Below are 144,179 nucleotides of genomic sequence, written 5' to 3'. Positions count from 1 at the left end.
AGGCAAAGTAAGTGCTTTGTGTACTTTGGAAGATGAGGATAGAGGATGGACTGTTGGCAGTTAAATTTATAAAACCTTGAGAAAAACCTATATGAAATTGTAATGAATTTAAAAAATATTTATCAATCACCTACTACATGCCAACTCTGTATAAGGTGCTAGATAGAGATTGAGGCATGACTGAGACACGGTTTCTGCCTCCAACGTGGGAAGGGAAGTAATTATAAATAATTAAAATGCAATGTACAGGTGCTACGATGGAGGTTCGTCCAAAGTTCTGGGGGACAGAGCAGATGAGCAGCTGGCCTGTCAAGAAAAGGACCCTGGAGGTGGGTCACAGAAGGTTTCCACAGGGCAGAGGAGAAACAGTTTTCCAAGCAGAGGAAACATGCTCAGGGACCTGAAAGCAAGACCGTGCAGTGGATTCACTTTAATTAGGGACAGAAAATGTGGGGCGATGCTTCAGCAAGATTGGGAAGATGGGGGACCTCAGACTGAAGGGCCCTGAGGGTTTAGTATTTTTCTTCTAGGCAATGTAGAGCCACCAAAATTTTGAATATACCATAGTCTAAAACGTAGGATATTTTAAAACAGCATTTCATCAAATACTTTGAAAATCTGAGAGCTGAGCCATTGAAAAAATATAGAAAAACGGAGAGTTCTGCAACGTCTCAGAAGATAGACTCCAGCCCCACCCGGTCACTCCTGGGAGGAGCTGGGAGAAGCTGCAGTGTCAGCAGTTGCACTCCAGTGAATTTAAAGAAGAACCTAATTTAGCATCAGGCATTAATTAAGGCATTGGAAGGCATCCGGCTCACTGTCCCTGACCAAGGTCATTAAACAATGCTATTTTTGCACATATTATATACAAAGCTAAGATTAAACCGGATTTTCTTATATTCCATTGTTTCATCCCACAATCACACACGCAGAGACGAGAAAAACTGAGCAAACTCCAAGGCAATTAACCAGAAATAGGAAAGATCCTCCTGATTTGTCTCTTTAAATCTCTATGGAGGGTTTTCTAGGTGGCGCAGTGGTTAGGAATCTGCCTGCCAATGCAGGGGACACGGGTTAGATCCCTGCTCCAGGAAGATCCCACATGTCGCGGAGCAACTAAGCCCGTGTGCCACAACTACTGAGCCTGTGCTCTAGAGCCCGTGAGCCACAACTATTGAGCCCACGTGCTGCAACTACTGAGGCCCACGTGCTGCAACTACTGAGGACCACGCGCCTAGAGCCCGTGCTCCACAACAAGAGAAGCCACGGCAATGAGGAGCCCACACACCACAACGAAGAGTAGCCCCCGTTCGCTGCAACTGGAGAAAGCCCATGTACAGCAACGAAGACCCAACACAGCCAATAAATAAATACATTTATTTTAAAAAAAAGAAAGAAAAAAAAATTTCTCCTTTAAAAAAAAAAAACTCTATGGAAACTATATTGACAAAGTATGTGATGGTCTTCATATACGAACACTTCCCCATAGAAATGAAAGTCCCTATTAAAAATTTTAAAGTACTGACTACTCTGAATACAAATGGGATTTCAAATACTATGGGCTTTGAAAGGTTTCTATCCTACATGATAAGAAATGGAAGTTATGTTTCAAAGGCAAGCATGTTACACTTCCCACGTCCATCACTACATTTTACTATGGGAGGCAGTGTCCTTGGATAACACAACTCCATTTCCTACGTGTGGTAAAGAGCTGCCTCGAGATGCAGACAGGGAGCTGTTTCAGTGGATCTTTATCCCTGCAGGTTTTCATTGCAAATGCCCTGAGTTCATTCCAGATACCACTACATTCAAATTCAGTGACTCAGACAGTCGTGGCGCCAAATGGCCTGTTCCCCTAGAAGGTTTGTATGTGTTTTGATGGACATTTAGTGTCATGTTGAAAAATAAACTGTCCCTATTTTTCCTCTCCAGCGTCAACAATTTTGGGTAATTATACCCCTTCTGAACTTGCTGTTGTTCCGGAATTGTTTCCAAGGTCCACTTAACTACCCAAATCTGCTCACGTTTTTATCCCTGGTATGGCAGTTTGGAAAAACGTTAAAACGTTACCCAGCAAAATGAAGGCTGCCTTTAAAGAAACAGGGCAATTTTTATCTTCATTTAAAGGAAAGTTGGGGAGCTTTTAACCAGCTCAGAAGCCCAGAGAGGTTAAATAACTCATCCAAGGTCATATAACTTACAAACGGCGGGTCTGCCTGACTCCACATTTCCGTCTCTGCTGACATTCAGGGCTCTGTTCACACCGGTATTAAGCTCGGATGTTTCCACATGGGTTTCCTGAACACCTAGACTCAGGCAGAGGAGGAACTGAAATGCTGTACTTGTCTATGTTTATTCATTCAGAATATCTTTTCCAGGAACCAAGTGCCAGGTCTCATGTTTGCAACAGAAAACTAAACGCTGCTCTTGGCCGGAAGAATGCTTAGGCTAATCAGGGAGGACATCTCATGAATTAAAAACATAAAGGGGGAAACACTACTGGGTGCTAAGTGCTGGTAGAAAGGAGGTGGGCTCACAGAGGAAGAACCCACTACCACTATGGTGGGTGTGGCGGCAGGTGAGCGGGGGGCCTGGCAGCAGACGTTCATGCCTGCCGCGGTCAGACACGGAGTGCAACCCAAACTCCCTTCCAAAACACAAGTCCCAGAGGCTGCTCAGACCCCTGGTCGCTCACACCCAGCCAGCCACCTCGTCCTGACCGCGTTTCTCACCTCACATCCGCTTTTCCAGCTCCCATGCTCACCACCCTTCCAAGCCAGTACCACCCTAATGAAACGCTGCCAGGATGGAGAACTACCTGGTCTCCTTGACTGCAAGTCTTAAACCCTCTCATCCACCCTGCTCCTAGCTGCTGGAGCTGTCTTTTTGGACTGTGTACATGGACTATGTACTCACTCCCAAAAACTTTTTAATAGCTCCCTGTGATCAAAATAATTGGTTTTCAAGCTAAGTTTGCAATCCACCCTACTTTTTCACATAAAATCTTAAGCCCAGAACCCCAATAACTAAATCAGATTGAAATGTATTTATTTGCATTAGAATTACTCCCAACCCTGCTGACCTCGGGGATCTGGGAAACAAGCTTGAAAAACATTCAAAAGATCAAGAGAGGCACCTTCTCTATCACTGCCACTCGCAGCCTAGAGCCTTGCTCCCAGCAGCCTTGCTACAAACCGGCCAGAAGCACAGGCCTCACTCAGGAGCAGGGGAGAAATGCTGACTCTCAGACCCACCCTGGCCCTGAATCAGAAGCAGCACTTTAACGATCCCCAGCTGACCTGCGTGCTCATTAAAGCTGGAGAAGCAGACAGAGCACGCAAGCATTCTACAAGTTTCCCCAAACGGATCCCTTGAAGGGTTTCCCCATCACGGCCCCTCCCCTTCCCAGAGGCGGGCACCCCCAGCGGCACATGAGATGCTTCCTGCCTCCCCCACTCTCCGGGTGCACAGGACACCTTCCGCCTCTGTTACTGCACTGTCTGGGTTTACCTGCTGGGCCTCATTCTCACCCTCACTCGATGCTCAGAAAACAGCCCAGACTTCAGAACAAGCACAAAGGCTCCCCACCGGTCGGGACCTTTCCTACCCCTCAAACAGATGTAGCCTACCCTCTTCAGACCCCAAAGCGCTTAGAACCATCCTTATGCAAAGAGTCTCCTATTTTCTTGCATTTTAGCGAAGCAGATTTTTGTTGTGTCTCCTATCGGGTTGAACGGTTTCGCAGATCAGGAGCTCTGGAGTGCCTAACAGGTGGCATGTCCACAAGGGTCCACAAAGTGTTTCTGGAGTGGAAATGACTGTCGTGGGAAAGGGAGCTGAAGTCAGCGGGACGGCATTCTCACCCAGCCGGGCCGCAACCACGGCACCGGAGTCCAGCCCCCGGGCTCTGTGCTTCCAGATTCACTTCTGTAACTGGACCCCAGGACTGTATTCCCGGGCGGTGTGTGTAAAACATCTGCTGAGGCTATACATTCCGTGCTACACTCATAGGAACTGCAAAACTGAAACTCACTCTGCAAGCGTGCTACTTCTAAACACTATAGAAAATAAAAATAAAGAGGAGACTTCCAAACAGATTCCATGGAGTCATTAGCGTTCAGGTGACATAAAAGTCATTTTCAAAGGAAGAAAATCTAATCATGATATCAGGGTTTAAATTAGCTTATTTTATGTATTATAAAAATCTCATTTCAGAAAGGCTTGTAAGGAGCATATAATAAAAGGCTTTAAATATCACAAAATGGCATGAACTAAAGTAAAGGAAATTAAGAGTGGAATGTGAAAGGACACAGAATGAGGCCAATAGAAGAGGTAAAATTGTATTAAGACGTTTGCTTTGCATCTTGTCTAAGGCACACGTAGACAGTAGGGATCCTGTATTTTGTGTTAAGCTCTTAGCAGCAGACATAGAAAAGGAAACATCCCAACTGAATGATTCATACCTAGCGCATAAGATGGGCCGGGTCATCTTTGCAGTCAAGATTTTTGATGAATATTGGAGACAGAGCTAGAAAACATTCTTTGAGTAAGTATTTGAAAGATGCCCATTTAGTGGGGTTTTCAAATTTTGGCTTTATTGAGGTATAACTGACCTGTAAAATTATAATATATTTAAAGTATACATCAAAGTGGTTTGATATATATATATATATATATATACACATTGTGAAAGGACTCCCCATCTAGTTAACTAACACTGCCATCGCCTCCCATATTTATCTTGTCTTTTTTAGGTGAGAATATTTGAATTCTACTCTCTTAGCAAATTTCAATTATGTGATACCATAATGTTGACAGTTGAATAAATAATTATTTGTCTCAAGAGACAATGGAACTGGGGTTGGGTTGGCCACCTTTGGTGAAAACCAAGATTCTATTAAGATAAAAACAAAGCTGAAGTTGTATTAAGACAATTACTTTGCATTTCTTCCAATACACAGATAGACAATGGAAACAAAGTTATCATGCATTTCATGATTCTAATAATTTTAACCTTGAAAATTAAAGCCGTATAAGAGCCACAGAACCCAAAGGAAAAAAGCAATGTCTCAATACACATGGGGAATAAAAGGATTTTATTGTACCTGGACTTAACTTTAATAGATGCTTTTTAACGTTCCCCAAAATGACATTGGGCATTTGACTGAGGGAGTGCGGAGGGAAAATTTTAATAGAGATCAATTTAAAGGCATAGGGAAAAAAGATGGTGCAAAAGTATATTAAAATGATGATGAGATTACAACTGACATAAATTTTTCCTTATATTTCATTTTTCAAAATTTCTACAATGTGAATTAGTAGCATGATCATAAATAAGATATATATTAAATAACAATGAAAATACAAAGAAAAAGAGATGCTATCCCACAGCAAGGTGAATGAAGACTACTTTCAAAAGAGTTACTGGGGCTTCCCTGGTGGTGCAGTGGTTAAGACTCCGCCGCCAAGGCAGGGGACACGGGTTGGAGCCCTGGTCCAGGAAGATCCCACATGCCACGGAGCAGCTAAGCCCATGTGCCACAACTACTGAAGCCCGAGTGTCCGTGCTCCACAACAAAAGAAGCCACTGCAATGAGGAGCCTGAGTAGCGCAACAAAGAGTAGCCCCCGCTCACCACAACTAGAGAAAGCCTGTGTGCAGCAACGAAGACCCAACACAGCCAATAAATAAATTAATTAATTTTAAAAAATAGTTACCAGATGTATAATTCTGCTGTCAGCAGGGAGTCTGAATTTCTTGGCCAAAATATTCTGGCCATTTTCAAGGAAAAAAAAAATCACAAATTAATAAAGATAAATTGCCTAGAGACAGGTTTTAATGAAAGTGAACACACAACAGCAGCCTACTTATTACCTTGAATTGGTAATGTAACAGAGGCACATCTGGTACTGAAATACATTTGTTTAAACTATCTGAGCACATCTGGTCTTACCTTAAATAAAAAATGCAAATCCAGGTAAAATTCGGCACCTCCTCACATCCACGGGAATTACAATACAAAAACTTTCCGAATAGAACATGCAAGGGGACATAGTAACACCTTCAGAAAAACACACACTCATTGATCGGCAAGTTAAATTGGGAATGTGTTGGACCGTGGATAAATCTGGAAATTGTTGAGTGCAATGAAAGACATGCTTGCTTCAGAAAAATGACAGAGCTGTGAAAGGAAAGAGAGAAAAATAAACTTTGAAGTACATTCTAAAGAGCAGACAGCTTGTGAATTCCAGGCTGTACAGGATCTCAGCCTTATCCATGCACGCATCTACCTGTGAACCAAAAATGTGTACACGCTCTCGTGTACCCGCCTCTGACGAGACACTGGTGACCAGGTGACTGAACACAGCCACACAACCACCACAGAGCTTCAGGTCCACCGGGAGCAGACAGCACGCTGCAGCCCGGTGTGTGCTCTGCAGGGGGCGGGTCCTAATATTTCAGAGAAGCCCCAGAGTGGAGAGAGATCTGGCCCCCACACCCGAGCTGCCAACAACCCACAAGGCAGCCCCAGGACTGGACCAGTCAGCCGTGAGTGCTCCACTCCACTGGCCCCAAGCAGAGGGCTGCGGCTGTGTGTGGGTTTGGGGACGGCGTCGGCCGGTCGAGGCCTGAGCCCTCTGCCTCCTTCTCACCACCCTCACCAGCCCACGAGGCATCCGGTAGATAACGCGTGAATGAATGAACAGTTAAGTAAGGGATCTGAGGCCTTGACGTTACTTCTCATTGCCTCTCTTTAAGAGAGTCAACAAAATTCTCACAGGTCTGGGAAAACGTGTGTGAAGACAGGCAAGCTATTTTTAAGATGTCTAAAACTTGCCTTGGAAATGACCTTAAGATGGTAAGGCAGTTTGCGAGTCATGAAAAAATGTAATAAAGTAATTTAAATTATTGAAATTACAACTTCTGTAACCAGGACAGGTGACGCTGACCTAGATGCTGTACTACCAGACAGCACCCTATTCCCTTCCACCGTGCTGTGAGTCTGGACTCTGTATTCTGGATAGAAGGCTCCAGTAATTACTAGGCATGTCTTGTTGACACCTGTTCAGAAGAACCTCCCCCCCCTTAGTGTGATTTTATTTCATAAAGCAAGAACCAAACATTCCAATAAAACACATCTCTAATTTAATATTAATGGGAAAATGATATCTCTTTAAAAGATTATTTTTAAAGTGTTGAAACAATTTATTCCTTGAAGCAAAGAATTATCTGTACAATTTATTTTAGAGATGTTTTTCTGTCTCACACAGAATAATTACCTAGCCACAGCTTTCACCATTTGTGAACTCCATGTTTTTAAGAATATAAAACAAAGTCACGATTACTGCAACCAGTACATTTACAGCCTAGCAAGGTAAATACATCAAAAGAAACAGTATACTAAAAGTGGTGAAATAAATCATGAACTAAATAAGATGGCATATACCAACCAAGTCACATGACACAGTAATTAAAAAATGGCTCAAAGAACAGACCCTCAGAAAGGGGTAGAGGGACCGCACAGAGGGGCTGGACCTGGGAAGAGCTGGAAGAAGAGGAAGGACTGTGACTGCAAGCACAGGAACGGAGGGGCCTGCCAGCCAGGGGAATCTTAAAGTCAACACAGGTGGATGGAAATTTCCTACAAAACTCTACTCCCCCTTCTAGCTCCATCCAATCAGAGAACAGTTAGAAGTATTCCAGGCCAACCGCAATTCCAGAGAGAACATATAAATACATATCACAGGAGTCTACCTGGTACACACCAGAAGGATCTATGTGTGTGTGATATCAGACGGGTATATACCACATCTCAGGGATAGATATCGTGCAGTATATACGTACAGGTATCATTTCATATCATATCAGAGGGACCCAAATCCTATCTGTGAACACTGATGCTCTAAGGCCTAAATTCCTGACCCTCAAAGCTTGCTTTTCCCAAAAAAAACCCTCTAAGAAAGTGGCATCCAACCTTCAGAGCCATACATTCCACCCCCAACAACTAACATCACCCCACAACCGGCCAAGGCGGCACCGGGATGAGACTTCTCCTGTGGCGGGTTAATCTGAGCCCACACTCTGGGGATTTCTCGTCGTGCTTGTTGGTCACGAGGCTCTAGTTCTCCAGCTGGCACCACCACGTCACCAGCCTCCCAGCCCCACTCACCACAGTGATGCCCGTTATCCACGAGAAGCCACACTTACGTGGCTCTAAACACCGGTCGCCCTGTGTGCACCCCTCATCTCCCTCCCATTTCACTGGTGACTCCTCCTCACTACACGTCTCCGCTTCCTCCTCATCTCCCCAGACTCTAAATGCTGGAGGGACCCAGAACTGAGTCTTCCAGACTCTTCCCTCCAACTACACTCCATCCCTTAAGTATCTCACCCAGGGTTGTGGCTTAAATCCTAACTTCCATCTTTATATCTCCAGCCTGGAGCCTCCCTCCTGGGCTCCTGACACATACCTCTGCTTACGAGACATGTCAGCTTTGTTGTCTTAAAGGGGACACAGATTGAGCAAGTCCAAAACCAAACTCCTCATCACCCCCTTAAACCTGCTTTTCCAGCCATCTCCTCCAAATCAGCCCACAGGACCATCAGTCATCATTTGTTTGGGGCAAAAATGTGAAGTTCTCTCAAAATTGGCTCTTTTCCTCTGAGCTGACATCTAACCCATCACCAAATGCACGGACTCTGGACAATCCCTCCTACACACTGACCCGCACCCTCACCCGGGCTGCGATCACCTCCCACCTGGACTGCCGCAGTAAACATCTGTCACGTTGCCCAGTCACTGCAATCTACTCAATGAGTGGCTTACACAACAGACATTTACGTCTCACAGTCTGGAGGCTGGACGTCCGAGACCAAGGTGTCCGCAGCTTCGGTTTCTCCTGTAGCCTCTCTCCTTGCCTTGAAGATGGACTGCCTCCTTGCTGTATCCTTACATGGTCTTTACCCCTTTTCCTCCCACCCCTCGTGTCTTTCTTCTCCTTATAAGGACGCCAATTAGACTGCATCAGGGCCCCACCCTAATGACCTCATTTAACATTAATTACCTCTTTAAAGGTCTTATCTTTAAATATAGCTACACTGGGGGTTAGGGCTTCAGTAATTGAATCTGGGGAGGACACAAGTCAGTCCGTAATGGTACCAATATCAATCAGTGGTTTCCCATCTCACTCAGAAAACAAGCCAGTGCCTTTCCAGTGGCCGGGGAAATAGCACCTGGCGTGGCCACCCTGTCATCACTCTCACCCCAGCTCACGCACTCAAGCATGTTGGCCTCTTTGCCGGTCCTGGAATGAACAGGGACTCTCTTGTACTTGTGATTCTCTCCTCAGAAGCGTCTCTGCCCTGCCCCATCCCCCAGCACACACACACACTGTTCTCAGGTCTTTGCCGAAACACCACTTCTCCAGGAAACCTTCCTGCCTAATTTACAGCCTCACCTTGGACACCACGACCCCCTCCCCTGCTTTGTTTTCCATCAGGACACCTGTCACCGTCTCTCCCAGTGTTGAAATGACATATATTTTACATATTTATGGGTATCTGTCTGGTACCAAGCTTCATGGTGGCTGAGGTCTTTGTTTTATTCAATGCTGTTCTCCATCATCTTGAACGGGAACAAATATTCTCGCATCAAGGTGACAGAAATGCATGACTGTTTTCAAGGGTACACGGCAGATAGGAATTATCAACTATTTCTAGAACTTTCTTGGTCTTGGCCACTAAGTGCCCTGCACTTTCCCCTACTTGATAATGAACTTGTACTGGTTTTTGGATCTCTTTCTGGCTGCTGACTTTGCACGGCTACTCCAAATCCATTATTATTTCTTGTTTCTTTGCTTGTATACTTAGAACATGCTGAAATCAGCACATACAAATTCATAAATTCAGACCTCAAAGGCTTTTCTATGAAACCCCTTGGCTTCCTGAGGTGTTAACATAAACAATAGTACTACAAGGAGTTAGAAATGTCAGATGAAAGAAGAGAACATTTATTGAGCACCTGTCATGCACCAGGCACTTCAGAAGTGTAGGACTTCATTGAACCCTTACAACAAGCCTCTCAGTTACTACTGTTGTTAAGACTATTGATCCTGTGTTAAGCCTGTTGATCTGATTGTCTCCTCCCACACACGAGAGCCTGTACTGTTCCTTGAATACAACAAAATCTACCTTTTTTTTTTCCTCTGAGTATGCAGAGTTAATTTACAACTCTTAAGGATTTTATATAACGGGAAGCTTATCTTGTCCAGTGAGCTAACAATCTCCTGCCTGTTCTCACACGTGGAACCCTGGACACAGCCTTGATCTCAGAGGCTCGGTATAAGCAGGATCAGGAGGGGAGAACAGAACAGGCATCATCTCCAACAATTCCCCAAATGCAGCAAAATGTAGTCATTAAGAGTCTGGCTTCCTGCGTGCAGAGCCCAGCTCTCCCATTTACTAGCCATACGTCTCAGGAAAGACACTTCACTTTTCTGTAAAATGGGAAGGATGACAATGAGGGCACTCCCAGAGGTGTTACGCCCACAACCTGTAACAACTTCAATAGCGTAAGCTATTGACCTGCAACTTGCTTGTTTCATTCGTACGAACATGTCACATGTTTCCGCAGATGACATGCATTTAATGACTTTCCACTCTTTTACTTTAATAAACAATGCCAAGCCGAACATCCTCATACGTACGCGAGAATTAGCCCAGGATACATACAGAGAGCAGAATTTGGGAAGTGCTCATCTCTAACTTGTCTAGATATGGCAAAATTGTTCTATAACGTGTCTGTACCAAATTTTACTGCCCCCAGCCGTGTGACACCCTCCCCATCATTTGATCATCAGACTTGATGAGTGTGACCACCTGGTGTGTGTGATGTGACCTCATCAAGTATTCCGTTTTCATTTCCCTGAGGGTTAGTGAGGCTGGATATCTTGTCATCGTGTTGGCTTTGCAGACTTCCTTTTCTACCGACCGCTTATTCACCATCATTTCTGCTACATTGTATTGGTCAGGGTAATTCATAAAACCAACCTTGATTTGAGAGGAGGGAAAACAGAGCTCACCTCTAAACAGATAGAGCATCAGGCACACAGATTGCGGAGGAGGGAACTGACCATGGCCATCTTCCACGGCCGTCCACCACGGCCCATTCATCGGTTGTGTTGCTTGCCTGTCTGTAATTGTTTTAGTTAATTTTATAGGAATTACATATCGCTCCCAAATAATAATTCTTTACCTATTTAGGTCACTACAGAATATTGAGCAGAGTTCCCTGTGCTATACAGTAGGTCTTAAATGAAAAAAGAATTTGAAAATAACAGATAACACACACACACACACACACACACATATATATAACTGAATCACTTTGCTGTACACCTAAACTAACACAACATTGTTACTCAATGGTACTCCAATATAAGATAAAAATAATAATAATTAATTCTTTGTGATTTACGCATCACAGATGTCCCTTCCCGGTGTGTGGCTGGTCTTTCCACACTTTACAATGTCTTTTGACTCACAGAAGTTTTTGGTGTTAATATAGTCAAATTTATTGCCTTTGTCTCATGAACTGTGATTTCTGTGTCTCTTTTAAGAAAATCTGTGCTCTCCAAAAGTCATACTCTGCTGTTCCTCCAAATGCTTTAAATTTTAGTATCTACATTTGGGTCATAAACCATTTGGTACTTATTTTAATATACATTTTTGGGTAAAAATAGAATCTATTTTAACTTTTTTTTTTATGTCACAAGCCAATTCCCCCAGCACAGTTTATTAAAGAGTCTAGATTTCTTTACTTATTTGTAATGTCCTCCTGTCATATAATAAGTTTCCTTATATTTATGGGTCTATTTATGGCCTCTCTGGCTATAATACAATACTATTTTAACAACTTAATAAATAAGTTACACCTGAATACTTGGTTTGATATACCTTCATTTTTCTTCAACTTTTCTTGACTATCAACGATTCTTTGCTTCCTCAATCAAAGTACACTTCGTCAAGTTCCACTTACTAGTATCTTGATTGTTATTACATCAAATTTTAAAACTTAATTACATTACATGAAATACCAATAAAAATCTCACCCAGGCATTGTTCACTTTCTTTTTCTTAGAAATTGACAAGAAGATTCTAAAATTAATATGAAACCATCTAGTGTGTAGAAATCTGGTATATCCAAATATAAGTCTTTGAAAAGAATGAAGTTGAAAGACTCATACTGTTTGATTTCAAGACTTACTATGAAGCTGTAGTAATCAGGATTCGGTGATATTGGCATGGAGACAAATAGATCAATGGAACAGAAAAGAGCCCAGAAATAAACCCACATCTGTAGTGACATTTGATGACCAGCAAAGTCAGCAAAGCAACAATGGAGGGGAGAACGCTTGTCGATAGGAATCTCAGGAACAACTGAACATCCGTCAGGGAGAGGGGACCATAACACCCACCTCGAACCAAACGCAACATGACTCACTGTGGATTCCAGACCTACCCTTGAATGCCAGAGCTGCAAAGCTCCTGGAAGGAAACATAACAGAAAACCTTCATGACAGGGAGGCAGGGAAAGGTTTATTTAATAGGACACAGAAATTTAAAGCCGTAAAAGAAAAAATTACTCTATCAAGATGAAAAACTCTACTCACAAATTCTTAAATAGATACTGTTGAAAATGAGTAAGAAAGCTATATCCTGAAAGGAAATGGCTGTTTCTCTGGCAAAGACTGGCTATCCCGAAGAACGTCTTCAACTCAATAGCAAAAGCCAGTCTAGTAAAACATGTGCAAAAGATTTGAATGGATACTTTCCAAAGTACCACGTGAGAACGGCCGATAAGCACACGAAAAATTTCTGAGCTCGATTGGTCCTCAGAGAAATGCTTATAAAACTACAGTGAGATACAGCTACACACCCAATAGAATTAAAAAGACTGACAACACTAAGCGTTGGTGAGGATGAGGGGGATCTGAACTCTCACGTGTGAGGCATAGGAACATAAAACGATAAACCTCTCTGGGAAAATGTAAGATGGTGTCTTACAAAACTCAACACACACCTGCCCCATGGTGAGCAATTCTACTTCTGGGTATTCACCCAAGTGGAATGAAAGCATGTGTCCACAGAAGGGTTTGTACAGAAATGTTCATAACTTTTACTCATAACAGACAAAATTTGGAAACAAGCCAGTGTCCATCAATAGGGGAATGGAAAGACAAACTGTTTCAATAAAAAAATGCTATTCAAAAATAAGAAGGAACAAACTACTAAAACATGTAACAACACGAAGGAATCTCACATACGTTATGCTGAGTGAAAGAAGCCTTACTCAACGCGATAGACACTGTGTGATTCCATTTATACGAAGTTCTAAAATAGGCAAATCTAACCTAGAATAGAAAAACTCAGAACTGCGGTTGCCTTTGAGGATCAAGGACATGAGAGCACTTTCTGAGGGGGTGGTAATGTCCCACCTCTGAACAGAGGTGTGAATTCCCCGAGTGTACGCACTGTCAACTCACAGGATGCTCTGTAACGGCCTACGTGGGAACGGAACTTGAAAAAGAACAGATACATGTATGTGTATGACTGAATCACTTTGCTGCACACCTGAAACCATCACAACGTTGTTATTCAACTATGCTCCGACGCAAAATAAAAATTTTTTTAAAGGAAATTTTAAAAAATGCATAGAATGATGGTACACGTGGTACCCAGCTGCCTCCCACTACCCAAAGCAATCAATATCTATAGAGAATGTCAGCGTCTATGTCCCCTGCAAAAATCACCTTCGTGAGACAGGCGTTTCCCTTGTTGAGGAAATTTCCCCCTAACAAGAAATGGGGGCACAGGGATCTGTGTACAGCTACGAGGAGTCAACCCAGAATGGGTGGAGCACAGCTTTGAAACGAACCTGGACCCTGCCATGGCCTAATGGGGTGATGTAAGCATTGCAAGTCACTGATCTTACTGAAACTGCCTCATTCAGAACTCAGGATAATACTATATTATTATAAACGAAGTATGAGCATTTCCTGTGAGAATTAGAACAAACTTATGTCGTGTATTTTAGCCCCATTTTAATAAGCGGAGTCTGGTTTTATGCAGAAGCTCAAGCCGAGCTCAAAACTCTATGTAGAACCTATATACTTTAGGTGCATAGTTCAGTGTAGAACCTTGCACTTTAACATTTCTAAGTTTGGTTTCTTCCTCCTCAAAATGGTACTGGGGTGCTAATAATACTTAGTATCTATCACTAAGGCTGATGAGAAGATGAAGTGAGACTAAGCCTGCAAAGTACTGATGTGGAAGTTCTCTCCTCTAGAGCCTGGGCCAGTGTCCGACCAATCTCAAAGAAGAACGAAGTCAGAGGGTTTATGTGGGTCCCTGCCAAGAAAATGAGCAAGGAAAAGAAATAAAAGTTTATACACTTTGGAGAGAAAGAAGGAAAGCCATCCTCATCTGTAGATCATAAGACTGTACATATAGATAATCCAATAAATTAAAGACAGCATAGTAGAGGCTGTAAGCAAATTTAGCAAGGCTGCTGGATATAAGATCAATATGGAAAAACAATTGTGTGTCTACATACCAGTAACAAGTCATTATTTGATTTTTTAAACACTGTAACTTATAACGACTATCTAGGAATAAATCTAACAAAAAATAAGCAAGACCCACACACAGAAGAGTATGAAACACACTGAGAGAAAGAAAAGGTTGGAGAGATCATGGAGAGATAGTCTGTGTTCATGACATGGAAGACAATATTTAAGAAGTTTATTTTTCCTAAAATAAAGTATAAATATAATTCAATCCCAATCAAAATCGCATCAGGCATGCGTGTCCATGTGCATGTGTAGAGACAGAAATGCAGGCGTCAAGCGTGGACAATACTGAAAAAGAGCGAAGTTAGAGGACTCAGAGTTCCAGATGCAAAGACCTACGAGCAAGCAATGGTCACTAAGACAGACCAGTGTCATCAACCAGGAAGGCTGGGTGCAGGCTCCACCTTTACGGTCCCTTGATGATGACAGAGGTGACAGTGCCCCATGATGGAGAAAGGGCATTCTTTGCAGTAGAGAAAGTGGATTAATAGATATCATACAGAAAAAAAATGTGACCCACTATGTGCTTCACACCAAACATAAAAATCACAGATGGAACACAGATTGAAAGATATTAAACAATAAACCTCTAACAGATATCATGGGGGAGTTCTTCATGGTACTAGACAGGCAAAGATTTTTTCAACAGAACACAAACTCATTAACCGTAAAGAAAATCTAGTTCCTTAAAATTAAAAACTTTTGCTCATCAAAATCACTACTAAGAGAGTGAAAAGGCAAAAAAAAAAAAAAAAGAGAGAGAAAGAGAAAAAGAAATCATTTGCGAAACTGTTCATCTGTTGAAGGGAATCATATTCAGAGTATAGTATATACGGAATTCCTAAAAACTGATGGGAAAGAAAAGATACGACCAAATTTAAAAATGGGGAAGAGCCTTAAGTAGTCACTCTCCATGAAGCAGTTTTCAAAATATTTAGTCATTAAGCACAAACAAATTAAAAGCAAAATGAGATACCCATGCATGGGAGTGGCTAAATACACAATAACCACAACTAAGTGTTGCTAAGGCTGTGGAATAGCTGAGACCTCTCTCACACGGCTGGGGCGGGTGCAAACTGGCAAAACCATTTTGGAAAACATGCCCATACCCTGTGACCTGGCAAATCCACTTCCAGATATATAGTTAACTAAAATGCATGCATGTGTGTACAGAGACATACAGAAGAATGTTCACAGCACAGGCAACAAAACCGAAAATAAACAGATGGGACAACTACAAAATTTAGAACTTCTGGGACTTCCCTAGTTGCACAGTGGTTAAGAATCTGCCTGCCAATGCAGGGCACATGGGTTTGAGCACTGGTCTGGGAAGATCCCACATGCCTTGGAGCAACTAAGCCCATGTGCCACAACTACTAAGCCTGTGCTCTAGAGCCCGTGAGCCACAATTACCGAGCCCTCATACCATAACTAGTGAAGCCCATGTGCCTAGAGCCCATGCTTCTCAACAAGAGAAGCCACCGCAATGAGGAGCCTGTGCACCACAACCAAGAATAGCCCCGCTCGCCACAACTAGGGAAAGCCCAGAGCGCAGCAATGAAGACTCAACACAGCCAATAAAAATTCATTCATTCATTCATTTTTTAAAATTTAGAACTTCTGCGCAGCAAAGGAAAGAATCGGAGTGAAAAGCTACCCACAGAATAGAAGAAAATATTTGTAACCTATGTATCTGATGAAGGATTAACATCTAGAAAATATAAAGAACGCAACAACAACAAAAACAACCTGGTTAAAAAATGGGCTAAAATTTTTAATAGACATTTCTTCAAAGAAGATATGCAAATAGCCAACAAGCATATGACAAGATGCTCAGGATCACTAACCATTAGAGAAATACACATTAAAACTACAATGAAATATCACCTCTTATCCATTAGGATGGCCACTCTCAAAAACAAAACAAAACAAAACAATAACAGTGTTGGCGAGGACATGGAGAAATTGGAACCCACATACATCTACCCCAACCTCATGATACAATGAAACTAAGAATTCCATACCAGGCACTTTAAAATGTAAAGCAAACCCAATTTTTTAAGTGTAAAGAGCAAAACTGGAAAAGGAGGGACCTGACCCCTTACGCCCCCAAGGACCAGGTAGACTGGCCTGAGTCTGACGGACCTGCGTCAGGATGCAGGCTGCCAACACTGGACATGACCGTGACCATTTCCTCAGAGATTATGCGTCCACTGCTGCTAAACCGCATCTTTAATTATTAAGGAGGAAGGTATGGCGTCCAAGTTAGGTCTCAGAACATCTGTACGGTCCTCTAACATATTTAACAAGACAGGGCTGAGCAACCACCAATTGTGTCACAGCCACGTTCCCATCAACGGCACAAATCTTCTCTAGGACACTATGCACTCCAGAACCCACGTACTCGACAACTAAACCAAATCACACTCAATACACTTCTTCCTTTACTTTTTCTCAGTGTGTACAATCCTAGCAAGAGTCTTTCAAAACCTCCTCACGAGAAATCTGACACCACCTCACTTCCTTACTCTCCAAAGTGAGCTGTTTAACTCAATGTTAAGAAATTTCCCATGTCTTTCTCCTTGTTTTTCCTCTCCTGGCTGGCACAATTTTTTATTTGTGGTAGGTACTACTTAACTATTTGTTTAATTTTATTTAATTGAAGATATAAAATCAAGGTTTAAATGTTCATAAAAGTTTATGGAGGAAAAATTTTTTTAAATCACTAAAGCTGAAGCCAGTAACAGTAAAACTATAAAATACCTATTTTCTTCCATCCAAAAAGTCCTTATTATTCTATTACAGATTATTCCAAAGCATTCTAAATGATTTTTTTTCAAAACCAACAAAGAGTAAAAGGGAAAATTTTAAAACACACTTCAGGAGTTTGAGCAAATTCAGAGTTTTCTCATCATTAAAGTTAATGCACCATTGAGACTACAGTTTTAATATGAAATGATTATGTTATTCTTGAAATCTGTTCATGATTATTCATGGTGAAGCAGTTTTCAGTTCACTGAATTTACATGTTGCATATTACACAGCACGACAGCTTGAAACCCCATAGCCAAGAAACCTTGTGACTTCCAATTCAAGTTAATTTATGTCTTAAGTTTATAGATATGTAAACCTATAATAGATATTTTCATCTACAAAGACTGCAGTTGCAGTAAAGAGCTGTTTCTTTTCTACCACGTTTAATGGCAGTCTCTGAGTGAGCACATCTAATTGTGTTTTTCCACATCCCTAAAATATTTGAGGGCCTCTCATGTTCATTCCAGTGTGCTAAGCCATACGACTTTCTAAATTTCTACCACTGTGCAGAGGCTGCAAAACTTTAATACATTTTTGAAACTGATTATTAGAACACAAAGGTACCTGAAGGAGGATGTGACACAGTAACTATGAAGTTATTTTATCCAGGAATGTGTTTGAGACCCTTATAAAGTTTACAGACACCGTCAAAACAAATGCACACTTACACCAAATTTTGCTTACAATTATAGGAATTTCAAAGAATATTGAAGTCTGATTCTTAGATCCCAGATTAAGAACCCCTACCTAGTCCCATCCCCTTACTGGTAACCAGAGTCCAGAATGGGCCAGGACTCAACACTCCAGTGGCCAAGCCAGAATGAAACCCAAGCCTTTGCTGTCTGAGTTCAATGCTTTTTTCCTGCACTGCACTCAAACTCAAAAGAGGTGACCAGAAACAAAACACAGAATTATCGTTCAACGTTCTTATTAGACACGGAATAAAGTCTAAACAAGACAGAAATGGTAACATAATACATTTAGTGGTAGAAAATAACCGAAAGAAGCCATCCAAAGCGATAGCTTAGGCATAAGTGGCCAAAGTAAATCTATAAAGTCAGCATCATGGTCAGTATAAAGTGATTGCTGGAAGGGAGGCGGGGCAGGGGCAGAGGAGGGAAGGGAGGGAAGGGAGGGGAGGGAGAGAAATGTGTCTATTGGCACAGAAATGAATAGAACTCCAAAAAGTCACACTTCTGCTAAGGTTAACATGACCATCTATCCAATTAGGTGAAAACGTGAACCTGATATAAACACCTGCCACAGGACTTCCCTGGCGGTCCCTGGTGCTTAAGACTCCGTGCTTCCAATGCAGGGGGGGCATGGGTTCGATCCCTGGTCGGGGAACTAAGATCCCACATGCTGTAAGGCACGGCCAAAAACATTTAAAAATAAAAATAAAAATAAAAGTCTGCCATAAAGTAATTACAAAAGGAACAAATATTATCTCAGTTTTTTTTTAACTTGGAGGGAGATGTATCGTGCTAAGATGATGCTGTGTTCAGAAAAGGAGAGGTAAGTGTCACGATAGAAGAGCCAAGGTTTCAGAAGAAAGCGGAAGCCTCTCTGCACAAGAGAGGGAGACGTACCTGGAACCCTGCGCAGAGGGAGATTCAGGATAGGGCAGGACAAGGGTGGGAAAAGAGGAGGAGTGTGGGGTGTGGGGAGGTGGCAGGAGGACTCCGCTCTGGAAGGTATTATAACAGGGAAGAACAAATCTGACTCAGTATTCCATCTGTCCCTTTTGCTTTAACCCTTGTGCTCTGTTGTCTGTGCTGAGTCAGGCTGGCTCTGCACCATTTGTAAAAGAATGTTACGTATAGCCTAAAATATATAGGATAGCCCGTTTTCAAGGCTCTGAACTTTGAGTCTATTAATATAGAGATAAAAATTGCAGAAGAGGGAATAACATCCATCTTGTTGGAGGTTTACAGGAACATCATGACCTGACCTAGTGGATAGCTGCAAGAACAAAGGATCCAAAAAAAAAAAAAAAAAGAACAAAGGATCGTACACCAACTGCAACAACTAACCACCTCCCTCCCTCACCTTGCCTTTAAAAGTGCTTTGCTGAAACCCTTCAAAGAGTTAGAGGTTTGGGGGGCACAAACCAGCTGTCTCCTTGCATGCCCTGCAGTAAACCTTTCTCTGCTCCAAACTCCGACATGTTGGTTTGTTTGGCCTCACTGTAGGTTGGGCACAAGAACTTGCGTTTGGTTACAATATTAAGAACCCCGAAATCTTGAGATTGGTCTAAAACTCACAGAATGTTTCATGTGAGTGGTCACTTTATGGAAGACCCTGAATGACCTAAACACTTTCTCTAAGGTGATGTAGGAGCCAAAACAAAGCTGCTAATTCTTAGAAAACTCTTTCTGACAATAGAATATATTTCCAAAGAAGACTAGAATCTTCTCTGGAAATGTTAAGGCTAAATTAGTTATACAAGAGATTAAAATGATGTAAGTATAAAACCAATTGAAATTATCAAAATCTGCTACATATCTTCTTTAGTATCTTTTAACGTGTTTCTTATGATTCTATGACTTGCTTCCTTCAATAGCCCACGTTTTAAAATATTAGACACCACTAGAAACAAGAATTTCAGGTATTGAATTTAAACACATCTGTGAAATTCACTCATGCACGTGGATTTCATTAGGTTCAGTGAAGCAAATAAAATCTGTTGTTATGAAAAGAACCTTTGACAGCTCATAATTACATAAAGATAAATGCACCAGTTGAAGAACAGAACAAAATTAAGATGTCAGCATTGATGAATCTCGTAACTCAAGTTTTTAAGCAGCACTTTAAGACTCAGTAACTTTTCCCTGTTTTGTGTGGTCATATTAAAACGGTAACAATTAATTTTGCAGCAACTTGACAGTAATTATTTAATTCTTACATCACGGAAGGTAATTTTTAGAAATGATAGACTAAAATATAGTATATTAAAATCTGCTTAGTTAATTAAACCATGTAGATGAAGATGGCAATCGCGATGAGAATTCTATTTAATTCAAAACCTGGACTAAATTTATAGATTAGAAGTAAATGATGGGGTCTAACACTTAATAAACAAGGATTACAATACGAAAACAAGCTCCAGGTCAAGAAGCTAGTAAAAGGCATTCTTGGCAGTGGTAGCTGCAAGATTCATTTTGGTAAATATTGGTAGCCAACAACCATTAGGACAGATGCATGTTGCAGGCTTCACTTAAAAGCTAGTCTCAGATCAAAATCCATCACACACATTACGTATTGCATTGAATCTGCAGCCTGCCTTGGGTAGTATGGTCATTTGAACAGCGTTAATTTTTCCAATCCATGGACCCAGTATATCTTTCCATCTGTCTGTGTCACCTTCAATTACTTTCATCAGCGTCTCATAGTTTTCTGAGTACAGGTCTTTTACCTCCTTAGTTAGATTTATTCCTTGTTATGGTATCAGTTTTTATACGATTGTAAATGGGATTGCTTTCTTAATTTCTCTTTCTGGTAGTTCCTCGTTAGTATATAGAAATGCAATCATTGCATGTAATATTAGCTTTGGGCTTATCATATATGCTTTTATTATGTTGAGGGACATTCCCTCTATAGCCACTTTGTTGAGAATTTTTATCATAAATGGAGGCTGAATTTTGTCAAAAGCTTTTTCTGCATCTGTTGACATGATCATATAATTTCTATTCTTCAATGTGTTAATGCGGTGTATCACACTGATTGATGTGTGGATATTGAACCATCCTTGCCTCCCTGGGATAAATTCCACTTGATGGTGGTGTATGATCCTTTTAAAGTACTGTTGAATTTAGTTTGCTAATATTATGTTGAGGATTTTTGCGTCTATGTTCATTAGTGATACTGGCCTGTAATTTTCTCTTTTTATGGTATCTTTGTCTGGTATCAAGGTGATCCTGGCCTTGTAGAAGGTGTTCAGAAATTTTCTGTCCTCTGCAACTTTTTGGGATAATTTGAGAAGGATAGGTCTTAACTCTTCTCTACATGTTTGCTAGAATTCACCTGTGAAGCCATCTGGTCTTAGATGTGTATTTGTTGGGATTTTAAAATTATTGATTCAATTTCATTAATGGTCACCAGAGCTATATGTTATAGGGGCTCCTCCTATGTGGGCTGCATGGACCCTTCTCTCCTAGTGGGCTAACCACTGCAGGCGTGCTAGTAGGCTTGTCTGACCCTTGTTCCAGTTGGTTGCCAGGCCCTGCCTTGTATGGAGGCTGCCAGCCACTGGTTGGTGGGGCTAAGCCCTGGCATGGCTGGATATAGGGCCAGGGGAGTCTTGGTCCTGGTGCCAACCTGCTGGGGGGTAGGGCCAGGTTATGGGGGGGTGGCCTTATGATGGGCAGGGTCATTTCTGTTATGACTGGCTGCAGGGTCCATAGTGTCCTAGAGCTGGTGGTGGGGCCATGGCCTGGGGTCTCTGGCTGCAGGGCCCTGGGGGTCCTGGAGTTGGTGTTAGCTCGCAGGTGGGTGAGACAAGGGCCCGGGGGTTCCGGGGCTGCTGCTCACCCCCTGGTGGGTAGGGCTGGGTTCTGGGCCCTCTGGGGGGCAGGCCCAGTCCGAGGGCAGCTGGGATACAAGGGAAGCATGGCAGCCGGCCTGCTGTCGTGTGGGGCTGTGCCCCTGCCCACCCGAGGGGTCCCCGGACTCATGCTGACTGGCTGGTTGGCAGGGCTGGGGTCTGGCACTAGAAGGAGGATTACCAGCTCCTTGGGGTGGGATGGGCTCCGCACGACGGCTACTGCAGTGTCCGCATCCCCGGGTGGGCGCCTGCTACCTCCAGCCTCTCTGGGAGGCTCTCCAAGACCAGCAAGTGATCTGACCCAGGCTCCTTCCAAATCACTGCTTCTGCCCTGGGTCCTGGAGCCTGTGAGATGTTGGGTGTGCTCTTTAAGGATAGAGTCTCTGTTTCCCACAGCCCTCTGTGGGAGGCTGGCTTTCCCACAGCCTTCTCTCTCTTTAACCTTGGTTTTCTCTGTTAAACTTCTAGCTAGTCTACCATTGAGCTGTTTGCTATCAAGGAGCTACCAGCCTCCTCTCAACGGCCTATGACCAAGCTCTCCATCGTTGCTGAGTGCCCTTAATCAGGAACTTCCCCAACGCTCTCCTCCAAATAAAATCTGTCTCTTTAGGGAGGGCCGTGGAACTCCCTGCTTCGCCTGCCTCTCCCCCAGGGCAGAACCTCAGCTCCCTGCTCCAGGGCTGCAGGCAGGCACAGCAACCTCCTCTCTCACAGTGACCTCCTGCTCTACCACCCGGGCACTAATTGGGGACTGGGGCCCCTGGTCTTCTCAGCTTTCCTCTCTGAGTGCGAGGTGCCCCTTCGAGGGAGCTAAGTAGTGGCCCCATATCCTTGGCCTGCCACACCTAGGGTAGGGGTTCCACCCTACAGTGGTGTCTGGGTACATGGGAAGTCCCAGACCTGTCAGCCACACTTGCCTGGAATAAAGCTCGTGCCTGCAGCTCTGGGGGTGGGGTTGAGGATGGTAGAGACCCCGCCCCTTCCAGAGAAAAACCAACATAGTAGACGCGCAACTGGAGGAGAGGTCGTCTTGGCGGCTGCGCCCACACAGTGTATCACACTGAGCCAGGTGGCAGGGATTTAGTCTCGGCCCAAGTGCCCAGATTCTTGCTTTTCTTACCAAGATTTAGTAGATTTTCATCAATGAATGTTTCTCCACTTGCTGTATGCCCACAGGACAATTTTCCAAGACTTTAAATAATTGTTTTTAAAATAATTTTCACCACTTTTGATAGTTTCACTGGGGAGAGGGTCTACAAAGTCTCACATCACCATTCCAATAGTTCTTCTAGTTATATGTACTTTTAGCAATCATTTAAAATTTTCTCTTTGTGTGTTACCATCTAAGTAATATATTAATTTTCTGCATGTAGTATATTAATAAATATGTATAAGATGCAAATAACTACATGTCCTGTGCTGCTCAAAACATCTCAGATAAGGCGCTCAATCGAAACCGTTTGGAGAGGTCAGACCTTGTACACACCCGTGGTTTTTCTGACATATTTAGCTTTTCTATCAGAGAAACCATGGCATGATCTCTGGGTCCTCGGTGCCGTCACCATCCCTGCAGGAAACTGTTGCCAGCTCTTTCTTGCTAAGCCAGCAAGGGAGAGATGCTGGCTCTGGGATCATGTCAGTTTGGGCAAATAAAATACATTAATAACTTTTACACTATTCAACACAAATATAAAAACAGCAACCTTTACTGGGTAGTATGGACATTTTTAGAGCAACAATTCCCAGTTCTTTTCATTACGCTGCCTGTGAACTATGTAGAAAATTATTACTACATCTTTAATAATATACCTGAATCTACATCAATCTTATCCTTGCGAGGGCAGATTTTTTTTAAAAATGGTTGCTACTATCAGCTATGAGGTAGGGAATAACTAATGAAAATTTTCATCGGACTTTTTTCTGGGAAAATAGCTTTTGATTTCCACCCGTGAGAAAGTCTGCTTCAAAATACACATAATCTGAGTCGTAAACATTTCTGCCTTGCAGTTAGTTATCCACTTTGTTGTAGGAAAGACATTTTTAAATACCCCAGCATCTCCGTGTTTCTATTTGCTTCCAGATACAATCACACCTCTCTATTTAAAACTTCATAAAATACAGCAGTGGGGCCCTTTCAGGAATGTTTGGTAATTCACCGTCCTTAGCACCGTCATCAGACGCCTCCAGACACCCAGGCCATTCCCCAGACACAAAGCTGCCGCCTCCGCTGTGGAGGAAGGGGTGCGAGGGTGGGTGTCCACGAGCAAGTCAAGGACTCAGACTCAGACACGCTCCCAGGAGAACCCTAAGCCTTATCAGCACCCGAGCGAACCTCTGCAGGCTTTACAGAGGGAAAACATCCGAGGAGCACCGCTTCTCCGAAGGAGCGGCTGGCGCTGCCCTGCGCGCAGCGCCTCGGGTGCCGCAGCCGGGGGTTCGCGGGGCACAGGCCGGGGGACACTCCGCAGCCCCGGGGGGCCGGGGCCCCAGCAGGGGCGCCCCGACACGCGCGGGACGGGCGGCGCGGGCCCCGGGGCCTCGTGGGCCGGGGCCGGGGCGGGGGTCCGGCCGCTGCCCCAGACGCGCGGGGCGCCCCGGCGGGCGGCAGAGGACACGCGCGGGGCCCGGCGACCCGCGGGCACGGGACGTGGGCGTGGGGGCGGGGCGAGGGGGCGGGCCTGCCGCGGGGGGAGCGCCCCCCACCCCCCCACCCCGCCCCCCGGGAGCCGCGTCGCCGCCGCGGCCGCCGAGGAGGCAGCACGGAGAGGACGCGGGGCCCCCGCCGCCTGGGACCAGGGAGAGCGCGCGGCGGGGGCCCCCCTGCGTCTTCCGTCGCCCGGGTCCCACCCCCGGCACTGGCCTGCGCGCGCTCGGGCCCCCCCGGGCCCCCCTGGGCCCGCCCCCCGCCCCCCCCCCGCCGCCCTCCGCGGGGGGGCCCCTCCCCTCCCCCTTCCCCGCCTGCCCCTCCCCCCTCCCCCTCCCCCCTGCTCCTTCCGCGGGGGCGGCGGGGGGCCGCGCAGCGTGGGTGCGACCGTCCGCGCGTCCTCGCCCGAGACTTGAGAGGCTGAGCCGCGCTCGGGCCGGCCTGGACTTCGGGAGAGGGAGGCGCGCTCAGGGACCTGATGTGGCGCGGCGCGTGGCCCCGGGTGACGGACGAGTCCGCCCTCCGAGGTGGTAGGGGCACCCTTGGGGGCTGACCGGGGGGCGGGGGGCCGGGGGCGGGGAGCCCTGAAGTCACCTGTCTCACCCCCTCTTCCCTGGGATGCTCACTCCCTCCTCACCCACGACCCCCGAAGTACCCAGGGTTGGTAGGTGCATATTTGCGTGTTATCACCTGGTTAAATCGGGATTAATTAGAGAGTTGATAATAGCCTTTGCTGGGTAAAATACTGGGAGAGAGTAACGTACAGCTTTTCTGGGAAACAGCTGCTCCTCGAGGGATACCTGCTGCCGTGGGAGCAGGTGTTACAGAGATGGCACTCACCCCGTGTAGGTGCCTGGTATCTTCGTACTGGTGCTGCTCGGTGTTCCTTAAAGCAGACAGATCTGTGTAAAGCAATGGAATTGTGCTTTCTGAAAGCCTTTTTATATGACTCTTCTCGTGCTTTTCTTCCTTTAGTATGAGCAGGTTATTTTGAAACTATGAAAAATAGATTTTACAGTATTTTTCAAGTATTTACTTAAGCTGGTCTCTTGGTTCTTGGTGATAGACTGTTTTACTGGAAGGTTCAGCGTGTCTGGTATCAAAACATCCTCTCGAGAAAATGTGCTTCTAAAAAAAAGGGATGGCAAAGTGGCGTCCACTCCCCGTGTGTAAAACATCCTACAGTGAACTTCTCAGATTGTAGAACAATCATGTTTTCAAGTATTTTACTTTCCCTGAATCCTAAGTTCTTTCCACTTTCAGTGTCTGCTAGAGCTGAATCAGACATTAAACAAGCATTTAGCGGATATTGCGCGTAAAACCATTAACACGGGTAATACACCTACACTTGCAGGCTTAGAAGCATAGGAAGGTGTCTTGCAGAACAACTGTGATCTATGAGATAGTGTTTCTTTAATTTCAGAAAAAGATGTAGCCGTGAATAGTCCATTGAACAGATTAAATTTGTTAGTTATGTAGCAGATTATAAAAGAGATAAGCAAACTCACATTTAAGCAGTTAATGATTTGCTTTTGTAAACTATGCAAACACCTCTGAGAGATCATGAGGGTAATACTCGTTTCATTTTTAAAGAGGCGTTTTATTCCTGTGGCTAGTCATATTTAAACTATATTAATATATATATATATGTACTATTACATTTTAATCAGTGTCATTTCATTATCTTGGTTCTGGTTTTTTTTTTAATTTATCAGCCTCTCGTTTAGTGTTTACTACTTAAGATTGTGCCTGCAAGAGCTCCTGTCTTACTGTGGGTGATATGTGCAAGTATCTACAGACGCAGGTGCAGTTAAGCAAAGAAGGCAATTCTTTTTCTAGAATTGTCTTGTTAGAAACTGATGTGTGTGGGAATGATCACTGTAGTATACTAACCCAAACATTTAATTTCCTAGACTTAGGAGGTGGTGCTTTGTGATTTTTTTTTAAAAAAGAACACTAAGAACTTTAATCACAAAATAGTGAGAATGACAAATTATTACAATTTATTACAGTATATGGTTAAATACACGCACTCTAAACCACTGACTGTTATGCAAGTTTAAGGTAACTGCCTAAACCAAAATCGAAACTCAGCCCCTCTCCTTGTCTTTTACTAATTCCTGTGAGAGCTGGCATATGAAGTGTTTTATTTAGTGGGGTCTTTGGTTTCAAGGACTAGGTCCTACTCAGCCACCTCCTTGATATCTCCTTCCTCATCTGGCCGTGTCAATGTCAAAGACTAAGATAAAAGCGTGCGTCCGATTTCTAACTTGGAAGCTTCATAGAGAATTTTAGGGTGGCTGATAGAGACAGAGGTTGGTGTTGGCTGGGTGCAAAAATAACTTAATGCTGCCCAAGCTAATGCCTTGCTCCAAAGGCAAATGAAACACTGGCTCCTGGCAACTTTTCAAGCTACCAGTAGTAGATATTTGTGACATTTATTAATAGTTGCAACAACAAAGCTTTTGTCCCAGAGTGTGCTGGCAGCTGCTCTGTTAGTGGGAGGATTACCACTCAAATACCAGCTTTCTGTCAGGATACCCCCAGCCTGAGGATTTGTCTCCAGAACAACAGGGGTGCTACTTTCAGAGTACATCCAAAACAATGTGCGACGTGCAGCGTCAGGGAGTGGCAGGCTTGTTACTTAAGGTAAATCTGATGGAGAAAGTACTGTGGATGTCACCCAAGGGTCCACTGTGGTCGATTTTCCATCAGGGACTGGAGGAGAAAACATTTTATTCATGTCAGCCCCAAAACACTCTCTAAAGGGTTATAGATGTATTTAATATCACTCTTAAGAGAAGGGAGATGTGCAATTTGCTTTATCTGTTTCAAAATAGTATTATTCTTACTGTGCAACTCAGGTAGCTCTACCATTAGGTGGAACATAGATTTTTTTAGTAAATTTATTTATTTGTTTGTTTATTTATTTTTGGCTGCATTGGGTCTTTGTTGCTCTGCGGGCTTCCTCTAGTTGCTGCTAGTGGGGGCTACTCTTTGCTGTGGTGTGCGGGCTTCTCATTGCAGTGGCTTCTCTTGTTGTGGTGCAGGGGCTCTAGGCACATGGGCTTCAGTGGTTGTGGCTCATGGCTTTGTGATTTTTTAAAAATGCCCATTAAAAAAATAAAATAAAAAATGCCTATTTCACTGTCTTCTTAGTTAAATTTATACGAAGCAAACACTGCTGGTTATGTGCTCTCAGTGATACAAATACAGTGTTTTCTGTATAGACAGCCCTCCCTTGAAGTATATTCGCATATAAATTTCTGAACATGACACTTTCTAAATTAGGAACCAAAATAACTACCTATCACAACTTGTCTTTTTAGCATGTCATTTTGTTATGTATGAGGGAGATATTTGTACTGGAATAGGAGGCCGCAGGAAAAGAAGGAGATAGTATAGAGATGCTTCCTAACTGTTTTAAGGCCATGGACCCCTTTGAAAGTCTGGTGATAGTTACAGATGTGCTATCCAGAAAAATGCCCAGACATGGATACCTGCTTTGGACTCAATTTCAAGAAGTTAACAGCTCTCAAGTCCAGTCTTGGACCCCAGCCAAGATCACTTAAATTAGATTTTTAGCTTATCAGTAGGCTTGGTCGCTGCACATACAGAACCCTAAGTCATTCCATTATAACAAAACATAACTGCATTAATATTTACCTTAATAATAAAACAATGAAAACTTAATTGGAAAGGTAATACGGACCAGGTTGTCTAATGTTTGTTGCTAAACCCTTTTTTTTTTCAAAAATAAGGCCTCTGAATGAGAAAAGGAAGAATTTTTAAATATGAAAAACACCTAAAATCATATTGCATTGAAGAGAAGGACCTAAGGAGCAGAGATATAAAAAAAGCTGGGGCTGTCTACAAGTTATGTTCCCATAAAGAATGTCTGCATGACTCTATGACATACATCAAAGCAAGATCCTTTTTGAACCACCTAGAATAATGGAAATAAAATCAGGAATAAACAAATGGGACCTAATGAAACTTAAAAGCTTTTGCACAAAGAAACCATAAACAAAACAAGAAGGCAACCCTCAGAATGGGAGAAAATACTTGCCAACGAAGCAACGGACAAAGGATTAATCTCCAAAACATACAAGCAGTTCATGCAGCTTAATACCAAAAAAGCAAATAACCCAATCCACAAATGGGCAGAAGACCTAAATAGACATTTCTCCAAAGAAGATGTGCAGATGGCCACCAAACACATGAAAAGATGCTCAACATCACTAATCATCAGAGAAATGCAAGTCAAAGCCACAATGAGGTATCACCTCACACCAGTCAGAATGGCCATCATCACAAAATCTAGAAACAACAAATGTTGGAGAGGGTGTGGAGAAAAGGGAGCTCTCCTGCACTGTTGGTGGGAATGTAAGTTGGTACAGCCACTATGGAAAACAGTTTGGAGGTTCCTTAAAAAACTACAAATAGAACTACCGTATGATCCAGTAATCCCACTACTGGGCATATACCCAGAGAAAACCATGATCCAAAAAGAAACATGTACCATAATGTTCATTGCAGCACTATTTACAATAGCCAGGACATGAAAGCAGCCTAAATGCCCATCAACGAATGGATAAAGAAGATGTGGCATATATATACAATGGGATATTACTCAGTTATAAAAAGAAATGAAATGGAGCTGTATGTAATGAGGTGGATAGAGCTAGAATCTGTGATACAGAGTGACGTAAGCCAGAAAGAGAAAAACAAATATTGTATGCTAACTCATATATACAGAATCTAAAAAAAAAAAAAAAATGGTACTGATGAACCCAGTGACAGGACAAGAATAAGGATGCAGATGCAGAGAATGGACCGGAGGACATGGGGTTGCGGGGGCAGGGGGCGAACGGGAAGCTGGGACAAAGTGAGAGAGTAGCATAGACATATATATACTACCAACTGTAAAATAGCTAGTGGGAAGTTGCTGTATAACAAAGGGAGATCAGCTCGATGATGGGTGATGCCTTAGAGGGCCAGGACAGGGAGAGTGGGGGGGAGTCACGGGAGGTAGGGGATATGGGGATATGTGTATAAATACAGCTGGTTCACTTTGGTGTACCTCATAAGCTGGTACAAGAGTGTAAAGCAATTATATTCCAATAAAGAGCTTAAAAAAAAGAATGTCTGTGTGAATCATGGAGTTACTTAGGTGCAATTTTGGGGGTTGTGTTATGACTCAGGTTCCTGACCAGTGGCCCCTCTTGGTAGCCATGGTTTCCTCGTCTGTATCCGTCTCCTTTAAGATTCTTGACTCAATGTGTTTGTGTATAATCCCTTAATTCAAAACGACTTGAGGGAAATATCCAACAAATTATTCTCCAAATAATCTCCTCCTCAGGTGTGCCCGTGGTAGCTTGCTGCTTTACCTCTGTCTTCTGGCACGTGCCCTAAAGAGAACAGGGCTGTGTTCATTGCATCAGCTGAGCTCCTGCTTTAACCCAGGCACTTTAGAAATCCCATTTCATCCCAACGTCACAAGCGCCCTGTGATGAGGGCCTCCTTTACACAGAAGGAAGCTGGGCCACAGAGGCTGTCGTTGGCCCAGGTGGCTGCTGGGCAGAGCAGAGTAACGAGAGAGCTGCCTCCAACCCCGGGCTTCCCACCGAAGCACAGCACCCAGGAGAGGGTTCCCATCAGCCCTGCATTTCACTCTTCTTAAGGATGCAAACCAGCTCGAATAAGCAGTCCCTATGACTGGGCTAGGAATTCCCTGAATCAAGGAAAAAGAAGACCAACATATAAGGTTAAAATGAAGTCATGTAAAAAATAAGCGCCACTATCCTTCGTGCCCTTGAGACCTCACAGAACTTGTCTTTGGAAACTCTGCAGGTGCCTCCTTCTAGGTCTTCCTCCTCTAATTAAATGTATTTCTTTGACTTTTTAGTGAGTCAGGTGAATATAGGCGATTGGTGGACTAGTATCTTATTAGCTCAGCATCTGTTAGCACAGCGGGATGTGTTTTAGCCCATTGCACTTCCTTTTTATGAAAGAATTTAATCTTACTAACCCATCCTAATCTATCTGGGCAATTCTATCATCCTTTACATAGGACCATGTTTTGCTACCTCATTTTTGCCTTTCTTCCTTTTTTCCTTTCCTGTCCTTTCTCAATGAGTCCTAGACCCGTTTCCTGCACATTTCATGGTGGGGATTTAGGGCCCATATTTGTTGTAAATTTAGGCAACCTCACGGACCCACACACGGTGCAGGCTTGTGGTTGGTGCAGGCTCGGACTGCCTGGGGCAGGGAGGGGCCTCTCCTTGTAGGTCCTGCCCCGGCGGGAGCTCTGGCCTCACTCTGCCCAGAGGCCGGCTGTCCCTGTTGGGCACGGAGATTCAGGCTGGGCCTCTGGGCCCGAGGGTGGGTCTCATCACCTGCGGCCTCCGTCCCTGGGAAGCTGCACCTCCCGCTCTCCCTGGCCGTGACTTCCATCCGTTGACTATACTGTGTATACTTTGTAATTAATTAAGTCATTTTTTTAAAAATTGAAGTATAGTTAATTTACAATGTTGTGTTATTCTCAGGTGTACAGCAGAGTGATTCAGTTATACATTTTATGTATATGTGTGTATATATATTCTTTTTCAGATTCTTTTCCGTTGTAGGTTATTAGAAGATGTTGAGTATAGGTCCTTGTTGGTTACCTATTTTATATGTAGTCGTGTATATCTTTTAATCCCAAGCGCCTAATTTATCCCTCCCCTCCTTTCCCCTTTGGTAACCATAAGTTTGTTTTCTATGTCTGTGAGTCATTTCTGTTTTGTAAATGAGTTCGTTTATATCATTTCTTTAGATTCCACATATAAGAGACGTCATGTGGTGTTTGTCTTTCTCTGTCTGACTTAATTCACTTCGTGTGATCATCTCTAGGTCCATGCATGTTGCTGCAAATGGCATGATTTCATTCTTTTTTGTGGCTGAGTAGTAGTCAGTGGTGTATCTGTACCACGTCTTCTTTTCTGAGGTGTTACATTTTGTGCAGGATTTGTGTGTGTGGTGACAATGGTGCTCTCGTACATCTTCCCAGACCATTATATTGGAAGTGCCGTCTTTCTGTGTGACGTATTTCATCATTTGGGGGGAAGAGTTCCCATGTAACTATTTTAAAGACAATAGTTAAAGACAATAGACAATTTTCTTTATTAGGAAATAAATTTTAAAATTAAATTATACTTTGTATTCTGGCTAGATTTACAAAGGAATTTCATGACATTCATTATCTAAATTTTAAATAAACTAAATTTTAACCATGCATCTGGAATTGTAAACTGAGCAATCATATTAAATAACGTATTAAATAATATTAAATGACTGTATAATAAAGATAATTCCTGGTTATTTATGTTGATTATGTAAGCTGTGGATTATTTAAGCTGGTTATTTAACTTACTGATTATTTATTCTTGGGTTGTCTGTACCTTTACAAGTAAATTTTGTTTGTATTTATTAAGAGTCCTTACAAATATGAGTTCCAAAGTGAGAACAGACATCAGCACAGTTTTGTTAATGATTAGGGTTTGAGAAGTTGGTTACTTGAAACTAATAAATTAAATGAGGTTTGGTTATTTTATTTTTATTGTGATGTAAGACTCATGGTATGAATTTGTGATCAGAATAGGTACTCAGGAAGTAGCAGTTGACTTTTCGTTTTTTGTGGGGTGTTTTGGTTTTTTTAATTTTTTTTATTAAAGTATACTTAATTTACAATGTGTGTTAGTTTCAGGTGTACAGCAAAATATATACATATGTATTCTTTTTCAGATTCTTTTCCCATATAGGTTATTACAAAATATTGAGTACAGTTCCCTGTCTACACAGTAGGTCCTTGTTGTTTGTCTATTATATATAGTCGTGTGTGTATGTTAATCCCAAGCTCCTAATTTATCCCTTCTTCCCACCTTTCCCCTCTGGTAATACTGTTTGTTTTCTATGTCTGTAGGTCTATTTCTGTTTTGTAAATAAGCTTATTTGTATCAGTTTCTTTAGATTCCACATGTAAGTGATATCGTGATATTTGTCTTTCTCTGTCTGACTGACTTCACTTAGTATGATCATCTCTAGGTCCATCCGCGTGGCTGCAAATGGCATTATTTCATTCTTTTTTATGAGTGAGTACAGTTGATTTTAGTTTTTTGAAGGTGGAGGGGATGGAATATAATTATCAGATTCACTCCTTGGATTCACAATGCTAATTAGACACAATAAAATTATTTTTAAAATAGTAAAACCTACCTAAAACGTGACCCACAATCCAGCTTATTTCCAGTGGGTTATATCAGCAGGTGGAAAACACTTTCTGTGAGGAGCAGTGTAATTCTTGCTTCAGGTTTTGCGGGCACAGGGTCCCTGTGACGACGGCTCAGGTCTGCAGTGTCGGCTGCCAGGGGCCCCTAAAGGAATGAGCATGGCCGTGGCCCGGTCTCGCCCCACCTACGAGGACGGGGGGTGGGGGGGTGTGGGAGGGGGCAGGCCTTACGTGGCACACAGGCCATCGTTTGCCAAACCCCAGCCTGTACTCATGAAAGCAGTCAGTTACTGAGATACGTTTCGTTGTGAAATATGTCTCAACATAGACTGGAATATATATAAACATTCTTTTTTGAGAAATCACTTCATACAAAATACGGATGCAATCATCCTTGGAAGATGACTTGCAAAGATGGTGATGGCAAAGAAGGAATTAGTCCCTTCTGTCTTTATGGCCTTCTCGTCTCACCTCTTGCTTCAGAGAATGAGGTAATACACAACCCACTCCCCCACCTCACCCCACCCCACCCCCACATCCCCCTGCAAAAAAAAAAAAAAATGTTGCTTTCCTCTCTGGAACTGAAAATTCAAACTGAGTAAGTTCATGTGGGTAAACTATACCCAGCTTGTAAAAACTTCATACAAATAAGCATATTTCTTTTTTTGAAAAATAATATTTTAATAGATGCATCACTGAGAATATACACGTTGCATGACATTAAGAATCATCCTTCAATTTTACCACTGTGCGAAACTATGACATACTTTTGTTGAGAATATTTTCCTGGAAATAAACTCAATGAACTACCTTTATTAGACTTGGAAAGTAAATGCAAGGCTTGCAGGTGTGCTTCACTTGAAGCAGGACAGGAGAACACAGCAGAACCCAGAGAATCCCACCTGTAGCCTATTTGTTCCAAGGGCAGGTGACTCAGTCTTGGGATGGCAACAAGTCTCTGAAGTTTCACACATGAGGATCATTCCTGTGTGTACGTCAGAGAAGTAAGAGTGTGCGGGACAGCTGAGCAGAGTGCTGGCAGGGATGTGGAGCGGCAGGAACCTGCATCGGCCACCGGTGGGGATGTACAACGGGGCAGCCGCTTTGGAAGGCAGTTTGGCAGTTTCTTACAGAATGAAACATGCTCTTAGCATATGATCCAGTAAGCGTGTCCCTTGATATTTACCCAAAGGAGCTGAAAACCTGTGTCCACACAAAGATCTGCACACAGGTGTTTATAGCAGCTTTATTCATAACTGCCAAAACTTGTTAACAACCAAGATGTCTTTCAGTAGATGAACAGACAAACTGGTACATCCAGACCAATGGGATGTTATTCAGTGATAAAAAGAAGTGAGCTGTCAAGCCACAAACAGACATGGAAGAACTTAAGTGCATGTTACCAAGAGAAAAAAGAAACCTGAAAGGGCTGCATCCTGTACAGTTAAAAGAATATGAAGCTCTGGAAGAGCCAAAACTATGGCGACAATAAAAAAGAGCTGAGGTTGCCAGGTGCAGGAGCGGGGGAGTGAAAGAGATGAACAGAAGAGCACGGAGGATTTTAAGGCAGTGAAAATACTCCCTATGGACCAATACAGGAGGAAAGCCGGAAAATTCACAAATATGTAGACATTAAATAACACAGTCTTGAACAACCAGTGGGTCAAAGAAGAAATCAAAGGGGAAATGAAAAAATACCTTGAAAATGACAACACAACATAAAAGTCTTTGAGGTGCTGCAAAAGTAGTTCTAAGAGGAAAGTTGAGAGCAAAAGTGCCTACATTCCTACATTAAGAAAAAAGAAAAATCTCAAGTAAATAACTTCATTTTACACCTCAAGGAACTAGAAAAGGAGAACAAAGTTAGCAGAAGGAAGCAAATAAATGTCAGAGCAGAAATAAATGAAATAGAAACTTTAAAAGACCATAGGAAAGATCAAGAGCTGGTTTTTTGAAAAGTAATTAAAATGTACAAACCTTTAGACTAAGAAAACCAGAGAGGACTCAAACAAAATCAGAAGTTAAAAAGGAGACATTACAAATGATAGCACAGAAATACAAAGGATCATAAGAGACTACTATGAACAATTACATTCCAACAAATGGGATAACCCAGAAGCCATGGGTGCATTCCTAGAAAAATGCAGCCTACCAAGACCGAATTATGAAGAACTAGAAAATCTGAACAGCCCAGTAACAAGTAGGGAGATTGAATCAAAATCAGAAATCTCCCAACAAAGAAAAGTCAGAGACCAGATCTGGCTTCACAGGTAAATTCTACCAAACATTTAAAGAATTAATGCTTTCTTCTCAAACTCTTCCAGAAGAGTGGAAAATGTGAACACTGGTTTTGGGGGTTTTTTTGTTTGTTTGTTTGCATTTTTATATTTAAGTCCACCTGGTCAAATCATAGGAGATATAGGAGATGATCATTTCAAAATGGAAAGTGAGTGTGATCCCTTTGATCATGTAAGAGTAGATGGGGGAAATGCTGACACCCTCGTCTGGAGAGCAGAAAGATGGATTACACTTCGGGACGAAGACTCTGAGTTTTCAGCTGTGTGTGGAATCACTTGATCTCTTCATTTTGCTTACTTGGAACGTCTGTGGCCGTCTATTTTGAAGAAGTATAGCTTCAGCTGAAGGGGCAAATAATTCACGTGGTAGTTTGTAGAGGTTTAAAGTTTATCACTTACAACAGCATTTAATTTCACATTTCATTTTGCCCTGAAAGCCGGACTCTCCTTGCTGTTACACTGACCTCTTCTGGATAATTCTCGTCATGTCATTCCGATCGAATATGTTAGCTCCATCTTTTTTTTTTTCTTAATGTTACTGTATGGAATTGTAAAAATATCGTAAGAAAACAGCCTGGCGTAACTATTCAGAGCTCAGCTGAGGGGTCAGGATAGGTGGGTGCTGAGCAGGGAGTTCATTGTCCAGTAGAGAGAACAGGTGTGTAAGCCAGCAACGGCTATGTGAATACAAACAGTTCCACCGCGTTAAAAATCCAGGCAGAAGGCGGGCTTTTAAAAGGTAACTAGTAGTTCTCCAGAAGACGAGAATGAGAGGTAACCCTAATCCAAGGTACAGTGGGCACCCGACAGCACTGGGCCTCCTATGCTTTCTTGCAGAACCCAAAGGAGGGGACAGGTGAGGTGGGCAGGGCCTGACCGTAAAGGTGCGTGAGCCTGTCCAGAACCTGGTACCGTATCCCGCCCGCCTGCTGAAGGGCTTGAAGCAGGGCAGTGATGATAGAATTACCTGTCCTTAGCGATTCTCTGGCAGTTCCAGGGTATACGATGGGCACAGCGGTGCCTAGAAGCAGGGAAGCAGGGAACCAGGTACCGACTACACACGGGCCAGGCCCCGCAGTCAGAGGGGGACCCAGGGGTGGAGAGGGAGGCCGAGCAGGAGGTACTGGGGAGCTCGGTGACTGCAGGCTGGTTAGCGAGGGGGGTTCCTAGATCTGCCTGCCCTGACTTTGTGGAGGAGGACAAAAGAGCAGGTTTGGGGAGATGACGAAAGTGTGGCCCAGTTTGGGGAGATTGTGCCACAGGCGCTCACAGCTGCAGTTAGGGTGTAAAGTCACAGGAACTGTTAAAAATGGGCCTACTGTGTACTCATCAGTTTCAGCTGGGCCCTGAACATGGTCTAACATGTTTCACTAGTGACGTTACTCCCTAGCTACTCCAAACTTCTCTGTCCTTTCCAAACCTTGAGTTATCTCATCTGAAAGTCACTTCTCTCCACACCCTTAGCAGCTCTGATCTTGAACAAACTGTTTTACGTTTAGTGGAGGGTGAGACTAGTTTTCTTTAAGGCCTCTTATAGCTTTAAAATGTTATGAGTCTGTTGAAAACAGATAAGGTGTGTGTATGTGAGTTACAAACCCGAACCAGATCTACAGTGGAAACTTGGAAGATCTTGTTTCAGTAATCTCAACTGTGCTATAAAATCAAAAGATTTTTTTGTTGTTGAAGTCATCCTCCAGCAGGACTAAAAGTAGAAGTCGATAGCGTTAAATGAATCTGTGACTGTGAATGGAGATGAGACACAACTTGACCAGTGTCCTTACAAGGCAGCCCCCAAGCTGAGAAGTCCATTGCTGTAAACCAGTTAACTGACTGATGAAAGAGCCCTCAGTAAGGAACCTTTCAGTGTGGCATTTCAACCAGAATGTTGAGTTAGGAGTTTCAGATTTTGACTTTTCAGGCACACAATAATACAAAAGTACATCTCAAATCATCACCGTTAAATATAGTAGACATTTTTGTTGAGAATCAGTGGTTGTGCCATGGTTTTGTGTCTAAATGAATTGCCATGATGGGGAAAACAGTGATGTGCAAAGAATTCATGAAAGATTTTTAAATGTCTTATAAATAAATGCACGATTAGTTGAAGCTGTGTCAGCTTTTCATTTAAGGCTGCAGCTGTTGGTGTAAGAAGCATCAGATTTCAAAAGAAGTTAGAGCGTAAATCAATAGAGTAGGAGAAAAGGTCTCCTGAGAAGAAAATAAAAATTAAGTATAAGGGTTATCATTACATTGCTTCTCATAAGCAAGGTTTAGCGCTAACATATGAATTTCAAGTATGTAATGTAGTCAGTTTTAATTCAGACTCTGTAAAAATAATGCAAAATAAAAGATTAAGATGACTCAAAATGTTGGCATTTATTCTGTTTTCTTTACACCCCATAAAAATTGAATGATCTAATTATCCTTCTTTTTAAATGAAGGTAAGACAACGTAAGATCACCTTGTTACATTCACATAATTTGTTAAACAAAACATGTTTAATTTGCTTAGAAAATAACTGTCATAATTTTAACATGTAGAGTTTACCTTGTAATTATAATGGTCATTATTTAAGGTTTTCTCAAAAGTTAGTTTTTTCACTTAAAAAGAGGCCTAAGGAAAGTGATTTTTAAAGCGTGACTATTACATGAGAAAATGCAGTTTCCTTGGGGGATAACAGTATACATTCAATACCAATAAAGTTACAAGTTCTAACTGTTGCGTGTGAATTTGAAGTGATTTTTTTATGAGAGTTTTCTCCACATTAGATTCTACTGGAAACTCATCCCAGAAGTTGTTGCTGTGCATTTAAGGTAAAGTTCATTTTAGAAAGTTGCAGTTACGTAAGACTGTCATGATTCAGGGTTTAACTGTTGGTTTTGTAGGAATTTTCTTCCTCTTGGCCCACTTAGTGCTGTGGCCTGAAATTGGTGCCCAAACAATTTTAAGTGGGGGTATGAGCTGTTTGTGTCACCGAGTAAAATTAGATGCGCCTGTTGCTAATAGCAGGGGTGAAACATGAGACAAGGCCCGGCCTTGGAGCCTTTTCCTCCAGGCTGGTTGGTGAACTTGAACCGTCTCCTCTCACTGTCTCACTCTGGGAGTCATGGGACAGCCTGAAATGCTCTTTCTCGGAAGGATCTGAAGAGGCGCAGTTAATTCACGCCGGGCTTTTTACAGCATCAAAGGTAAGTAATAGCTTTTAACTTGGACTTTACATAATTGTAATGTTCAACTTCAAAACCAAATAGGTGTGAGGCTTCTTGATTATTTTTTACCTTCCTAGGTGACATAATAGAAAATAAATTTAAAATGTTGAATAAATTTAGCTCACAATGATTATATATTAAGTATCAACAAAACATCGTTAATGTCTCATTTCAGCTTTCTTTCGGGTTATTCCGACTGCTAAAATCCTAGGTATTTTAGCGTGATTATGTTCTAATTTGTAGAATATCACGATAGCATTTCTGTATTATCAGCCTTTCAGTTGTTATGTTGTAGTTAATCTAGACAAAAGATAATCTCTAAGATCACCTACTGCTAATTCTACCCTTAAACTTCTGTGGTAGGATTACATTCGATTTACATTTTGTCCACAGTGTTGTTACAGTTGTTTAAAAACAGTAAAATCCATGACAACAGAAGTTTAAGTAGTTTGATACATTGAGAATAAGCAAAACAAGAACAAAATACCAAGTTTGGCTGCTCAACTCTTCTTGAATGAAACAGGGAAGAATGTTTCTCTCCCCAAACCTGGAAAAACGAATGTGTTGCTCAAAATATGCATCAGAAAGTAAAATAAGTGCAGTAGAAAACAAGGTAAACATATGCTATGCTTCAGCCTATTGAAGTGTCTGTTCTCTCTGGTGGATCCTGAGTTAATGTAGGGCCCTTGGAAGACAAGTTTGTAAAGAAAGTCATCAAGAAAGATAATAGGGGAAAAAATAGCTCAACTGGCTGGAAGATTTGCCAGCAAGATGGAATAACTCACTAGTACAAAATGAACTACAAAACTATGTTTATTTTTTGCTTATTTTCTTGGAAACATTTTGGATACAAAGAGGCACACTCACTGCCTCATGGTTCAAGTTGGTGCTAGTCTTAGAGGTTCTAGAATTTATCTGAGGTTTCTTTCAAAGCCAAAGGAAGAGTAGTATTTCAGTATATTTAAATATCAAATTCCAAAGACTAACAAATTCAAGTTTCCCGAAGATGCTGGTAAAGCTTGCAGCTAAAATGCTGCAAATAGGATTGTCCCCTATTGTCCTTGAAAAAATATACACTCTAGTCATTGAGCTAGGTTGCTATTATATGGAAGATGAAAATCAAATAAAATTTTAAATCCTGAGCAGGTGCCCATTTTGTTTAATTTTGCGCATTTTGTTGGACCTAGGGAGGGTCTTCTTTGCAGCTTCTTCTCAAGGGAGCCCAGCCCTGCTCACCCGCCGTGGCTGTGGTTTCCTGGTGAGCAACCTTCCGGACCTGCCTCCCACTTCTTTCTGTCCTTCCCACCTCTTTTTCCTCTCAGCCTCAAAAGCATATGGTGTTATCCTTCCCTGGACCCACGTCAGGGCCAGATCTTTCTCTGGTGTCCTCATGAGCTTTGTAGAATTCCTCCCCCACTGTCCTTGCCCTTCCAGACTCCAAGCTCCTATCTTAGTTCATATGTTATTGCGCCTCAGGGAATTTTATGGGAAAATGCAGGAGTGGTTAGTGATCTGCGGATTTGCAAGAGTCTCAAGACATCTCTCAAAGTCCCTCACAGTGTCCGAGTCCGCTTGACTTTGGTCCAACTGGTGTGCCGTGCGTGTTGGTGAAGGAGGAGGTGGGGCTGCCAAGGGCTGTGTGTGCCCAAGGCATCTGTGCTTCGTCCTGAAGCCATTGGGATAAAATTCGTCTTGGGGAAGGTCACTCTGGTTGCCATGGAGACTGGATAAGGAGCGTGGATGGAGGAGAGAGGAGCTGTAAAACATTGCAAGGTGCCCTCAGGTGAGGTCTGGAAAACAGACCCCAAGGGAGAACCAGCAGGAAGAAGTCACTGCCATGGAGACAGTGTCTTAAACCCAACCTCACCTTTGTGACTATTTTAACTCTATTTTAAACATTCTCGGTGAGTTTTACATGAAACATCTGTGAAAAAGCACTCTATCAAGAAGCCTGATAGGCCACTTGAGTCGAGCAGTCGACCAACTGATTGTTGATCAGCGGACAGAACTGACCATCACATCACAGAGCTAAGAAGGTGTGAGTTTAGAACTCAGCCTGGTTTATATGACAGCAAAAGGGAAATGCCTAAGACACTATGGTTGAAAAGCAAAGGTAGAAACAGTGCTTTTCTGATGCTACTCTTCCTCCCAAATCCTGCTCATTTATCAAGGTAGAACTTTACATGATCTTAAACCTTAAAATACACTGTTGAAATACAAAGAGTCCTCATGGATTAACATTCCTGGTAGGAAGTGAAGGAGTATGATGGTCACGGAGATGAGAGATGCAGGAACTTTCAGCCTATAAGCTATGGGATATGCCTCAGTCACATCGCCATGGCAGTAAAAGGGCCTGGAGAAAAACAATGTGCAAATCTATTATTTTCCCCTTTTGTTCTGTGGGTTCCAGTTATTTCCCTAGCAGTTTATGGAGTTTCTGTTGAAGTTGGTATGAGACTTATATGAAGTATGGTCAAGCTGGAATGATTCAGGTTTTCAGTCATAACGCTGTACCCAGACATGGGAATCTATTCCACAAATACTTCGTAAATGAGAATACAGTTTGTTCTGCCAGCCTGTCATTGACAAATATGTATAATTGAGCCCCTACTCTGTTCCAGGCACTACTGTAAGTGCTGGTTATATAATGGTGAACAAAACACCCTTATTATGTCCTCATTTCTGCCAACTTCAACTTCTGGACCTTGGTATTACTCTTTAGTCAAATACTATATAAGGACATGGTAAAAGGATTCAGATTTCTGAGTTTATTTAATGAAAACAAGGATAAAACACTAAGAAAATATATTTGAATTGCCCATCTTTATAAACTTAACACTGCTTTAAAATAAGCCTCTATCCGAACTAAGAAACAAAACATGCATTTTAAAACCGCAGTTTTATGAGCTAAGGTTTGTGTGGCCGTGGGCGTGAGGGGTTGTTTTTCCTTTTGTTACTTTTTCATTTAAATAAAGGTTTCTTCCCTGTTCAGCACTGTCAGCTACTTAAAGGGCATTTGTTCTGTTGGTTTGGTGTATTTTGTAAGGAACTTTTTAAAACGGCAGTTTGCCATTTTATTTTAAAAGTTACTTCTGTTGTAAAGAGGAGAACACGGTTGGGTGATGTTTTAATCTGTGTGTGAGCGCGCGTGTGCACACATGTTGTGTTCGTAGCAGGGGCATTTGTGATTGTGAGAATTGTGCTGATTGTAACTTTGGATGCAATGGATAACTAGGATTTGTGTACTTTGTTATATTTAGTGCTGAGCAATTTGACCAAAAGATGAAGCAGAACTATTTTGGAAGTTATGTGGTCATCCTGAATGTAGACATAGAGTTGGGATGTGTGGTGAATTTACTGTTAACTTTACTATTGTCAGAGGAATAGATCTATCAAAAGGTAGATATATATAAAAATTTTAAATCTGAAAAAAATACAGAAAACCATCAGGGAAATGCAATTTTAAGTGAAAAGTGGAATATGGGAGAATTAATTTTTAAATTTCTTTATAGTCTGTTTTCTATGGGCATATATTTTAATATATATTTCAATAGTCTCTCTTTCATTCAACACCATCATTAGCATTTCTCTAGGCTATTGTGTGCTTTTCTCTAGGATGTTACACTGAATCCTGTAATACTGTAATAATCCAATGAACTAATTGCTCTGATATTTAACCCTCATAATTTATTTACTTTCCAGTTACTCGCCATTAAAGATAACGTAAAATAAATATCCTTAAACGTACATCTTCATTTTCATTCCTAATTGTTTCTTTGGAATACGTTTCTAGAATTGAAATTATTGTTGGGGATTCTTGGTACGTAGCGCCAGATGTCTTTCTCAAGGGATGATGCTAATTTTCATTTTCAACAGCAGAGGAGTTCCATGCCCATTTTTCAAACTTTGCCAATATTGGCTACTACCGGTTTTTAAATCTCCCTTAATCTTTGAAAACTGCTGATGGAACTTGTGTTTATTTGCATTTCATGGTGAAGCGGAACCTTTTACTGTTTGTATTAACCATTTCTTTAATGTATGTGCATGGTTTCGCTCAAGTTTTATTGGATTATTTGTATTTTTAAGGGTATTGACCTTGTTTGATCTTTACGGCAAGTACTGTCTTCCCCCGTCGTTATCTGCTGTTGAATTTTCCTTGGTGATGTGCTTTTGTCACATCTACTGGGGCAGGCTCCTCCCCACTGCTTTGTTTTCCTAAACATCGGCCCCAGTAGGGAATGATGTGTTATGATGCAAACAGTGAGGCAGGAAATACCTTGAGAATTAGCTCTTTAATGTGGGGATTAGCTATTTCTTGCACATTTAAAAGAAATGGAGGTAAACTCGTCCAGTGATTCACAGTGCCAGCATGATCTAGGCAGCTTTAACTTGATAAGCACATATAAGAGTCATGGAAGCAACCTAAATGTCCATCAGCAGATGAATGGATAAAGATGTGGTCTATACATGCGATGGAATATTCCTGAGCCATAAAAAATGAAATACTGCCATTTGCAGCAACAGGCATGGACCTAGAGATGATCATACTAAGTGTAGTAAGTCAGACAGAGAAAGACAAATATCATAGGATTTCACTTATATGTGCAATCTAAAAAAATGATACAAATGAACTTATTTATAGAGCAGTAACTGACTCACAGGCGTAGAAAACAAGCTTATGGTTACCAAAGGGGAGAGGGGTGGGGAGGGATAAACTGGGAGTTTGGGATTAAAATATACACACTAGGTAAAATATATAACCTACACAGACCTACCGTGTAGCACAGGGAACTATATATTCAATACCTTGTAATAAACTATAATGGAAAATAACCTGAAATATATATATATATGTGTGTATGTGTGTGTGACTGAATCACTTTGCTGTACACCTGAGACTAACACAACATTGTATATCAACTGTACCTCAGTTTAAAAAAAAAATATGAAGAGTAACCCATAAATACTGGACATCTCTCATTTCTCATTTTCATTTACTTATCTCTTCTGTGTATGGGTTTGTTCTAGCTCTCTGTCCTCTTTTCTTTGTCTGTTTGTCCTTTTGTCACTGCCTCATTTTTCAATACCATAGCATAAAACTATGCTTTACATCCAGCAGGGTAAGCGCCACTCTTCACACATTCATTTGTTCGGTGCATGGCGGTCACCTGTCATGTGCACGTAACTCATACACGTCACAGGGTGTCGTCACGTCGTGTGACTGACTTCGCACATGAGTTGCCTTGTCATTTTGATGGATGATGTAACGTGATGGTACTAGTTACGTCATAAGAAATGATGCTACTTGAATATAAAGCTAGGTGACTGCGAAAGGCAACTTTCAAAACTGGAAAATAATTTTCCTGAAGTTTTCAAAGGGGCATGATGGAGGCTGTAAGAGGCTTGGTTATGCCCCAGTTGGCATGCCCCATGGCCTGGCGGGACCTCATGCGGTGCTGTAGAGTTCCATCCCTAACACTCAGCTGACTCTCCCTTGAAGAAGGGGGATGACCAGAGAAGCAGCACCCATCAGACCCCCTCCACCCCTGCCTGTGGTTCCCTTGCTAAGATTAGCCAGCGAGCTCACGGCAGAAAAACAGTCTCCATCAGACGTGTGTGCGGAGTGACCATAACCCCAGTCCTCGTCACACTTCAGAGGCTGGTTTTTGTTTTATCCATTGCATTTCTAATTTACTGTATTATGACCAGAGCAAAGAATTTGTGTGAAATTTATCCTTTGGCATTTCTTCTTTCTTCCTTGTGAATGTTTATCAGATTTTGCAAAGGTTACACATATGGTTGAAAAAAATAAGCATTTCCCAACTTCAGGGAAGGAGCTCTACACACATCCACTTAAACACATCTTAATTGTATTGTCCAAGGTTTCTATAGAGATATGTCAAAATCTTCCACTATGGTAATAGCTGCCTCAGTTTTCTCTTAAAGTTCTTCCGTTTTTATCACATATGTACAGATGAACGGGTATAGAAACAGATACAGATGTATCAGGATATTGGAGAGACACATGCGAGTCTAGCATTTTACAGCCTCCTGGTGAATGTGTTTACTTTATATCCACAGCATTGCAGCAGTGCCCCATCATCACGTGCCCTGCTGTTATGGGAGTTCAGGCACCACGTAAACGTCAGGTGACTCCTGCCCTTGGCTTCTGCCCCAGGAAGATGGCTGGTTTTCATCACGTTTGGAGAAAGGATGGGTGGTGGGATGAGGTGATGGCCGTGGCGGGCTGGAAACAGGCAGCACCGGCGTCGCGGTCCAGCAGAGCGGGCTCTAGCACCCGTAGTCACTGGAATGGGGTCCCCAGGAGATCCTTGGAATGACGCCCCCTTCCTCTTCACCTCTTTCTGTGAATTACTGTGCAGGCCCAGGCTCAGGACCACTCCCTTAGGTGGCCGAGCAGGAAGTGCTGGCCGGGAGGAGGCTGGGTTGGACGGTGAGCCCGGTGGGGCCTCCACTGGGGCCGCTTCACCGGCTGCGCAGCACGGCTCTCCGCTCACAGGGTTGAAATTGAGACCCATCCTGTCGCGAGGTTTCTTTGCTTTGGTGTTGTCCAGACTCAGAATGATTTTATTTTATAAACTTGAATTCATTTATCCTGCCCAGGAGTCAGTATCTGTGTCCAATCTCACGTAGCTTCAACTATAGAAGATTCTTGGCAATCACCTCTAAACATTGTCTTTTCTATGTTTTCTCTAGTTACAGCCGCTGGAGCTTCACTAAGACATATTTAGACCGTCTCGTTCCTCAGGCGCATCCTTTAAACTTAGCTTCACGTTCCCCATACTTTATCACTCAATTGTGTTTTCTAAGATCTCTTTTCCTATATATGCTGATTCTCTGTTCAGCTCTATGTAATCTGTTAAATATAGGAAAATTGTCTTTGTATGTCGCAACTTTATACAACACGGTCTTTCGGCTTTAAAATATAGCTGAACTTCTCATTTCCAGGAAGCCTGTTCAGTTCTTTTTCAGATCCACCTTTTTAAACAATCATGTTGAGTTCCTTTCGAACATCATCCGGGTATCGTCTCCGTGTCTCAGACTCCTGGCAACAGCCTCTCCGGACTAGGCACTCGGCAAATGTTAGTTAAAATTCACAACGTCATTTAACACCATTTAGTTAGTGGATGCTGTATTCAATTACTATATTTGTACTATGACAAGAATCAAAGAATGTAGAAGGCAGAATTTCTATCCTTAAGGTGCTTTTATTTTAAATAATAAATAGGGAACCATGAATTCAAAAGCATATGAAAATTGATGTGTTTGCAAAACATACTGTAATGTTTGGTCTGTAGCCTTTTCCATTAAAATGTTGATAATTATATTTAGAGAGAAGACTTAAAGCTAATCAAAATTAAGTATACTATCAACATACTTTAGATATGGTTAACAGGGAAAGGGGTGTGATTTTTTAAATAATAACAAATTATTTTTTAAATAAAGGAGGCTATGAAAATTAATTTTGCTGAAGATGTAGTAAAACTCAAAATTATTTGCCTTGGAATATAGATTTTTAAGTTATAACATAAAGTATTATCTTATTAATTTTTTAAAGGGTCTGTAAGTAGATCATAAAGTGCAGTGCACTGTTCCAGTGCAATTTCTTGCCAACATGAATATTAATACTTTATAGTTGTCTGACCTTGAAGTGATAAAGAACTGGTATCCTTTATTAAATAATTAAACTAATTGAACACATATTTGAAGGAAGCTAGCTGAACCAGATAGCCTCTGAAAGTCCCTTCCAGCAACAACTGAATACACACGTCAAATAAAAATGGAAGCCACCGTGCGTTGTGGGGAATATAAGCTGATAATTTATTAAATTAGAAAATCAAGTTTTTAGAAAAAACTGGAGTTGAGCGTTCTGCCTCGTCCCTTCAATCACGCCTGTCTAGAGTAAGACCCTTGTTCACGGCAGCACACTTAACGCTGGTACACGGGAGGCTAACCGGGAGTTAAAGTGGGTGATCATAAAACACGCCTTTGTTACCAAAACTCAGGGCCGGGTGCCCGCTGCTCGAGCAGCCCTGTTCACACTTTGATTCTTAGCCCCAGAAGACCCGTTTTCAAATTTCTGACCTCCAAACCTACAAAATAATAAAATTACGTTGGGTTAACCAGCTTCGTGATAGTTTTACATCAGCCATAGGAAGCTCTATATGGGAATAGAAATATGTAGCAGCTGGAAACCACAGGTGTGTGGGCATGCACGCGTGTGCATACACACACTCTCTTAGAAAGCACCTATTTTTATTGATCTGTAGCAATACTGTAAAATATTGCGCTCACTTTCAATTCAGATTCTCTGGCCATCCTTCCCAATCCAATAGCAGACTCTGAGCCTATCTTTTACAGAAAGCCTGGATTTGCCACCGTTATTTAGATGACAAGTGCTTTGAAATAAATATAACAGTGATATGTTGGGAGTGAGTATGTGCAGGGAAGGCTTCTTTGAGGAGGTGACACGTGAGCTGGTGCTGGAGGTCAGGAGGTGCCCGCAGAGGGCTTCAGGTGGAGGGGCTGCCCTGGAGTGTGTCCTGACCTGAGGGTTCCCCTGGGCTGTTAAGGAGCGGATGGGACACTGTGAGCAAATGACCAACGACGGCAGATGAAGAGGTGAGCGAGGGCTCCCACGTAGTTGTCTGGGGGTGATGAGGAGATTGCATGTTCTCCGTGGGGAAAAGCCATGGGAAGGTTTGAAACCATAGCGTGACAGGTGCCAACTTACATTTCACATGTCTGCTGCTGGGTAGAGAGGGGTTTCCAGAGGGGAAGGAAGGGAAGCGGGCTCGCAGGGGCGCAGACGACAGAGTCGGCGGCGGCTGGCACCAGAGCGGTGGCCGTGGAGATGGAGAGAAGTAGACACGTTTGGGACGCAGGGTGGATGTGGAGCTGATGTAGGGCTTGAAGGGAAACGGGAGAAGCAAGGATTACTTCAGAGACTTTGGAGATCTCTGGGGGTGGTGACGGACCTTCTAACATAAAAACAGACTGGAGGGGTCAAGGATGAGTAGTAAAGAATGCCCTCATGCAGTTAACACTTAGGTTCTGAATAATGCAGATTGTCAGTCCTCATTGTTTGAAAATACTGAGTGAGGAATAGCACTGTTTTATACAATCAGTTCGAACGTGGGGAAATGCTGGTGTTCAGTTGGAAAGAGATTTAAATAACTATTTTAGACCATGACATTTCAAATAAGGACACCTCCAAATCATTCCCAAAAATAAATCCATAAAAAAATCTCAGAGGAGAATATTTTATATTCTGATTCATCATTTTGCTACATTTACAATCAGAAAAGTCATAATTTCTAATTTTAATTTAAACAATTAAAACTGTATTCGTTTTTCCTTGTGTAAAGGGGGAAATGAGTAACTTTTAAAAATCTCTTCAGAGAGTTGAAATTGTTACTAAAACTGTTAACCTAATTTATATAAAACAATGCATGTTTGTAAGCATTTGGAAATGTACTCATTTTCCTCTTGAAGTAGGTCAATACTTAGGAGCTTTATTATAGGACAAAGTTGGTGTGGTAGGTATCTTGTAAAGAGCCTTTTTAATTCTGAGTAATTTAGTAGCTGAAGGAAGATGTAATTTAATCATTTGGCATAAAATTGAGTAATTGGATTTTTTTTTCAGAAGGCTTATAGGTAGCAGCTTGATTTTCCTCCCACTGAATCTTTTAAGAACGTGATAACTTGATTACGTTTCAGGCTGACACGTCAGTTCCATGTTTAATCTTGCAGAATTTTGAAAGCTGTATATGTGTTGAATCTATTGATTAAAATCTGAAAATAGAATTCCTGGATTTCAAATGAATTTGTCATATCTGAATATGTTGAATGACAGATTAGCACCATGGTTGAAATACAGTGACATGTGTGAAAGTAATATTTAAGGCTCTTTTTAAAAATCACTAATTTTGGAAATTTGTTATTGGGTAAAAAATATTTTCTTGGACTAGTGGTCAGTCAACATTGACATCTTTCTGTCCATCTGTCTCTCCCTCTACCCCCTACCCTCCCTCCTCACCCCCCCATCACTGTCCCCCACCCGGTGGCAGATGGTGCGTGAACAGTACACCACGACCACAGAAGGCACCCGCATAGAGCGGCCAGAGAACCAGTCTGTCTACAAAATCGGCATTTACGGCTGGAGGAAGCGTTGCCTGTACTTATTTGTTCTTCTTTTGCTTATAATCCTCCTTGTGAACTTTGCTCTCACAATTTGGATTCTTAAAGTGATGTGGTTTTCCCCAGTAAGTATTTTTTTTCCTGATAAACACGCTCTTGTTTTGTGTGTGTTCTCACTCCATCCACATTGTATCAATAGAGACTTCCTTTCATGCAGTTAATGTTTGCTTCCTGTCTGGATCAGAATTTGCAGTAGCAAAAAATACATACAACATTTACTTTTCTTTTTTACCTTTTTTAATAATTTCACTGTGAACTATAGTGTGTTGGTTTTTCAGTTGGTTTTCATTGCAGTTCTGTATTCTGACTGTGTTGGTGGCCACCCGAATCTATATGGGTGTTAAAACTTGTAGAACTATACGCCTCGAGTCCATTTTATTGTATCTTAATTTTTTTTTAATTTTTAAGATTAAGATTTTTTTCTAACATGGCCGTGGGCTCTTGGGTGTTTATTGTAAAGTGATTATTTAAATCTTATATGCATTTCCTGAACAATCCTTTGCATTTACACAAGACAATAAAATACAGAATATTGAATAAAAACAACTAAAGTTTTAAATTAAGTATTTAAGAGAAATACGGAAAAGTGCCGATAAGAACTCTATGAAGATGCATATGTACTTTAAGTTGATAACCTAAATTGTAAGAAGCCTTTTGCATTTTGAAAATAAGTAATACGGTCTTACTTAAGAAGGAAGCAGTAACAAAGTCTCTACTGTCTCCTCTCTTTAACAGATAGGGATGGGGTACCTGCATGTTACAGAAGATGGACTTCGCCTGGAGGGGGAATCAGAGTTTTTATTCCCACTGTATGCCAAAGAAATACACTCCAGAGTGGTAAGAAAATGAGGACACGTTTAAATAATGTGTGTTTTATGAAAACTAAATAATGGTTAGACACAGAAAGTTTGCTTTTCTGATGAAAGGGATGCGGGCATCGACGCTGCATGTCTTCCAGGCCATGTGTCTTGGGTGTGTCGTAGCAGACGGCTAGTGACCAGCATGGTCACACCCAAAACCTTGCCCGGAAACCCCCAGCCCCAGCCCAGCAGGTTTCTGCTTGCATCTCGGTGACCAGAATTGTGTCACTCGAGTCTCCCTCCCCGCACGACAGGCTGAGAAAGCAGTTAGCCTTTGCAGGTGGAAGCCGGAGAAAGACAAGTGCTGGAGAGCGTCCACCCACTGCATCACGACCAGAGTGGTTCCCGGCACAGCTTGCCTTGTCTTGGCCCGGGAGTGGGCCTCACAGCTCTGACCGGGGCCCTGTCCTCCCTTTCAGGGAGAATGATAAAGAGCCCGGAGGTTGGCACCTGAAGACTGGGTTCCACCATGGAACTGTCGCTTGCTAGCTGTGACTTTGGGAGAGCTGTCACTTAATCTCTTTGAGCTCAGCTTCCTCATCTGTACGTGAGAAGTAAAGCTACCTCCTTCAGGATGTGGAGACAAAAACGAGAGGACAGATGGTAAAAAAAAATCGTTGGTGAATCGTTAGCTCTTATTATCAGGCTAGTTATTTCATAACAAAGCAAAAACAAGTAGTAAGTCACGCCACTGGATAAAAGGTGAGATGCTGGTAAATCAGTCTTCTTCCACAAAGCAAGTTGGAGAATTTCTGACCTGCTAGAGTTCCAAAGCACGCCTAAAACTTCTTTCCTTCTGAAAAATCACATTATTCCCCCACAGCTTTGGAAGATATTTGGTTCCCTCTGAGTGACATAAACCCACCTGAGTCCAACAGCCAAATTACTGCATTCCTTTTAAAGAAAACTGTTTATATAACAGCCAGCGATCTTCTGTGAAACAAAGCCCCCATTCAGACTTTGACCCCACTTACGCGCTCACAAAGCCATCTATCATCCAACAAAAAGCTCTAAAAACGTCGGCACCCAGCAGATTTTAAAAGCTCTTTTGAAATTGTAAGAAGCCTTTTGCATTTTGAAAATAAGTAATATGGTCTTTATTATAGAAGAGCTAACCCTTCTCTGATTTATTTTTTAAAAATATATCATATCCTGGACATAAATCATGAGAAATGAAATTTTAATTCCTTGGAAAAGACAAAACCCTGCTTAAAACTTGGTTATTACAGATCCTCACCTGGAGAATGGACTTGGCACATTGCACCCAGTGCACACAGGCTCTGTAAACCCAGGAGGTTATTATATTTTGTGGGGGGAAAATTCATGCATTTACCCCTTTCACATAATATAATCCAAGTTTAAAAAATAATTTTAGCCACAAATTTAGAGGCTCACAGGCTCTGTGACATTGGAGAAATTATGTTGTATAAATCTCCAATTAATATATGAATGCAAAGGTGTTATTATAAATAGTCTGTATTTGGCTGACTTTGTGACTCCATTTTTAGGACTCCTCTCTGCTTCTGCAGTCCACCCAGAATGTGACGGTCAATGCACGCAATGCAGAAGGAGAAGTCACAGGCAGGTTGACAGTGGGTGAGTCCAGCTCCATCACAGTGCTTTGCATGTGTGTGGTCCATGAACAGCTGTGCTGAACGGATACATTTGTTTGTTTTTCTCCTAAATGATTCAAAGTTATTTATGAGCAATCAAAGTGTAAGTTTTCTAAATATCATGCTGTGTTGATCACAGAGAATCGTTGGTGTGGTGGGAGGACAGTCTGAAGTATTTTAACTGAAGTTATTTTGGTTCCAAGAAATAGAGGACCATTTAAGGTAGTACAAGAAACACAGTGATTATTGCAGGATACAAAATAATCTCACAGAGACTGAGGAAAGGAAACAAAGTAGCTGCCCTGAAGAAAATGAAGACCAGGGGCTCAGAGCCAAAGTATCCATCCTCTCTCTCTCCCTCTCTCCTCCTCTCCACTGCGTTCCCCTCCTTTCCATGTATCTTTGCCTGTGATTTTCACTTGGGTGTCATGGTTACATCACTGCTAACTCTACAGGACTCTCTGGTGCTTCATCTGATTGGCTGTAGTTCTCAACACCAGCCAACTTCGTCTTCAATGTCATGAACTCTAAGTTCACAGCAAATGACTCTAATTGGACCAATTACTCTGTTCAACCAACTGCCCTTGGGTGAGCCGTGGACACCCATCCGGTCAGCTAAGATCAGAGAATATGGTCACGTGGGGGAGAGGGCCCACAGAATCATGCACAGAGAGCAAAAGGATTAGAAAGAAAGAATATCGATGGAAGAAATAACAAGAGAGCAAACCAGCCGGTGAAAGGAGTATACCTTCTCTACATGGTCAACATGCTGCCGATTTGCTAAATCTAAGAAGCTGGATGGCCCTTCGGGTTATGGGGAAATAGATGAGACGTGTGCTGCCAACACAGATGGGTGACTTCCCGTGTCCCCCTTTTTAACGGCTGTTGTTACAGAACAAAAATGCTACATTGGAAACTGCAGCCATGTCTTAACCTGACGATTCCTCTTCATTGCAGAAACACAAGAGTTCCATATTCTGTGTTCTGACTTCATCTTCATAACATTCTAAATGATAAATTGTAGCGCTCTTTTGCTTAGAAGCTTGTTTGAGCACCAAGTCCAGTGAAATTCTCAATAAATCTAGAGATGAACCTGAGCTTACACAGCACACAAGTTCATGAAACTTGTCTAAACCAAATCATGTTTTCTTGATGAATTATTTTGTATTATGAATTATGTCTACCATTTCTTAAATGTCTTAAAAAGATTTAGCTGACTATAGCTTTTAAATGTTTGAGTGACTTTTACCCATCTTTTGTCATTCATTCAACAAACATTTACTGAATGCCTGTGTGGTAGTTTGTATATGCTGTCAAGTAATTAATAACATTTAAAGTGTGTGTAATTAGTTTTTAGGCATTCCAAAAGTAAAAGATTCTTTTTATATTCTTATGAAAATGATTTAACAGAAATACGCATTTTCACATTTAATTTTTTGCTAAATGTGGATTTTCGGGTATCATATAAGGGAGTTAGAGATCACATAAATCTGTCTCCAGTTTCATGGATGGAATAACGGAAGCACTGAGAAGCTGTTTTTCTCAGGAAAACATAGCCAGTTAGTGGAGACGCCAAACCAGGAGTCACCCCGGGACTTGCTTCTTCAGCAGGAGCATCTCCAGCTCCCCCCTTCTCTACCCAGATTTCATTACATCACAGCATGCCAGGAACTGTCTTAGTTGCTCCAAATATGGTGTCACTTTTGTCACCAAGGGATTCACTTCAAAAAAAAAGCTTCCCGTCAGAATTACTTTACACAGTTAACCTCAAACTTTGAGTTTTAACCTTGGTGTTTCGTGTCTGATATAGTGTTAAAATTAGTGATTTCTATTAAACCTTTGATTGGAAAGCCTCTGCTATATTGAGAAGTCTAAACTAGGAAATATTCAGCTCACCAAATTCAAGATAATTTTCAGTAGATGACTTCCAACAATCACACTCATTCCAGCCTCACATTTCCTAGAAGAAGCTAAATTTAGCCAATCTGGATATTAAAATGTGATTTATGTGAACTAGACTGAGTCATCCCATTTAATTAAGTGAATGATTGTTTTATTACTAAGACCACTGAAAAAATTGGCAACCAATACAAAGCCAAAAGTCTTAAATTCCGAAAGAAATCAAATACAGACAAGCAAGCACCAACAGCTAGCATTTCAGATCTTGGAACTAAAAGATATCAAATTGTGAACAACAGCAGTGGAAATCTTACTAGTTATAAATGCAGCTCTAGTGACTACAGTTAGTGTTCTTTTGATTTTGAGTAACAGAAACCAGTGCCGGTTAGCTTCAAATTAAGACTTTCTAATTGAATGGGGTCAATTTTGGCAATTCCTATTTCCCTGAAATTTTCTGTTTCATCTAGGTTTTTTCATTTATTTGCATGGAAGTCTACGTAATAGTCTCTTGCTTTTTACATTTCTTCCATTTCAATGGCATTATTTTAATGGCAACATGATATCCCAAGGAATGTATGTATACAATAATTCGATTATGTAATACTCAAATGTTGGCGTTAGGTTATTCATTCAGTCAATGCAACAGTTCTTAATTCAGAGCACTCCTATATTTAGTAAGTATTCAATAAGTACTTGTCAAATGAAAGACTGGAGGAATGAATAAAAGATTGTGTAGGGAGGGATGAGCTGGAAAAACAGCTTAAATGTGGGAGAGAGTTCTAGGAGGTGGGATGGGGCGAGATGCGCTGTCCAGCGTGCTCCAAAGTGGACAAGGGTTCAAGGATACGTCTGAGCCACAGCCGTGAGGGACTTGGGGTCATTGAGAGGATCACGAGTGGGAAACAAACCCAACATTTGACAGCAGAAGAGAGAACCTCAACAAAGAAAGTCAGGAATAAAAAACAGGGGATTAGCAGCACTGTTCACAACAGTCACAACGTGCAAACAACCCAAGTGTCCATCAACAGAGGAGTGGATACAGAAGGTGTGGTGCATACACACAGTGGAATACTATGCAGCCATAAAAAAGAATGAGATCACACCATTTGCAGCAGTACGGATGGGCCTAGAGATGATCATACTGAGTGAAGTAAGTCAGACAGAGAAGGACAAATACCGTATGACATCACTGATGCGTGGAATCTCAAATATGACACAAATGAACTTACCTATGAAACAGAAACAGACTCAGAGACATAGAGAACACACTTATGGTTGCCAGGGGGGAGGGGGTGGGAGAGTTTGGAATTAGCAGATGCAAACTATTATATACAGAGTGGATAAAAAACAAGGTCCTAATGTATAGCACAGGGTACTATATTCAATATCCTGTGAAAACCAAAATGGAAAAGAATATGAAAAAGAATATATATATACATATTCAGATATATATGTCACTTTGCTGCAGAGTAGAAATTAACAGAACATAATAAATCAACTATACTTCAATAAAATAAATTTTTAAAAAACAGGTGGTTCATCCAAGGCAATTGCTGTGAACAGTACTGGAGTCCTTTCCTGGTTATCGTGGGTCCGTGAACTGATGCACGTGGATGTCACAGACTAGCCTGAAGAATAGAGTCAGGCTATACAGGAAGGGTCATTGACTCCAGGCTTATAAAGTTGAAATAAATAATGCAAGATTATACCAAAAAATTAGTAGAAGGAAGTTAACCACAGCTTTATACTTCTAGTGCAGTACTTTCTGTGGTACCATATTTGCAGCAGCAGAGTAAAACTTTCCTGTTCTTAACGGACTTTGTGACATTTGTTTTTAAATGATGCTGTCTTAAATTAAAGCTGGCATGGGGCAGGGGGAGGACTGTTAACAGGGCCTATTGTAAGTCAGGAAGAATTTGATGGTGTTTTTACTAGAAAAACCCTTAGGCCAATTTCACAAACTTAATTCATCAGCTTATAAAACCTTCCTTTATCTTTTATGTATTTCCCTCTTTGTTTGTACCAAAGCCTTTCATTAAAAATTTTATTTTACTGAATAGCTCTTCCTTTATCACGAAGAAAGTATTTGAGTTTTACTTCTTAAAGAACTCTGCTTAGATGAGGGTGGCTTATTTATCTCTAATGCAAGTCCAGCAAGGTTATAAAGACTAGTAGAATATCAGTGACAGTTAGAAGATTTCATTATAAACTCAGTTATTTTAAGAGATGATTAGTCTTGTGGTGGGCCTGTTATCCCTTGGAGGAGTTTCTTTTGACATGGAAAACATATTTAATTTGGACATTCAGTGTCTATATTTTGTATGAAATGAAGATGGAATTTTATTCACCTGTGTGCCTTTGCCCCAGTAGCCCCTCTACCTGGAGTCTCTCATTCTCCCTTCATCAGGGAAACACGAACTCTTCCAGCTCAGCCCCGACACGCTCTTCCCCGGGGTGCCATCCCTGACCCCCCTGGGAAGGGACAGGAATTCCTTGTCGGGGTTCTCCCTGGGCGCTGTCCGTGCTTGTATCACGGCACTTACCACATTCCTGGGACTAGATTCATATGCTTTTTGCTTCAGTGGACTGTGAACTCCTGTAAGCTGTGAACTTCCTCTCACTCGCTTATGTATCCTCAACTCTTAGCACAGAACCTTGAACTTGAAAAACATATTCCACAATACGTTTATCTTCAATGGAAGAGACTCACTGTCCTGCATTTGCTTTGATTGGAGAGTTTATGTGGCTTTGTTTACTTATGAATATTATGCAACTAAACTCATTTGTTGCCTGTTTCATCAATGTATATGAAACAATGGTTACAGGAAAAACATGTAACTTAGTTTAACTCCTTGCACTCAATAATTCAAGTCTCCTTGAATTGTTATGTGAACCTCCAATGAGCTAAACAGTGAACTCTTACTGGATGAATTACTCCAGTTTTTTCCTCTTGATTTTAAACTCAAAGAACTTCAGATTCATCAATTAATGCAAATCAGGGTTTAATGATAAATATGTCACATAGATCTGTGACCCAGAAGAGTAAATAGTGACCCTGAGTTTGGGTGAAAGCTCAGAAGGGCAAAAACACAGGCAACTCTCAAAAAATAAAGCCAGGCTTCCTTAAGAGAAAGGAGTTAAAACAGAGAAAAAAATGAGCTCCACTTTATAACTTGCTCACACACACACACACACACACACACACACACTCACTCTTAAAGCGTGTATGTGGAGGGTTTTGAGGTACAAATTAGTGAAAAGACAGAGTATGTTGTTGACAATATCCAAAACCGGTTAATGTATTAATTGAAAAACTTCTATTTAATTTCTAGCAGGTACCAATCAACTTGAATGAGTACAGTGAGGGACACATACATGAAACCTATGTGTCCATTTCACAATAAACTTACTTTTCTAGATAAGAATGCAGAGGTAACCAAAGATTCAGGAACACTTGTAGTTCCTTAAGGAAATGCTGAATGCGATGTTTTAGAGAGATTAATCTATTATGCTGCCAGGGTTAGAAGGACAGGAAGCACAGAGGGGAATTAGCAAACATAGAATGATGGATACCCAAGTGTACCAACAAGGGAAACTGAACAAGATCTCGCACACTGAAGGCACAGCATCCCAGTGCCCGGCACACATTCCACATCTGCTGGGTACAGTCGTGGTTTAAAAGCCAGGAGTCTAAAGTTCACGTGAGAGGAGGAAGCTTGGAGGAGGAAGTGATGCCCTGTCCCTGAGATGGAAAGAAGGGGCGGAGAAGACAGAAATGCCTGAGATGAAGGGAAAGGGCAGAAACTTGAGGGGGTGTTTCCAGGGCGATGTCTGTTCCTTGGAGCAGGAGGTGAGGATTAGGGCTGAGGTGAGAATCTGAGCACGGCTCACTGTCTGCATGAACTCTGGCCATTGAGCCGTTCGTAAGATGGCCTCTCACAGATCTCACATTTCAGAGTAGAAAATCCTCGGTTAATACTCCAAAGAATACCAATTTAAGTAATCTGCCTGGAAGAATCATAGTATTTTGGGCAAGTTTTAAAAACTTGAAAAAAATTAATTTTTAAATCATTCATTCATATATATATTTGATATAGATCAACACGTGCGAAACCTGCATTAGTTTTAATAATATGATAGGTTTAGGCTGAGGACTTAAAATTTAATCATCGAATCAGAAGAACTCTTGGTAACAAATCCTACATGTTTGGTGATTTGGTTCTGCTGGGTGACATGGCACGTGTAAAAGTAGAGCTTTTAACACTGCATAGAGTGCAGACTTTATAATAAGCTGTTTTAATTAATTCTTCAGGTCCCCAAATGGTAGACATCCAGAGTCAGCAGTTTCAGATCAGCTCTGAGGAGGGCAAACCACTCTTCACTGTGGATGAAAAGCAAGTTGTGGTCGGCACAGATAAGCTTCGAGTGACTGGTATGTAGTCGTGCTGCAGCGTTCACGAAGGAGTAATTGACAGACTGCACTGGTTTCAGGTGTACAACATAGCGATGGCATATTTGCAAATATCGTGACAAGATCCCCGCAGTATGTCTAGTTAAAGTCCATCACCACACGTACTTAAAAAATTTTGTGTCTTGTTACAAGAACGTTTAAGACTGTCTTAGCAGCTTTCGAACACATGGTAGCTGTGGTCGCCGTGCTGCACATCACACCCCCATGACTTATTTATTCTATAACTGGAAGTCTGTCCCTTTTGACAGCCTCCGCCCGTTTAGCCCATCCTCCTAGCACCCACCTCTTGCGACCATCTCTCTGTGTCTGTGAGTTCGGTTTTTGTTTTGTTGTTGTTTGTTTGTTGTTTTTTAGACTCTACATATAAGTGAGATCAAATACGATTTTTCTTTCTCTGTCTGACTTACTTCACTTAGCGTAAGTCCCTCGAGGTCCATTCATGTGGTTGCAGATGGCATATCCCGTGGAGGGCACTTCTGCAAAAGCAAATTGCAGTTTTGGCACGTTTACTCTGGGACGTTTCAGGCCGATAAGAAAAAGTTCTGTAGTTGGAATTTGCTGACGTTTCTCCATGCCATTTCTTTTGAAATTCTTTGGTCCTCTCTTAGAAGAAAGGAATCCTCCTCACAAATCTTTACCCACTTTTTTCCCCCACCATATTGTTTCCTTTCATCTCTTTCCAGTTGGTGTAACCCAAAGGCTTAACACGGAAATAGAAAACTACTACAGCCATCATATAACTCCAGCTGCGTTGGGAAAATTGCACCAAAAAACAAAACTTGATTCATTCTTTATTCCATGTGATTCCATACTTGCTACAATGATGGTGAAGTTTTGTTAAATATAAAATACAAGAATATTTCTATAAATGTTAATTTTTCCAAGTACATTCCCATTCAAGCTTTTCTCCACTACGTACTATAAAAATTTGGTCTCTGTTTTAAAGGATTGACTCCAAGTGGCCTTTGGAGTTTCTTGGATCAGCAAAAGCAGCCGCAGTTTGACGGCCAAGGAAAGAGGTGACCAGTGACAGAGAGCCAGCTCAGTCTGGGGGCGGAGAAAGAGAACTCAGTGCTCGGCTGCAGTCTTCCCTCTGGCAGCTTGCCCTGAGCATGGGGTGTGAGGGGAGGGACACAGTGGTCTTTCTCTAAGGCGGCCCCTCCAGTTTCCTGACTTGCACTACATCCTAATCTCAACTCGCATCAAGAAGTGCTTTCTGGCCATTGCCTTTCTCTCAAGTACTCAAGGAGCGACGTCAAACCAACCTCTCATTCCTTCTCAAACAGCTGCCATATACACTCTAGTCAACGGGGAAACTGAAGGATCGTTTTAAAATCAAATTCATGGAGCAGATTAAACAATTTTACCAATCCAGTTTGAAATTGACCTCGGCCTTTCAGCAGTCTTATTTTTTCCCCTAAAAATAGAGTTGTCACCAAGTAACCAAAATCAGCATGCCTCTTTTACTAGCCCTAGTCACAGAACATGTTATTGGAACAGCATCAAAATGTCATCTTCAAAAAAAGATTTCATACCGTTGCCAGAACTGGCTTCTGGAAGACGGTGAACAGTTCATCTGGCTGCCCCTCAGGTACTTTGGCTCCTTGGCAGTGATTTGCTGGGCGGGGCCCATTCCCCAGCATTTAGGAAGGAAAACAGGGCCCTGTGAGAGTATCCAGTCTCTTCACTAAGGAGAAAGACACAATCTAGCAATAAAGCAGCTCAATCCCTTCATCCCTCTCTGAGCAGCTAAGTGGGATTACATAGGTCACAAGCGATGGCATAGAAATTCCGGAGTCACCCACAAAGCCACCCACAAAAGGGGACCTGGAGAGTCAGGTTTCAGCAACTGAAGCAGTGAAGGTAAACACAGGTGGTGAGTCCAGGTCCCTTAAAGATGTGAAGACAGGTCTGTAGCAGGTGCTTACAGAGGACCACACCCTTCCAGCACGTGCTCAACACATCCGGCTCCAGACGGTGATGCAGCGCTGCGGACAGGTGAAGCCCTGCTCCGTCAGTGAACAGCCCTTCAGCTGAAAGGAACAAAAGGCCCAATTAAAACTGGCTTCAATGCTAAGGACATAAATTATCCCACAGGAGAAGTCTCCAGGCTGATTCATTCAGGGGCCCCGTGATATTTTCCTCCAGCTGTGCTTCTCGGCAAGTATGCTGACTTTCCCCTTTCAGTGGTGAATAGTTCATCAGTTCCAAGCGTCACTTCCCTGCACAGTGACCTCTCCAAACTTCCATAACAGGACCTCAGTGGCCTCTGGGGGTCTGGCCTCTTTAAGTTGCCCTTGCAGCCTAAATTCTCCTGGTATTAAATCTCTTGCATTTCTCTTGTAAGTGGCATGTAACTGGATTTTTGTAACCCAACCTAACAGACTTTGATTTTTAGTAGAGTTTAAGACATTCACAGTCATTTTGATAACCGCTCTATTTGGGCTTATCTGTATCATATTATTTCATGATTTTCTCTTTTTAATCCTAATGAACTTGAGCCTGAAATAAACCTGGTGTAAGGAGAGAGATGGGGGAGCAGAGGCTTGTATCTGCTTGTAGGGGCTTGTGGGCCATTATGAGAACTTAGGATCTGTTTCAAATGCAAAGGAAAGGAATTGAGTTGTCTTGAACTGGGTACTCCTTGATTTGTTCAACATTTTAAGATCAGCATAACCATTCCAAGGGGGACCAGCTTCTCGGGAGGAAAGAATGGAAGCCGTCGGACCAGGTCGGAGGACGTTCGCTGCAGTAGTTGCAGTGTGGGCCGTGGGCGATGGTGGCCCGGGCCAGGCGGTAGCCGCGCTCATGGAGGGAAGCTGATGTCTCCAAATTAGGAACTAACATGCAGAGACCTCACAGTGGTCGGACGGGTGCAGGCATCCAGGAGAGACTCAGAGGTGAGAAGGCTACAGGTGCTCCCGGAGGAGGAGTCGCTCTTGGGTGGAGGAGGTCCCTGAGCAGGAGGAGGAGATCGCAAGGCAGGAGGAACCAGCCCTTATTGCTGTGGATGCGTTGTCAACCGCTCAGATCAGGAGTCCCCGCTAGAGGTGGAAACCAGGGCATTGCCAGCCAGCCGGGCACCGAGCAATGCCAGCATCAGAGCCCAGGGGAAGGGGAGCGGCCACCGCAGAGAGTGAGAAGGACCACGCGGTGGGAGGGGCGTCCCAAGAACCGTTTCACCGGCGCCAGGAGACACTGTGTCCCCGGGATTTGGGTCCAGGGAAGGTGGAGACAGAATGTGCCCTTGGATTTATCATCAGGAAGTCATTACTGTCTCACCAAGAGCGTTCTCACTGGAGTATTGAAGCAGAGGGCACTTTGAGGTGGTGGCAGAGTGGATAGAACAGGTGGCAGGAGAGACGTGTGTGGGCGCTTGGCTGGGAAGGGGAGTGACACTTGAAAAGCGCATTTCAGCCCGTAAGTGCTCAGTGAATGCAAGGAATTAATCAACAGTTGTCAGTTCAGGTACAAACATCACACAAATGTCTGGCTGTACATTATTCCCTGTTTGAACGGCAGCATTAATATTGAAGTCTACATATTTCTGTTACTGAGGGGACCCAGGGGGAGCGGCAGGGAGGAGGGTGGGGCCACTTGGAGCAGCTTCCCCCGGTTGTGGGCTCTCTCCACGAGCCCTTCCACTGCTTTCACCGCCGTGTCCATCCATCTTGTCCCACAATCTGAGCGTCACTCAGCGGAAACTGTTCTAGGACCCAGAGGAGAAGATGGTGTCATCCACGTACTACGGATACTTCATAGGAGAAATGCCCAGACCATTTACTGTGTCTGATCTCATTGACATATGCTTTAAAAAAAAGTTAACATTTTAACAGTGGGTGCTTTTTTTTTTGTCTTTTTGATTATACTTTCCTGTATAGAGACTATTTATACAGGGTCATATTATACAGGATCATTTCAATACACTCTTTATATGATGATATTTTATAGTGCAACTTTTGTTTCCTGCCTAAAATTTAGATTATACACCCTCAAATAATGTTAGTTCTATTTTCCACAAGGAGAAGATGTTACATCAATTATATTTTTGTATAATCTTGGTTGGGAATATTTAAATATGAGCAGAAGCATAAAGCAAATATAATTACATCAAAAATCAACTCCACGCTCCCAATGCAGGGGGCCCGGGTTCGGTCCCTGGTCAAGGAACTAGATCCCCTGTGCCACAACTGAGATCCCGTGTGCTGCAACTAAAGATCCTGCATGCCGCAACTAAAGATCCTTCATGCCGCAACTAAGACCTGGTGCAGCCAAATAAACAAATAAGTAAATAATGTTTTTTTTTAAGAAGTAATTGTCCTTTTTAAAAAAAAATCAACAGCCATTAACTGAGATTTATTTTATGAAACCATTTAGGAAACACCCATTTTATTGACTTTATACACACACCGACTCTGAGGGATATTTGCTGAATAGTAATGATATAAGCAAGACCACACAGCTCGGGCTTTTACAGCTTGAGTGGCAGAGAGCAGCTCCTCTTATTTGAGGATCATACGTACTGGTTTATAGACTGTCTGGGACTGACACAGTCTATTGTGGAAACGCTAGTGCTCAGTGTAGTCCTGTTGTCCATAGTGGTCAGCCATCATCACTTAGGTTTGCTGAAGTGGTATTTTAAGGAGACGTGTCCTGTTATAGCCTGTATGAGGATCTGTTTCTCACCTGAATATAATTTGCATGAATTATAATATAATTTTCATGAACATTAACCTTCTCTTATGTGTGTTCCGTTATTTCAGTTTATCATCATTTTTATGTTGCTCATGCTACCAAATCTGGTTTGTAATTTTGAAATTCCCTTCTGTCCTGACGGGGGCGGGACCCAAAACAGGGCTGGGGTCTGGGCCAGGCAGAAGGACTAAGCATGTCGCGGTGTGCATTTGTGTGTGAGTAACCCTGCCGCACATAGATTAAAAGCGTGGGCTTTAAACTCCAATCACAGTCCTCCCCCTCAGCTGTGTAACTCTAAGAAAGTTAATTAACCTTTCTGTTCCTCAGTTTCCTCCTCAGTGAAATGGGAAAATAATCACACCTGCCTTGGAGGGGTCTGAGTACCAGGATATGTCACCTTCGCATCTCTGAGCCCCAGCCCGACACCCACCCCGTGTCTTGCATATCATTAGGCTCCCAGACTCACGAGACAACTGGGAACATACGGACTCCTAAAAAGTCAATTTTAAAAATTCAAAATTTTGATTTTTCTGTAAATTTCCTGATGTGCCTTACGAAACAAATGACACAAGATACAGTGTTTTACACATAAATTCCAGAGAATGAATCAAATTACTATTACCAAAAATAGATGGGCTTAGGCAATTTTCCACTGAAATTAATTTCTTGCAATTTGAGGGCTAAAACATTAGCCCTTTCTGGTTTTAAAATAAGCCTGGGCGTTTGTAACTGCTTTAAAAATCATATTTTATTTATAGGAACCTAGTGAAATCGTGGTAACCTTGGAAAAGTAGGGAAGCAGTTACGCCTGTCTTCTTCCTGCATCTCAGACGTCTGCACAGATTCAGCAACAATCAGAGCCTGTGTGTCCTATAATATGCAGTATAAATGCTCAGTTTGGGGCTGCTGTTTATTTTACTTTTGTAAAATGCTGCATCTTTGGTTTGTGTTTAGGGCCTGAAGGGGCTCTTTTTGAACATTCAGTGGAGACGCCCCTGATAAAACCGGACCCACTCCAGGACCTTAGGTAAGAATGTTGTTCAAATATAAACAGCCTCCCTTATAGAAGTACCTGGTTCTGTGCTAGAAGAACATGTTAGCAGATATTAGCAGATTGTTTCTTGTCCCATTGGTTGTCTTTATTCTGATGACCTCCCCCCACACCAAGTCCTTCCTTACAGAAATCCAGAGGAGGTCAGTGTCCTCCTGGATGTCCCGTCCTCCTGTCTCTGAGCTCCGCACTAGCCCTGCCTCTGGTCCAGTAGGCTGTGCCCACCTCCAGGAAATCTGAAGGACTTGGCTGAATGCAGCTATTTTATTTATTTTTTCCCATTTTTTATTGTGGTAAAATACACATAAAATTTATCTTCTTAACCATTTTTAAGTGTTAAAATGGTCCAGAACATATTTATACTTTACATACTTTAAAATTTTTTTCTTTTCCATTATGGTTTATTACAGGATATTGAATATAGTTCCCAGTGCTCTACAGCAGGACCTTGTTGTGTCTCCATCCTATATATAATAGTTTGCATCTGCTAACCTCAAACTCCCAATTCATCCCTCCCACACCCCCTCCCCCTGGCAACCTTAAGTCTGTTCTCTATGTCTGTGAGTCTGTTTCTGTTTTGTAAATAGTTTCATTGTGTCATATTTTAGATTCTACATATAAGTGATGTCATATGAGATTTGTCTTTCTCTGTCTGAATTACTTCACTTAGTATGACCATCTCTAGGTCCATCCATGTTGCTGCAAATGGCATTATTTCTTTTTTTTTATGGCTGAGTAATATTCCATTGTATATATGTACCACATCTTCTTTATCCATTCCTCTGTCGATGGGCACTTAGGTTGTTTCTGTGTCTTGGCTGTTGTGAATAGTGCTGCTATGAACATGGGGGTGTAAATGCAGCTATTTTAAATGTTTCACGGATTCCACGTCAGCCACAGGAAGGTCCAGAATGCTCCCGGGGCACTTGACCTGTGACCTAGACTCCGTGGGGCTCTCTAGGCTGGCACCCTGGGGACCTCCTGCCTCACCCGTCCCGAGACTGAGCTGCTGCCAGCCCCTGACTCCACATTTCCACACGTTGTCCCACCTGCCTGGGGTGCCCCTCCTTCCCTTGGAGGCCCCATGAACGTCTGCGTGTCCTCTCACGTCAGGTCACATACTGTGGAGCTATGATTCACGTGGTCCGCACACCCATCATTTTTCCCTGAAAAGCATTAGCTGAGGCAAAACATTTGCACCTTTTAGTGAAAAAGGATGGTGTCCAATGTGGGCTTAAATTTGCAAAAGCCATTCTTGAAATTTTCAGTTTACATTACACTTTTTAAATATGTGCACTATTATTAGAGACAACAGCATTATAAAAGAGTGTGATGGGTCTAAATGTGCAAAAAAAACCCTAATATATATTTTTCAATTGTAGCAAAATACACATAATATACAGTCTACCATCTTAAGCACTTTTAAGTGTACCATTCAGAAGTCATGGCTGTGCAGCCAGCACAGCCCTGGGTCTCCAAAACTCTCTACATTTCACAAAACTGAAGCTCTGTGGGCGTTAAACGCTGGCTCCCCACTTCCCCTCCCCCAGCCCCTGCAAACCACCTTCCTACCCGCTGTCTGTATGAATTTGAGGACTCTAGGTACTTATATAAGTGGAATCATACAGTATTTGTCCTTTTGTGACGGGTTTATTTCACTTAGCATAATATTCTCAGCCTTTGGTGTAATGTCAGAATATATGATAACCTTTACATAATATCAGAATATGTAAAATCACTTAGTTCCATATATAAGTTTATTCTTTATACAGAGTGTCTGTGTGCCTGTGTGTATTTCATTTTATTACTAGGCTACTGCATGTCCTTTACTGCTGTAACTGTTTATTCCAATAGTATATTTGTATTTTATAACAAAAACAAATGATATCCTTAAAAACAAGTGTCTTAAAGTCTATGATGTCACTTAAAATCACATTTAGAATTTGAACTTGAAAAACATTCAGGACAATTAACATATTCTAACATATTATGTATAATAGGGAAATAATGTACAGTAGGAATCCCAGCTTTACAGACAAGCCTGGTGACCTTGGCCAAAGTAACCTTTTGAGGCTATTTTTTCTCATGTATAAAACATGGATAGTAATACACATCTCAGAGTGTTCTAGGAAAGATCTAATAAGCTGTTAAGTTAAACATATTTTGTAAACTGGAAGTGGAATACAGATAACCATTTTCATTATCATTACCATACCAAGCAGATATTTATACAAAATGGAATTGGAGTTAGGAAAGTCAGCATTTCTCTTAATTTTAATGTCTAATTAAATATTAATCAAAAGCAAATGAGAGTTCAATTCATCTTACCCACTTAGAGAACATTTGCAGCATATAAATAGATTGTGACTATAATTAAATTGTAACAATTGCATTGATTTTGATAAAGGACCATAAAATTGATATTATAGAATTATTGTAGTTAGGGAAGATTTTATTTTCCTCGGAGAGAAAAATGATTTAATATCTGTAAAAGATAACCCCACTAAAACCATTTTGGAATTATAAAATAACGTAAATTGTAGAGATGCTAAATCACTCTTTGTAATAAATGTCACTATTTTAAAATTATAGATCTCAAAATTAAATGATTAATTTCATGCTCTCCCATTAGGAAATAAATCTGCTGGCTTCTGCATTAGGCCCTTACTAAGAAAGAAATGGCAGAAGAGTATTCTCTGGCTTTCTAAAAGGTGATACTAGGCGAGGATTACATAACCCAAATGTTACAACCCACGTGATTGAGGAAATAATGAAATTGTAAGGAATTGCTTGAGGAATGAGGTTTGGATGGAAGACGTGGACTAACACGTATGGAATGCCTTCCACGGCCAGGAAGTGTGCTCTGTGCTGTCACATAATTTATCTCGTTTACTCATCAACTTGACTTGAAAAGTGTCAGCTTGGGCTTCCTAGGTGGCGCAGTGGTTAAGAATCCGCCTGCCAGTGCAGAGGTCACGGGTTCGATCCCAGCTCCAGGAAGATCCCACATGCCGCAGAGCAACTAAGCCCGTGTGCCAAAAAATAAATAAATAAATAAATATATCTCACTTTAAAAAAAAAAAAAAAAGAAAAGAAAAGTGTCAGCTTGATCCCCATCTTATAAAAGAGAACACGGAGCTCTACGTGGTAGCACCTTCTAAGGCACAAAGGAAAAACGTAGCCAACTCATGAGTCCGCTTCAGCTCTGACTCCAAAGCCCGTATATACTCTATTCCCTCTTTCCACCACCCAAGGGTCCCCTCTCCTGATTCACTCTTTGATTTACTACCAGACCCCACTGATAGAGTACACGAGGGTCATATTTTCTTCTGTAAGTTCTTGCCATAAACTGTCTTTCCCTTTTTATTTCTGGGTCCAATAACATTACTATTCCCGGCCCGAGTAAAATGAAAACAGTTTTCACATATCTTAACTGACCTAGCAAAACTTTGAATGTGGGTGTTGTTGGGCTAAGAGCATGCATGATGCGTTTAAAAAAAAAAAATCTTTGACATACACGTTTAAATATCACAATTTAAATGTTGGTATTTGCTCAAATGGTAGTCACAAGAAGGTAACGATTATTATTTTCTTTAAGAAAAAATATAATTAACTTGTATTTAAGCTGGATTTACATTTCTTTTGGCAAAATCATCCTCAAGAAAAGTATGAACTCTGACATACTGTTTTAGGGTGACTTCTCATTCATACATGATATAATTCAATCTTTTTTAAAAATTCAGCAAAATGTATTTAGGGGGTTTATGTGTCAGAGTCTATGACAGATGCTGGGTCTACAGTGATAAAAGGCATGGTCCCTGACCTTCGTGAGCTTAAAGTCTATTGAGAAAAGGAACACGTAAGCAAGTTAGGACCACATAATCCATTGCTCTGGCAAAGGCACGGATTACAGTGGGGGCACAGGAGAAAGAGCATCAGCTCTTCCCGGGTGACCTGAGATGATGTCACAGGTGAGGAAGCATGTGAACTGAAACCTCAGGAATCAGTAGAAGTGGGTGTGACAGGGTAAACTGCAAAGCCCCTGCCACCCAATAGGGATGTGACCGTGACGACACGTTGTTGTTTGTCAATCTGTGGAAACCATGTCTAGCACATGGTAATACATAGGGGTCTCCATTAGTTAAGTAAAATGAGCAGACGTGGAAATACTTGTTCCTGTTTCAAACACTTGTAAATAATGGTTTGCTTAACAAGAGTTTATAAATATTGCTCAGCTAGAAACCAAGAAAAGCTAGTTCCCAGGTCCCAGTAATAAAGAGGAAATTCATGGTTAGGACAGACTGGAAGCCAAGCTGAGGGTACTCGTGGAGAAATCAGGATCCCGTAGAGACCAGGGGCTGGGACTTGAGTACTTACTGGGGGCTGACACGCACACATACACACGCACGCGCACACACACACGCAGACACACACATACTCCCTTGCAGCTTTTCTCTTTCACCATTCCTCTGTTCTTGCTCGTTTTCCGTGTGAATGTGAGGTCTTCGATGTCCAGCAGCTGTGAAACACGTTCACGAAAACGCCTCCTTCAGAGCATTCGAATCTCGGCCTTTTTGGTAAAACGCGTGTAAACCTGTGCTGAACTGAAAGGTTTCGTCTTCAAGGGTAGAAATGATGCAAAGGGGACCAGGTTTGCTCTCCTAGGAGCATCACATCATAATACCATTAACAACCAGTCGTTGTCCCGTTGAGTCACTGGTGGTCTGAGGACTGGTCTTTGAAACAGACACCCTCACCAGGGTCCCTGAAATGGGCCCGACCTGTGCGGTTGCTCAAACATCCTCCTCCGTTCCTTCCTTCCCTCCACTCCCCTCCCCTTTGTTTCATCAATCCTGGCAGGAAAAATGCAGGCAGTTAAAGAGGTCAGAAGGGGCCGGCGATCAGCAGACCCGGCTCATGAAGACACCAGAGTGTTTCCCCAACACCTAAACCCCACAGAATTTGACCAGTACATTTCAGGAATGTCTCTCTTTCCTTGCATTCAAAGTAAAATTTTAAAATGTGTAACAGATCAGATCTTATATACTGAGATGTTTTGTTTTGCAAAACAAATAGTGGTAGACTAGATTAAAGGGAGCAACCCACCTGATTTAAAAGTCGATCAGTACTACTCAGCCATAAAAAATGAAATAACGCCATTTGCAGCAACATGGATGCAACTAGAGAGGATCATACTGAGAGAAGTAAGTCAGACAAACACCATATGATACAACTTATATCTGGAATCTAAAATATGACACGAGTACAGAACAAGTAATTTGTCATTTTGATAGGTGAAAATATTATTTTATTATAATTGTATTCTGTACTTTGGTTATAGTTTTATATGTTTTGCCTCTTTTAAAAAATTGAGTTGCTTTTTTAATTAAGTTTTGAGAGTTCCTTGTATATTCTGAATACAAATCCTTTATCAAAAAAATAAATGAAATAAAATAAAATATGACACAAATGAACCTATCCATGAAAGAGAAACAGACTCACAGACATAGAGTTGTAGTTGCCGAGGCGGGGCGGGACGGACTGGGAGTTTGGATTAGCAGATGTAAGCTTTTATATACACAATGGATAAACAACGAGGTCCTACTGTCGAGCACAGGGAACCATATTCAATATCCTGTGATAAATCACAGTGGAAAAGAATATGAAAAAGAATATATATGTATAACTGAGTCACTTTGTTGTATTGCAGAAAACAACCCAACATTGTGAATCAACTATACTTCAGCTTTAAAAATGTGTAAAAGTCAATCCAACACGCAGTCAATTCAGACACAAATTCATTACCAGACACTTCTCTCCTCTTAAACGTTACCCTTTCTCTCTCCTACCACCTCCACCCTGCTCTTACCCTGCAGTGGAAGCGTTTCCAACCTGTTCTCCTCCTTATAGATCTTTAAACATTTCAAGGAAGTCAGCCTTTCGACTTTTGGTCGGGTCGGGTTGGAGCAGCTGAAAAACCTGTCCAGGGATCACGTTGTGCCATCTGGTGGAAACCCAGTCTTTTCGGAGGCAAATGAGAGCATCGTTCTGCTCCTGTGTCCCCGGTTCTCTTTCTGTGTTTGACTAAATCACAGGGAAATGCTGATCAAAGACGACGCCCGCTGAGGCCAGTCTCCACCCCATCTGTCAACTTCATCGGTTCAGTATTTTTCCAGAAGAAATCTTTGCATGCAAACAACACCTGAGGTTCAACCTGAAATCCAGACTTACATTCTGTTTTGTGAACATGTAGCAGACAAACGTGTTGCCCTTAAATTTCTCTTTTTCCTGAAGAAGTGTGTGTTTTGGCTAAAAACTTGTTTTCCAGAGATACTCACCAGTGGCGCTTCCTCCTGGTGCGGCGTGCTGGAGTGCTAGCCGCGCCAGCAAAGCTGCTGCCCAGGCTGGGACTGTCCAGGCTGGGACTGTCCAGGACTCGCCTCTGTTTCCAGAGGCTGCTAGCTTCATAGACTGCATTGCTGGGAAGTTAATTTCTTTATTAACTGCCCTTTATTTCTGGATTTATCGATGAGTAACGTACCGTGTGTCAGCATTCGAGAAGAGTGAAGATACTATATACCGTACTGATTATATTTTCCCTGCAAAGCCCTAGGTTGGGGGATTCCTGGGGCAGCTGTTTTTTATGCAATTTTTTCTTGGTTTCTCTCCCTCATATCAGATTACAATCCCCGACAAGGAGTCTCAGCATGGACGCCCCGAAAGGTGTTCATATTCAAGCTGCTGCAGGGGGGATCGAGGCTCTTTCCCAGATGGACATTGTTCTTCACAGCAGTGATGGGCCGGTGAGTCCAGTAGCCCAGCGGGGGGCGGCAGGGGGGGGTCCCGTTGTATGAGCCTCACGTCCACTCATGGCCATTAAGGCATCAGCATAGTAAATTTACGGTGGTTTGTAAAGAAACGTCATGAAAGGCGTAGTGTGGAAAATGTGAAAGGGAGGAAAAGACAATTTCGCACTGAAAAGAAGGGCCGAGAAAGGTTAAAGTAATCCCATGTTGGATCCAGACCGCTTTCTTCGGTATTTGTGCTATCAAGTCTCCCGTTATTTTCAGCGTTGAAAAAGCACTAGGCTTTCAGAGCTTACAGAGAACAGCAACCCTGCCGCTTCCTAGTGATCCTGCTTCCCTCTGTGGGGCCAGCACCAGGAGTCACCCGTAGGTGACAACCGTCATGTCTTCCTGCCTGGGGTGCTCGCTCACACCAAATTCTGGTTAAGTGAAAATTAAGTGTGAAAAAGAAGAGCTGCAGTAAGGAGAAGCCTGGAACCTCAAGTCCAGAAATAACACGTCGCTGACACGAGCCGTGGTTGTAACAGGAGCAGGGCACAGACTCCCCACTATCCATCCTTCTAGTGTGAGATCAATTCACCAGTGACCTGTTTGAATTCAGGGACGGCAACACGCCTCTCTGGGCCCATCCCCTCATTTGTCAAGTACAGGAAATGGTGTTTACTTCGCTCTGTCACGGGGTTGTGAGACCCCAGTGCCGTAAGATAACTTTGCAATGATGTGAGTTTCACAGTGAGAGAGAGGCGTGGTTGAGGCAGCCGCTGGAGGCCACAGGAGTGCACAGGACCCGTCCAGGGCAGCTGCTGGCGGAAAACCAACGTCACGGGCAAAGGCCCCGCAGGTTGTGACTTACAAAGTGCTGATGCCTAGAGCAGATGAACGCAAAAGTGGAAATCAAGAAGCTCGCGTAAGCGTAAAATAAAAGAGGGTGTCCGACCCGTCGAGGAAGACCACGGAACCTTCCCAAACATGGTTTAGTTCCTTCCAGTAAGTGAGCGCCCTGAACGGGCTCAGGCTTGGCTGCCCTGTGAGACGACACTTATTTCCTTACGTTGTCAGAGAGGTTTCCAGATCTCAATCAGGGGTCATTTGTTTGCATTTCAGTTCAGCTAAACCTCTATAGGAACAAAAATCCAGTGGCTTTCATCTTAGTTTAGTTTTCTGTGTGTCTACTGCTTCCTGCATCTAATAGAAGGCAGCAGACTTTCAAATAATATTTTAAAAGCTGGGGAAATGGTTGATAGCTATTAGGATGAATTTAATTGCCTCTCACAGGAAAATAAAATCAGGAGAAATTCCAACAATCACAGGTTAAAATGGTTAAGATGAATCTACTTCTGTGGCTTGTACTTTATCCTACTAGGAAGGAGAGGCTGAAGGTCAAAGTGGACCACAAGGTAAATGTGAATCAAGCAAAGAATGGTATTATTTCGGTCAAATAATCATGAAAGGTCTTCATAACCATGTCGCATCGTACATTTTTCTAGCTTGCCTAGCACAACGAGTAAGAGTAAAAATGACTTCCCTCCAGTTCCTAAGGAATATTTATCCCCTGCCTAGATGTAAACTAGAAATAGGCTTTTAAAGAATAGTGATATGACTTCAGTCAAGCCAGGTGCCTACTTCGTTTTCTCTGCAGAGAAACAATGAGTTTGGAACATTTTGAGCAGGTAATGTTCATTCCTCCTTGACCACTTCATCTCTCGTTCTCTCCCAAGCAGCTTGTGCTCGATGCTGAAACCGTGTGTCTACCCACGTTGGCTCAGGGGACTCCGGGGCCCGAGGGCAGCTCGCAGGGACTCTACGAAATCTGTGCGTGTCCAGATGGGAAACTTTACCTGTCTGTGGCTGGCACGGGTACCACGTGCCATGAGCACAGTCACATCTGCCTCTAAACCCTCAGCATCTTCCACGGAGCACCTGCCTCGTTCCGGGGAGCTTTGAAATGCTGACCTCAAGCCTTCACACCTGGAGCAACGCGACAAAGTAACACTGGGTTGGCACATGGGAAGGAAGTAGGACACGCTTTCGAAGGGAGCTCTGAAAGAAAAATGTACCAGTGAAAGCGTGCTCGTGAAACTCCGTGATCTCCAAGTGGCGGGTGGACCTTAGACACAGAAGTCAAAGAAATATCAGAACAAAGTGTTGATTCCACTAGATTGATTCCTTTCCATCAGAACCATTGTGACTTTCCCTTTCTTGTATAACGCGTGTCGATCTACAGTGAAATATTGAACTGCTGTGTGGCGTAAATGTACGATGCTCAGCTGTGGGTACCTGATGCCCCGTGAGAGCAGCCCTGGTCCTGATGAGGTGCCCCTAGAGTTCTATGAGGTTTTCCACTGTGCGTCTCCCACCTGCACGTGCTCTCTTCATTTTAATGCAAAGTGTGTCAGGTTTCACAAGACAATCTTCACGTTTTGAAGGGACGTTGATGTTGATTTGATTTTCAGTATGTAGTCAGGGGAATAAATTTTACAAAACCATGCTTCCTTTATGTAGTCAATAAGCAATAAAAATCAACCCACATTTTTCAGACTTCAGTTTGTCTTACTTTCTTTGATCCTCACAACTCTTTGATGTAGGTACTACTTTTCCCCCAGTTACTGGTAATTAAAAGGTTCAGATGGGACAGGTCAGAAGGTCATGCAGTATCTATTAAAATTAAACTGTGACCCTGCATTTCCACATCGGTTTTCACTTCGGACAACTCTGATCTGTGTCTCATTCCTTCCGCGTCACCCGTCTACCTGATGCCTGTGCAGATGGGCTGGTGCTCGCTTGACAAGTGGAGAAACTCACGTCCAAAGGAGTTTTGTCACCCACCAGAATCGCAGTTAGGCGGGGCAGCTGCCCCACCGGTGTGCTCACCTGACGGGACAGGTGAGGGACGAGGTGGAACCTCACGGAGCCAGCCTCTCACTCTCTGTATCTGCATCTAGTGGGCGCACTGAACCCATGAGCACGCTGGTTTGGTGGCGGCCAGTCACGCACCCTGCAAGATGCCCGTCAGCACGCAGAGCGGTGGGCGTTGGTTTGGGCTCGTGTTCTACCACTTGTTATGATTAGGCGTGGTGGGACCAACAGCACTGCAACTTTCTAATTAAAGGATTTATAACTATAAAGCCAACTTCAGTTTCATTTTCCACAGTCTCAGAACTGAGAGAAAGGTCTTTATTTCTAACGCTATTTTAACAAGGCGTTAACAGTGCAGCCCACTTCTGCCAACTCCTCAGCTTTGAAATTGCTAGTGTCATAAACGCTCGGAATTAAAAATAAAAATGCAGTGTTTCCGAAGCAGGTAAGAGCAAACTCATCTCTGAATATTAATGCTTCTAGTTTCTGGGAGTGGGGGGCAGGGGCGGGGACAGACTTTATAAATTGGTATTTGCCTTTTCCATTTAGCTAAGTCTTGATTTTTAAAATTAATGTCTGCTTTCTTCCTGTGACATTCCTATTGTCATGATAAATAGTGTTGCCATTTTTGTGTTGTATTTACTCTCCTGTACATGTTTGTACAAAAAACAAAACAAACCAAAAAAACCCAACTCTTCCAACCCAGCTGATGCAGATGGAACATGGGATCACCGTGGAACATTTCTAAGCTAGCTTGGTTCTCATAGAATGTGTGTACATGTCAAAAAATTAAAAAATGATGTCGATGGTAAAGTGAGGTCAAGAAAGAGAAAGTATGGGGAATAGAACCTTTTAAACAAAAAGTGTAAATCAGATCTTTTTGCTCCTTTGCCATATGGAATCATCATGAAAGAAGTTGTTTATAGCTGCATTCTCCAGAGTGATCAGGAATTTCTCCTTGGTTAGAATGAGTAGCATAGACATATATACACTACCAACCGTAAAATAGATAGCTAAGTGGGAAGTTGCTGTATAACAGAGGGAGATCAATGATGGGTGATGCCTTAGAGGGCCAGGACAGGGAGGATGGGAGGGAGTCGTGGGAGGGAGGGGATGTGGGGATATATATATAAATACAGCTGATTCACTCTGGTGTACCTCAAAAGCTGGCACAAGAATGTAAAGCGATTATATTCCAATAAAGAGCTTAAAAAAAACCAAAAAACCTCTTAGATGGGCTGTATTCTAAGATGTATTACACAAACCTGTCTTCTTAAGTACATTATAAATGTAATTTAAATTTCCCATTAAAGGTGCAAGGCCACGCTTATGGACATACCCAATGAGGCATGTATTGGGTTGGCCAAAAAGTTCATTTGGGTTTTCACGGAAAAACCCGAACATTTTGGCCAATCCAATACACAGCCCTACATGCTAAGTGGTTATCAACCATTGAGTGTTGATATTTTAGTGACCTCGAAAAATAGTCCTTATTTCTTTTCCAGTTTCTGAAGCGACTGAGAAGCAGACAGAAGTCAAAAAGATGCAGATCAAAATAACAGCTTTAATAATAGTAAAGGAAGGTTTGCAGCAAAATGGACTTGCTTAAGACCTCTCAGCAGAACAAGCCCGAGCCGTTCCCGCCCCTGCAGGCTCCAACTCCACAGCCCCTACACGAGCTCACGTCCCCCCAGCCCGGGCACCCCCACGTCAGTCTGCACGCCTGCAGGGAGGGGAACAGGGTGGGAGCTCTTCTTCTGACGGGCAGCCCCGCGCCCCAACAAAGCGTGCGAGGCTGGGTCGCTTCCTGTGGCTTTGTCCCCTCCCTTCCCTGACCTCACACTCACTTCTCACGGGGCTTTAGCGGTCTCCGCTGCATCGCAGATGCCACTGCAGACTGGCTGTGCTTTAAAATCAAATAAACTCTGGGTCGGGTATAAACAAGCAGGTCTAACCACACTGAGTGAAAAAGTGACTTTTGATCTGAACAGTCATTGCAGCTTCACCTTTTGTCCTGGGCTTTGTATCCAGAGGAAACGAGGGCCCGCCCAGACCACTTAGCAACTACAAGAGAAAGAAGCACACACTTTAAACACGTAGTTCTTACTTTTTAATAAAACGTAACTCACGTCGGCTTTGGTATCCAAGTCTCCCCGGCCTGTCCCACACCTGACAGCGGGCGTGTGCGGCACCGGCTTCCAAACCAGTGAAGGAATGATGACACGTCAGGCCAAATTTGTCAACACAAGGTAATTGTAGAAGAAGCATCGAAGCCAGAGTTTTAGAACTTCCATGCAGGCTGCAGCTCCAGCCCGCAGGGTAGGCACCCTGTGGGTAGCAGACGAGCTGGCCCCACAACAGTGACTCAGCTCCTGGAAGGAAAGCCCTTCCCATGTCTGTGTCCACGTGTCTCCTGCTGGTTCTCAGTCTCAGCTAGAAGCCTGAGTCACACATGACTAATTAAACTCTCACCTAACTGCTGTTTTCTACTATCTCTTATCCTTGGGGTCTGCAAAACACTGGAAGGACACAAGATGTCAGCTGGCACTGGTGAAAGACAGCCCCACCCATCCCCAAAGCAGGCCTGTCGATGTCTCTTTATTTGACTGAACGCTCTGTGAGCACTTTCCCACTGTCATCCTCAGGCTCTTCACTGTCTCCTCCTGGAGGCTGTGGACCGCGCAGCCTCTGCTCGAGGGGCAGCACTGCGCCCACTGCCGAGCACAGAAGGCCTGTTCCAACCCCTTCTCAGGAGCAGCTGCGCACACACCAGCTGGCAGTTTCCACTCTCCCTTTAATAAGAAAAGCAAAGTAGGGTAAAGGGGGGGAAAGAATAAAAGAATACAAAAAATAGTTCGGGTCCAAAATTCCTTGCCCTGAATTTCAAAATCTGCAAGTTCCAAAAAATGAAAACTTTCCAAATACATCTGCTGCAAACTATGGATGGCAAAACCTGACCGAAATTTAGATGAGGCTGTTTTTCAGGTCTGTGTAGTTCAGTGTCGGTGGGTATTCATGGTTTCACTGCAGAAATACTAATGTGTTTGATTAAAGGGAGCTGCCCAACCCTGATGGAAAAGCCTCATTTAACCCACTTTATATGCACTGGTATTAACTTTCTAAAATCCAGATTCTGAAATGCATTTGGATGCAAGGGTCTCATATAAAGGACTGTGGACCTACATCTTTTCTTTTAAAGGAAGCCTAGAAAAACCACAAAACTCCAACTAGATCAACTATCACAAAGGCCAGACAAGGTTTTCTGTGTACATTTTAATATCCAAAAGCAATAAAATACATTCCAAGAGCTGAATCTGAGTTTTAAAGTAGCAAGAATTGAAGAGTCCCAGACAGCTGGAGACCCAGAGTTTGGGTCACCCTGAAACAGAGAATTCCAAGCCAGGTCTGCCAGAGTTGGAACACTTGTGCCTCAGGTGTAAAGAGGAACATATCCTACCTGTTAGGGCTCAGGTGTGAATTAGCCCCAGGCACACAGCCCTCCCCTGGGCAAGGTCAGTGTCAATCCAGCCTCTACCTACAGAAGAATCATATTCAATGTACTTCCAAATACATATGTATATCACATGTCAACTAATCTCATTCCCTAAAAAGGTGAAATAAAATCAACTCTTAACAAAATCAGTGAGCACCTAATAAACCTAGTATATATCAAGTACTTTACAGTCAATCATAAAAAAGAGACCCATTAAAATTCCAGTATAAAATATACAGGAAAGTTCTATCCTAGTATTTCCAATAAACGCACATATGCACACATCAAAACTTAATATAGGAAGATATTAAGTTTGATTTTCAAGGACCTATTTCTCAGGAAATACCAGTTACAAGGATTTCATATGTACATTTGCTTTATTAAAATTGTGGCACTTAATATAATAGCAGAAATCATCACATGGCTTCACATCCAGAAGCAACACAATAGTGGGGGCGCAAACGTTCCTGATCACCGATAAAAGTAAAAAAGGTTTAATATGTTCCATAAGCCCTTAATTGCATAAAATATTATACTTAGCATCACTTACAGCCAGCACACTTACATAAACTAACCATCATCACCTTTCTTTTACATTCTGCAAAAGAAATATGTTCGTAGGACAAACATGACAAAAATTAAATGTCAGTTCTGAATTATTCATGGCCAAAACACAGCTGATAATTCCTCTTTTATAACCTATTAGATATTGTCACATGATTTTACAATTTTTTAATGTCTTCAAAGTGAAATCCAAAAAACTCCACTAAGTGCCATGTTGAAGGACAAAAAATGTTTACTGCAGCACCTTAGACAACAAAAGATTGCATCCTGTTCAACCGCATTATATAAATTATGACATTTGTGGAAAATATGTACAAACTTAAAGCAAATGTTCTAACGGGTGACAGGTGTCGCTTTGGCAGGCGGTTCCAGGAAGCAGTATTCACGTCCGGCGGCCAGAGCAGCCACCGCTGGGGTCTCCCACGTGCTACTTCCTGAACCAGGAAGCCTGTAAACCCCGGGCGGGAGGACGTCCAGCATAAGGGTGTAAAGTGCACTCGGCGCGCCCCAGCCAGTACCGTCCGCAGAGTCTCAATCAAGTAATATTCAGGAGTAAAATACTGTACCATGTTATACATGTAAGGAGGCTCTAATATGCAAAATCGCAACAAATTCATAATCAGATCCAGCTGATAAGAAAATAACACACCCAAGAGCATCCACTTAAAGAAATGACAAGCTCCAAAGACTCAATTCCCCTTTTGTTTAAATCAACGATATGTTGATTTATTAGCTCCTTCAAAAACACTACATTAAAAACATAAAACTAACTTCACCGTAACCAGAGACACGGAGACTCATCTAACAAGCGGCTGAGCTTTGGTTGTGTAAAGTGCAGTTCAACGAGGTGCAATTCCACAGTTCACCACCAGCCTCCAAACAGCTCTCTCTTGGATCCAGTTAAGTGCTCTGTTGAAATTCATGTTGATAACAACTCCAAGATGTTTCCCCAACAGTCTGCACGTGTTTCGCAGTCCCTGAACCACTGGCAATGAGGCTTGAGGCGGGACAGCAATTCACACTTGTGCTACAAGACATTCAAGACCTAGCTCTGCTTTTCCTTTAAATGTTCTCATGCTTTTTGTTGTATGAAGTTTTCAAGTTTTATGATGATACAGGCAGTACACTCCATCACTCTCATGGCAACCTCAGAAGTGAACCTGTCATTCGGGATCTGTGGGAAGGGCAGCAGGTCGGGGTACCTTGTTTTTAAACTGTCTACACCGTAGGCTTCCAAGGTGTGGACGTCATTGGTCAGGCCCTCCAGCTGCTGACCGTACTCCTCGATCTTCTGCGCGAGCGCGGTCGGCTTCACGTCCTTGTCGGACTTGCCCCTCATGGCGTAGTCGGCGGCGATCAGGGCCAGCTTGGTGGCGAGGAAGCACTTGAAGCACACCCACTCGTTGGCGTTCTTGTGAAGGTCATTCCTGGCGGCTGAGAAGTTGGCCCTGGCTTGTCGTAACCATCTGCGGGCTTCCACTGGGTTACCCACCGACTTGAAGGTGGGGGGAACAAAGAACCGCTGGGAGTAGGTCTGCCCGGCCGCAGGTGGGCACGTTTCCTTGTTCTGTTGCTGCCTTTCCGACTTGTGGCTTGTTGCTTCTTGATTCCACGAGGTATAAAATCTCTGAAACGAGTACTTCTCTGACTGAAATCGGGTCGCTGAGGTTGAAAATGTTCTCCTCGAGGCTCTGTCTGCATTTTGATCTAGAAAAGCCTGTTTCTCTAATCTGTTAATTTCATTCTGCAGGTGTTTAAAAACTTCATTAGCGATGTCATGATTCTCTGGGTTTTTGTCAGGGTGCCATTTCAAATACAACCGCCTAATAATCTTTTTTCTTTCAGATTCTGGAAGCTTCCAAGCTTGCTCCACCACTGATGTCACTTCTTTTAAAATTTCTGGTAAAGAATTCACCTTAAGCTTTTTGGGGGAATGGTGCTTCACAGATGAGGTCTTGTGACTCTCCCTGCCAGAGAAAAGAGGAGGGATGCTTCGCAGACCCGGGGCCAGGAACTCTGTAGGGCTGGTGGGTGTGGAGGGGGCGCTGTCTCTGCTCTGAGAGCTTTCCTCTGGCCTTGAAAACTTGTACAGATCGAGAGAGCTAACTATCTTATACTCACTGTAACCAATGTCGATCTGATATATCTTCCCTAGAAAGCTGGAGCTGTCAGCATCCTCTCTCTCAACTTCCTGCACGATAATGGCGTACGTGTATGTCGGCTGGTACGACCCGTAGATATCCCCGCCTTCGGCATCAACGAGGTACCCGACGTATTCCCCCGGGTAAAAGACATTCATCGGGTCCATGAGCAGCGTGTAGTGAATCTCAGCCGGTATGGGAGTGCCAGGCGTTGGGAGTTCAAGTTTCGACGGTTCTGAAGAGTCGTATTTCACCCCTAAACTGTCAAGTTTCTCACTGATCCTGTAAATATCATTGCATCCTAGCATAGCAATCAGATACGAAGTGTCAGAAATCAAATTGTCGGTCGCTGATTTAAGCGTCATCGCCAAGGCTAACAGGAAGTTAATATCTTTACTGTCCGAGTGCTGTATGTACAGCAGGATGACTGCGTTCCCAAACCTCTTCAGGAAAGCAAACGTTTCACTTCTGCTCTGGGGAATAGGACTGAAGCCTTTAACTCTCAGTGTGGTCTGAAGTTTCTCAAAGCAGGACACCTTCAGCCCCTCTCTCAGGGCCTTGCAGAGCCGTATGGCTTTCTCCTCGTTGGCCAGGAACGCGCTGTCGTTCTCGTGCTTCATGACCCTGATGAGGCCCGTGATGAACTGCTCAGAGGACAGCAGCAGCTGCAGCCGGCCCTGCAGGGAGCACAGCGCCCCGAACTGGCAGACCCTGGGGGCCTCCTCGTCCAGCTGCTCCTCGAGGATGCTGCTCAGCAGGCGGGGCCGCAGCTTCTGCGGGAAGAGCATGATCAGCTTGGTGTGGAAGCCGTGGTCCTTCCCCAGGTAGCACTGGCTCAGGTCCACCAGCATCTGCACCCCAATGTTCCCCTGGATCCTGCTCCTGTAATGCGGGGCGTCGTCAAACACCAGGAGGCTGGACTTCACCAGCCTCCCATCCTGGCTCGGCAGGTAGAGCGCGAGGTCCCGGATGTTCTCCAGATCGCCCCGCACCTTGACCGAGTCGTTCTGGAGACTCTTGAACAAGCCGGAAACGACTCTCTTCACGGTGCGCATTTCATTAGGATCTAACTGTTTTCCTTCAGAATTTTTGAAGATGCGGCTGAGCACTTCCACATACTGCTTGGTTGAAATGATATCTTCAGTACCTAAGTGTTTGAACAGCTGGTGAAAGGTGCCCAGTTCTAAAGGCAGCTTGTACAGATACGGTTTAAAATCAGACTCATACTCAAGATTGATCACCACCTCCTCCGGCTTCAGAAGCTTCCAGCCATCTTCCACCATCACAAAAGCGACGCCCCGCAGCTGAAAGCGGAACTCCCTCTTCTCTGCGCTGAGAAACTCGTATATGCTCCGTAAGACCTTTGCCCTCGTCTTGACCATGTCCTCATCCAGAGTGGTGATGTTGCAGATGTTCCTGCAGTTATTGATGACCTTGTCCAGAGGGGGGTCCAGGTTCACGTTCAGCATACTTAACACCTGCTCCAGCTGTTCCTGCGGCCCAAGGTCACTCCCTTCCTGTTCTCTGATGCTCAAGGGGGTGGCTTTCTCCGGAAGAATAGGGCACGACGTCCACAAGAGCTGGAGCACATCGCACTGCTTGAATTTTGGATTCACCTGTGCTCCGTTGAACTTTATGAGAGGAAGCGTTCCGTTCACCTCTTGATACTGAGGGTGGAACCGAATGAATTCAGCAGGGGCCCGCTCGGGACACAGGAATGGTATTAAAGACAGTTCTTTCAGAAAATTTCCAGACAACAAATCCGTTCGTTCTTGGAATATATGATGGAGAAGGATGTCGACTGTATTCTGCAATGTTTCTTTGGACCAGTTTTCTGTATTAGCCCTCACGCTGATTTCCTTAGCAAACTGCAACAACTGCTGCTGAGAAAGGATGTGTTTTAGTCCAATATTTCTTAAGAATTCTACCCAGGATGTCATAAATGCAACCTGATTTTTGGGTTTTATAAGTTGTTCCAGTTTTTTAAAGAAGTCCTTGGGAATAAACAATTTTTCAGGGAGCATGACTTCAAAAACCCTCACAGTTCTGTCATAGAAATGCTTCGCTTGCCTCAGCCGGCTGCTAGCGTCGTGGATTACTAGCAAGCTTTCCAGCTTTTCGAAAAGCTGCTCCCTGATCGCCGACACGTCCTCAACACTTGACAGTCTGCTCTTAAGATAGATCAAATGCTCTAATTTTGCATCATAAGAAAGATTTTCAATTTTTGGTAAGAGGTGTTTCAAATACACCTCAAGGTCATCTACAGGTACACAACCAAGCACCTCATACAGCTCTTTTAAGTGTATTTTTTCTTCGAGAAAAGCAGAGGAGGACGATTGTGTCCATTTTTCCACTTCAGCGGAAGGAATGCTCTTTGTAAGCACGTAGCATGTTCCAAACTTCACAATGCTCATATAGCGACCACTGATGGATTTGTAGCAGGGAAGTGACTTCAGAATTTTTATGTCATCTTGGGACATCAAGTGATTCAAATTGCAGTTGAAATACATCAAAAGTGCTTCAAAGTCATTTTCTACTAATTTCTCAGCTCTGAATGTTGAGGTTTGGACCATGTAATGCACAGCCTTCAACATGCTCGCGGGGCTATCTATGTTCGCTGTGTGACGTGACAACAGGGGAACGAACGCACTATCTTTGGAGCAGATTTTGCTCAAAGCAAGCTGGATACAGCCGGCTTTCATGAGGGCGTGAAAGACCTTATCGCTCTGGGCGTTTGGGAAGACGGCGATGTGCAGGAGACTCAGAGGAAGCAGCACGTCCCCTTCGGGAACCACGAGCTGATTGGCTGACACGGTAAACTTTGTTCCAGGGAGCAACGCCCAGTCTTTCAGGGTGTCAACAACAGTGTCAAAGGTCAGCTTTGTCTCCTCTTGGTCCTCTTTCACACTCACAGACTCGCTGATAAAGTGCCATGCGTTCTTCAGCCAAGACTCACTTGCAAAGCTGTCTTTCCACTTGGTGCAACTTTTGGTCTTATACTCCCGGGGCAACACAGAGGATAACAAGTCAGCGAAGCTGGAAATGTCAAACACTTTTGCAACTTTACAGTTCAGTAAAATGTTACTGTACTTCAAGTACAGTGTATTCATGAACAAGTCTTTGCGGGATGGAATCAACTCATGGTATGTTGTTAGAAACTTGGGTCGTTTTGCGTCAAAAGTTTGCAAAACACTGTCTAGTGTGATGAGAAGGGGCAGTCCCTCCACGTCAATCTCATTTTCTTCTGCATCCTTAAAACAATAATCAACTAAGAGTTTTAGACTATGAAAAAGTTTCAGGTTAGTCTGCTGGAGACGACAAGGCAGCTTCCCAATATGGCAGTTAGTATCGGGAGAGGAAAACGTCATCAAAAAAGATCGCACGTCGGCAGGGGTTACATAACTAACGGGAATATCGGCGTCTATCAGACAGTGGTACAGATTAGCAGTTTCATCACAGTTATAAACTAAGTTGAAGCCAATTTCCAAAAGGAGGTGTTTCAGTCTATAGACATTCTCTGCGACTGTTTTGCGTGTGGTGATATTATAATCTGTGTTTTTAAGGTGCTGTAATTCATCCTGCAGTAAATTGTCAAAAAACGGTCTCGTTTTATTTGAAGTCGACATATTAATCCAAGTGATGATAACTGCAGAGTGCAGATCGGAGCCGTCGATGTTTGGGGCCCGCACCACAGGCAGCAGGCGCTTCATGTCCTCGTGGATGCAGCTGTAAAGTGCTTTCACCAGGCAGTACAAATCTGGCTGTAGGTCAAGCCTGTTGACTGGGAAAAATGACAAAAACTTCTTTAAAGTGTCCTTGACAACATGAATAGGTGTGTTCTGCAAAACCGATAACGTTGGGTCAGAACCAGGGAAGTAGCGCTTTTTCAGCTGGATTAGTAACTCCACGTACGCGGGAGCAATCAGTGCCGTCATCAGGCTGTTGTTCCAGTCACTCCGCACGCCAACCCCGTTGTCGTCCCGCCACAGGTTCCTCCTGGCTGAATCAAGAGCGAAGTGGCCGTTCACGTGAAACGGCAGCCCCGTCTCCAAGGAGAGGGGCAGGAAGCAGAAGGCCCTGTGGGGCTTCTTATAGTTGTGGGTAATGCAGGCAGCTACTCCCCCACGTGGGAAGAGGGTGATATCTTGGTTCTTGTGAGCTGACACGACGCTCTTAGACACTTTCTCCATACTTGAGAAACCTGATCTATTACAAATGAGCCAGGTGGTGAGGTTTCCCTCAGAGTCCTCCGTATCCATAGTGTAGGTGATCTGCTGCACCGGTATGTCCTTGAGCTGCCTCTTCTTAGTGACACTATCAATTACAGACGCATGAAACTGCTTCCTTTTCAGTCTGTCTCCGTCGGTGATGCTGCCCTTGACAGAATACAACACGTTGAGGGCTCCCGTAGCTTTATCTATTTCACAAATAGAAATTTTTTCCATGTGATTAAGAAACATTAAAAGTTCTGCCCCATCTGACCGCAATTTGTCCAAAAGATTCTGGACCATTCTGTCTGATGATGGAACTGAAGAAATTTCTGAAACTTTTGCCATTTCTGCATTACGAAGAGGAAACCGAAACATGGTGCAATTATCCAGTTTAAAGTGGGTTCCCAGATAAAGATCCAGAACATCCGAGAACTGCGTCCTAAAGTCTGCATCCAAATCTCTGAACATGCGTCCAGGACTAACGGAAGTGGCTCCTGGTGCGTATCTGGCATGAGGATCGAAAATACACAGGATGTCGTTCCCGGAGATGAAGGAAGGGCAGTCAGTGATGTGGTACACAGAATTGAACCCGATGCCATACTGGCCAGTTTTACACGGGTTTCCTTCCTTGGTGCCTTTCCCGAGGTTCTGAATCCCTCTGACGTCGTCTTCTGTAAAAGGCTGGTTGTTGTACACGCACAGCGCTGGCCCCTGCAAGGGGGCCCACTTGTCATCAAATATCCTATCAACTGGATGCTGTCTAGGGTCAAACACAAAACAGATTTCTGTGGCCTTTGCGTCATCAGCATTCTGAAGAAGTTCTTTCAACATTTCCTTTTCTGAAGGATAGGCATTAAGGATACTCTTAATTCTGCTGGTCAGTTTTTCTTTCTGCCCAAATTCAGTGCCCAGCGTTGTGAAGCAGATGTTGGATGCATACCTTTCTAAGGCCTTGTGTCGCTTTGGTACGGCTCCGAGTTTCACAGCCACTTCCCTGGGTATGTCTGCGTGACAGTATTTTACAGTGGTATCCTTCACTTTTATCCAGGGACAATCATTATAGCATAGAGATTTTGCAGGGAGAAGCTTAAGATTAGTATCTGGCAACAAAATTTGGCCATAATTTTTCTCACAAAATTCTTGTTTCTTTTCTCGAATGAGACTCCATATTCCTTCACTAATTATTCGCCGGCAAAGCTGAAAATTCTCTTCTGTTATTTGTTTTGTTTCTTTTTCTTGAGCAACAGATTCCAAAACAAGGGCAAAATCTTCAACAGTGAAAGCCTGCCTCACACCCACGCTTTCAAACAGCTCACGGAAATTATTCTTATATTTGTTAGGCAGCTGATAGAGGTACGGGACTGCGTCAAAGTTCAAATGAAAAGCGACTTTTTCCGAGTCAACATATGCATTCTCAACTAGAATGAAGCTAAAGGTTTTCAGCTTTTCAATAATTGATGTCTTCGTGATGTCACTCTGCGTCATTGCTTCATGGAGGTATTTGTAGCAAGCGTTGGTGATGTTCTCCTGGTACAAAGTAATTCCGTCATCCACAGATTTTGCAACTTCTTTTAATTGGTTTACAACCAGCTCAACTGTGGGCTTCCTCAGTAACCCCAAAAACTCTTTAACAGCCAATGGCACTGAACCACAGCCTCTGAAGGAATGTGAATTTTCATTCAGAATTGGTCGCAAAAGACAAACGATATCCTGATGCTCGGCTGTATAAAGGTCAGTTGCCGCAAACATGGTTTCAGGCTTAAAACTGTTACCTTTCCAGTCCAAAGAAAAACCTGCTGGTTTTGTTAGAAATGGAAGGAAGGGGATTGTCTGATATTTTGCAGCAAAATCCTTTGCTCTAGGATCCCTTATTTTTAGTTTTTCATCAATAAGACTTAACAGGATGCTGCTTCTTAGACAAGCAGCTCCACGATCACTTTTATTAATTTCAGCTACTGACTCTGCACGTTCTAGCATGTCATCCCACAGAATGTCATCTTTTGCCATACCTAACTGGACGAGTTTAATCAGGATAATAGGGTTTAGATAGTCCTGAGTAGAGCCATAAGGGAACCGTCCATCTTTAGTATCAAACAACTTTGCAACTCGTCCTTCTGGGTGGATTAATCTTGATGGTAAAACCAGAGGGTGCCCCTCCAAAGAGCAAGGGATACATGGAGTCACACGCAGGATTCCTGAGAACTCATCCACTTTCTCATTTAGCACAAAATTCATTAAAGGATCTCTGAGTTCTGCTTCAATTTCTTGAATATTTGGAAAAAACACTTCTGAAAAAAACTGCTTCTCTGAAAATGTATTTTCAAGCAGTATCTGTTTGCAGCCGGCTTCCTCAAACCCTGATTTTACTGCAGAAGGTAGTTCAACAGCACAAAGGTTTTTCGACCCAGTCTTCTTGAGGTATTTCAAAAATATCTTGAAGGCTGCGGGACCAACATCTCTTCTTTTCAGTATAGAGTCATCTAGAAACCTCACATTCTTCATGGAGACCCATGTGGACCCATCAGAGAAGACTCTGGTCAGTTCCTTCCCCTTCCCGTGAGCGATATCTTCATAAAACCCTTGACAAATTACAGAGAAGTCATCGTGAACTAGATCCGGGTCAGGCCACACCGCGTGGTAAGTGTAGTCCATCAGCTCCCCGCTGGCAGCCAGGTCACGCAGGACGCTGAGGGCCTCCAGGTAGGCCTTCACAACCACGTGTCTCATGAAGGCGGTGTTCCAGCGTCCCTTCGTATCTGTCTTCCAGATCTCTTTCCTGTTTGAAGTAACGGCAAAGCACCCGTTGATGTGAACTGGCAATCCTGTTTTTATCCGCAGGGGTAAATAGCAGAACACCTCCCCAGCCTGTGGTCTCACAGTCCACTTCTGGTCCTGGATCTCAGCCAGAAGAACTCCCACTGCCCCGCAAGGAACCAGTCCCAGCCTTCTCCCGCTCTCGCTCAGGGAAAACCTGAGAGCCTCTCCTGTGTCCATGCAGGTACATATAAGCCACGTGGTACACTCCACTGTTTTTTGTGGTAACTCATCAGATGGCTTTTTGGATTGGCCGGACTTAGCCATTTCAAAGAGAGCAGCTGGGTCGTCATCTGGCCCTCTAAAAAGTGGTGACTGTAAGTCCGCAATCCTTCTGAACACGTGGTGAAATTCCTCCACTGTGATCTGAAGGATGCAGGCTGATGTGGGTGCATCCGCGGGCGGCTTTTTGTTACTGCTGTCGCAAGTCTTCATGAGCTTAGCAGCTTCTTTTAAAACACTTACGACAGGTGCCGTCAGCGCTTTGGAAGAGCATGACTTCTTTTTAATTACGACTGTGTCTTGAGCTAAACTTGGATTGGTTTCCTCAATCTTCAAGTACTTCAGATACATGGAGGTTACACTCTGAGTGAAAATGATAAGCCTGTGTCCACAGAGACTGAACTCATCCACAAGAGAGTAAATATCTGCCGTGTTGTAGCAGGCGCTGCTCACCTCGCTCACTTTGGCTTCCTGCTGAGTTCGAAAAGACAGTCGGAACAGAGTCCCGCCGTAGCTGTATGGCGCTTCCACGGTCAGAGGTAACTGGCAGCCAAATACGTCTATGAACGGTTTGAACTGATTGGGAAATTTCCGGAGTCTTTTCTGCTGTTTACTCCAATTAATTTTGATCCCGGGATTCGATCTGTCTTTAATGTGTTTGCTGATATGGTTGATGTTCGGATCAAACATTATCATGAACTCTCGACTCATGATGATGGGGATGTCGGTGATGTGGTACACGGAATTAAACCCGAGACCGAACTTCCCAACTTTGTCCACTTCTGCCCTTTTTAAAGACTCCCCTAGCCTCGTTATGTTCACGAAGTCCGAATCTGAGAACTGAGAGTTGTTGAAGGACCACAGAGCTGGCCCGTGACACGCTGCCATCCCCGGGTCCAGGAGATTCTCTCGAATGTCCATGTTCCTCCTCATGTCAATCATGAAGCTGCACTCTGTTGCGTTCGCGTCATCGGCGTTTTGAAGAAGTTCTTTAAAGATATCTGCCACTGAAGGGTATTCTTCCAGAATATTTTTAATTCTTACCGTCAGTGGTTCCCGTTGTCCCGACTGCTCGAAGCCCATGTTTTCAGGGTTGATCAGTCTGGTGCTGAGGCATGGGACTTTCAGCCACTCGGCGGTTTTCATGGGTATGTCCTCGTGCACCAAAATGATCGGTTCCATGGAATCTTCCAGTAAGTCGTTCAGGTCATCCACTTTGATGTCACAGTAACAGCATTCATGAATTGGCTTCATGATAAGCTTGGAAGGGTCTTTGCTGTGGTGTATAGGAACTGGTGTGTTGGGGCTTGCTGGAATCTGATTGCTATAGAGCCACCTGATAATATTCAACATAAGATGAAGATTCTGTTTGCTTTCTTGCTCACTGAGGTCTTGGTCACTTCTGAGATACACCTTCTGAATGACCATGGAAATATGATCGGATGTCAGCTCCTCTATTGAACCACAGGCCTTAAACAGCTGGTGGAACTTTGCCATGGTTTTAGGCACACTATGCAAATAAGGCTGAAGGTCAAGATCGTGAAATGGTTTTATCACAGCTTGGGCGAGAGGACAAAACTTTTTGCCAGTCCAAACCCATGGAAATTTTAAGGCTCTAAAATCATCCTTCCCTTCATGTAAATGATCGTGCATGAAACCATAAATTTCAAGCAAGATGTGCTGGAACTGATAGTAGTCTTCGTTGCTGAAGGTTTTCGAAGTATACCAATCAACCACAGCTTTAAAGTGCTTTAAGACAGCATCGATGCCAGGTTCTGTGAAGATACCTAAAGCTTTTTCCAAGTTTACGTGGACACTCTCAACAAGAGGAAGAGATGAGCCAACCAGAATCGCATGGGCCGCGTCGCACATGTCCGGGGGTGCACAGAGGTCACAGAGGTCTCCTCTCCAGACTAAGGAGCCTGGGTAGTTCGGAGGCCTTTCCTTGCAAGCTGGGACCCACTGTATTTTCTTCAGGGTCATCTTTCCTTCAGGTGACTGCAGCAGGGAGTGGTTCTTATTTAAAACCAGTAAGAGCGTTCTGGCTTTCTTTAGGAGACGGTCCTGATTTGGACAAGAACTGGCCTGTAAGGCTTCAATTTTTTTAGCCACTTGCACAACATCTTTCTCTCTGAGACTGGCTTCGTTTTTTAAACCAATCTGTCTTAAAGAGTGAAGAACATCTGGTGAGGTAAAAGCTGAGGGTGGGAAACAGGTTTCTTCCTCATCATAGAAGAGGTCCTTTAATACTTCTATATCAGGATCAAAGAGCTCACTGGCTGACACCAGCTGCTCCTGTGAGATCTGAATGAATTTTAATGGCATTAACCAATCAAGCACATTTGGATTCTCACTTTTAAGAGAAGATAGATTCTCAAGGACCCACAACATAAGGTGTGTCATCTCTTCATGTGAATAAAATGCATTTTCGGTGTCTTTTAAGATAAGCTTTAAGCAGCTAGTGGTCTTTACCTTCTCCACCTTCAGCAGGTTTGCCAGGCGGATGGTGGCCTCGTCACTGCTGTCTATGACCGAGATGGAGAGCCGCAGGTCGGCCGGGAGCCTGGCTGTGTGGTGCAGGACCTTGCAGCCCTTCAGCCTGGTGTAGGAGGAGACCCCCTGGCTGGAGGAATGGTTGACGCGCTTGAATATTGTCAGCTCCTGAATGATTCTTTTCTCCTTTTCACTGCTCTCAGTTAAGCTGGCTAAGAACTTCCTCAGGGCGTCTTTGTGTGTTGGAAGGAGCGACGCGATCTGGTTGCACAGCTTCTGCAAAGGCATCTTCTCCATCACCTGCAGAACAGCACCCGGGGATGGCGAATGAATGTATTTTTTAATAAGTGGATGTTGTATAGAGGCATCTAATTTTTTAAGGACAATCCCTCCAAGTTTTTCTACGACATCTGCTAAAAATTCTGGGAGCTGTGCTTCAGATTCGTCATCTAAAATGACTAACGAGGGGATCCTGAGTCTGATGAGCTCCATGCATGGCTGACCTTCTTCTAGTGTGGTTCGAGGGAGGAGTGGCATCTCATCAAATAAAGTCAAATCCTCTGAAAAATGTATATAGAGATTCTTCCACACCATTTTAAGCCATGAAACAGGCGGATGCTTTTTGTCTCCATCACATGGACACCACTGAACAGTCAACTCCCTGCCGGGCCAGAACACATTCACCACTTCTTTGATAAGACGTGCAAAACGTTCTGGGTTTAGAAGCTGCAGCTGAGTACACGGTCTTCCTGTAAGTCACATAGAGAAATGTCATGAATACACGATTCCACTGTAACGTATTTAACTTTCTATTCCTGCAGATTAGGCAGTACTGGAAAGTCATTCTGCAGTTGTAAGTGCACTATAAACATGCGGCAGCTGGGCGTAGCTGGGCTGACTGCACATAAACCCATACAGATGGCAGCCGGTGGGAGCAGCCGTTCTCTCCGGAAAGGACTTATTTTAAATAAAAATATAAAATGCATTTACATGTGTTTTAAAAATTATCCTATAATGCCCTACAAATGGAATCAACGTGGAAAATGAAGAAAATGTGGATAACGTTTAAATAAGCACCCTTTATTTAAGGGTATGTAATTTATAAGCAGGCCCAGTAAGAACTTCTCTGTCATGTTCCCAGGAGCCAGGTGGCCACAGGATAAAGCAGGGCCTGAGTGAGCACCCGGGGGCCCCACCCCAGCTGACCACAGCTGCAGCCGCTGAGGCGGCCAGGAGACTGGAGTTTCCTCTCCACCAACTGGATGTGTGAGGAGTTAGGGGTCACGCAGCCTCTCTGGGGCTCGAATTCTCTCATCTGAGAAAGGATGGGGACATGGTTCTAGCTCTGAGGCTGCTCTGTGCATGTGTCCAAGTACGGAGCACAGTCACACCCTCTGAGGCAGCGCTTACTTGGTACTCATCACCGAGTAAAGTGTGTTCTTCTGGGATCTGGGCTTTGCGGAAGTGCTTCAGAGACCAGCAACAGGGGCAAGCAGGCCCTGCTGCAAAGGCACGGTTACCCCCCCAGGCAGCTCCACTGCCAGATGTTTTATAAACTAGGAGACTAGTATGGTTTTCTCTGGGTGGAAAAAAGATTTTTGCTGACTTGTAAGCAGTGGTCTAGAAAGTAACACTTTATTTCTAAGTGCATTTTGTGTTTCAGAGTACTTTATTTGCAGTAACAAAATTTTAAAATAACACAATGTACCTATAGGTATATATTTGCCCATATAGAGAAATAAAAAGAATCTCAAATTCAATCTTATGGAAAACTAATATTCCATTTTCTCTCTGTGTACACATAATTTCTAGACTCTTAAAAGATTAATTTTGGAAGAAGTTATACAAGGGGGCATAACCTCAAGCCCCTGAAATTTTTGTGTATCAGTATTTGTTAACCAAGGAAGGACACCCTTATTTCACAGACTCATCATCAAGAAGATGACCTTACTTTCTACCAAGAAAATTATCTTTCATGTTACAATAAGCCATTTAAAATTACTGCCAGAGAAGTCTAGGCAAGAGCATATACTTCTGTAGCTTTTGAAGATATCACCACCCACATTCTGAGTATTATCAGTTTCTGTGTTGTGTGACTTAGGGTAAGTTAATGTAGTAATATTTAAGAAGTCACAAAATCTTGTCAATAGTCTGACTAGCATAGTCTCCTTGGTCTATGAGTCCCCCCCTTAAGATATAATTTTTTTAATTAATTTTGTAATGTTCCAAAAAATGCTTACTGATTTGAATTAACTGTAATAGAATTTCCAAATCATAAGCAAGGCAAGGATATGATACCAAAGATGCAAAAAAGAGTTAGAAATTAAAATTCAAAACACTCAAAAAACAAAAAAATCAAATATGCACCACACTGTGTTCTACGTTAGTAACTGCCACATGACATGCATTTTGTAGATAATCCTATCCAATATCCTTGCAGGAACTTTGGCAACTTATAAAACACATGCCTACCTTCAGGAAAATTATCAATATCAACGTAAAAATAAAATGTCAATAAAACTCGCATACCACATGTAACATGCGATTAACCCCAGTCATGCTCAAATGAAAAAAGAGCAGAGAAAATAAAGGAGAGAGAAAATGTAGTAAGACACAATTCTAAGGACATAAGTCAATTCAATCTGAAGTCCTGATTTCTGTTTATTTTGTGTTTAAGCCTCTAGCTTCTACCCTAAAGTATAAATGTTAACACAGAAAAAAGTCTCCATGCCCTGGATTAGGAAGTCATTGAACTTGTAAAAGCACTTCCAACAGTATCAGTAAAATAAGTTTACAGCATTTTAATAAATGACTTGTGTTTTTGTGGCCTAGCCTTTAAAATTATCAGCACTGTCAAAAGAGGGTATATAGGACTGAAAGTGCTCCTAGAGAGAGAAAGTTTTTATCTAAACTCATCAAATATGACTATTTAGAAATAACTCTTCTCAGGGTAGTTTGTGCCTTTCCTATAGATCAGTTCAAGATAATAACATCAACATGCTGAGTCACTATTCAAGAACTGTGCTATGCTTTCTGTTTATGTTTATTTATGTGTTTACATTCAGTCCTAACTTTGAGAAAGGTTTCCAGCATGGATGGAAATGGGATATTACAGTCTACTGCAAAATACGGTGAGGGGACAGTTAAATGGTGCACCAGCAGTCAGTCAAATCTTCAAAGAAAGAAAAAGGGGAAAAAGGAGAGAAAACGAGCACACTGGGAAGGAGAGGACAGCCCACCGGCAGCTCGGCACTCCCCGCACTCTGCAAGCCTGGAGGCAGCACCTGACACCCCAGGGCTCAGCGGAAACCCCATTCTACTGCGGAAGGCATCAAGGGGGTTCAGAAGAGCACTGGGACCACACTTCTCTCCAGGAGTCAGCACTGACACTGCTGCACCTTCCTAGCTCCCATCCCTGCGAGGAGATGGACGACAAGTGGGGAGGCGGCCGACGTAACCCGGAGGCCCCAGGGCAGGCGCGCCTGTGCAGCCTGCTGACTCCGAGATCCTGTCCGCCTCTCTGCTCACCTTAAAAATACAAGACGATGCAGTCACAGTAGCTGTGGGTGCCCAGCCACGTGTGATACACGCAAGAAAGCAAAGTCAACACTCACATGAATTATCACTATGACTCTCAGCTTTGAGGGATAGATAGGCTCAAACAATAATGTTTACTATAAAAATAACTTCCGTAAAGCAAATCTTGCATCCTCTGGTTTTCCAAGTGAAACATGAACTGAGGGAAAATAATACAAGTTGAGTCAAAACTTGCTACTAAAAACAAAAGTCAGTAACTGAGGCTCAGCACCGTGAGAACAGTCAGCGCCGCCCCTCGTGGGAGCTGGCGGCCACCGCACCTCCGCCCGGCCCCCAGTGCACTAGGCGCACTGGACACGCTCCTCGGCGGCCAGTCCACACAGGGCCTCTCACTTCACTGTCACAGATCCCAGAACGGACTCCCCTCTGACCTTTTCAATCTCAACATTTACGCACAGCATATAACAGGTGTGTGCAGTCTCACGCTTTCCCATTAAATACAGCAGCTTAAAATACCAATTCAGCATCATTCTTTCATCTGAGACTAAATGTTCTATGAAATGAATGTTTCCAAGTCATCTGAATATGGTTTTATTGTGGCATGTGTAACAACCACCTCTATACTCTACTAGCACAGTTTCCTCTCTCCTTTAGAGTTATTACCAGCAAAAAAAAAAAAAATTGATGTAACTTCTAGCTACTTAGGTAAATGAAAAAAACAGGATTCAAAGAATCAAATGAACAAAAACATCAGGCTACAAATGAACACAACATTCAGTCAGTCATCATACCTGAATATCCCCAGAGAAGTTGTTGTGCTAGAATATAATTAAATCCGTTCTTAAAAAAGGCCAGAACTGTCACAATTTTCACATGATGGCTATATAAATTATTCTGTATCTTACGGTAACACTGCAGAATCTTACACATGATTATGTAAAGGAAAAGCCGTACGCAAAACTCCAAACAGCAGGATATACATTTAGGATTTAAAGGTGTATTTCAATACAAACTAAAATCAAACTGTTAGGCGTTCCTACCACTACTAACTGCTTTTTTTCTATTTATTTCCTCCAAAACCCATGGACCTACTGTTCTAATTTCTGATTGTCACCAATTTACTCAGGTAACTTAATACAGAAATAATCTAGACCTATAAATAGAAAAACAAACAAAACAGAATCATCACTCCAGCTCTGCAGCTCAGGTGAGTCACTTAAATGCTTCAAGTTCTTTCAGCTTCAATGTCTCCACGCCTCAAAGGAGGATGACGATTCTCTCATGATTGTGGAGAACAAATAAGATACTGAAGATACACAGTTGAAAAGAAATCCTGACTCACAGGCACAACAGGGGACCTGCCTTTTCGTCCCTGAACCCATCCCCCCAACACCGTCCCACCCGGCCCAGCCACAGAGGCTTAGCGTTGGTCAACCTGGCACTGGGAATACGAAAGAAACAACACAGAAGATGGCCCCTGCTCGCAAGGACTGGTAGTCCGGCACAGTAAAAACATGGCCGTGGTCAGGAAAAGAGGATTAAACGGACTGCGACAGCTCCGGGAGTGAAGCAGAGGCATCCCCCGCAGGTCCGCGAGGCCGGGAGGGAGAAGGGAGGCGGGGAGACGGGGAAGAGCAGCTTGGAGGAGACTGGTGGGCTGAGGGTCAGAAGACGAAAGAGAGTCAGCGGGCAGAGTGGGGGAGGGGAGGGAGTATGCTAAGCAAAAGGAATACCGTGTGCAAAACACAGACGTGAGAAAAACTTAATTCGGGTAAAAAACAATTATACCAAGCGCCCACCTTGAAGTGGGCGCTGTGCTGCATGGCGGTGACAAATCTCACAGCGCTGTGCTCTCATGGGATGAAGGGAACTCAGTCTGTCCACCTGCAAGCGCTTGTGGTGACAAGAACAGAAGAGGGACATGGAACGAGTCAGGCCCAATCACGGGAAGCCCCGCAGGAACAAGACCAGACCTGTCCTGAGTCGGGATCCGCTGGGAACCCGTCAGCGGGGCGGGCGGTGATGAGATGAGGAGTGTGGGCGCAGTGATGTGCCCCAGAGGGCCTGCAGCCCAGCCAGGGAACGTGTGATCCCCAGACCCCAAGACTGGAGAACAACGGTGGCTAATGGGGGTGCATCCCTGGGCATGATAACGGGTGCCTTTCTCAGGAGGAAGGAGCACACAAAAGGAGAGACAGACGCGGAGAGGCGGGGGACTCCAGCTGGGAAAATGTTGACTGAGATACCTAAGGAACTCCAAGGGCAGAATGAAAACAGCTGCCATTTTATCACGATTTCTTATGAGCAGGTAACGTGTTAAACTGTACACATTCTGTACACATCATCTGATCTTCAGAGAAACGCCTGCCACGACTGAAGTATTACAATTAAGGTTTTCAATACCCTGCCCCACTGCAATAACACAAACTGGATGAAATTCAGTTGGTACGTTGACTGCCTGCCATCCTCCACTCAAACCGCATTCTCGTTTCATTCAACTTGTAAGAAAGCAATCTTGCATTTCACGTCACTGAATCTGGAAGGCCCCCCACACTCTTGTGGAAGGATGCGACCGTGCTGCTGTGCTGCTGAGGAGGAAAGGGGCTTAGACGGGAGGGGTCGCGTGTGAGCCCAGGTCTGTGCCACGACAGTCCAGGCTTGTAACCACTGCACTGTGCTGCCCCTCTTGAGACCAAGGTGCAACTGAAGGTACGGAGACCACTGCACATGCGTGATTGTGGATGCCCGGCGGTGAATGAGTAGGCTCAAGGAAAGGAACAAAATGGGAGCTGAGCAAGGAGTTCCTGAACTAAAATCCCACTTAGGGGGTAAACTCAGGAACAGGAATTCACAAATAATTCTCAGAAGCAGGCAAAGAAGTATAAGGACCCCAAGAGAAGGCGGTATCATAAAAGCCAGGGAGTTCAAAGAGGGAGTGACCAGTCGTATCAGGCTGCAGGGAGATCAGGTAAAAAGAACACAGAAGTCCCACTGGATTTAATAATTTTTAAAAAAATCACTAACAGGTGGCGTCAGTCAGGCAATTTTACTGGAATGACGCAGAAGAAAAGTCCGTCTGCAGTGGTAATGGATGGTGAGAAAGTACAGACGCAAGCACACACCACCCCTTCCAGAAGCTGGCCTAGGACGGGATGCAAGAAAGCAAACCAAAGTCAAGGTTTGTTTTGTTTTCCCCCAAACAGAAGACTGAAGCCTGTAACTGCAAATGGGGAAGAGGCCACAGAGGTAAACAGTGAAAGTACAAATAGTAACTTAATATTTAGCTCAGGATTTTAAATGTGAAACAAGTAAAAGGTAGAACTACAATATAATGAGACAGGTTCTGCGTGGGCTGCAGAGTCAGAGAAGCACCCACCGCAGAGGGAAACTGTCACATCTCAACTGTATGCCACACAACTCTCAAAACTGGCCACGCAGATTTTACTGGTAATTGGCAAACAGAAGTCCACAGTGCTTTCTGTCAGCAAAACAATCACACGGTCATTACTTAGAGCAAAAGAGATCCAATGTGGTTATACATTTGGGACGTTTCCTACCACAGGAAGGGAGCTCCACAGACATAACACTCTGGGCCTCTCTTCTCCCCACTCATAATTCCCCAATGACTTATCGAGCGGTCAGTGTAAGAGACTCTGCCCCTGCCTGGGGAGGCGCGAGGGGCAGGGTGTGCCCGGGAAGCAAGCCCGAGGTCGCCCAGAGCTGCTGTGACTGGGTGACTGGCCTGGCGAGCACATCCGTCTCCCCCTGGAGGTCACGGCGCGCATGCGCACACGCACACACACATACACGCGTAAGCAGCAGCGCCAGCGCCCGGGTTACCAGTAACCCGGGGAGACTGGTGACGTCTGCCGGCTGGCTCCCTCTCTGCGCATCTCTCACTGACTCAGTCTCAGCAAAGGAGAGAAAACATTTCATTTACTGGGTCCCCATCAGCCCCTACATCATAATGTTCTCAAAACATTAAATCTGTTCCTGGCAATAAAGTAATATCAAACACATTCCTGTCTGGAACCAGTGGTATGAAAACGATAGGGAAGATGCCCAGGAGGCAGTTGCCCATCCCCCATCTGACCAGATAAAAATACTGGGAAGGCTAGAGATCAGGACTATTAAATAATCACAAGGGTGGCAGGCTCATACTTAAATCAAGATAAGAAAAGTGACCATGAAGACAACTTCTGGGATAACTGAGCTACATGTCACAGGTGACAAACACAGTGAAGACATCCCTTCTAGTGTGACGGTCAAAACAATTAACCAGGAACCAGAGATAAAGCACAGTGTTTACAGCATGATCCCGAAATAACAAGGCAGAATCCACAGCAGGTGGGAAAATGAAAATTCACACAAAGTGGGAAGACTCAACTTTACAAAAATGTCAAATCACCTACGTTACTAGTATATAAATCCAATTCATTCCTAACAATGTTACAACAGGTGCCCCATCCATCTATGGCTGGAGGAGCAAGCTGTGACCATACCCTGTGCTACAGGGTACTTGAAAATTTTGAGTAAAAGCAGTATTATTCTGCTGGTTTTCGACCCCTTTTACCCGATTTGATTCTGAATAACTTTCGACTGATTTCCAGATCCCTACCTACCCCAGACACTACTGGCCATTCACAGAAATCCTCTCTTCAAAAGAAAGTAAAAGCACACAATGAAACAGCACAGCCATGAGAAAGGATGACCTACAGCCGCGTGCAGCAACCTGGACCATCTCACAAACGCAGAGTAAGCAGCAGACACCACGCACACGGATTCCTCCCACAGGAGGTACGATAGCTCACTGAGTCAGTCTGCACCCTTAGGCGTCAGGGTCATGGTGACCCTTGAGTGGACGGGACTGTCACAGAAAAGGCAGCCAGGAGTCCCTGGGCGTTGGCCGTATTCTGGTTTTGATCTGGGCGTGTCCGGTTTACAGTACTTCATTAGGCCTACACTGGAGATGAATATACTTTTCTGTGTGTACATTATATTTCCATGTAAAGTTTTTACGCAAGAATGTGACAGACAATTTGAAAAGTAAGGATTTCTAAAACGTTGGAGCAAAGAATGGCAGGGTGATAGGAATCCACGTTGAGACGCCCAGAAAGGCTGCTCTGAAGATGCCGACTCCTAGTTAACGGGGGGAGCTCCACAGGGGAACGCCCGTGTCCCAGGGGCGCGCTCCCGTTGCCCTCCCGCACTCCCTCCCCCACCCTCCCTCCATCCTGGACTCCCCTCCCCCGCTCCAGCTCCTCTCCCTTCTGGCAGGAATGAAGATGCACAATCATTAGCAACTTGCCCTTAAGCCCTTACCTTTGAAAAGAAAACAGCATGCGCTAGGAGAGACACATCACAAGGAATATGCTTTACACCCTCAACTGGTAGGACAAATCTAGAAATTCAGGCCAATATCTAACTCAAAAGAAGTTCAGGCAACCGTCTTACAAGAGAAAGGATGCTCACAAACCTGGAAAGATAATATTAAACAGAACCATGGTGATTTTTCCCCCAATTATTCTGCCTTTTCCTAAAAAGGATTCCCAATAAAGGACACCCATCCTTTGCCACAACCCCAGAAGTCCCCTTTCCTGACCCCACTGCAGAGGTCATTCTGCCAGCCTGCATTTCCCTGACGCTGCCCCAGGACAACCACACAGAACTGTGGAGGCAGGTGGCGTGGCGACAGAGCAGGGCTGACGCCCTTCTCCCGTTCTCCCCGTGTATGCGCCGTCTAACCCACAACAGGGTCCTCACCACCACACAGGCTACAAGGGATGAGGCAGGTGAAATGGAAAAGAAATGGGAAAGCACTGTGCATGTGTCAGGGCTACTCCCATAAAGGCACCCTGCCATGCCGTGACGTGAGATTTTTAAACACAGCATCACCCTGGATTCTTTTAGACGTCAGAATCCAGCACTGACACATCCTAAACGACAAGTACATGAGGCTGAACCACATGAAACTGCTGAGTGATGGGTCTAAAGCGGATAACAATTTCGTATCGGTTCAACGTAATAGGAAACTTACATGAACTGTCATTTTTATGAACACATTTATTAAAAAAAAAACAACTAAACAGCTATAGTACCTCGGGTTTGGGCCGCTTCCTTTAAAGCAGCTAGAAGAGGAGGCTTCAAGTTATCCAAAATAAATCTTCCTTCAAGACCTGGGAAAAGGGACCTAAAAAGCGATAGAAACACAGCAATTTTAATCTTCTAACAATTCTAAGATACAGAAATTCAGTCATACAGTTTCAAGCCAGTTAAATGTACTCACTATTTTACATAAATAAGGCACACATCTAATCACACCGCAATACTTTCTCATCAAGTATATCCAGGCTTCGCTTTGAAACATGAGGACATCATGCACCATTTCCAAATCCAGAAACAGTCTAAATATCTTAGAATAAAATTCATTTTATTTTCTGAAACGTCAGTATGCACCCTGACTTATAAAGAATTACTTAATATAGTGCTTTAATAAATTTAAATTAATTTCATCAAAATAATTCACTTTTGACTAATTTTAGTGATTATCAGCTCTTTATAACCATTCTTTTCCATGTTCTATTATTGCAATTTCCAAGAAAAACAACTGCTTGGACAGCTTTTTAACTGATACACATCTGAATGCTTTTTCACCTTAGAATATAAAAATGTATCCTTTCCTATTTTAACAAAGCAGTTCTCCAAAAGTCATCCTAAGGTAACATCTACACTGATAACTGACGAGTTTCACAACAGACAACGCCAAGTGCAGGCGGGGCGGCAGGCGGGGCCCGTGCGTACCTCGGATAGTCTTCTGAGGTTATATACACCACGTCTTGATCAGACACGGAGGAGGAGAAGGGGACAAAGTTTCCGTTCTGTAAGGGCAGCAGCTCCAACCCCAGCAGTTCGCCATAGGCCTGGTCGGAGAGCACGAACTCCAGCAGGTGCAGCTTCTCCGCGACGCCGGCACCGCCCAGGTGGGCCGCCTTCCGTAGCACCTGCCGGGTCCACGCGGGTGTCACCTTCCTCACAGGCCTCGCGCTGGAGGCCACGAGCTGGAGGGCAGCGGCTAGATGGGCCGGGACCCTGACGATCTGCTTCCCTGAGCTCTGGAGGTAGCTGAGCACGGAGCGGGTGTATTCCAGACTCTCGTCCAGCTCCGAGAAGTACGCCTGCTCCAGGGGCACCCAGTGGCCGCTGAGGGCATGCAGGACTGCGTGCTGGAACAGCTCGTGAAACAGAGGCGCCAGCACCGGCCGCCAGTGCACCTTGACCCGCCTGGCGTCGGGCCACAGCTTGTAGATGACGTCCACCGACAGGGGCAGGTCGGGGCTCCTTCCCACCCTCAGCCGTTCTATGGCGTCTAAGATCAGAGTGGCGTAGGCTCTAGGGACGACGTTCAGGACGAGAAGCTCATTCCACAAGGCGGCCGGGTCCCTCCACTGGTCCAGCTCTCTCCATTTTATGCTCCTGCGATTGTCCGTCAGGCCAAAGAAGCCACTGATGTGAACCGGGAGGCCCGTTCTGCTTTCCTCGCCGGGCGGTAAAGGAAGGAAGCAGAAGGCTTTCCCTGAGAACTCGGGTGCCGCCCCTTCCTCCTCCTCGTCCCAGCCTGACAGAGGCATGGCAATCCCAATGACAGGCACAAATTTCAACTCATCGGCCAACGCATCGAGCTCAGCACTGAGCCCTTGCCCACCCACGCTGTTACACACCAGCCAGGACGTCTTCTGTGCGCCCCTGGCACTCTCGTCTTCCACAACGATGTTGATAGGGTAGGTGACACACGTTACGCTGTTGCTGGGCATCTTCTCACAGTAGTGACTGATGGCGGCTCCCAGCATCTTCACAGAATCCGGCCGCTCCTGTGTCGCGGCCGCACTCTCACTAGCCGTCACTCTGAAGACCAGCTTCTCTGCTCCATCGGCCTCGCGGACGTGTAGGGAGACATCCTGCACACTTTTCAGAAAGAGCAGCACTGTGTCTGCATCTGCCCTGAAAGACTCAAACAACTCGAGCACCTTCTGCTTATTGTAGAGGTTACTACTAAGCTGGGAGGGCTGGAGCCGAAGCGGGAAACGGAAAAAGGTTCCTGGAAAACTGCCGTTTACAAACGTCTCCTTGGTGCTTCCAAAAATGCCAATAAATGGTGCAAACTGGTCTGAGAGTTCACTAATTTCTTTGCTGTCATCTTTGAGATTCCAACATTGGCCTGATTCATGTGGACCAAAAAGCGTCTGATGAGGATCTAACATCCCAATCTGGTCACCACTAAAGATACAAGGAACATCTGCAAAGGAAAATTCAAGTCACGGTCAGCTATGAAATTTAATGGGCATACGACTACGCGGCACAGTCATGATCAAACAGCACACGTGGGAAAGCACGAGCCACACAATGATTCCACACAGATTTACCTAAAAGCAAAGTAAATCTCGCCTTGAAAACGTAATTCTTTGAACACAAAAAAATGCTTTCTCTTTTGATTCAAAAAGTACCAGGCACTGAGAGACTTTACGTGATTACTGTGAAAACCTAAGACAGATCTTCAAACACTTATTAAACAATTAAAATACATAAAGAGCATCTGGATGTTTACACCCGCCCCAGAGCCCTGTGAACGCAATCAAACAAAGCAGAGCTGCAGCCCATGTTCAAGATAAACCTTCAACCACAGAGTCTCTGAGAAGACAGACGAAAGAAAAGAGCAGCACAGGTGACCGACCGGCAAGCACGTGCCCTGGAGCGAGTGTGAGAAGGGCAGCGACTTGAGGACCTAACCATCACACGGGAGGCACTCTGTGAGGCCCACCTGTAACACGATGCTCACTGACCGCAGGCTCAGGGGTCACAACCGCCGATTCCCAAGCTCTCGGGTGTTTTAAGTAGGAAGTGTTAATCCACCGGCCCAGCCACCACATCCATCAGCAGCGCCGGTCCACGCACGGCCCTCCGGTCCACACTCCCTTTTCCACTCCCACTACTGAAACTATGTCAGGGAGACTCCTGATGGTTGTAAAGCAGGACTCATGACCTTCACAGATCCTCAGATTAGAGAACAGCACCCTGGTTAACACGGCCCCCCGTAAACATGCTCGTTCTCTGACAGGGAGATGAGAGCCAATGCTGGCCGTCAGGGGACTCTCTAAACAACACAGTCCTGTAAAACAGGCTCCACGCTTATGCAACTCACATGTGTGCCCCATAAAATTTAGAAACTACTACACGTCACAGACATGAGGAGTAACTCACAAATAGCAGAACACATGAATATTAATATTCGTATAATCGTTATATAATATTATGATCCTGTCAATGTTATTATATAATATGTAATTAATATTACGTAACACAATATCATACAAGATATCATAAAAATACAAATGCAGTTTAAAAAATGGCTCACTAAAAGCGGGCCAGGGTGAGAGTGACCCTGCACCCCACCTGCCCAGGGCAGTCCAGTGCAGGCCAGTGTCTGAAAATACCACCACCTCTTTCACTCTCAGGAGCGTCCTGGTTGGGGCAATAAATCACATGCCACTGCAGCTACACCGCAGCTCTGCCAGCTAACCCACCCTCTCCTGCAAGTTCAAAATGCAAAAAGAGTTTCAAACTAAAACCGTAACAAGCACGAATTCCATAAAAAAAAAGTTTTATCACAAAACTACAGTAGGGACGTCCCTGGTGGCACAGTGGTTAAGAATCCACCTTGGGAGACTGGGATTGCCAGATATACATTACTAATGAGAAAAAAATATCAAACTGTACACGTGCAACATATGCAGTTTATTGTATGTCAACTGTATCTCAATAAAAGTTCTTTAAAAAAAGAAAAAAAAGAATTTGCCTGCCAATGCAGGGGATACAGGTTTGATTCCTGGACCAGGAAGATCCCACATGCGGTGGAGCAACTAAGCCTGTGTGCCACAACCACTGAGGCCCTGTGCTGCAGCTACTGAAGCCTGCGCACCTAGAGCCCGTGCTCCACAAGAGAAGCCATCATACTGAGAAGCCCGTGCACCACAACAAAGAGTAGCCCCTGCTCGCCACAACTAGAGAAAGGCTGTGTGCAGCAACAAAGACCGAACACAGCCAAAAATAAAATAAAGAAATCTTAAAAAAAATGTGTAAAAATTATAAAAAACAAAACCTACAGTAAATACTAAGTGCTCTGATTCTGGAAGAACAGCCATATGCCCTTCGAGGTGTCTACCCTAAGAGCTCCAAGTATTTCCTACTGTAACTATGAATCAGAAACCTCATATTCGTTCTAGATTCCAAACATGATTTCAAAGTAACAGTTAAAATACTCATAAGTGTAAGGAGAGTAAAATTTTTATGAGGAAAGTGAGAAACCAGAATCATTTCAAAAATCTTCTCTTTGTCAGTTATTAAATACCACTGGATATTATCTTCTTCCTGTTATTTAAACATATATACAAGAAAATCCCTGAAAATCAGTTTGCCTGACTCAAGGATTTGCAGTATAAAAGTTTTCAGAGTAACAATCTTGTGCAGGCCTTCAATAGCTCATGTAAAATCTCAAATCTCACATAAAATGACTTAATATACTACACTGATTCGACCAGAAATGATGACATTAACTTTTACATAACTTGAGAAAACACAAGACACACTGATATATTTCTTGCCACTGAGAGTAATTTGGGAAAGATGCCTTTTAAAACAGTATCATCTCTGAAGTTAACCCAATAAACTACAAAATATAGGCGAAAATAATTTTCATTATTTCAAGATTGAAAAGCCAAATACCATACCTGTTATATGATAGACAGAATTAAACCCAATTCCAAATCTTCCAACCTTCAAAGGGTCGTCCTTTTTCCTGCTCCGTGCTATCTCCTGGATGCCGTGCCAGTCCTCTGGGGTGAAGACCGCATTGTTGTACACGTAGAGGGCTGGCCCTGGGCGTCAAGATGCACATGCAGGTGTTGAGAAAGAAGGGAGCCTGGGTGTTCACTTCTATTACAAGAACTTCCTCTACCTAACACTGTTTATTTGATGGGAAGATGGAAAGAACTGAATGGAGTGACCTATCCAGCATTACAGTTTGGTTGTTTTCACAATAAAAACAGAAATTACAAATTAATGGTAAAAATTACCAGCAAAAGAAATATAGTATTCTTGACCAAAAATCCAGAAAGGAAAAATATGGTATCAATATTTAGATACTCAAAACACAGGGCAAACATGAAAATTAATCACAGCATACTACTTTTAAAATTTGTTCCTGAATAGCATACTCATTTATTTTTGTAAATGAAATTACCTGTAAATGTACTAAGAAGACTAAAGAAAACTTGTTAATATATTATTTCATAGAGTGAAAAATAACCCATCTCCTGCGCCTGTGAACCCGAGCACATATATGGGGCTGTCGGCCATAGTAAAAATGGCGTGACTGTTGTCTGTAAAACAGTCAAAGCAGAGCTAGAAAAACAACTGCGAGGCTTTTGTAGGAAGGACGAGCACGTGGAGGCCATCTCTGCCAAACCCAGGCCACAGTGTGTCCTTGGACAGCAGGAAAGGGCCTGGGGGTGCTCTGGGAGCCCCAGACTTCTCCATGCCCCTCTTAATTAACCACATCCTTGAAATCCTTAGTAAAGTGAGAAACTGGGGAAGATCTCTGAGTTTTCTGCATCAGATTTGATATTTTGAGTCTTTTGTCATTTCATTAGATAAAAAAGAACATAAACAAGTTGAACTCAAGAGTTCTCATCTACAACACTAAGTGTCAGTAACGGGGAAAAACTGATCCAGGAAGACACCAGTCAAGACACCACTCAAGCCTGAACGTGAGAGAAAGACCCACAAATACCACAAGCACAGAGGGCCCTCCGCAAACATTTGTTCATTAAAGAGATCAAAGATCATGTCCACCTCCTTCTGTATGTCCAAGTTTAAAAAATCATCTCATCTAACATCACTTTAAAGAGCCTCTCTCTAAGCATGCTTGTGCATAAATTCAGCTAAATAATCTTGTTTCATATTTTTTTTAATGAGCTGAAGTCATGGCTGGCAGCGAAAACTCCTCGACGTGAGGGAATTGTGAAGCAGAATACTTCCAGGATCTCTTCCCATTTACGGTCCTACAGGACACTCCCAACACCAGGATGACACCAGACGGAAGGCATGTTACGCACACGGTCTCCTTGAGCCCTCAGAGTAACTGGGGGCGGACAGCATCCTCGTCCCCACTCCACAGGGGAGCAGGCTGACACGCAGCCAGGCTCAGGGCTCCACTCAGGCACGGGGGCAGACCGTGGATGTGGGTCACAGGGAGCTCCGTGCAGGATCAGGACTCAGACGAAAGCCCTTCACACCCACACAGGATGTCTCTGCACAACCCTTCCATCAAATCACAGAGCCAGGAAGCCTGACTGGTTTCCTCCTCTCACTGCACAAATGAACGATGGGGGTCACAAAAGTGGCAGCAGTCAGGACTAGAATGGAAACCTCCTGACATGGTGCCTCTCATCACATTTCTTTACAGAATTTTAAAAAATGCAACTTCCATATCATGAATATGACCTAAGAACAAATGTGTTACCTATCATAAATGCTAAATATTTAACATTTAAATATTTAACAGTAATGTTGATTACCTTCCTAAATCATAAAACATCTTTTAAAAAATATATGACTTACATCTCTTTAAAAATATGTCCAAGAAAGTATGAATCGATCCTCCCTTTTCTCAGTAACTTTCTACCACACACAGTCATTCACAATCACCCTACGGACTTTAAAGCTGCCCTGGAAGTTATGAATGTTGTTTTCAACACAGCACTTCACAGCATAGGACTTCAGAAGTCCTTACGTTGGTTACAGTTTCTTACTGTCTTTCCTTTCATTTTCCTCACTCACTTCTCTCCTTCAGTCTTTCTTCCCATCCCCTTCAACATACTGCAAGGGCCCTCTCAAAGCAGAAACGAAGACACAGAGCCACAACCTCTAACTTCTTTCCAAGTGCAGAGAAGTATTCTATTTGTCTCGCTAATGACATAAAATGCTCACAAGTTGACTGAAAACAATAGGAGGTTTACGTATTTACATCGCTGATTACTCTAAGATTCAAGATTTTTATTCTTTGCTCTGTAAAAATACCAACTAGTAGAGACACCTGCCCACGAAAAGCAGAGAAAACATCGGAAGAAGTGGAGTTAAATATGCCGAGAGGTGAAGGACAGGTGGTAACTTGACGGTTCATTGAACACTGGATGGTAAATCACTAAAAATCACCTGTTGGTACATGAAATAACACTTGTCCCTAACTAATCATTGATTCTTACCCTGATATTGTGCCATATCTTTTGACCAAAGAGTCTCTGTTCCATACTGAGTTTCATCATATAAAAATTTAACTTCTGTGGCCCCAGCATCTTCTGCATTCTGAATTAATTCCTAGTCAAGAAATATACCAAAAAATAATAATATTTAACAATATAGTAATCTACGGCCCATCTTTGCATTTACCTACAATATTTAAAAAGTAATGACACGCAGTGAAGGACACCCACTCTTCGCCGCACCAGCGAGGCCCTGCGCGTTCTCGGGCAGCAGGCGCTGCCTACAGTGCAGGCCTAACCCGGGGCCTGCTGTGTGCACCTGTGGCCCAGCCAGCTCCGCACAGTGTTTCTTCCTTGGATAGTTTGGTAGAATGTGACCTGGTTTAGTCTAAAGTAAGGAACAGGACAATCTCCTGGATGGGCTCTGACTTAGACCAAACCAAAGCACGGGGTTGTATTTTAAACGAATGGGTCTTCAGGCACAGAATAATCGACCCCGTATCAGGCCGCTCATGAACCGCTAACTTCGGGGAGCACTGTTTCTTACTTTCCCAGCACCTGGAATCACTAACGGGGGGGGGGGGGGGGGGGATGGCAGAGATGGGCAGGAACTGCAGAGGGCATGCACTGATACGACAGCCATGCAGACAGCAAAGCCTTCATCAGAGCAGGTGACACAGAGCCCCGCCTGCAAGGAGACAAGTGTCAGACTGAGCGTGGGAACAGTGTGGAACTGAGAGCTGGCTGTGACAGCAGGTGGGTGGTCAGCTCACCCCGTGCACACCAGAAGGCTGGGGGGGTCTTGTCCCACCTGCTGTTCAACCCCAAACAGGAACATGCGACCATGCCCTTACCTACCTCCTCAGCAGCTACAACGTCTTCCTGTTTACACAACGGTCCGTTTCTCACAGGATTTTTAAGACCCACTCCTACCCTATTTAGTCTAATAGAATCCCTAAAAGTTAGCAATCTTCTTCACATTATGGTATAATATAAACTAATATTAAAGGTAGAAATAAATATTAAATAGGTAGCAAAATGCAAGTTTAACTTACAAAATGATAGCACTTTAGAGGCTGGATCTTGTTTTCATCTGGATAGCTATTTGTGACGTGTATTTTAGGGAGCAGAGATGAAGAAAACAAGATAAAATCCCAAGTTCCAGGTTACAACTATCAGTCTCAAGTTGGACAAAAAATAGGATGGGGTGCTGCTTTTCAGGGGATCTCTGTCAAATGGTTCTGAGAAGAAGAGGCCAAAAATGCGCCACTTTGCATGAGATCTCAGGCTAGCCAGCAAAATATCTCTGGATCTATTTCAGCAACCTCACACAAGGTGGTGGCCTAAGTCAGGAAATTCTCAGATTCCTATTAAAACAGTAGAATTCTACTAAAACATCCAAGGAAAAAGTGATGCTGAGGTGGCTGGCACGCACGTCTACACAGCAAGCCTCGTGGCGGCGCTGCGCCTCAGCGGCTGCTCCCCTAAGAGTGCACTACGAGCTCGCGCACGACCCTGCCTTGCTTCCTGCACGGTCTCTGTCACTCCGTGCTGAGCTGAGGAGGCCCCACTAACTCCTATTTTAACTTTGTTCTGTTCACCTCACTCTACCCCCATAACAGCCCAATAATGACACTCTTCCCATCTTCACTGTCCTAATATCTCAACACAGAAATGGCTTTCAAATGAGCCTCTGTGAGCCACGGATGCCTATTCTCAAGATGGACTTAAACTGCTCCAATGCCTCCTCATTAAAATCACTAAGGATGCAGCAATCCTCAATCCGCTATCTGAGTACAGCTAATATTTAAGAGAAGTTAAACTGACCTAGTGCTTATTCTCTAAAATTTTATCATCTAAACTAGAAAATATAATAAGGGCTAAGACAGTGAACATAATAAACTCTAAATACCTAGACGAAAATGCATAATTTATCTACTTTTACGTTTAATTAAGGAAGCTTCTTATTAAGCTTAAAAACAAAATCTAATTTTTGCAGTATCTTCCATATTGCAATCTTTCATGGTGGTTCAGTTTGTTTTTTTAATGAGTGTACTCAAACTAAAAGACTATATCGTACATAGAAAAACTTAAGTAAAACAATCATCCTTTTAAATAAACTCTCCTAAAAAGCAAACTTCTAAATCTAGGGGAGTCAAACAGGCGTGGGTTCACGGCCCCTGAACGTGGGTTTCGTATTACTGTATTTGCTCGGCTGCTTGGTTTGTCATGCCCCTGCACAATGTTTTACAGAAAATTCATAAAATTACATTATGTAATTACATAAAATTACCAAAAAGTGTTCCTAGAGCAACACTGCCTGGCCACAGCACACGGCAGCGTGGGGGCTCCTCTGCCTCTGGAACCTCGTGTATTTACAAGGACTGCCTCTCGAGCCCCCCAGCCAGCGCATGCGCCGCAGGTGCAGAGGAACAGACACAGCCACTCAAATCCAGACCAAACTCTGAAGCGGAAACACTAACAGGACTTCTAAGTCATTTTACTCCGCCCCATTTTTATCAATGTAAACGCACACATGTACACAACCACACCCTACCTTAAGGATCTGTCCTCCTTCGGGGTATCTTCTTAAAATGTCCTTGAGGAAATCAACAAGTGGTGGAGTTGTTTGTCCAAATCGACCTAAGATAGAGAACACGTTGAAAATGATTAAGAAAAGAGTCGTCTGGCCTGTTACCAATGTGTTATTTGTTCTGAGACACAATAAAACTGTGCAAGTTTTGACTTCACACACTTCACTGCAGCCTCTGGTACGAAACCTACCTGACTAAACACATTCAGTGCAAAGTAAAGCACATTCAGTTTTATAAAATCTCAAGATTTTTAATTAAACTACAAATTAAGTTTTTAAAAACTGTTTAAACATATACTAAATAGGACATGACATTATTAATTCAAAAATAAAGAGCATGGGGGCTGTTGCTATTTTCCAAAGCAAATGAAATAAATGGTGCTATTCTGTGGGTGCTTTGCAGCTCGGTAATAAGCCAGAGATCGTGGTGCCTGTGACGACATCCTTAATATTCTCAAGCTCAAGGAATGCTCTGAATGCTTTGCAGTTTCGCACAGTGTCTCAATGGCTGCCCAGTTCAAATACCCTAAGTCTCTCCCAAACTAGAGATTCTCAGAACGGACCAACCAGGTCACCTTCAGACAGGTGAGAGCAAAGTATAGGGAGCACTGGGAAAGGGAAATAATTTCTCAGGTGCACAGAATAAAAATACATTTATTTTTATTTACTGTCTATAAATAAAAAAGAAATCTGTGCTTACGACAAAATCATCACTGTGAATTTATCTGCATCATTTTGGTACAGCTACCTACCACGGCCAAGTACCCCCAGGGCCCTGCCCGCAGGCTGCCCCACCCAGACATCCTCACTTGCTCCACCCATCCCGTGTTCCTGTGGCCCTGACTTCCCCTCATCGCATCCCAGTGCTATGTACTTTCATTCATGTTGAAAACATAATCTTTATGTAACTAAAAATGGAATTTACTGCCGGTAAAGTCAACATTATACCTCCCCCTTTTAAGCCTTTTGATTGAAGGTTTACAAAAAGATGACAGCTTGGGGAAGTCAGATCTCCAATCTTGATCCAGTCAGATAACTGAAAAAAAAGAAAAGAAAATGTATGAAAAGCAATATAGTTCCTAATTGTGTAAATTCAAAACTTTACGCCTTTTTTTTTTTCACCTAAGAAATAATGTTTGATTTACAAAATAGAAATAGAGTCAATGATATAGAAAACAAACTTATGGTTACCGGGGGGGGGGGGGGGGGGGGGGGATAAATTGGGAGACTGGGATTGACATGTACACACTACTATATATGAAACAGATAATTAATAAGAACCTACTGTACAGCACAGGGAACTCTACTCAACACTCTGTAATGGCCTATATAGGAAAAGAATCTGATCTATGTATAACACACAAAAAAAAGAAATACTGTTTTTTTTAAGTGTTCTTGTAAGGAAATAAGTTGTTGTGGAGAAGTGACTATTTCAGAGAACAAAAATTTAATCAAATATTTTATTTAAAAATGTAAATGATTTTCCTTAAATAATTACAAATAGATAAAGATACACACATTCTGCTTTAAAATAATTTTTAACATTTTATGGTGAACCAGGATTATCAACATAAACAAAATCATTCCTTTGATCAGCATTTCCAAAGTTCTTACTCACTGCAGAGCTCTACGGGATTCAATAGACATTAGAGGACCAAAAAAAAAGCTTTAATTTTGTTGGAATAATTTGGTTTTTAGGACATTTAACATATTAATATTACAGTAACTCTCTTAAAAAGGATTACACTATGTGGTATTTCACAAATTTTAGCAATAATTTTTTTTCATTTATTTTGAAGAGCATCTTATAAGATACTGTTCCTAGAAATACATTTTGGAAAGCTGCTTATAGATGTTGTTATAAAAAAGGTGTGATGTGGAAGGAAGAGACGAGTGAGGACTCTGACTTCTGAAGCCGCTTTGGTCTATAATTTCCCCAATTGGCTTCCCTGAAAAATGCCTCGATGTTCGTTTTCCTTTCAGCGAAGGAAAGGCAGGGTACAATGTGTGATCATGCCCCCCAGGAGCAGGAAATGGACTGCCTTTCTGAAAAATACGGTACGCACCCCAAAGCTGGACCCACTTTTCCCCAGCAGCCACCTCGTTAAGTGCGACTGAGGAGTGGCTTACAGGCAGCGGTCTGCAGACGCTGCTCCAGCTCTCACCTCTGTAACCTGCTCTTCCGTGAGAGCGTGTGAAGGACAGGGCTCTCTGCATCACGACTTCGCCACCTCCACCGGTCACTCCCGCCTCACACGGCTGCCCTCCAGGCTCCCACAACGCAGCCCGCCTAGAAGCGGCCTCGGCAGCCCTGCTCCACTAACAGTGGCACTGCCCACCTGGTTGCTGTAACAGGACAGCTCTCCCCCAGCCCCAAGTTCGGTGAACCTCGAGGGCCCAGCATGTCTGTTCCTGGTTCCTCTCACACCTAACCCGCTCCTCTCCATTTCCAATTGTTCAGATCTCAACGTCTCTTGGATTTTATAACAATCTCCCATCTGGTCTCCTTACTTTCTGTACATGATTTTCATTCTAGTCCTCATTTCTAAAATGCAAATCTGAACACAGCTGTTAACAGCTGTTACAGCTCCCAGTTTATAAAACATTTTCATATATGTGTCCCCACTGAACCCTAGGGCAAACCTATAAAAACTCTGTGCACAAGAAATGCAGACAAGGGTAATCATGACAGTGCTGTTGTCAACAACAAAAACCCAGAAACAACCCCAATCCTATGACCTATTCACACAGTGGAGTATTACACAGCAAGGAAAATGACAACTGAACTGCACATAAATTTGGGTGAATATTCATAACATAAGGTTGAGTGAAAAAAGCTAAATCCAAATTGCTATATGTAGCATAATAAACTTCTATAAAGTTCATAAACAACTAAATGTAACCAGTACACTGTTTAGGTTATACATACATCCACACACACAAACACAGGTATCCACACACACACTTACGATAAAACTATCAAACCAACCACAAAAAGGCAACAGAATATAAAACACACGAAGAAGTAAGGGAAGGAAGGGAGGCATACAGGCTGGGGAAGAAAAGCACAGAGGGACAGGAAACTGTCAATAGCGTTCCAGTTCTCCAGCTGGATGACGTCATCATGGTTGTTCATTCTATTTTTAATTAACTAATGAAATTGATTACTAAAAGAGTTATGTATAAGCCAAGGATTAGTAGTCTAACTCAGTTAGCCACCTCAGTTAGCTAAGGTACATTTAAAGAAGAACGGCAGAAAGGGTGGAGGAAAGGAAGGAAATCTATAACGCAGGAACATGTCTCCAGGTCCTAAAGAGGACTTGAAAAGGAAGACTGTGCGGAGTAGAACCCTGTTAGTGAACACAGACATGACTGGCTGTGTGAGTCTGACACCGAATGCTTTTGGTAGGTTGTAATCAGTGGCCTATCTCAGGGCAGCGATTTTCCCAAAGAGAAATCAAGCATCCGCGATAAGCTCAACAGTGCTACCTGCTTCCTTCCCCTGAGCCTGCCAAGACCTGGGAATTCTGCTTGGGCCTCTCTCTTTGGACCTGCAATCACTGACCAACCAAACTGACACTGGCCATGTGCATCTCCAGAGACAACAAAATCTTTAAAGTTGCCCATTTCAGTCTTTACATTTTGTTTTTAAAACAGAATGATGACAAAATAACTTGAACATCTGGGTCTCTGTCCAGGCCAGCCTCAGCCTTCCTTAAGAACCTCAGAGATGCTCATTTTCATTTACTGGGAAACAATAACTCTCTCCAAATTGTGAAGCAAACAGTATAATATTAATTGCCATCTGGATCTCCCAACACTTATTCCTTTACACAGTTGTCAAGAACACAAGGAGGTTCTCAAGATTCAAGAGTTGATAGGGAGGATGTTTCTGATCAACCAAAAGACAAGAAAAGTAACTTCAAACCTCCTGGTTTGAGGCTCAAATACAGGAGAAAAGGTTCCAGGAGAAAAGGTCAAGAAGATACACAGCTCTAACGGACAGCTTCACTCTCTTCACAGGACAAGAGGCAGAGTGAAGAACTCACAGGTTCTTCATCCAGACCAGGAATAGCAAGAGAGACAAGGAGGAGGAGGATGGCAGGTGACCTGGAAAGACTGAGGACCAAGTAAGTGCCCACTGCTAAGTCCAAAACCGACCAAAACCTGTGACTGACACCAAGGTGTCAACAGCTTTTGTTTCTGCTTACCCTGAAACATTTAGAATTCTCTCCAGTAATTCAAATCTAAAAGGTTCTGTGCAGCACTGAATAGAAAGGAGAAGAAAACTGCCTCCGTGATTCACTTACAGAAAGGAGACCCTTCCTGACGACACAGGTTAGCATCACTAAGTTCACCAGTTCAGCAGACGTCACAGCCTGTCTTCTGCGTCAGGAGAGAACTGGGCCCTTCGACTGTTTTCTGGGAGAGCACCATCCTTGAGTTCAAAGTTCACCTTTAACGGTTTAAGCTCTTCTTTGTTTTAAAGAACTTTACATTTAACTTTTATGTGTTTCCAATTGACAGACTGACAGGTCCTCTCTGGTGTGCAATAGTCAAAAGTCCACAGACTTTGGAATCAGACAGATGTGGGTTCCAATCCTGACCTGACTTCACCTCTCTGAATCTTAGCTTTGCTCGTCTGCAAGATGGACTAGTCCCAACTATCTCATGAGGCTGGCTGTTCCGCGTAGTAAACGAGGTGATACAGGCAGAGTCCCAGCAGAACAGTCTGTGGAGCACAGTTAACTGCTCAGCAAATGTTAAGCATATATTCCCTGTAAGTTCACCAAGGCGCAGAGCGAGAAACGCACTGAGCAAGTTGCTTCCCCAAATCATGTCCCCAGCCCTGACCTCTGGTCCTTGAGCTCCAGTGCCAGGTCCACAGCTGCCTGTGGACCATCATGCCCTAGACTCTTACACAGCAGGGACCTCAGAACTGGTTAGAATTCATTTTACCCCATTCCTACCTGCAATGGGAAAACCGACTCTGACGTTACTTAATTTGGCCTCTGTTATCCATTGGTAATACAGGAATAGGATCTAGGTCACCTAGCTCTGCATGCACTCTCTTAGATGGTCACATGCTGCCATCAGCTCAGACATACATAAAAGCAAATTGAAACCTGGACCCCCTCTGAACGTGTTCACCTCTGCTAACTGAACATTCTTTTCCTGGTCTGCCGCAAGGCTTGTGGACATCCTTGGCAGGGCCTTCTCCCTTATTCTACATCCAACACCCCACCACCACCCCTCCGTGTGCATGAATACACACATCCATCTGGTACCAAACCACCTTCACTTTTCTTTTACAAAGTCCCCTGTGTATCCTTTCCTTCCAGTTTCAGCTCTACAATGGAGGTCTGGAACTTCACCACTCACACTAGCACAAGCTTCCTAACTAGACTCCCCACCGCACACCCACTCAATCCAAAACACTTTGCACATCACACCCATGTCCGCCATCCCACAGCGGTGCTTTGCAGAGACACCTCCAGAAACCCTTTGGGTATGACACATCTAGGGGATAAAAGATGACAAGGCAGAACCAGTGGAGCAAGCAAAGAAGTAGGTGTAGGACCCAGGGAGGATACACAGGAAGGTCAAGAGACAGGGGCAGGCACAGATAAAGAGGTAAGGATGACAAGTTTCCCCCTCGGTCCTATCCAAAGCCCTCCGTCAAGCCACTGTCTGCCACCAAACACCCTGGGGAACCAAGCAGTGAGGAGGACTGGTCTTCAGAGGAGCATAAGAACAGGTTAACCTGAAATCTGTCTAAGAGGGCAAGAGAGCAGAGGGTGCACCCAGGTACACAGAAGGCCAAGATTACACTGAGATTAAAAACCATGGGTACCGAGCGTGTCGCCAGTATCTGTACCGGATATAAGGAGATCCAGCACTTGAAATGCCCTCCTGGGTGGCTCAAGCAACCCTTACATATCTGCCTCAGCTCCCTTTTTGGCTCTTTATCACTTAAAAAGTGAAGATGTTTACTAGGAGAAAATATTAAGTTAATTTCCAGTAAAACGTCTCCATGTAACACCTCCCTTAGATCAACTCGAGGATGGGTGACGCCTTAGAGGGCCAGGACAGGGAGGGTGGGAGGGAGTCGCAGGAGGGATGTGCGGATATACGTATAAATACAGCTGATTCACTTCGGTGTACCTCAAGAACTGGTACAAGACTGTAAAGCAATTATATTCCAATAAAGAGCTTAAAAACTAATTAAAAAAATAAAAAATATTTTAAAAAAACAAAAAACACCTCCCTTTATCAAAACCGTGATATTTCCACCAGGCTTAATTAAAGGTTATATATAACATGAAATACTATTTTCTAAAGTTTTGATTTGTTAAGTCATTAATCTGCACCTTACAAGTTTTAATATAAATTCACTCCTCAAAATAATAGCTTCATGTTAAAGTATGCCTGAAGATCCTCAGTCCTAAATTTCTGTGGCTCAAAGATGGGGGGAAACTTCTAAGACATAAAAGGTGAAAGTACTGACCACGATTCCAGTTGAATGTATAACAAAATCAGAAAAATTATGAGTAATGATGAAGTCACTTCAGCGGTGATGGCTCCGAAGAAGCAAACCCCAAAAAACACAAAAAAACCCCTCTTGCTATAACGCCCATCAAACAAGTATCTTAATTTCAGGAAGTGAAGATTCAGACCAAAAGGGGGAGGGGGATACAAGGCTGAAAAGGCGCACGGACAGAGATCGCAACCAGCACAGGCACACAGCCGCGTCATTCGATCGGTATTCACCAGGCATGATCATTTCCAGGCGAGCAGGAGCCCGGCCGCCCCGGCCCCCCGCCCCAGCCGCCCGGTCCCCCGCCCCCAGGCCCCTCCCCCGTCCCCAGGCCCCCGGTCCCCAGCCCCCGTCCCCATCCCCCCGCCCCCAGGCCCCTCCCCCGTCCCCAGGCCCCCGGTCCCCAGCCCCCGTCCCCATCCCCCCGCCCCCAGGCCCCCGGGCCCCAGCCCCCGGGCCCCGGCCCCGCGCTACCTGCCGGCCGCCGAACCACAGCCGCTGCTCCGACGCGGGAAAGCCCGTCTCGGCCGCGAGGCGCCGCTTCACGTCGCTCACCGTCCAGGACGCGGGCACCGCCACCGTCCTGCAGCCCGCGCAGCCGGGCAGCACGGTCACCCGGAGCCACCTGTGCGGAGGAAAAGGCCTCAGCGGGCGCCGCGCGGGGCCGCGGCCCCGGCCCGCCCGCGCTCACCTGTCGCCCATGGCGTGTCCTCACGGCCCGCGCCGCCGCGCCCGCGCCATGCTCCCGCCGCCGCGGCCCGCGCCCCGGCCCGGCCCGCCCACTGGCCGCCGCGGGAGGAAGCCGCCGCGGGGAGGGGCCGGCGGAGGCGGCGCGCTCCCCGCCACAAGGCCCCGGAGGCGCCGCCCGCGGGCACGCGCCCCCCCCCCCCTCGGCCAGCCCGCTGAGGGGACGCCGGGCCTGGGCGTCAGGCCCCGCCCGCAGGCCCCGCCCCTCCTGGGCCGCCCCGAAGCCGGCGCTCCTCGCGTCCAGCCCCGCGTCTCCCTCAGCTTTCCTTGAGGAGCAGAAGGGCCCGCCAGGCCCCGCCCCACCCGTCAGGCCCCGCCCTCCCGTCAGGCCCCGGCCCGCCGGTCCCTTTCCTCGAGATGCCGCTGCGCCCGCCCCTCCCACCAGGCCCCGCCCCGTCCACAGCCGCGCCCTCCGTCAGGCCCCAGCCCGCCGGTCCCTTTCCTCCAGATGCCGCTGCCCCCGCCCCTCCCACCAGGCCCCGCCCCCAGGCCCCGCCCCGCTCCTGAGGCCTCGGCCGCAGGGACCACCTCCCGCCGGGGACGCGGGGCTGCGCACCACGCGGCGGGTCCCTGGCCGAGGGCCGCGGGGCCAGCATGTGCAGAACCAGACCCTTCCCGGGCCCGCGTCCCCTTCAGCCGCGGGGAGCCGAGCCTCCGGAAGCAGGTGAGGCGGACGGTGGCCTCTGAGGACCCCGGGGGACGGGGCGGACACAGAGGGGCCGCCGCGGTTTCGCGTGGCGCCCGAGGAGGCCCGATGGGTGCCTCGGTTCGCTGCTGGAGGAAGGACTGCCGGCCGGAAGGCGGGGGGTGAGAAGGCGCGCGGCGTGTCCTGCGTGACTGCCGTCCGCGGCGTCGCCTGGGCTGCGGCCCGGCCGCAGGGCTCGCGCAGGTGCGGGGGGCGCGCCGCGCAGGGCAGGGGCAGCGGGCGCTAAGGCGGCGCGAAGCCGGTCCCGGGCAGGTGAGCTCCGCGCCTCCTCTTTAAACGCCCTTGCCAGGATGAAGTTGGGTGTTGACCCCAAAGACGGTGGTAAACACTCTTCTTCGACGATACCCCCTCCTCCACAGAAAATCTTACTCAGGCTCGTTGTCAGCAATAAAGACACGAAACACCCTTACAGCTGCTCCAGCCCTTCCCTCCAACCGTGTTGAAAAGTGAAGCTGCTGTGAGGCAAGCGTGTCTCTCCCTGCACGGGGAGGAAGCACGTTCCGTCCGTCACGGGAGATCACGCACAGTCACTGTAGAGATCAGGCCGGAAAACCCTAAGGGACACAGCCAGCCAAGCACGTGCGTTAGAATATCAGCAAGCGGGCAGAATGGGAGCTCTCACCCCTCTGCCAACGTGTCAGCACAAATCCTTCACACCTCAAGCCTTTGATAACCCCCAGGTTTCCTTAATCTCCCTCCTAGGGGGCCAGGCACACAGGATGTGGTGGCAAAGAAACAGAGGTGCGGAGTGAAGATTCCAGAGACGGAGACGTGACCTGGAGGGAGAGGATTTCACCAGAGGTGAAGCACATTTACAAGAAGCTTTGAACATCTGGAGTTCGACGTCTACTCGAGGTACCCTTTAAAGGGCTGATCAGCGGGGGGGTGCACCTCTGGAACTCAGGCGGGATGTCAAAGCTGAGGATAGAGATTAGGGAAGCATTCCTGCGTTCTAGATGGGCACATTTCTGAAGGACAGGGACCCAGCCAAGAACAGAACGGTCCCTGTCTCATGCTTACATTCTGAGGAAGGAAGACAGGACTAAACCAGGACGAAACCAGCGGACGGATGACCCAAATTCACCCCCGGAGGTCAGCCAGGTCTGTGTAAGTGAGGGGAGGGCGTGGGGGCAGCGCAGGAGGGGACAGGAAAGACACTACGGTGGCCAGAGAACTCCTTCCCGGGGAGTGACAGTGAACAGACGCCTGGGTGAAACACAGGAAGAGGAACGTATCCAGAGAGAACTGACAAGGCGCGGGTGGGGGTGGGGGAGGCGGAGAGCTGGTGAGGGTCAGGCGCCCCTCCTCTTCCGCGCGCACCTGCTGTCACGGCCTAATTCCCACAACTCTAGCTGTTCCTCCGACCCAGGCCCAACCCGACACACACTCAGATCTGGAATTAGTGTCTCCTGTGAGTGATGGCTGCCCAGGGCCTGGAGGAGGTCCCAACACACAGAATAGGTGCTCAGTGAATATACACAAAGAAAGGAAGGAAGGAGTGAGGGAGGGAAGGAAGGAAGCTAGGAAGGAAGCAAAGAGGGGAGAGAGGGAGAAAAGGAGGAATGAATAAACATCCGGAAAATACAGAAGAGTAGAAACTCAGACATTATTCATAATTCTAACGCCAACCTTAATACAAACAACAATTCTATACATTGCCATAAATTTAATGGTTTTTAACATGATGGAAATTATACCATGAACACATCGTATTTTTCAGTGTTTTTATCACTGTGTAAACCTCGTTTCCGTTAACTGTCTACCTTTCCATTGAGAAGAGATAGCTTAGGCTGCTTAACCCAAGGAATAACTATGGTATTTTAATTTTTAATAAGTATGGGTATCTTAATTTTTCAAAAGTGCACAAACTTCGTATCTGTTGAATATCTGTTCACGAAAGTCACTGTTATGTATGATAAGAAGGAAATTTGCAAAAATGTATTCCAGGAAATGTTAGGCTGAGCCTTAATTCGTTCTGTAGGAACCTATTATCAAATGCAGAACAGCAAGAAGCCAAAGCTTTCGTCCTTTCTTTTAGAAAGAGTCCACGTCAGTAAGATAGAGGGGGTCATGGGACCACCCTCTGAGCCAGGTTCAGTTATAGAGACAGGCAAATGAAGATGTTCTATCGCACAAGCTGGACTCAGCAGGACCCAGAGAACAATGTTCTTCCCCGCCATGACCTCTGGTTTAACTTGCCCTGGTGCTTTCTTTCTTTCCCTGGATGACATATCCGGCATGGCGTGGGCCCAGCCTCCCCATCACTCTTAGGTGAGGAAAATCTTCCAGTCCCGAACGTGGACACATTTTAGTCACTGAAAATCCCACCCAGGGTCATCATCAAAACGCAAGTCCAATCCAGGGTAAAAATTCTTAAATTTTTATTCTAGTCCATTCACAGCCTCACAGTGCCGTTGGGAAGCATAGCTCCAGGCTGAGCTTAACTTCCCCTGAAACAATGCTTTGTGATTTTACAGAATGGAATGTGCCTGATAGCATGTCTTTGATCAGAGGGAAACAATTAATTAGTCCCTTCTGGAGAATGCTCACCAGTTACACAAAGACAAAAGTGTAGGGATCATCATTCCTCTATTTCATGACTCAGCACAAGGCTGTTTAGCTTGGAAATAAGAAGAGGAGGACATTGCAGGCGGGTCATTCAGTGATGCCCTAGAGAGTGAGTAAAACCGTAAGCCAAACCGACAGAGGAGAAAGCTCTCTAAGGGCGAGGAGACCACACCTGCAAGCCACGGAGTCAAAGATAGCAGCAAAGCTGAGGAGCTTCTGATGGTCCCCTACAAAAGCGTCAGAGGGCGAGATTCGTGCTGGAGCACAGGAAGTATGCCCACGTGGTCATGAAGTCTCTACGCCACGTACGGAGTGACCGGAAAGGGATGGGGAGCCCCTTTCAGATTTTACTCAGGTTAGGAGACCATAGCTACATCCTGCAAGATTCCTCAGGCAGCAGACTGAGGACAGCTTAAGGAGATGAGATTTAAAATAGAAACAAAACCAAGAAAAAAAAATGGTATCCATAAAAAGCTTTAAAAAGGGAATCAGCAGTGCCAGTGGCTGAAGTGCCCATAGGATTTGACAGCAGAGGGGGCCAGTGTTGACTTAGTTCTTTGCTCCAAAACCTACAAGAATTTGTAGGATCAACGGCCAAGTTATTCAGCGTGGCGTGCAAGGCTCATCTCAGTTTAGCCCCAGCCAACCTTCTCAGAGTCTCCTGAGGCCACCCCGCCCACCATAATGCAGTCTGTGTCCAGGACCAGCTGATGCTAGTATGTAACATTCGTGGAATACTCACCACATGCCAGGCACACACTAAAAGCCTCCTGTGATTCAGCTCACTTGATCTTCCCAACCACCCTATGAAGTACGTAAAACCTCAATTTCAGGTGAGGAAAGTGAAACTAAACATCTTACTTATAGATCTATGGCTATAAATGGGAGAGCCAGAACTTGAGCCCAGGTCACGCAACTCCAAAGCCCCAGGACTGTTCCGTGTTAAACCACGATATTTACAAAGTGCAGTCACTTCACACCGCCTGGCTCTCCCCACAGGCTCCGCCTGCATTGTCCCACCTGCCTGCATCTTCTGCCCTCCCCCGCCATCTGAGAAGTCCCTAAGACGTCCTCCTAGAATCACCACGTCCCAAAGCTTTCCTCACCTCTCCCAGGCTCCTGCCTTCTCTATAACCTGTACATCGCACATTCACACTGGTACTATAGCACTGATCACATTTTTATTAATCATATTTCATTTCTGTTCACTGCAGTGCGTTTCTCTTTGTATCTTAAGGGCCTGGCACACAGAATTATTCAATAAATGCTACTCAGATGTTTAGAGTTAAATGAACAACTGCATATAAATGGGTATTAATTCCACTCCTAACATCAGTCAACAAGGTTTTATTTTGGTTTTTCCTTCTGTTCAAAATGCTTCGGGCCTCAAGTAACTGATTACCTGACTAGCAATAGCTACACTGATAAGGGTTTGTTTCTCTCACACGTGCAGAGGAAGGCTGTTCTTCTGTGGTGTCAGGACCAGCACCTCAGTGACATGAGGACCTTCTCTCCCCATAAAACGGCAAATACAGCTCCAATATGTCCATATTCGGTGTAGGAAGGAGGAAAAGGGAGGACACCCACCCCATCTGTTTTACGGGAAAAGAAGAATTTTCCCAGCAGACTTCTATTTCTCTCTCAGCAGCCAGAACTTTACCGTAACATGCCCCCCCTTCGCTGCAAGGACGGCAAGGAAAGTGAGCACGGTTGTCCCTCGGTGGAGGCAGGAAGAGGGGGAGCTGGTTCCAGGACCCCCGTGGCTTCCAAAATCCTTGGATGCTCAAGTCCCTTGTATAGAAGGGCATAATATCTGCATATAACCCGCACACATCTGTGTACTTTAAATCATCTACAGATGATGTGTCATGCCTACCGCAACATAGATGCTCTGTAAATAGTTGCCAGCCTACGGCAAATTCAAGTTTTGCTTTCTGGAACTTTCTGGAATTTTTTTTCTAATATTTTTGACTCGTGGTTGGTGGAACCCTCAGATGCAGATAGGGAGTGTCTGCAGGTTTACTTAGCTGTTTGAGCTTCCAGCCAGAGAGTGGGGGTTTGAGTGATCATGGGTCAGCCTACAGCAGTGCTCTAATCTGCATGGCAAAGTTAGGCTTAAATTATCTGCAGAAGTATTAGCAAAGAGCACAACTGATAAGACTTTAAAAGCCTGAGCAGTAACACATCAAGGCACATTTTTTGAAGGATGGGGGTGTGTGTGTAATATTTTGTGCCAGTAATCTTTCTTTGCCTTGGGATGGGAATTTGGGCAGATCCCTGTGATTTTTCTGCTCACTCTACTGTAACAGCAGTCCTGAGGTCACTTTAAGTTATAAAGCGTGATTTCAATTCTATAATTGGAATAAGTTCAGCTAAAATCATTACATAAAAGTTCGACCTTCAATCCCCATTCAAAGGCCAGTTTCCTCCGCGCTGAAGCCATCACCACCCCACACTAAGGCGGGTGGTCAGAGCCTTCAGGCCTCTCCCTGTTCCCCAAACGGTCAGCTGCGATTGACCCCACGCAAGCCAAAGCCTGGAGACAGGAAAGGAAGGAGGGTGGGCTGTTCCTACTTGGCTGAGTGGCCTCGAGCCCTGCACGTCTGGAGGGGATTGAACTCACCCCTCCTCCTCCTTACCCGCCGTGTTACTGAGCTTCCGTGTTTGATAACCCTCCCCCGTTGCAGCTTTCCATCAGATCGCCTGGCCTTGAAGGAGCATGGGGAGTCCTTGTCCTGAGTCAGGCTTGTTGGTTTCTGCTCACTCTCTCCATGCTTTCCCAGGGCGTCTGGCAGTGCCGGTGAATATCCTAAAAACACTGAGTCAGATCCTTTAAAAGGTGAATTTTATGGTACGTGAATTATATCTGAAAATAATAACACTGTAGTTGGTGTGAAGGCAAAAGCATCCCTGGGCCACCGTGTGTGGAATCGCTCTGGGCTCAAACATTTGTGAGCGTGGCTACCTCGGCTCTCCTGGTGAGGCCACTGGTTTGTCTGTTTAACTGTCCTCCTAAGGTGCTCTGGGTCTTTTTCCAGAATGGTCGGAACTGACATCTTTGTCCTCAAATACATACATGAACAAGATGAAATACTTCTTAGAAGAACATTCAGGTTCTACTTTTCACACTTCTCTCTCACAACCCGCCCCCTGGATTTACTCTCCCCGCCTGCCACCCGCCCTCCCAGGCTCTGCTCCAGCCTCATCAAATTAGCTCCCCAGCTCTGTCACGTGGCCTTTGCTTGTACCCTCCTTCCTTCCCCGATGTCCACTCCTCCTTCAGATTCGCCCCAAGTATCCTTCTCCAGGAAGCGTGATGCCTCACAGGGTGCCCTAGCTGCGAGCCTCGTGTCCACCTCCCAGCTGACTCACCCCATCGGTGTCTCCTCCCTCAGCTCGTGGACCCCAGACTCCACCATCAAGGCCTCACGCAGAGTCATCCTTTACACGGAGGGTCTGGTCTTCAACCAGAAAGGCAGAGCTTATCCGACAAGCCACACGCGATACAATAAGCCAGACAAGTCACAGAACTTCCCTTCTCTTCGTGCCAATGTAGACACAGTGGCCTAACTTTTATTTTTAGTTCCATTAAACATGCTTTGGGAAATGATGTCATGTTTCTGAATGAACATTCCTGCCTTTCCCCCTTCCAAAGAGGGCATTATGAATTCCCTGAAGTGCTGTAAAAGTTTTGAGAAAATAGGATTGTACAGACTTTACATGATGCTTTTGAATCTATTGTTAATGTGAATGAGAGGTAGTTGTTTGGTTGCCAGAAATCCTAGCTTATTCAAATATAGCTGTGGCAAAGCGAAACTATCCAGGAAGGGCCTTGAGTGTAGTCATGCTTACATGTAGCAGTGGGGTAGTCCGAAGGAACTTTGCATTAGAAAGGAAAAAAGTGACTCAGGCTCTCGGATATTGTAAAGGTGACACATCTTGAGCTGTATTAGCCATTTCAGGGAATAGTAAAACCACATGTGGTTTCTGAATTCCGCTTCTGATGACCTTGATTAAACATCCTCTCGTGGGACACTTTATAGAAAATACGGAGACAGTGAGCTAACTATAGCAGTACGTACATTAAAATAAACGTACTGCATGCTAGTAATTAGAGTGCTTTAACGGAGTCTCGGCCCTAGACACAATGGTAGGAAACTTACAGTATACACCTGTAAAACACTCCATCATAAAATTGATTAAATTGAACATAAAAAAAGGAAATGGTATGAGCAGCGAGTACCGTGACACACTCTAATACACATCTCCCTTTTTAACTGATGTTGTACTTTTCTTTTAGGAAGTTAGTAATTTTCCTTCTGTTTTGTCCTCTATGCACACAAGTTGCTTTTCTTCGCTTTCCACCTGTCTGCAGGTGGAGGTGAACTGGTGGTCAGACCCCCCCCCCACCTGCCCAGCTCTCACACATTCTCATGGGAGGGATGTCACCGCTCTGAGCTCACCTCCTCACCTGTACGACCCTTCCTCAGGGTTGCAGTGAGGTGAAACGGCCTGTTGCTGACCTGGGAGGGTGGCATTTAGTCATACAATAAAATGCGTGGCAACCACGATGCACTGGGTGCTGACCTCCTGATAAAGGAGCACAGTTCCCACCTCCGTTCGGGGGCGCGTCAGCTCATGGGAACGGCACCCAGGCAGGCGTCACGAGAGGGCGGCCTCCACACTCTTCTTCTCACCCTCGTCCTCCCCTCACCCTCCTCTGTGGCTCTGGCACCTCAACAGTCAAGCTCAATGCCGGAAAAACCAAGAAGCAGGCCAGTGGTGTCTTGGGAGCTCTTCAGCCTCCGATCCGAACTTCACCTCCTCTCCTGATGCGCCCTGCCCTTTTATCTACTGCTTCCCCAGCTCTGCTGAGCTCAGTACATGTTACCTGTGCCCATCCTGTGTGCAGGCATTCTGCCCAGTGCTCAGAAATCCAAGATTCATAATGGTGTTCATAAAAACCCCACTGCCTGTAAGGAGCTCGAAGACTGGAATGATACACAAACATCATTTCAACAGGAAAGGGAAAGTACTAAAGTAAAGCTGCTGAAGGCCACGGTGTGGTCTTCCACTAAAGGCTTTCCTGGACAAGCATCGCAACCTCAAGCCCATCAGGAAAGGGACTGCCCTCCCAGTTGATCCTACGTCTGGACCGAGATCTGGTCCCTCCTTTTCTTCCTTCCTCATGGTCTTCACCCCCAGGCGTACGCAGGGTCAGCTCCCGTCAGCTCCATCCTTCCCGCCATCGTGGGTCTGCTTCCCTGCCAGGCACATCCCTCCTGCTCATGAGGAGTCCCACTCCACAGTGGCCCTGGGATTCCCTTCTGATGCATTTCCCTGGGTCTGTGTGTGTTTAGAAATAGAATTTATTTTCCTTTCCATCTCTTTAGTCCTTCTTTGGAGAAGACCACGCACACGGGGTAACTCTCAACAAGACGCACTGCTGTCGATGCCACGGCACTGTCTTCTCTGATCACCCCTTGCTTCTCCCCACAGGAAGCAATGCAGCCTATTCCTCTCTCTCAGGGGTATTGGTATTTTAATTTCTATTCTCTGGGCACTAGGTTCAGAGTTTGGGAAGGTGAGTCGCCCAACTGCCTCTGAAGTCGTATCACAAAGACAGTTGTTCACTTAAAGCAGTCATTGGGATGGAGAGATTCAAAACCACACGTAATAATAATACCTGCCGTTCATGGGACACTTACTAGGCACCAGACACTTCTAATGTAATCTTCACTACAATCTTAGGACGTATTTTTATTCCTATTTTACAGATTTAAAAAAAAGAGAGAGATTCAGAAAGGCTGTCACTTCCGCAGACCACACGCAGGGCCGAGATCTGACCGCACTCCGTGCAAACCCACACCCTGTCCATACCCCCGTGTGGGCTTGTTACTGGTGCCGCTGTCGAACCTGGGAAAACATGACTCCAGGGTGCATGTGACACTATTCAAATAGGAGAAAGGTTTCCAAGTGTAAACATTCCTGTGGCTTCGGGGACAGATTCGGGGTGCGCTATAAGGAAAAATATGCCACCAGTTAGAACAGGACTCATTGACACTCATCTATCACCAAGCACAGGCTGAATCTTTCACGTCCACTATCATCTTTAATTCCCAGGTAAATCGGCAAAGGAAACATCATCGCCCACAATTATAAACTGCGGATGCAGCACCCAGAGAGGGTAAGTAATTGGTCTGAGGTTTCCTTGCAGATGCCAAGTGTCAAGACTAGAGCCCGCGTCTCCATTCAATTTCCTCATTCTGTGCTGCTCCCCAGAACTGAAGTAAAGGGGAAACACTTCATGTGGGATTCTAAAAATCTCAAACAGTCAGCGTGCCTTGGGGCTCACAGTGACCCGGAATCTCTCTGAGAGCGAATCGCCATCTTGTATTTTTAAGCATGTTGCGATTTTATAGTCTGGCCGGATGCAGGCAGCACAAAAGCCCTCACACACATGCTGGGAAACACTTTTGAATGAACATGGTAAGTCAGAGAAAGACACATCTCATATAATATCACATATATGTGGAATCTAAAAAAAAAGTACAAATGAACCTATTTACAAAACAGAAAGAGTCACAGATATAGAAAACAAAACTATGGTTACTAGGGGTAAAGGGGGCGGATAATTTTGGAGATTGGGACGGACGTATACACACTGCTATGTATAAATAGATAACTAATAAGGACCTACTGTACAGCACAGGGACCTCTACTCAATACCTGTAATGGCCTATATGGGAACAGAATCTAAAAAAAAAGTGGATATATGTATATGCATGACTGATTCACGTTGCTGTACACCTGAAACTAACACAACATTGTAAATCAGCTAGACTCCAATGAAAATTAAATTGAAGATAAATAAATAAATAAATGTGATAAATATGTAAGCATCAGAATAGAGATATAGACGTGCAGCAAAAAGGGGGAGATTTTACAGTTCACTCCTTCTGCCCAGTTCGTTATAGCCAAAATTGAGTTGCTTGTTGAAAAATACACTCCCCTGTATTTAGTTGTTAAGCGGTGTCTCAGATAGAATCCCTAGACCAAAGTGTGATTAAACTAACATCCTTTGGTCAGAAGTATTTGAGAAATGAGTTTATTTATGAAAAATAAAGTGGGAATCTTTTTTATTTTGTCATGTTTTATTTTTAACATTTCTTTGCTTACATTCATTAAACACTTTTTAAAAAAATGTTCTTATTTATCTCATTTCTAGATATTTGGACTTGGAGTGATAATGTCAATGGACTATCACTTCCAAGTTGATCACTGTTGTATCTCCGTGCAGAGCCAACGCCACAGTGACTTGAAAATATGAACCCTAGAAAGCATGTCCACAAAATTACAGGTGTGTGAAGTTGTGAAAAATGCCGTCCTATGTTTTCCTTTGCTTTATATTAAGAGGGGAGCATGCTACAGCCGTCCTCACATATAGGGGCTCCATGCACTTGCTACCTGGAGAACAATGACAGTAGTTGGGAGGCGACCCCTGCTCAAGGGGACAGGAAACGCTCGTTAGAATTAGTTCAGGGAGTTTTTTAAGGAAAATTGGGAATGAATCCATAAAACACCAAAATGACTGACTTTTACATGATTACTGCAATTGAACAGACGCCTCATCTGTTAAAATCTCACCTTTTTGCTCATTTCCCAGACCATTTCAAATTTTCTCTTGATAGGATTTTATTGGATACATTAGATAGTTATAAAAAGGAAAAAGAAGATGTCTATTTACTGACTGCTTCTAAAAATGAATATTTCTGAACCACCAAGGACAAAATTTTTAAATAGAGAAAGCATAGACTAATATTCAAATATACAGTGTTTTTTTTCAGAATTCACCCAAATCTAAAGCTAAACAAACCATATGATTGTTCACTATTTCCATAATCTTTATAAATATAATGACTAAGTAGTTTACATTAAAAATTTATCAATGGAAAACTACTAAGGGCACTTGAATGCAGTTCAGAAAACACATATTTAATGTCATCAGCAAGGGAAGTTATATGTGTGTTTGCCTTGTAAGCCTTTAGTCACTTGCCTGTTTTCTAATTATTTTCCCTCTTAGCTTAAATACTCTAAAGATATAATAGATACAAAACAAATATTCCAAGGAGGAAATGCTGGTCATTCTCAGCAAACCCGCTCCTTACATCCAATTAGCCACCGTGTCGAAATGCTCAGTCCTGACAAACACCTTTTGAACCCATCCTCTCCATCTGTTCCTGTTGGTTCGGGTCCGTACCCTCTCTTACTCAGACCACAGGTCCGGGTCCCAGCTCTTCTCGCTGCCCCAATCCTCTCCCCTCCAATTAATCCTTCCTGCTGCCACCGGGTTGATCTGTAGTGAAGTATGACTGAGCCTCTCCCCAGCATAACAACACTCAGTGCTTCAAGTTCAAGTCCAAAGCCTTCATAGACAGACTCACTTTCCCACCCTGCCCCCGCCACTCCTTCCTGAGCATGCTCCCAGAACCATGCTCATATCGTTGTGCTTTTTTGCACATTTCTCTGGACATTCTGTTTTAAAGATGTTAAAGTGAAAAAAAAAAGCACCAGCAACTAGGCATGGTTTAACCGGTCACCTGAGTGGACACAGAAGGTTAAGACCACTCACTCCAGGCAGAATCCACGCTATGAATTGAGAGAATGGGCTAAACCTAGCCTAACCCTATGAACAGCCTTCACTAAATAACTGTGAGTAAACCGGGTAACATTCATGGTATTGACTCTAAAAATGCATAGTCACAATTTCCTGTTCCAGAATCGGTACCAAGGGTTTCTAATCATCTCTTATTGTAGCATGACCTATGGATCCAAAGAATATGACAACAAGGTACTGTTGGTAAAGTGCGGACGTAAAGATCATCCTCCCTGTGCTTGCCTTTCTCAGTGACTGCGCAGGGGGCAGAGTAGCCATCAGTTGCCCCCGTATTTAATACAACATCTGCAAGGCATGTGTTCTACTTGCAAAGCTTCTTGTCCTCTCCTTCTGGGGCTCAAATGAAGCTTTACGCTAAGCCTTTCCTAGTTAAAAATAAAAGTATGGTAAACGTGTGTGACGGGTCTGTAGTACATCATTGTCTTTGAAGAACATGTTTGCCTCCGTCCTTCACGCAGGTGAAAGGAACAAATTAAATAGTGTCTGAAATCTGCTCATTTGGGACTCTGCATTCAGCCACCACTTTCTTTTTTTTTTTTTTTTTTTTTTTTAGTTAATTTATTTATTGGCTGCGTTGGGTCTTCATTGATGCACACAGGCTTTCTCTAGTTGCTGCGAGCGGGGGCTACTCTTCATTGTGGTGCGCAGGCTCCTCATTGTAGTGGTTTCTCTTGTTGTGGAGCACGGGCTCTAGGTGCATGGGCTTCAATAGTTGCGGCACATGGGCTCAGTCGTTGTGGCTCATGGGCTCTAGAGCACAGGCTCAATAGTTGTGGCGCACAGGCTTAGTTGCTCCATGGCATGTGGAATCTTCCCAGGACAGGGCTCGAACCCGTGTCCCCTGCATGGGCAGGCGGATTCTTTACCACTGCGCCACCTAGGAAGTCCCAGCCACCACTTTCTTGCAACACGAGAAAGGTCACTTCCTTTCTTTTGTTTTTTTCTCTTTTGTGGGCAGCAGGGAGCAGGGAGCAATTTAATTTTACGTCAAAATGTCTAATTGTTTGTGCCTTCATGTGCCAGATGTCACAATCAATATGCAGTCCCTTCTATACAGCTTGCCTGTTTTTTATATTTTCTATGATTGTTCGAGGGATCTTTTTTCTATTCATTCTTTGATGGCTTTTCCTACAGAACCTATTTCCTCGGTCTAGGAGGTGCTGGAGGTTTCAGATGCCGTTTGGCTCTGAAAAGAATTCGCGTTTTGTTTCTACACTGTTTTTCTATGGCTACTGCTTTCAATCATAACAGACCAGAAATGAGAACCATTTATACTAGTTTCACATATAAATCATTTTGCCTACTGCTTAATTTAAAAAAATAATCTTGAGTCAATTTGACTTTATGTTATCTTTTCTATGTGAGATTCCTTCCCCCAGCCCCTCCTTCCCAGGAGATTCAGTACATGAGATAATTTAAAATCCTGTTTCATGCTGGGTAATAAATTAACTTTCTATTTTTCTGAAGAAAAAGCTATCCGTTGATTTTTCAGTGAAGGGGACCTTCCTAAGCAGCACCTAAACGGCGGTGATGCCGACAGCCCTGAGTGTTAGACAACGCGCGGATCCCCGTGGCTGCGACGGTTCCTCTTCTCCCATCTGTGCCTTCTGGTGACGGCACTGAACGTCCCCGGGCTCCGCACACGCGTCCCTCCTTCCCGAGAAGAGCCTGCCGGGAGCGGAGCAGCCCTTGGGGCTCCTCAGGGGACCACCCTGCAGTTTGCGAAGTGCCCCCTGACACAGCTGTACACCCGGGGCCCTGCCGCGAGGACCAGAGAAAAAGAGGACGTCCAGGTTTGCTTTAACACGCTGACGCAAAGAGAAAGAGGGACGTGAACAAATGTGGCAGCATTTCTTTCATCACCGAATCTGCCCTTTGGGTATATGATGTTCACGTCTGCAGATGCCTGAAATTTCTCATGATAAAATTTTTATCACAAGGTAAAGGGGTACCAAGGCCAGGCATAGGACGTCTGTCAATTCCAGGTAAAGAGGGTGAAAGCCCAAGAACCCCTCCACATACGCCAGCACTCTCCCTTTGCCACGCGGGTCCACCCTCCACCCTGCTCTGGGTCCCCGGAAATCCCCCTCCACGAACCAAGAAGGACCAGAAAGACGGGTTTGCAACTGCTCATTAGGCTGGGATGGTGGTGACAGCACCGTTCCTGGGGCACCTGCATGATGACAGATGCTCTGGGCTGTGGGTGGGCCATCAAAGGACGGCAGGGCTTTGTGCTGGTTTCCAGAGGATGGGGGGATGAGAGCAATGGTGACCTTTTCCACATCAGATACCATACAAGTGTCTTGCATTCCCTGTCTCTGGTCTAACATTATTATAGGCATTATTTTCCCATGTTATGAAAAGAGGTGACTTATTCAAGGCTGCATGACTAGTAAATGGGATTCAAACCAAGTATGTCTGGCTCAAAAGTGTATCCTCTTTCCATGACACAATTTGTTTTCCTTTAAAGGAGCTGGAGGGTGCTTGTTGGGTTGGTTTTGTTTTGTTTGGATGCAGAGGTAGGTAGCTAAGGAAGAAAGGAGAGAGACGATGTAGAAGGGACAGGACGGGACCCATCCTCCCCTCCCTGGTCCCACACGAGGGACTGGTGTGGAGCCTGTGAGGACAGAGGTGAAGGACTAGTGTCTTGAGATACTGGCTGGGAATAAGCCGAGGCAGCACTGCCTCTCTCCTAAGCAACAGAATCAGCCCGGGCTTGGGGAGGAGCCGCCGCGCTTCCCGACCTCCCATCCACAGCTTGCAGTCACTTTGGTCCCAAGGGGTCTATTGGGATAAAGTCTTACAGGGGCATCAGCTGCAGGGGTCATGACAAGTGCCCTTGACCGAGAGGCTCAAGTGGAAAGAACATGAGCACATTTGTTCCTGAGCCCGTAGGAGATGTCACCACCCTGAGGACACCCAGAAATAGCTGGCGGAGAATTCAAGCCGACAAGAAGAGCCATGGGGGTGGAGGTCTTCTCAACAGGTGAAGATTTGGAGCCATGGAGACATGAGTGTAAATACTAATTGACCTTATTTATACTCATGAATGACCGAAACCTAGGAGGTGCGGAATACTTGCTAATCCACCTGTTCTTTCTCCGGGACCCTACCTCCCTGGCTCTGTTCCTGGGTTACTGCCGCCAGATCCATGGCTCCATCAGAAGGCAGGGCTGGCTGGTTCTGTGCGCACCTGCTCTTCCCCGTCTGCGCTTAGTGCTCGTACACTTGGACTCTGCTTACCTGCCTGCTCTCCTGAAGACCTGACTCTGCTCTCTCATCTGCATCTGTGTTACTCCTCTTATGCGATAATAGAAAATAAATATTTGGTCTTCACCTCTGGGTCCTGGCACAAAGCTCCTACAACTCTAGGGATTTCCTGCGTGCTGAGTGTCTTTTGTATGCTGATGCGGTAATTCGTGGCAGGGCCCCCAGATAGGCTCAGACGGGGGCGCAGAGAGTTGGTCACCAAAGGAACCAACCACGTGATTAGAGGGTAGGAACGTTCTGACCTGTTCTGACCTCCAGGGAGGGGAGAAGGACTAGAGACTAAGTTCAACCTCCAATGGCCAATGATTTAATCAATCACACCAACAAGATGGTGCTTCCTGGGAACGGCAAAACCACCGCCAGGCTGGTGAGCACATGGAGGTGCTTGCGGGGGGGGGGCGGGGCTGCACCTGGAGAGGGCCTGGGAGTTCTGCACACCCGCTGCCCCCAAATCTTAACCTAGGCATCTCTTCCATGAGCTGTTCCTGAGTTGTATTCTTTATAATAAACTGTAATTGTAAGTAAAGAGCTTTCTGGGTTCTGAGTCAATCTGGTGAATTATTGAAGCTGAGGGCAGGGGTTCTGGGAATCCCTGAATGTGTAGTTGGGTAGCCTGGGGATCCCGTTCCCGCGGGCACCTGCAGTGGGGGCGGTCTCGCAGGATGAGCCTGTACCCGTGGGGTCTGTGCTAACTCTGGGTGGTTAGTGTTGGAATCAGCTTGAGCTGCTGGACACTCGGGTGGTATTGGAGGATTAGGGAGCCGATCGTTGTTGGAAAGACAACACGACACCCGTCCTCATCAGGTTGTTGACATTCATCGTAAATGCACTGGACGTTCCGACAGTGCCAGGTGGTCCGGACGTTCTCTCAGGCTGGCTGGAGAGGCTGACACGTGAAACAGCAGAGAGCCGTGGGGTCAGGGCCGCCTACACGCAACCCTCCTGGAAAGAACCGCCGTCACCTCTCACTAGGCTGTGGCAACAGAAACCATAACAGGTTTCCTCACCTCAACCCCTGCCCTCCACGTGGCAGCTCAAGGGATCCTTTCTCAGAGTAAGTCAGATCGTGTCTCTCCCTGCAGTGGGTCCCCGGCTCCTTCACGGCTGCCTCTTCAGCCACGACGTCGACTCCCTGGCCCTCAGTGCATTCCCGCCAGCGCACCAGCCTCTGCCCTATTCTTGCAACATGCCAGGCAGTGCCCACCTAGGGGATCTGCACGTGTCCCCCTGTTTGAAACATTCTTCCCCTAAATAGCTTATGACTAATTCACTTACCTTCTTCAAGAGTTTGCTCAAATTTCACCTTCAAGAGGTCTGTCCTGACCATCCTGTTTAAAACTGTGACACACATTCCTACAAAACCCCATCAGACTCCCACCTCCTTTTCCTGCCCACCAGTCCTTTCGCGCCATCGTGTGAGGTACCATATAATTTAATTAGTTATTACATTTATTGTGTACTTCCTGTCTTCCCCTGTTAGAATGAAAAATTCACCGAAGTCAGTATCTACATTCATTTCATTCCCGTACGTGTTCTAAAAAACTGGCAAATAAATAAATGCTCAACGCGTGTTCGCTGAATAAATGACTTTAAGAACAGAGCTTTTGGGATGAGCAGGACCCTGCGGGCTCTTCCCAGAACAGACCACTCCCCACCCCCAAGTCCTCCACCTGCCTCTTCTCTGCAGAAAAACTGTAGCCTCTTAAGCCTTCCCAGAGTTCCAAAGAGTAAATTTAATTAGAGATGTGAAAAAACACAGAAAGAAAGAAAAACCATCAAGCAAGACAAAATAATAGTTTAGCCGTTAAAGTCAAGGACGGTTAGTTCCTCCTCAAGGCTGACAGATAATGTTATGAGCCACACCCTTTGAGCTGTTTGGCGGATACGGAAACCCCCGCCAGGTGGAAGAAGTTAACATCCCCCCTTGCATGCTGCCCACAAGCACGCAGACCCCAGGCCCACGGAAACCAGAAGGTTCATGGTGGTGACTCCTGATGACCCCACCAACAACCAGTTGGAAGAATGTCCACGAGCTGATGACGTGCCCCACCCACAGCCCCCCTCCCTCACCCTGTCTTTAGAAACCTTCGCCTGAACGCCTGAACGCCTTCGGGGAGTTTGGGCCTTTTGAGCACCAGCTGCCTGGACTCCTTGCTCGGCGCCTGCAATAAACACTGCCCTTTCCTTCACCTCAACCAGGGTCAGGAGATCGGCTTCAATGTGCGCGGGCGAGTGGACTCAAGCTTGGTTTGGTAACAGCCAATTGATAAGCTGAATGAAAATGAGTTCACCTTTAATTTGAAAAAACATTTGCTTTCAAAACTAAGGGGAAAGCATTATATGGAAGCAATTTAGAAGTTAAAAAAGAAAAAATCCACAGAAATACTGTGATATAACACGTATGCTGCTACATGAAGGTACTTCTCTCAAGCTTAAACAATGTAGTGTCAGAAATAATGAGAAAATTCATCTAAGATGGTTTCTTATAATATTAGAAGTAATCACATACTCTGATTTGTCAATAAAAATCAAATCCATTAACTAGTTTCTATACCTGTGTGATTCTCACCTTTGAAAAACAGTCACAAAACTAATCCTGATTTGTTAAGAGGAAAGTTCTATTGAAAAAGTTACACTTACTTCCTCTGTCTAATGAATAAAAATCTTCAAAAGGTAAAGAGAAAAACAAATGTTGGGTTTTTGTCAATGTTTCAAATTTGGAAAGCCAAATTTAAAAAGTCTTTTTGTTTGTTGATGTCATTGGGTTATAAGATGTGAAGCCTTACCTGGTCTCTCTGGCCCTAAATTTTCAATTATTGAACACACTATTTGAATATAGCCATCAAAAATCAATGGAAGTGTATGTTTTTATATGCTTAAGGAAAAAAAAAAAGAGCAGAGAAATTTAAGGGGTAATTATGAATATACACTGATATTATATTTTTGCATAAATCCTCAAGCTTATAAAATATGTTCTTATAAAATAGCAATTATATTTGGGGAAAGGAGCAAATGTTATCTTTTGTCATCATAGTTTATAAGGGGAAAGAGAGCTCTCTCTCAGCTTATTTGGTACAATTCCAAGTACTTCACAGTTGTTATTTAATATTTTCCAAATAATCATACTGCCAGTGAAAGGCACCAATATATACATTTTAGGAAGGAGGTGATAGGATATACCTAGTCAACTGTCTGTAGCAAGAGCCATACCAGGAAACAAAATCCAGAACCACCTGGGAAAACGTGAGGCGTGATTGTCAACCATGGCTCAAAGTGCTGTCTGCACAATTCCCATTAGAACCAGTGTATCTGTGGTTCATTCACTTTTACCTCTAGAGAGCTTTCCTTTGTGTTTTCCAACATATGTTTCATATGGGAAAACCCAATAAGCCTTAAAATCTCAGTGCAAAGCGTTGTAATTTAAAATATTAACTTATTTACCTGTTATCCTTGGTCTCCATTATCACTTGTCCTGGAATATCTGCCTGGGAAAACCATAAAAATAGCTTCCTTCCTTCCACGTCTCCCCTCTGTGTTTCCTGTAAGCGTGGACTCTACTTCAGCTCTGCCTGGCCAGTAGAAAGGCTGTCTTCCCCTCAGCATCCGTTCAGCATCTGATGTCCAAAAGCATCGCGGTGTTTTGTGTTTGTCTTCCTTAAAGTGCGGCTCTCCAGTCTCAAAATGCTGCCTCCTTGGGTTATGCCCTCTGATCCAACAACCCACAGACGTTCTTAAGGTAAAATGGTATCGATTAGCTAATGGCTTTTGGCTTCTCCCCAAAGCAAAGATAAGCTATTTTCATCTGAGAACCTTCCGTATTTCTTTTGGAAGGAGGCGGGAAAGATGTTGCAGACGTTCTCAGGCTCCGCGTTCCTCTCCCTCATCTCAGCAGATGTTCAGTTCTCCTTGGTGAGCACCTTTCTTCTTGCTCTGGTGACCCCTGCATCTTGGCATCACTTTTGAGATCCTGCAAGAAAAATTAAGGAAGGGTAAAGGAAGGAGTAGGGGAAAGGGCTCAGAGTAAATGCACTGACAGTGCAGTTCCTGGTGGAAGACAGCCATGGTTCCGAGCTCCAGGGACTTTCTAATTATAAACTGCTGGTTGCACCACAGCCCTGCCAAGCAGCATGGAACTTAGCCCTCCCCTCACCACCGCCAGACACACATGGTAACTACACACGGCGTCTCTATAAATAAAAACACGGCCACTTAATTTAGTTTCGTGTTCTCACTCTGCACATTTCTCCTCATCCCTCTAGTTCCCTGCCTTCTTCCAGGTGGAATATGTGCTTCACACAATGTGCCTTTTTTCAGGAGCAATACCCCTAGGTCCAAGCCTATGACTTTACACATTATAACTCATACCTAAAAATGAAACATCAGTGTTTAAATAAGAAGAGTATTTTACTGGTAATATGCTCAAGAACCATTGGTGCCTGCAACAGTCTAACATTTTAAGAAATAAACTAGGAGAAAAGAAATGACGAACTTTGAAACAATGATAAGACAAAGGGATGAATGAGACTGAATTTTCTACCCACTTCCCCAAGTATCATGCCTACAAACTCGCTGCAATTTTCAAGGCTCCCTCTTACTTCTTTGGGGGAGAGAGAAGTGTGTTAAAGCGGGAAGGAGAGTCGCAGTGTTTCAGCATCCTCCACCAGGAAGTGGGGCACTGAACACTGGAAAACCAGCTCCTGACTTAATCTGTTCTTGCTACCCAGCAATGTTTCCTGGTGGACAAAAGTAATGTAGAGATGATAATCTAAGCTATATTTAGAACACTATAGATTCTTGGATTCATTAAAACCCAGGGAAGACACTCAAAACTCACTGCAAATTCTTCCCCGAACACTTCCCTAGTGACTTGCTATCATAAAAATATTCCTAAATGGTCACTGAGTCAGCAAAGGTGCCTGAACTTTCTAAATTGTCAATAATAAATAACAAGTTTTGACCAACCTCTAAAAAAATAAAAAAATTTTAAAAAGTTTAAAAAATAAAAATATTCCTAGACACCATGAGTGAGATTAATGAAAAGAAACCAATTCAAAATCTTATTATTCTTTTATAGGAAATCATATGTCAAAAATTTTGACTGCCACCTGTCAGGAACTAGAATAATTCTAGATTTTAAGTTAAAATTTAAGAATTAAAATTAAACTAAGGAATTGTAGTAGCAAGAGAATGGAAGCCTTTTGTATGATAATGGATTTTAAAAATTGGACTCTTCAATTTGAAATGCTTAGATTTGGAGAGGTCACATAGAATAAGGTGGAAGAATAGGATTGATTCCTTTATGTGTAAAACGAGAGGATTTGAATGTGTTCTAAGTTATCAGCTCCTCTAAAATTCTATGATTCTAGATGAGTATATGTACTTTTAAGTCATCAACAATTGTGAGAATAGGAATTAATCCAAAGGTGTCTTTTTTTTAAATTAATTTTATTGGAGTATAGTTGCTTGACAATGTTGTGTTCGTTTCTACTGTACAGCAAAGTGAATCAGCTATACGTATACACATATCCCCTCTTTTTTGGATTTCCTTCCCATTTAGGTCACCACAGAGCACTGAGTGGAGTTCCCTGTGCTATATAGTCGGTTCTCATTAGTTATCTGTTTTATACATAGTATCGGAAGTATGTATATGTGTCCATCCCAATCTCCCAATTCATCCCTCCGTTCCCCCCTTGGTGTCCATACCTTTGTTCGCTACGTCTGTGTCTCTATTACTGTTTTGCAAATAAGATCATCTATACCATTTTTCTAGATTCCACATATATGCGTTAATATACAATATTTGCTTTTCGCTTTCTGACTTACTTCACTCTGAATGACAGTCTCTAGGTCCATCCACGTCTCTACAAATGACCCAATTTCGTTTCTTTTTATGGCTGAGTATCAAATATGTCTTTTAAATACAAAAAAAAAAATTGTCAGTGAAAATGTCCTTTTGAAGATAACCATAAAATATGAGTGTATTTTTGAACAGACACAGGCTTCATATGAATGTTTTCGGTAAAATCTGAGGCTCCGAGGGAAATCTGGAATTGGTTATCCCTGGAGCAGACCTTCAAGGCTTTGCCTGCAGCCTGCACGGGTTACTGCTGTGGGAAGTCCTGCCTCCCGGGACTGTTCGCGGGAAGCAGGAGTATTGATCTAAGCGGAACACTGCCCTTCCATGCTCACCAACCCCAGTGCACGAGCTTCCATCTCTAATTCCAGCTTATTGATACCTTTTAAAACATGTATTCTGTCATCTGGGATATTAGTTACCTTCACATCACCTGGCACGTCTGACAAACTTGCTAAGCAGCGAAGAGCCCTGCAGTGAATTATTACACCTCCCTCCAGACGGGCAATGAGACAGTCATTGCAACAACAAAAAAATCTTCATGTCGTTTTTCCCAAGGATCACCGTGTCCTAACAGCTCATGACCGCTCACTAATAATCCAATCGCCAATTGTATTTTTATTTATTTATTTATTTATTTATTTATTTATTGGCTGTGTTGGGACTTTGTTGCTGCACGCAGGCTTTCTCTAGTTGCAGAGAGTGGGGGCTACTCTTCATTGTGGTGCATGGGCTTCTCACTGCAGTGGCTTCTCTTGTAGAGCACAGGCTCTAGGCACATGGGCTTCAGTAGTTGTGGCACACGGGCTCTAGAGCTCAGGCTCAATAGTTGTGGCGCACGGGCTTAGTTGCTCCTCAGCATGTGAGGTCTTCCTGGGGCAGGGATCAAACCCGTGTCCCCTGCATTGGCAGGCAGATTCTTAACCACTGTACCTCCTAGGACGTCCCAATCTCCAATTTTAATATCACCTCTATTATGAGCATCTAACCCACAATTTAGAATTCCAAAACTATTTTTCCTTTTTTGGACACTGGATCATTTGTATGCATGCGTCTCCCCAGGACTTGTCTTACTCTCTGATTGTTCAGAACTCACCCTCTGCAGTTGAACAACTGTATATGCCAGTGACCATGCACGTGGATGAGAGAAGGCAGTGTGTCGCCTGGAATATCAGTTTCCCAAAGGATAGTGACAAATTATAGTCATTTCATAAAGATTCTCATATGTGAGATGCAGCATACCACTTTGGGGATCTTTGGCCTATTGTGTACCACCTGTTTGATTATTTACTTAATGCATATTTTTCTTAAAATGGCTCTCTACTTAAATAAGTGTATTATAAAAGGAAACTTTCCATCCACAATATAAATGGACATCCAGTACCATGTTCCACAAATAGAGGGTAACTCTAAAAATAAACAAAAGGAATGCAAAAGGAATCTTATTAAATTCTGGTTGAAAACAAGTGCCCATGAAAAACACTGTCTTTGACTTGTTCTTTCCTCGTAAATGGGGATTAGTAAATTTATGAGACGTTCATTGCCTTTACTAATTATTTTATTTAGAAAGAAGAAAGGCTGGAAATTAAGTATCCATTTCAAGAACTTAGGGGAAAAGGTAATGGGCATAACCCAAAGAAATTAAGTTTGAGAGTAGATAAGAGTAGAATTAATGAAATAGAAAGCAAAGATACAATGGAAAAGTGAGTTCTTTAAAAACACTAATGAAATTGGCCAACTTGTGGCAAGACTGATCAAGATAAAAGCAAAGAAGTAAAAAAAAAAAAAATGTCGGGATGCATCAGTAATTAAAAAAATAAGAGAATATTATTAAAAAGAAAATTTGGGGGGGCTGCACTGCATGGCTTGCAGGACCTTAGTTCCCTGACCAGGGACTGAACCCAGGCCCCAGCAGTGAAAGCACCAAGTCCTAACCACTGGACCATCAGGGAATTTCCTAAAAAAAACTTTAAGGCAATGAATTTTCAAATTTTGAAAATGGACAAATTCTTGGAAAAAATATAAAATACCAAACTAATTCAAGAAATAAGTCAATCCTATTAAATAGTTTCAATCACTGATAGTTAAAATCTCCCCACAGGGAAAACATTAGGCTAGATGGTTTTACTGGTAAGATGTACCAAATATTCAATAAACAACTCTAAAAGCTACAGATTCTACCAGAGAACATAAAAACAGACAGTATGACCAAATAATGTCATGAGACTGATAATATTCCCAAATCCAATTATCTAAACCAGATTGGGACAGTATGAAAAAGGAAAATTACTGGCCAATCTTACTCATGAACATAGATGCAAAACTTCCAAATGACATATTAGCAAGTTGAATATAGCACGTATAGTGTAATAAAGATAAAACTTTATGACCAAATTGATTGGACGTATCAGAGGATAAAATTCAATACCCATTAACAAACCTCCCCTCCCCCCAAAAAAGGAAAGAAAACAGAAAACTGTTAGTAAATAGGAAGTAGATGGGAACTTCCTTAGTGGGCACACCTCACACTGGGCTGCCTGTATGTCTAGGAAACATTTCACTGGAGGCACTGCCAGGACAAGACAGAAAAAAAAGGAGAGGAGTGGGAAGACGGGGGCAAAGAGGGGGCAAAACCGTCACCATTCACAGATGGGACAGTCGAAAAGAATTTCAGACAAATTAACAGAATTAATGATAGAGTTTATTGAGATTCCTGATAAAGTTCAATTGCATTTCTACATACCAGCAAAAGTTTATTTTTTAAAGATAGCTTTAAAGACAACCATTTTTACTAGCAAGAAAAAATGTTACCTTGGAATATTATAACGAAAGAATTTGTATAAAAATTTTAGATAGAAAAACTATAAACTTGAACAAAAGACACCCTTTTATAAATGGAGAGATGGGGACTTCCCTGGTGGTGCAGTGGTTAAGAATTAGCCTGCGATTGCAGGGGACACAGGTTCGATCCCCGCTCCGGGAAGATCCCACATGCTTGGAGCAACTAAGCCCATGTGCCACAACTACTGAAGTCCTCTCACTTAGAGCCTATGCTCCACAACAAGAGAAGCCACAGCAATGAGAAGCCGGCGCACCACAACGAAGAGTAGCTCCTGCTCTCCACAACTAGAGAAAGCCTGCGTGCAGCCACGAAGACCCAATGCATCCAAGGAAGAAAGGAAGAAAATGGAAAGATGTATATCATGGGCAGGAAGGCTCAGTATCACTGAAATGTCCACTCTCCTCAGATTGATCTTTTAACTCAAAGGAATTACAATCAAAATCCCAACAACCTCTTAAAACTTGAAATTCTAAAAGTTTTATGGAAGAACAAGGGGATAAGAATAAAGACAGACCCTCCTTTAGAAACATGAAAGACTTGCTTTCTAAACAGCAAACTGTAATATAAACTAATAACTAAGCTGGTATGGTATTCACACAGGAATGGTCAAACAGTAAAAATCTTGGAAACAGATCCACTCACTAATGGGAACTTGATACGTGACAGGTGTGTTCTCAGGTTCAGTGGGGAAGCTGAACCATTCAGAAAGTGTTCCTGGGACAAGGGCTTCTCCACTTGGAAACATAACTGTATCTGTGCCTCACACTGGACACAAGCATCAATCCCAGGTGATCAAGGGCATAAGTGAGAAAATCAAACCTTACAGTTTCTAGAAATAAATATAACCCAATAGCTTTACGACCTCAGGGTAGAGAATAACTCTTTAAACAACAAACAGAAAGCACTAACCCTAGAAGGAAAGATGGTTACATTCAAAACACATTAAAATGAAGAACTTCTGTTTTATAAATCAGAACAGGAATCAGGAGAATATATTTGCCACATAGAAAATCCACAGAGAACTCTTGAAGATGAAAAAGAAACAACCTCAAAGAAAAGTGGGCAGAAGACTCTAATTAATATATACTCTTTTGTATGTATAGTATTTCCATTTAAAAATGATAAAAGTTAAATTTGTGCTATAAATTGTGTCTCCTAAATGGGATAATGTTGAAAATATGTTTATAACATGATGAAAAGTATATAATGACATCTCCGTTTGAAGTAGTATCTTTAATAGCTTTTATTTATTATCATAATAGCTGTTCATTAAGAATGAGGTACAGAGATAGGATTACGATGGTGGAGTAGGAGGACGTGCGCTCACTCCCTCCTGCAATAGCACCAGAATTACAACTAACTGCTGAACAATCATCAACAGAAAGACACTGGAACTCACCAAAAAAAAGACACCCCACATCCAGAGGCAAAGGAGAAGCCACAATGAGATGGTAGGAGGGGCGCAATCACATTAAAATCAAATCCCATAAATGCTGGGTGGGTGACTCACAAACTGGAGAACAGTTATACTGCAGAAGTCCACCCACTAAACTGAGGGTTCTGAGCCCCACATCAGGCTTCCCAACCTGGGAGTCCAGCAACAGGAGGATGAATCCCCAGAGAATCAGACTCTGAAAGCCAGCAGGATGTGATTGCAGGACCTCCACAGGACTTGTGGAAACAGAGACTCCGCTCTTGGAGCGCACACAAAAAAGTGTGCTCACCAGGACCCAGGGGGAAGGAGCAGTGACCCCATAGGAGACTGAACCAGACCTACCTGCTGGTGTTGGAGGGTTGCCTGCAGAGGTGGGGGGCAGCTGTGGCTCACGGAGGAGGCAGGGGCACTGGTGGCAGGGGTTCTGGGAAGTGCTTATTGGTGTGAGCCCTCCCAGAGTCTGCCATTAGCCCCACCAAAGAGCCTATGGGCTCCAGCACTAGGTGGCCTCAGGCCAAACAACCAACAAGGTGTGAACACAGCCCCACCCATTAGCAGACAAGCAGATTAAAGTCTTACTGAGCTCCGCCCACCCAGCCATACCCACCATCAGTCCCTCCCATCAGGAAGCACACAGGAGGCTCCTAGATAGCTTCCTCCACAAGAGGGCAGACAGCAGTATCAAGCAGTATCAGCAGTATTTCGCCTTGTGGAACTGAAAACCACAGCCACAGAAAGATAGAGAAAATGAAAAAGCAGAGGACTTTGTACCAGATGAAGGGACAGGATAAAGCCCCAGAAAAACAACTCAATGAAGAGGAGATAGGCACCCTTCCAGAAAAAGAATTCAGAATAATGATGGTGAAGATGATCCAGGACTTTGAAAAAAGACTGGATGCAAAGATCAAAAAGTTTACCAAAGACCTAAAAGAATTAAAGAACAAACAAACAGAGATATGCAACACAATAACTGAAATGAAAAATACACTAGAAGGAACCAATAGCAGATTAACTGAGACAGAAGGGCGAATAAGTGACCTGGAAGACAGAATGGTGATCATCACTGATGCAGAAAAGAATAAAGAAAAAAGAATGAAAAGAACTGAAGACAGCCTAAGAGACCTCTGGCACAATGTTAAATGCACCAACATTCGCATGATAGGGGTCCCAGAAGGAGAAGAGAGAGAGAGAGGACCTGAGAAAATATTGGAAGAGATTACAGTTGAAAACTTCCCTAACATGGAAAAAGAAATAGCTACCCAAGTGCAGGAAGCGCAGAGAGTCCCAGGCAGGATAAATCCAAGGAGAAACACACCAAGACATATATTAGTCAAGTTGACAAAAGTTAAAGACAGAGAAATATTATTAAAAGCAACAAGGGAAAAACGACAAATAACATACAAGGGAACTCCCATCAGGTTAACAGCTGATTTCTCAGCAGAAACTCTGCAAGCCAGAAGAGAGTGGCATGATATATTTCAAGTGATGAAAGGGAAGAACCTACAACGAAGATTACTGTACCCAGCAAGGATCTCATTCAGATTTGACGGAGAAATCAAAAGCTTTACAGATAAGCAACAGCTAAGAGAATTCAGCACCACCAAACTAGCCCTACAAGAAATGCTAAAGGAACTTCTCTAAGCGGGAAACATAAGAGAAGAAAAGGACCTACAAAAACAAAAACAAAACAATTAAGAAAATGGTACTAGGAACATACATATCGATAATTACCTTGAATGTAAATGGACTAAATGCACCAACCAGAAGACAGAGACTGGCTGAGTGGATACAAAAACAAGACCCATGTATATGCTGTCTACAAGAGACCCACTTCAGACCTAGGCACACATACAGACTGAAAGTGAGCGGATGGAAAAAGATATTCCATGCAAATGAAAATCAAAAGAAAGCTGGAGTAGCAATACTCATATCAGACTTTAAAATAAAAAATGTTACAAGAGACAAGAAAGGACATTACATAAAGATCAAGGGATCCATCCAAGAAGAGGAGATAACAATTATAAATGTATATGCACCCAATATAGGAGCCTCTCAATACATAAGGCAAATGCTAACAACTATGAAAGAGGAAATGCAAGGCAGAAATAGAGACCCAGGTGTAGAGAACAAACACATGGACACCAAGTGGGGAAAGCAGGGAGGGTTGGGGGGGATGAATCGGGAGATTGGAATACCAAATTGTACACTCTAAATATATGCTGTTTATTGTCTGTTAACTGTATCTCAATAAAAGTTCTTAAAAAAAAAAGGATGAGGTACAGATGGAATAACAGAGTTTTTAAAAGAGGAAAGAAGGAAGGAGAAAGGAAGGAGAGGGGAGGCGAGGAGAGAAAACAGATTTGCAGCAGGGTCGCCCCTTGCCGCGTGAACTCATTTCCTGGTACCTCCATGAGGAGCACCCCACTCCTTCCCTAAACCCCACTCATGTCCCCCCCGTTATCAGGGCATGCCTCCAGCCCCCTGTGAAGCCCCCCCAAGAACGGATTCCCTGAGCATTCAAAGTATTCCCCGGGGTTCCCAGGAAGTGAAACAGCCCCAGGTAGGGGACTTCAACAATAAACCAGGCTGTTTTCATATAATAGCATTGAAATCTGCAGAGTGCATCAATATCCACAAAGCATTTGTTATAATTTGTTTAATATATTTACTTAATATATTATTTTAATATATATATAATACTAAATACATTAATAAATTATTTAATATTTATATAAATTTATTATAATTTACTTATTCTCATGATTACTTTGTACTATTCCAAGATCAAAATATGCAGACAAAAGAAATATTAAAATGTCTTTCTTGGGTCTCCCCTGGTGATCCAGTGGTTAAGACTTTGCCTTCCAATGCAGGGAGTGTGGGTTCAGTCCCTGGTTGGGGAGCTAAGATCCCACATGCCTCAGTAGCCAAAAGAGCCAAAACATAAGACAGAAGCAATATTGTAACAAAATTCAATGAAGACTTTGAAAAAAATGGTCCATGTAAAAAAAATTCTTTAAAAAAATGTCTTTCTTGATTCTCAGTACCACATGATTTCATACACACACTCACACCTTTATTCAGTTCAACGGCCATCCATTTCCTGGTGTGTCGTGGCCAAGCATTCTAGACACGCAGCTACATGAGCACGTCTCTGCCTATAATTGTGTGTATTTACTTCTAGTTCATGTTTATTGTTTTAAACTACAGAAATGTTTTGTTCCTTACTGATTATATGACTACACTATATAGGATTTTTTTAAATTAATTTATTTTTATTAAT

The 144,179-nt window shown here is 43.8% G+C and overlaps 2 protein-coding genes and 1 long non-coding RNA gene across 10 annotated transcripts; 2 read left to right on the top strand and 1 right to left on the bottom strand.

The window, feature by feature from the left end:
* The first annotated feature begins 38,245 nt into the window (after positions 1-38,245).
* Positions 38,246-72,890, top strand: SGCG (sarcoglycan gamma). Its single transcript, XM_057707506.1, has 8 exons — positions 38,246-38,385; positions 48,498-48,692; positions 49,363-49,464; positions 50,996-51,083; positions 57,312-57,431; positions 63,120-63,192; positions 69,896-70,019; positions 71,744-72,890. The coding sequence occupies exons 2-8, from the start codon at positions 48,498-48,500 to the stop codon at positions 71,915-71,917; spliced, it is 876 nt and encodes a 291-aa protein (XP_057563489.1). The 5' UTR covers positions 38,246-38,385; the 3' UTR covers positions 71,918-72,890.
* A 2,656-nt stretch (positions 72,891-75,546) lies between these two features.
* Positions 75,547-116,670, bottom strand: SACS (sacsin molecular chaperone). 5 transcript variants are annotated; one of them, XR_009048975.1, is made up of 10 exons: positions 115,489-115,560; positions 115,272-115,422; positions 109,208-109,295; positions 108,224-108,309; positions 105,670-105,781; positions 103,135-103,281; positions 99,155-100,646; positions 98,452-98,543; positions 76,336-89,565; positions 75,547-75,670 (listed from the first exon to the last, which is right to left on the bottom strand). XR_009048975.1 is itself a non-coding variant. In XM_057707134.1 (9 exons), the coding sequence occupies exons 5-9, from the start codon at positions 105,683-105,685 to the stop codon at positions 78,008-78,010; spliced, it is 13,305 nt and encodes a 4,434-aa protein (XP_057563117.1). In that variant the 5' UTR covers positions 105,686-105,781; positions 108,224-108,309; positions 109,208-109,295; positions 115,272-115,422; positions 116,620-116,670; the 3' UTR covers positions 76,147-78,007. The 5 variants fall into 5 exon arrangements, 4 of the variants coding, with proteins under 4 accessions (XP_057563117.1, XP_057563116.1, XP_057563118.1 ...); XM_057707134.1 differs by lacking the exons at positions 75,547-75,670; positions 115,489-115,560 and adding an exon at positions 116,620-116,670 and having other exon boundaries at positions 76,147-89,565; XM_057707133.1 differs by lacking the exon at positions 75,547-75,670 and having other exon boundaries at positions 76,147-89,565.
* Positions 116,042-131,305, top strand: LOC130835531 (uncharacterized). 4 transcript variants are annotated; one of them, XR_009048977.1, is made up of 6 exons: positions 116,042-116,208; positions 116,953-117,105; positions 124,942-125,005; positions 126,047-126,178; positions 127,365-127,530; positions 128,988-131,305. It is a non-coding gene; the product is annotated as an uncharacterized LOC130835531 (long non-coding RNA). The 4 variants fall into 4 exon arrangements; XR_009048978.1 differs by having other exon boundaries at positions 128,963-131,305; XR_009048979.1 differs by lacking the exon at positions 128,988-131,305 and adding an exon at positions 127,636-128,973.
* Positions 131,306-144,179: the final 12,874 nt, after the last annotated feature.

This window comes from Hippopotamus amphibius, chromosome 14 (assembly GCF_030028045.1).
Source record: "Hippopotamus amphibius kiboko isolate mHipAmp2 chromosome 14, mHipAmp2.hap2, whole genome shotgun sequence".
Lineage (NCBI taxonomy): Eukaryota > Metazoa > Chordata > Mammalia > Artiodactyla > Hippopotamidae > Hippopotamus > Hippopotamus amphibius.
This window is presented reverse-complemented; position numbering and strand designations above follow the sequence as displayed.

Coding starts and splice junctions, on each gene's coding strand:
- SGCG (XM_057707506.1), top strand. CDS start 48,498: ATGGTGCGTGAACAGTACACCACGACCACAGAAGGCACCCGCATAGAG. Junction 49,465..50,995: donor AAGAAATACACTCCAGAGTG/GTAAGAAAATGA, acceptor CTCCATTTTTAG/GACTCCTCTCTGCTTCTGCA. Junction 63,193..69,895: donor GACCCACTCCAGGACCTTAG/GTAAGAATGTTG, acceptor CCCTCATATCAG/ATTACAATCCCCGACAAGGA.
- SACS (XM_057707133.1), bottom strand. Junction 105,782..108,223: donor AAGGAGGACAGATCCTTAAG/GTAGGGTGTGGT, acceptor TTTCTTGACTAG/GAATTAATTCAGAATGCAGA. Junction 89,566..98,451: donor GGAAGCGGCCCAAACCCGAG/GTACTATAGCTG, acceptor TGTGACTTACAG/GAAGACCGTGTACTCAGCTG.